Source organism: Daldinia childiae, assembly GCF_008694065.1.
Source record: "Daldinia childiae strain JS-1345 chromosome Unknown Scaffold9, whole genome shotgun sequence".
Classification (NCBI taxonomy): Eukaryota; Fungi; Ascomycota; class Sordariomycetes; order Xylariales; family Hypoxylaceae; genus Daldinia; species Daldinia childiae.
Window position 1 is genome coordinate 267,441 of NW_022984650.1, and position 137,142 is coordinate 404,582.

General features: G+C 46.1%; 41 protein-coding genes across 42 annotated transcripts in view; 22 read left to right on the top strand and 19 right to left on the bottom strand.

Moving 5' to 3' along the window:
- Positions 1-2,312: 2,312 nt before the first annotated feature.
- Positions 2,313-3,660, bottom strand: GL218_07313 (Salicylate hydroxylase; the record flags this gene model as incomplete). Its single annotated transcript, XM_033584062.1, has 2 exons — positions 2,313-2,845; positions 2,901-3,660. The coding sequence occupies 2 exons, from the start codon at positions 3,658-3,660 to the stop codon at positions 2,313-2,315; spliced, it is 1,293 nt and encodes a 430-aa protein (XP_033432692.1).
- Positions 3,661-7,501: 3,841 nt separating this feature from the next.
- On the top strand, positions 7,502-8,600 carry GL218_07314 (uncharacterized protein; the record flags this gene model as incomplete). Its single annotated transcript, XM_033584063.1, has 2 exons — positions 7,502-7,599; positions 7,715-8,600. 2 exons carry the CDS (start codon positions 7,502-7,504, stop codon positions 8,598-8,600), a joined length of 984 nt encoding a protein of 327 aa, XP_033432695.1.
- Positions 8,601-10,721: 2,121 nt separating this feature from the next.
- On the top strand, positions 10,722-12,495 carry GL218_07315 (putative transporter C3H1.06c; the record flags this gene model as incomplete). Its single annotated transcript, XM_033584064.1, has 2 exons — positions 10,722-10,979; positions 11,044-12,495. 2 exons carry the CDS (start codon positions 10,722-10,724, stop codon positions 12,493-12,495), a joined length of 1,710 nt encoding a protein of 569 aa, XP_033432694.1.
- A 4,881-nt stretch (positions 12,496-17,376) lies between these two features.
- GL218_07316 (Lovastatin diketide synthase LovF) lies at positions 17,377-25,612 on the top strand (the record flags this gene model as incomplete). The annotated part of the gene is made up of 10 exons (XM_033584065.1): positions 17,377-17,954; positions 18,039-18,447; positions 18,525-18,558; positions 18,722-18,901; positions 18,963-19,075; positions 19,136-19,571; positions 19,645-20,097; positions 20,159-24,062; positions 24,154-24,637; positions 24,695-25,612. The coding sequence occupies 10 exons, from the start codon at positions 17,377-17,379 to the stop codon at positions 25,610-25,612; spliced, it is 7,509 nt and encodes a 2,502-aa protein (XP_033432697.1).
- Positions 25,613-25,997: 385 nt separating this feature from the next.
- On the bottom strand, positions 25,998-26,454 carry GL218_07317 (uncharacterized protein; the record flags this gene model as incomplete). Its single annotated transcript, XM_033584066.1, has 2 exons — positions 25,998-26,277; positions 26,339-26,454. 2 exons carry the CDS (start codon positions 26,452-26,454, stop codon positions 25,998-26,000), a joined length of 396 nt encoding a protein of 131 aa, XP_033432696.1.
- Positions 26,455-27,402: 948 nt separating this feature from the next.
- Positions 27,403-29,554, bottom strand: GL218_07318 (Protein pim1; the record flags this gene model as incomplete). The annotated part of the gene is made up of 2 exons (XM_033584067.1): positions 27,403-27,650; positions 27,709-29,554. 2 exons carry the CDS (start codon positions 29,552-29,554, stop codon positions 27,403-27,405), a joined length of 2,094 nt encoding a protein of 697 aa, XP_033432699.1.
- A 1,387-nt stretch (positions 29,555-30,941) lies between these two features.
- GL218_07319 (putative copper resistance protein crd2 protein) lies at positions 30,942-31,348 on the bottom strand (the record flags this gene model as incomplete). Its single annotated transcript, XM_033584068.1, has 2 exons — positions 30,942-31,210; positions 31,279-31,348. 2 exons carry the CDS (start codon positions 31,346-31,348, stop codon positions 30,942-30,944), a joined length of 339 nt encoding a protein of 112 aa, XP_033432698.1.
- A 3,914-nt stretch (positions 31,349-35,262) lies between these two features.
- On the top strand, positions 35,263-36,372 carry GL218_07320 (uncharacterized protein; the record flags this gene model as incomplete). The annotated part of the gene is made up of 1 exon (XM_033584069.1): positions 35,263-36,372. The coding sequence occupies one exon, from the start codon at positions 35,263-35,265 to the stop codon at positions 36,370-36,372; it is 1,110 nt and encodes a 369-aa protein (XP_033432449.1).
- Positions 36,373-36,962: 590 nt separating this feature from the next.
- GL218_07321 (E3 SUMO-protein ligase nse2) lies at positions 36,963-38,245 on the top strand (the record flags this gene model as incomplete). The annotated part of the gene is made up of 2 exons (XM_033584070.1): positions 36,963-37,922; positions 37,988-38,245. The coding sequence occupies 2 exons, from the start codon at positions 36,963-36,965 to the stop codon at positions 38,243-38,245; spliced, it is 1,218 nt and encodes a 405-aa protein (XP_033432450.1).
- Positions 38,246-38,554: 309 nt separating this feature from the next.
- Positions 38,555-39,601, bottom strand: GL218_07322 (putative heme-binding peroxidase; the record flags this gene model as incomplete). Its single annotated transcript, XM_033584071.1, has 1 exon — positions 38,555-39,601. The coding sequence occupies one exon, from the start codon at positions 39,599-39,601 to the stop codon at positions 38,555-38,557; it is 1,047 nt and encodes a 348-aa protein (XP_033432451.1).
- Positions 39,602-40,551: 950 nt separating this feature from the next.
- GL218_07323 (Mitochondrial Rho GTPase 1) lies at positions 40,552-42,500 on the bottom strand (the record flags this gene model as incomplete). The annotated part of the gene is made up of 2 exons (XM_033584072.1): positions 40,552-42,422; positions 42,491-42,500. 2 exons carry the CDS (start codon positions 42,498-42,500, stop codon positions 40,552-40,554), a joined length of 1,881 nt encoding a protein of 626 aa, XP_033432452.1.
- Positions 42,501-43,932: 1,432 nt separating this feature from the next.
- Positions 43,933-46,106, top strand: GL218_07324 (putative catabolite repression protein creC; the record flags this gene model as incomplete). The annotated part of the gene is made up of 6 exons (XM_033584073.1): positions 43,933-44,128; positions 44,184-44,911; positions 44,960-45,327; positions 45,391-45,676; positions 45,729-45,990; positions 46,051-46,106. 6 exons carry the CDS (start codon positions 43,933-43,935, stop codon positions 46,104-46,106), a joined length of 1,896 nt encoding a protein of 631 aa, XP_033432453.1.
- Positions 46,107-50,826: 4,720 nt separating this feature from the next.
- GL218_07325 (putative HECT-type ubiquitin ligase-interacting protein creD) lies at positions 50,827-52,809 on the top strand (the record flags this gene model as incomplete). 2 transcript variants are annotated; one of them, XM_033584074.1, is made up of 3 exons in its annotated part: positions 50,827-50,891; positions 50,944-51,856; positions 51,916-52,809. In XM_033584074.1, the coding sequence occupies 3 exons, from the start codon at positions 50,827-50,829 to the stop codon at positions 52,807-52,809; spliced, it is 1,872 nt and encodes a 623-aa protein (XP_033432454.1). The 2 variants fall into 2 exon arrangements, with proteins under 2 accessions (XP_033432454.1, XP_033432455.1); XM_033584075.1 differs by lacking the exon at positions 50,827-50,891 and having other exon boundaries at positions 51,425-51,856.
- Positions 52,810-54,422: 1,613 nt separating this feature from the next.
- Positions 54,423-55,983, top strand: GL218_07326 (Cytoskeletal signaling protein slm1; the record flags this gene model as incomplete). The annotated part of the gene is made up of 3 exons (XM_033584076.1): positions 54,423-54,506; positions 54,571-54,789; positions 54,844-55,983. The coding sequence occupies 3 exons, from the start codon at positions 54,423-54,425 to the stop codon at positions 55,981-55,983; spliced, it is 1,443 nt and encodes a 480-aa protein (XP_033432456.1).
- Positions 55,984-57,920: 1,937 nt separating this feature from the next.
- GL218_07327 (uncharacterized protein) lies at positions 57,921-59,088 on the top strand (the record flags this gene model as incomplete). The annotated part of the gene is made up of 3 exons (XM_033584077.1): positions 57,921-58,030; positions 58,273-58,563; positions 58,650-59,088. 3 exons carry the CDS (start codon positions 57,921-57,923, stop codon positions 59,086-59,088), a joined length of 840 nt encoding a protein of 279 aa, XP_033432457.1.
- Positions 59,089-60,328: 1,240 nt separating this feature from the next.
- Positions 60,329-61,840, bottom strand: GL218_07328 (mRNA cap guanine-N7 methyltransferase; the record flags this gene model as incomplete). Its single annotated transcript, XM_033584078.1, has 1 exon — positions 60,329-61,840. The coding sequence occupies one exon, from the start codon at positions 61,838-61,840 to the stop codon at positions 60,329-60,331; it is 1,512 nt and encodes a 503-aa protein (XP_033432447.1).
- A 628-nt stretch (positions 61,841-62,468) lies between these two features.
- On the top strand, positions 62,469-64,095 carry GL218_07329 (putative 26S proteasome regulatory subunit rpn7; the record flags this gene model as incomplete). The annotated part of the gene is made up of 3 exons (XM_033584079.1): positions 62,469-62,924; positions 62,982-63,817; positions 63,897-64,095. 3 exons carry the CDS (start codon positions 62,469-62,471, stop codon positions 64,093-64,095), a joined length of 1,491 nt encoding a protein of 496 aa, XP_033432448.1.
- Positions 64,096-64,581: 486 nt separating this feature from the next.
- GL218_07330 (putative alanine aminotransferase, mitochondrial) lies at positions 64,582-66,081 on the bottom strand (the record flags this gene model as incomplete). Its single annotated transcript, XM_033584080.1, has 2 exons — positions 64,582-65,633; positions 65,691-66,081. The coding sequence occupies 2 exons, from the start codon at positions 66,079-66,081 to the stop codon at positions 64,582-64,584; spliced, it is 1,443 nt and encodes a 480-aa protein (XP_033432707.1).
- A 2,011-nt stretch (positions 66,082-68,092) lies between these two features.
- Positions 68,093-70,012, bottom strand: GL218_07331 (Heterokaryon incompatibility protein 6, OR allele; the record flags this gene model as incomplete). Its single annotated transcript, XM_033584081.1, has 1 exon — positions 68,093-70,012. The coding sequence occupies one exon, from the start codon at positions 70,010-70,012 to the stop codon at positions 68,093-68,095; it is 1,920 nt and encodes a 639-aa protein (XP_033432706.1).
- A 2,701-nt stretch (positions 70,013-72,713) lies between these two features.
- On the top strand, positions 72,714-74,269 carry GL218_07332 (Biotin synthase; the record flags this gene model as incomplete). The annotated part of the gene is made up of 4 exons (XM_033584082.1): positions 72,714-73,028; positions 73,138-73,203; positions 73,259-73,850; positions 74,013-74,269. The coding sequence occupies 4 exons, from the start codon at positions 72,714-72,716 to the stop codon at positions 74,267-74,269; spliced, it is 1,230 nt and encodes a 409-aa protein (XP_033432705.1).
- A 58-nt stretch (positions 74,270-74,327) lies between these two features.
- GL218_07333 (8-amino-7-oxononanoate synthase) lies at positions 74,328-75,855 on the bottom strand (the record flags this gene model as incomplete). The annotated part of the gene is made up of 2 exons (XM_033584083.1): positions 74,328-74,878; positions 74,988-75,855. 2 exons carry the CDS (start codon positions 75,853-75,855, stop codon positions 74,328-74,330), a joined length of 1,419 nt encoding a protein of 472 aa, XP_033432704.1.
- Positions 75,856-76,511: 656 nt separating this feature from the next.
- Positions 76,512-78,760, top strand: GL218_07334 (Bifunctional dethiobiotin synthetase/7,8-diamino-pelargonic acid aminotransferase, mitochondrial; the record flags this gene model as incomplete). Its single annotated transcript, XM_033584084.1, has 3 exons — positions 76,512-76,541; positions 76,602-77,929; positions 77,989-78,760. 3 exons carry the CDS (start codon positions 76,512-76,514, stop codon positions 78,758-78,760), a joined length of 2,130 nt encoding a protein of 709 aa, XP_033432703.1.
- A 706-nt stretch (positions 78,761-79,466) lies between these two features.
- On the top strand, positions 79,467-80,057 carry GL218_07335 (putative glycoside hydrolase family 74 protein; the record flags this gene model as incomplete). The annotated part of the gene is made up of 3 exons (XM_033584085.1): positions 79,467-79,520; positions 79,574-79,719; positions 79,775-80,057. 3 exons carry the CDS (start codon positions 79,467-79,469, stop codon positions 80,055-80,057), a joined length of 483 nt encoding a protein of 160 aa, XP_033432702.1.
- Positions 80,058-81,340: 1,283 nt separating this feature from the next.
- On the bottom strand, positions 81,341-81,673 carry GL218_07336 (uncharacterized protein; the record flags this gene model as incomplete). The annotated part of the gene is made up of 1 exon (XM_033584086.1): positions 81,341-81,673. The coding sequence occupies one exon, from the start codon at positions 81,671-81,673 to the stop codon at positions 81,341-81,343; it is 333 nt and encodes a 110-aa protein (XP_033432701.1).
- Positions 81,674-88,707: 7,034 nt separating this feature from the next.
- GL218_07337 (F-box domain-containing protein) lies at positions 88,708-90,079 on the top strand (the record flags this gene model as incomplete). Its single annotated transcript, XM_033584087.1, has 2 exons — positions 88,708-89,256; positions 89,567-90,079. The coding sequence occupies 2 exons, from the start codon at positions 88,708-88,710 to the stop codon at positions 90,077-90,079; spliced, it is 1,062 nt and encodes a 353-aa protein (XP_033432700.1).
- A 568-nt stretch (positions 90,080-90,647) lies between these two features.
- On the bottom strand, positions 90,648-91,757 carry GL218_07338 (uncharacterized protein; the record flags this gene model as incomplete). The annotated part of the gene is made up of 1 exon (XM_033584088.1): positions 90,648-91,757. One exon carries the CDS (start codon positions 91,755-91,757, stop codon positions 90,648-90,650), a length of 1,110 nt encoding a protein of 369 aa, XP_033432709.1.
- A 1,695-nt stretch (positions 91,758-93,452) lies between these two features.
- On the top strand, positions 93,453-94,238 carry GL218_07339 (Mediator of RNA polymerase II transcription subunit 7; the record flags this gene model as incomplete). The annotated part of the gene is made up of 2 exons (XM_033584089.1): positions 93,453-93,875; positions 93,939-94,238. 2 exons carry the CDS (start codon positions 93,453-93,455, stop codon positions 94,236-94,238), a joined length of 723 nt encoding a protein of 240 aa, XP_033432708.1.
- Positions 94,239-96,108: 1,870 nt separating this feature from the next.
- On the bottom strand, positions 96,109-98,459 carry GL218_07340 (Xyloglucanase; the record flags this gene model as incomplete). The annotated part of the gene is made up of 3 exons (XM_033584090.1): positions 96,109-97,245; positions 97,302-98,088; positions 98,146-98,459. 3 exons carry the CDS (start codon positions 98,457-98,459, stop codon positions 96,109-96,111), a joined length of 2,238 nt encoding a protein of 745 aa, XP_033432471.1.
- A 5,768-nt stretch (positions 98,460-104,227) lies between these two features.
- On the bottom strand, positions 104,228-105,712 carry GL218_07341 (uncharacterized protein; the record flags this gene model as incomplete). The annotated part of the gene is made up of 6 exons (XM_033584091.1): positions 104,228-104,690; positions 104,748-105,115; positions 105,175-105,203; positions 105,331-105,375; positions 105,444-105,480; positions 105,536-105,712. 6 exons carry the CDS (start codon positions 105,710-105,712, stop codon positions 104,228-104,230), a joined length of 1,119 nt encoding a protein of 372 aa, XP_033432314.1.
- A 2,478-nt stretch (positions 105,713-108,190) lies between these two features.
- GL218_07342 (putative NADP-dependent oxidoreductase YfmJ) lies at positions 108,191-109,264 on the top strand (the record flags this gene model as incomplete). Its single annotated transcript, XM_033584092.1, has 1 exon — positions 108,191-109,264. The coding sequence occupies one exon, from the start codon at positions 108,191-108,193 to the stop codon at positions 109,262-109,264; it is 1,074 nt and encodes a 357-aa protein (XP_033432470.1).
- A 2,901-nt stretch (positions 109,265-112,165) lies between these two features.
- On the top strand, positions 112,166-112,915 carry GL218_07343 (Carbonyl reductase family member 4; the record flags this gene model as incomplete). Its single annotated transcript, XM_033584093.1, has 1 exon — positions 112,166-112,915. One exon carries the CDS (start codon positions 112,166-112,168, stop codon positions 112,913-112,915), a length of 750 nt encoding a protein of 249 aa, XP_033432313.1.
- Positions 112,916-113,461: 546 nt separating this feature from the next.
- On the bottom strand, positions 113,462-119,650 carry GL218_07344 (Nucleoprotein TPR; the record flags this gene model as incomplete). The annotated part of the gene is made up of 3 exons (XM_033584094.1): positions 113,462-113,934; positions 113,996-119,299; positions 119,359-119,650. 3 exons carry the CDS (start codon positions 119,648-119,650, stop codon positions 113,462-113,464), a joined length of 6,069 nt encoding a protein of 2,022 aa, XP_033432468.1.
- Positions 119,651-120,703: 1,053 nt separating this feature from the next.
- GL218_07345 (uncharacterized protein) lies at positions 120,704-122,803 on the bottom strand (the record flags this gene model as incomplete). The annotated part of the gene is made up of 7 exons (XM_033584095.1): positions 120,704-121,380; positions 121,431-121,650; positions 121,709-121,791; positions 121,848-122,070; positions 122,128-122,134; positions 122,201-122,538; positions 122,699-122,803. The coding sequence occupies 7 exons, from the start codon at positions 122,801-122,803 to the stop codon at positions 120,704-120,706; spliced, it is 1,653 nt and encodes a 550-aa protein (XP_033432469.1).
- An 807-nt stretch (positions 122,804-123,610) lies between these two features.
- On the top strand, positions 123,611-125,356 carry GL218_07346 (uncharacterized protein; the record flags this gene model as incomplete). The annotated part of the gene is made up of 1 exon (XM_033584096.1): positions 123,611-125,356. One exon carries the CDS (start codon positions 123,611-123,613, stop codon positions 125,354-125,356), a length of 1,746 nt encoding a protein of 581 aa, XP_033432466.1.
- A 123-nt stretch (positions 125,357-125,479) lies between these two features.
- On the bottom strand, positions 125,480-126,239 carry GL218_07347 (uncharacterized protein; the record flags this gene model as incomplete). Its single annotated transcript, XM_033584097.1, has 2 exons — positions 125,480-125,642; positions 125,707-126,239. The coding sequence occupies 2 exons, from the start codon at positions 126,237-126,239 to the stop codon at positions 125,480-125,482; spliced, it is 696 nt and encodes a 231-aa protein (XP_033432467.1).
- Positions 126,240-127,148: 909 nt separating this feature from the next.
- GL218_07348 (4,5-DOPA dioxygenase extradiol) lies at positions 127,149-128,124 on the top strand (the record flags this gene model as incomplete). The annotated part of the gene is made up of 3 exons (XM_033584098.1): positions 127,149-127,548; positions 127,616-127,817; positions 127,875-128,124. 3 exons carry the CDS (start codon positions 127,149-127,151, stop codon positions 128,122-128,124), a joined length of 852 nt encoding a protein of 283 aa, XP_033432464.1.
- Positions 128,125-128,521: 397 nt separating this feature from the next.
- Positions 128,522-129,339, bottom strand: GL218_07349 (uncharacterized protein; the record flags this gene model as incomplete). Its single annotated transcript, XM_033584099.1, has 2 exons — positions 128,522-128,842; positions 128,917-129,339. The coding sequence occupies 2 exons, from the start codon at positions 129,337-129,339 to the stop codon at positions 128,522-128,524; spliced, it is 744 nt and encodes a 247-aa protein (XP_033432465.1).
- Positions 129,340-130,378: 1,039 nt separating this feature from the next.
- Positions 130,379-132,080, top strand: GL218_07350 (uncharacterized protein; the record flags this gene model as incomplete). Its single annotated transcript, XM_033584100.1, has 4 exons — positions 130,379-130,614; positions 130,678-130,989; positions 131,074-131,375; positions 131,449-132,080. The coding sequence occupies 4 exons, from the start codon at positions 130,379-130,381 to the stop codon at positions 132,078-132,080; spliced, it is 1,482 nt and encodes a 493-aa protein (XP_033432754.1).
- Positions 132,081-132,523: 443 nt separating this feature from the next.
- On the bottom strand, positions 132,524-133,615 carry GL218_07351 (Alpha-ketoglutarate-dependent dioxygenase abh1; the record flags this gene model as incomplete). Its single annotated transcript, XM_033584101.1, has 2 exons — positions 132,524-133,296; positions 133,348-133,615. The coding sequence occupies 2 exons, from the start codon at positions 133,613-133,615 to the stop codon at positions 132,524-132,526; spliced, it is 1,041 nt and encodes a 346-aa protein (XP_033432717.1).
- Positions 133,616-134,482: 867 nt separating this feature from the next.
- Positions 134,483-135,572, top strand: GL218_07352 (Cyclin-dependent kinase 1; the record flags this gene model as incomplete). Its single annotated transcript, XM_033584102.1, has 3 exons — positions 134,483-134,519; positions 134,584-135,259; positions 135,314-135,572. 3 exons carry the CDS (start codon positions 134,483-134,485, stop codon positions 135,570-135,572), a joined length of 972 nt encoding a protein of 323 aa, XP_033432755.1.
- A 991-nt stretch (positions 135,573-136,563) lies between these two features.
- GL218_07353 (Protein hir-1) overlaps positions 136,564-137,142 on the top strand; it is a gene marked incomplete at both ends in the record, with an annotated part of 3,315 nt that continues 2,736 nt past the window's right edge. Inside the window, 3 exons of the mRNA XM_033584103.1 lie at positions 136,564-136,600; positions 136,669-136,743; positions 136,808-137,142. The exon at positions 136,808-137,142 is cut by the window's right edge and continues 2,575 nt beyond it. Of these exons, the coding sequence (XP_033432718.1) occupies positions 136,564-136,600; positions 136,669-136,743; positions 136,808-137,142 (447 nt within the window). The remainder of the gene's footprint in view (positions 136,601-136,668; positions 136,744-136,807) is intronic.

Genomic DNA, 137,142 nt, shown 5'->3' on the forward strand with positions numbered 1-137,142 from the left:
CTACCTAACATAGGGGGAAGGCAAACTTGTCTGCCAATTTATTGTGACTAGGTACCTAGCCCTATACATTTAAGGAACGTGAAGTGGGAAAATTATGATCGTAGACTTACGAAAACCTATGGGAACTAAGCCCACGGCGACATATACAACAGCCTAGGATTACCTTAAACCATACAAAGAAACAAGATACCTGAGCTCTACTAGGTAGCATGACGAACAATAATGCTTTCATAGCATTTGAAGTTCTGGGAAAGTTCTACGGAAACCTTTGTTTGACTTCGATCCAATACGGTAGTCAGCCCAGGAATGCTCTAGCAGATGTAATTAGGCATTCAAGCCAACACGACTAAGTCTCAAAACCCATCAGATGTAAGCTTTAAACAAACAAAAGTGCTCTTATAGGTATTAAATATAAATATCGTAATGACCCGCATGCTAAAAATATATCCATCTACTTACCTACCTAGATACACATGCTTAGAACTAACACAACGTGCAAAATATGACGCCGTGGGACGAGAAGAAAAGATTTCACAATAAACATACCCATGCAATAATACATATGGATGAGACCCAGGATTGCTCAATAGACATAAGTTCGGCTGCGACAAATACTTCCAGTCATAAGTTTGAGAAGACGTTAAGCCCAAAAGTAGGGCCAGCCATTAAAGCGAACGAGCCTAAAGAAAGAGCGAAAATCACAAGCATGGAGATAACACCTTCTGTAGACAATGTGTCCACGGATTTACCTGGGGTTTCGGAACAGGGCGAAGTGAGAAATTCAGTTACTTGTCCTGATGAAGGCAGTGTTTGTTTTAATCTTACAGCCACGAGAGGCCCAATGGATCTTGAAATACCTCTAACAGAAGTCTCGAAACAACTCGAACCTTTTGCTATTCACGGCCTATCAAAACGGGACCGGGAAGAACTGGAAGGTAAATGAGCTCTACAAAGATATAAGAACCGAAATACGCAATTACTTACCAATCTATAGCTTCTCGGGAGCGAGTGCCACGATTTCTCTTTCGATGTTTCGGTCCAAAGTCTGGGGGCCACCCTGATCTGAATACTATAGATGGGATTATCCCACGGGGTTTTCTTGATGGCAGTGAACCAACCGACATATACGAGACTGATGATCTCAGGACAATGATCATCAACCACCTAGAAGGATCAAATACCAGGACTAAATTCAGCTCGTGGTCAAGCTGTATAACCTACGCCAGTATGTCATCCATAGAGCACCTAACGCAGCCCCTTTATAAAAAATATACGCGATACAAATTTCCTCGTCCAACCATCCTTCGATTTCTGATTCTAGGCGCTTTTACTACTATGTCATTAACATTAATAAAACATATAATACATATTAACATTAGTTACTGCAGTGAAACACGCCTCTGATAAAAGTTATATCGCGATCATCGATAGAGCATTACTAGCTCCATATGTCAAGGTCTACCACGTTCCAGATCTATGTAAAGCCGGCCTTTGTGGCGTTGCACGCGTACAGGATTATATAAAAGACCGTGACCGTGAATACTTGGCATACGGACCAATATATGGTCCCGGATTTCACTATCTACAATATGACGTCTTTCGGAAGAAATACGAGAGGCTTTTCCTCAGTCGAATATACAACGAAGGCCCGAGTAGAACAGTCGTCACAGCAAGAGAATTAGCCGGGCTTTTTCGCCATTCTCATGACTACCGGCCTGATATATTCATAGCGCTCACGATAATTTTTTCGTGCTTGCAATTTTTCGGTGTTACAAATAAACTAGCAAATGAACTGAAGATGGACTTTCTTGATACCCTCATCTTATACCTTCGCCGCGAACTTAAGATTTTCGATTTGCCACCAGTTGGTAATAATCAGCTCGCCCTCATCAACCCCGAGATGTATGTAGGGCCCTACCGGAATCTACAGGAAACAGTCTATTCATGGAAATACATTGAAGAAAAAATCTGGTCAGGCGAGATAGCTGTGGGCGAAGGGGATTTTTTCAGATAACACCTCACTATCATAGCCTACAAGTTACATAGACGAATTAATATATTGGGCAAAGAATCCTTAGCCTAATTTGATGTATAAGTTTTGGGGTGTATAAAGTGACAATGGATAGAATAAACCAACTCCCGAAGCATCACAGTCTGTTTTCTTTGCTTCAAGTATCCCCCAATCTCCACATAGTTCTAACTACAGTTGAATAATGATCGACTCCGTAGGATCGTACAATACAAACTGTAGATAATTTAAAGAATAAGAAACCTTCTATAACCATTGTTAACATCGTATATAGGGGAGGTCGTTAACCTTTAAGGATTAACAATGCCTTCTCCAGGTCCTGCTTCAAATCCACATCCCAGATCCAACTCATGCGCGATTTGAAGTTTCTTTCAATGGCCTCAAGATCGTCACCTTCGAGTTCGAACTCGTATAGCATGCCGGCCTCCCTGCTAGTCTTTACCAACTTAAGGGTTCTCGGTCGCCTTACCTCATCGTATGCTTGAAATGCCTTGTCAAGATCTTGGGTGCTTTTTGCTGCTCCTATGAGATGGCTCAGGATATAGCAGTCTTCAATGCACATACCGGCACCTGCGCCCTGGTGAGGCGTCGTACCGTGCGCAGCATCGCCGAGGAGACATATTCGAGGGCTTAACCCGTAGTAAGTCTCTGCAGGTGGATCATTAAAGAGAGCCCAGACGTCTCTTTTCTCCATAGCGTTGACAATGGATATCACCGCAGTGCCCCATGTACTATAATCGTCCAGCATTTTCTCCTTCGATGCTTTTACCACCCACTGTGGATCGGTCCATGTGTCGCAAGAGCTGAAGGCCACGACTGTGATACAACAATTAGCTTTAAGTAGGGGAGATATTTTTCTTAGAATACCAACCATTCATAGTCTTACCCTTCTCGATTGGGAAGGTAAGCAGGTGGCGATGATATCCCATCCATATCTGGGGGTTTTCGGCTATTTCAGCGCCTAGTAACTCTACGGCTCGTTCCATAGGTATCAACCCCCTATATGCGTATTTCCCGGAGAATACGGCTTTCGACTGTTCGCCCAGGAGTATCTCCCTAGTCTTAGATTTTATTCCATCGCAACCTACCACAGCACTATGCTGCGCCGTAGTCCCGTCTGCGAAGTGCAACACGGCATCCTGTGATCCGTCTGTAGCACTGCTGATGTTAACTAGCTTCTTGCCGAACTTCGACACGGAGTCTGGTATCAACGTTAGAAGGTCATCTAGGAAATGTGCTCGATGCACACCGCCGGCAAGTCTATCGTCAGAGTGCTCAATGTTGAAAATTGGGTCTCCAACTCTCAACCCCTCCTTTTCCTTCTGCTTCAGCACTCCATCTGGGCCTGCCTTTCTCTGATCGCCAACCCTGACCGTGAACCAGTCCTTTCGCTTGCTCTCCCAACCAAGAGTAACACGTCGCTCAAGTCCTTCGAACAGCTTGGGGGAGATAAGTTCAACGGCAGTGACAGCATTTGGCCCGAACCCTAAGCCGGCGCCAATCTCGGTAAATTTCGAGGCAGATTCGTAAACTGTGAAGGGCACATTTTGCTGAAGGAGGCCAACTGCGAGTGTAAGTCCGCTTATGCCGCCCCCGACTATAGCAATATCGAATGGCTTTGCGGTAGTCATGGTATAATTATAATCGACGGTTAGAGATGTTGGAGTGTGTAGCTGTGTGGGGCTTCAAGACATAAAAACACGACTCTCCGAGTAGCAGCCAGGGTTCTTATAACACAACGAAACAGTAGCATTGGGGAAATATTATTACGATGCCATTAATATGCCTCTATTCACTACCGGTGACGAATACACAGGGGGCGTGGATTCGGTGTATCGGAGGCGCGATAGGGGTATGGTGATATCTTTAGGTGAGCTTTACCGTAGACCTGTGGATGTGCGGCCGATTAATCCCGTGTTGGTTGCAACCCCAGTTGTCGTCGTATCGTGAAGAATAGTATCTTCCAATTAATAGAGCGTTTACAGCGATAAAATGAGCAGTCTTTTGCCATTTACCTTGGAAGTTGAATATTTCCGAAGCTAAATCTTTATAAAATCTTTGTAAAATCGGGCTTCGTCACCACTAAAGATCCCAACGGGCGCCTGCATACTGCATATTGTTATCGCCTAATCATCAACAAGGAGTTATCTCTTCTCCGAATTCTGTCGGGATTCGGATTACCCGGCCTAAACCTATCTTCCGTGTTGCTATACTTGTCTCGGTCTCGGCAAAGGATCACGGCTCCGATGACTATAAACTCAGCATTATGTTATGATTATGTTATGATCATGTCAGGGTATAAGAAATACACCGAGTGGCCATTTACGGGGACGATTACTGAGCGCAAAAGTATCGAACAGCTATTTCCGTCGTTGGCGAAGTTAAGGAGGCGTCACTCGTGATGTCTTAGATGTGGTAAGCAGTCATTTCACTACTAGATAATATATAATTGGTCTTGCGCTTATTAAGGTAACGGAGAAATGTTTATTGATATTATTCTACCTTATCTAGTCTATTCCTTAATGCAGCATTCTCAATGCTCGTCACATTTCCGGCGGCGTTAATGTTGAAGATAAACTGGTCTAACGGTTTAGAGCCGTACATGATCCCTGCGACGCTGACCCAAGTCGAGCAGTCTGTCGTAAAAGGTTTCGAAACGTTGGGCAAGCTGAGGTCCTCAAATATTGCCTTGAACGCAACTCTTTTCCCCCCGTCAGATGTCTCATCCCACAACCCAGTTGGATAAAGACGAGCGCTTGGCCGAATTTCGTTCCAATATTCCTTAGTCACGTTTCGGCTCATAGCTACAGAATACCATAGCAAATTCGTTCCATTGCTAATCCACGAACTTAGACTCAGACCGGGAGTTTTATTGTCAACTACGATGCTCAAAGATGAGTTCACCGTAGAACTAGGGTTCTTATATGTTCCACCATAGAGGGCACTCGCCTGGATGCGTGCCGTGTTTACCATGGTTGGGAGGTAAGTATTCGACAACGTGTCTGCTATATCCATAGGTAAACTAGCGGGAACATCGCCAGCGGCCAAGATGGAGAATCCGATATTGAAGTCTGGGATGATAGCTAGCAAGGTACTATACCTCCCTAGACTTCCGGCTTTATTGAAGGTGGTTGCGAATTGGTAAGGAGAATCTGCGATCATAAGATCAATATATCAGTTAATTACCTATTCAGGGTTTATTTGCGTACCTTTAGAAAATTGAAGTTGACGTACGCCCCACGGTGCACCTACGCTAGATCTTGGGTCTGAGCTAAAGCTCATGGGCTTGAGCCATCTTCTTGTCATAGAAGGCGGTAGAAGAGTAGATCTTAATATAGCCCTGCCGACTCGGGATAAATCCGAGGAAGATGTATACATATTTCCAGTACTTCTCACTAGTAAGTTACTTAAGAACTCGCAACAAGTAGGGGTTTCAGTATCGTACTTACGGCGACTCATTGCCCATATAGAAAGCCCAGTTCGTTTGGTAACGACCACCTGGTATAATCCCGAGGGAGTCTGCGGGGGTTGTGTAGAAAGTACGATTCAAACCAAGGGGTTTGATAACCCTGTCTTGTACTATCTTGCCGAACCATTTCCCTGTCATCTGTTCTAGGGCGTATCCAAGGAGGGTATAGCCGATGTCTGAGTATGCTGGCGTAACGAATGGCGAAAATGATGGGGGAAGTTTACTAAGACCTTCGAAGAATTCTAACAGAATAGTTAGTTCAAGATAAACCAGTATTGATCATGCGTGAGCCGTTAGGAGCAAACATACGCGTTCTATTGCATACTGGCCTGTTGCCACAAGGAGGTATTTCTGCATTTTCTAAGACGGGGAATCCAATTGAAGCTGCCCGCGTGGTGCTTGAACCTTGTGTGAGTTCACCTAATAAAGCGTCTAAAATACCAGTTGTATAAGACCGTTTTCAATCAATTTTGTGAGAACGGGTAATAGCTTACAGTCTCTAACAAGGCCTGACATTTGGTTAGCCAACGACCCAATTGTGATGGAGTCCCAGTCTGGTTTTGAAATGGAATGGGAAGTGTCGGCGTCAGTGACCATCGCTTTTATTTCCGGAATATATTTAGTGATAGGCTCATTCCACATAGTATCGCCTACTTCAGCGAGGAACGTTAAGATAGTAAATATCTTTGTAACACTTCCAAGTCTGTACACGGTATTACCATCTACCTTTTTGACTCCTGTCGAGTTAAGAGTTTTTAAGTTAGTAGCAGTCCAGTGATGCGACCACAACGGCTCATCTATATCAGCGGAAAACACTTCAACTGAATAGGAGAACTGATCTGATTTCGTCTTGTTAGAATTGTCGATGTATTGTGCAAAAGCCGAGTCGAGAGACTTTGCCGCCTTCTGAATCCCCGGTTGGGCAAGAAGGTCGGTAGGATTTGGATATCCTAAGCCATATAGAGGGCAATTCTCTTTAGCATAGACGCTGAGTATAGCGAATAATGCTATGACTCCAAGTGATCGCATTTCAAACATATCTACCTACGTTAGAGGCAAGTAAAAATGGGAGTTAGTATATCAGTGACGCATCAATAATTCGCTGGACTAAATAATAAAAAATTAAGAGGAACAGTCTTGAATTATAATTATATTAGGTGATTATCGTCCTTTTTACGCACACAGGAACTACAAGCAGTCACTTTACATTTTACCCCCGCGCCGAACAGTACTATCAGATGCGAACCGTGAACCGGGTAATTAACCGCCAAGCGAATGGTGGGATCTTGCTGGTGTCCCATTGCGTATAGAAGCCGACATTGATAGGAACTTGATCGGATTCCCTCCGCGGTGCTAATAGGGGTAGTTAAGTTTTATTCATATATCTAAGGCACAAATCGGAGTCTTGTCCAATTAGAGATGCTTTTAGAAAAGTATCAGAAATGGATTTAGGATCTACGGAAGGATCTAGATCGATAGATCTCCATATTCTGAAGTTCTTATAGGTATCCCGGTATTGTGGTAAGCTTCACGGTTCTAGACCGGGGAACTGGAGAACACGTTTGCTTGAAAATAATTACGTCTGCAATTTTAATGGCCGCGCGCTCCATCGTCGATAATTGGTTACACGGGCACCTATGTAATATATCTGTTAATGGTATGGTAGACATCTGGGCCGTGTATCCATATAGGGAACTCGAGAAGTTGAGCCAGGATGTATATTAAAGGTCTAGATTCATTCTTTATTATGGAAGACGGGTTAAAGGCTTATCTGACAGGTATCTGATTAACTTGAGATTGCGTGATAAATGGGGACGGACCGGGGATCCCCCATGACGTATTATTCTAATAATTTGGGGTTTGGAGGAGATGCTGATTAATTATTAATCGTAAATTGTAAATTGTTAATTGTTAATTGTAACTAAAGAAACTCATGGACGACGACGATAATAATAATAGGAATACGGCGTCTGAAGGTCGCAAACGCCCACGATCACGAAACGATGATGCGCCCTCTTCAGCTTGTGATCAATGTCGATATCGTAAGATCAAGTGCGATAGGCTTCAACCAGAGTGTTCTAGCTGTCATAAAACCGGCATCGTTTGTACATCATCCGGCACCGTTAAGCGTGTAAATCAAACCAAGCAGCTGCAAGTGTTTCTCGTCTTAAGCTTTAGTATTTATCACAAATTAACATAGTATCTTCCTCTTGTAGTCGCGATGATTTTACTACCGTCCTAGAGCGTCTTGACGGAGTTGATCAGACCTTAAGCGCCCTCACTAAAATCACCGAACAACTTGCCGCTCGAACATTCACATCCAACTCGAATTCCTCTCCTCCTACTTCATCTTTACCTCAACCAACACAGACCTCGAGTAATGATGAAGGTAGTGCCATTTTACCAAGCGCGCAGAGAGATCGACCTGGACAGGTGGCCGAGGATGGATGTCGACATGAAACTATAAGTTTAGGCCAAGGGAGCGAACGGATTTATAGCTATCCTGCGGCTATTCCTTTACTTGTATCGTTATCGAAGCAATTAGCTCAAGTTCTCGTCGAGCACGGTGGTGAACAAGACGGCAGTGTAGACGCGATTGTTAAGGACCCAGCGTTGCGAATTGCTCTTCGACGACAGCTTCAAAACTTCCCCTTCCCACAATGTCAGCAACCCGTCGTAGCGAGCGACCACAAGCCTATCACCGCTCCACCACGCTTTTTGGTTGACTTGTTTGTTAATAACTTCTTGCGCAATATCAACATCCGCTTTCCAATATTCGAAGAGGCAGTACTTTATCGTGCTATCGATATGTATTATTCGGGCGAGTCGTCAGGCGATACTAACGCTTGGACATCCATATTCAACAATATCGTTTTACTTGGTTTGGGCCTCGAGGTGCAGGTAGCGGAAGCTACCCAGTCTAATACAAGGAATATGAACAATGACCTACTTCCTTCTTTCTTACAGAACTGCGACCGTGCTATAGCTGATCTCGACTCTTTCACATGTCCATCTATAATTAATGTTCAAGCGCTCATAATGTTGGTATGTTACAACAACTCTCCCATATTTCTCTATTCGTACTTGAAAACGGACCTCTAACATGTTGCCGCGGCGTCTCCTATTAAGGCCCTCACATCTAAGCAGTTCTATGGTAATATAATGTTTGAACGTATATGCCAAACGGCCTGTCAGGTCGGCCTTACTCTTGGGCTCCACCGGTCTAGAACTGGTGAGGACGGCGCCGGTCACGGACAAACAGAGTGGGAACGGCTATTCAGAGTTCTCTATGCTCTAGACAAACTGCGTGCTTTCATGTCAGGCCAAACTTGCGACATTCATTTATTTGATTCGGACTTAACTTTAAGCTCTGTCAATCACAATGAGCTGCCAGGTCGGCGACTCAATAACGCTTTCGACCACATGATGGAGATCTGGGAAGAAGTATACCTCTCCCTCTATTCCTCGAGGGCAAATACGGCAGGAGAGGCATATCGTGTTCGACAGGCGCGTCGCATGACTCAGCTTGTAGATGAATGGAACCAGAAAAACCACGAATTAATAACTGCCACATTCCAGGGAGATACATCAGGGCTAACTAACACACAACTTGAACTAAAATATTGTTATCATATAACTCAGGTCCTTTGCCTTCGCCATGATCGCCAAGATGAGCTTGCTCAGAAGCAAATGCGCGATCATGCCCGCATCTGCCTCAAACTTGTTTCCGAAGCTGGTTCCCCGTCACTCACTACGACAAGTTTAGCTTTACTAGACCGAATACTCGGCAACTATCCCGTAGTAGCATTCATAGAGCTAGTCGCATTTTACTTCAACACCTTAGCTAAAGGTGAAGTCCCAACACTAGAACTCGAAACTGATTTAAAAATCCTATGGGCTATTTGTCGGTATCTTCAGGCTTTGCACAATCCTAGCTTCCAGGCGACATATTACCCCCGTCTACGAGATGGCTTGGCATGGGCTCTAGAAAATATCGAAATAATGAAAAATAAGCCAGGAGATCAATCACAGGGACCTCAAGACTATATAGATATTAGTCCCCTCGATTTACGCTGCCCGCATTTTTTAATACCAGCCACTACCTCAGGTCCGGGAGGAGATCCAACTTCAACTAGTTCCTCAGCCAATAGAACAGGAGAGAATCTAAATACACCCTTAATACAACTTCCCGAGGATGGTAGAATGGATTTAGAGCAGTCTACGATAGATCTCTCAAGCTTCGACTTTTGTACAACTGTACCTCCGTCAACCTCTTTAGATGGACCAGGCCTACAATCTTATTCTACATCCAGTCACTCGGAATATAACCTAACATCAGATCTATTTCAATTATTTACGACAGAAAAATGAGTTGGGGGTGGTTCATTTAAGTGCACCTTTTCTACACCAGTGTTGTTTATACATCTCGACTGGTTTGCCCGGCTCGACTGTACGTATAATGCCTATCGAATCGCATACTTGGCTAATCTTTTTTTAATTTACATTGGCAAATTTTAAGAGAGTTAGAAGGTCAGTTATGGACCATGATTGAATCCGTCATCCGACACAACATTACGAGCTTAAAACTAATTTACATATAATGGCGTAGTTATCTAGCATCCTCTTTTGATTCGCTTGACATGACAATCGACAACTACAAGTAATATATGGTCTTAAGTAATATTCGCTTTATTTTCGCTTCATCTAGATCGTCTTGTGCGAATAGCCAATATCCTTATTATACGTCAAATCCAAAGGAGTGAAAGGTCTATTTTACTCACTAAAATTTGGGTTAGCAATAGCATCGACGTTTGGCCCGTACGGTGTTTGATCAGAGCTGACATGCTTGGCGTCTAGGCTACCCTTTTTCTTACTTGTATGCTCTCCACTATTTCAATTTCAAGATATCCAGCCCCAAATAACAACGGGCTGAGGCAACCCAACGTGCTGAACCAGGGTACAATTTCATGCCCCTTGTCGGTATGCCGACATAACCTCGCGTTGCGTAGCGAGGTCGCGGTAGAGTAAATTAAAAGACCAAACCGTCGTGAGAAGATGAGGTGCCCTTGGTATTACTTCTAATAATACGAATTATCGGCCAATTGCTTGGCCTTTTAATCTCTATAACCTCCGTAACCCACAAATCAACGTTATCTCTTGCGTGAGCATCGCCTACCTTGGTACCTATCCAATTGGCCAGAGACTCGAGCTCCTTCGCCCACAATGGGCCACCCTGAAGCCAACACCAATCCAGGGGTCGAGATCTCTACTCCCGTCATCCCAAGAGAACCAGACTTGGAGCGAAACTCAGAAAAGATCGAAAACGTAGAAATAGTGACGGAGGTCGGTGAGCACAATGGAGTGGAAAATACTGAACCAACATTGAAAAAGTCGCTTTCCTTTAAACTAGCCTTCATAGGGCTTGCGGCAATCCTTTTTGTTTTTCAGCTAGATGCGACCTGTCTGGGCATTGCCCTTCCAGTGAGCCATGACGCCCCTCCTAATCTGTATGCCGCTTAGGTTAAATATTAATACTCATTGTTAGACTGTAGCTGGTGAGTTAAAGGGCTCGAGTTTGCAATCATTCTGGGCGAACCTGGCTTACACCTTATGTGGTCTGGTCATGCAACCGGTTTGGGCCGGTATATCTGACGCGTTCGGTCGAAAGCCGCCTCTCTACGTGTGCATGGCATTATTCCTTATCGGTTCCATCATTTTTGCCCTTGCGCAAAATATGAACACCGTCATTGCCGCACGGGTCCTCCAGGGCTTCGGCGGCGGGGGAATTGACGTTTTAACCCAGGTGATTCTCGCCGATATGACGACGTTAGAGGAACGTTCGAAATATCTCGGCTTGATGGCCATTCCTTCAGCCGTTGGAAACATTATGGGACCTAGCGTTGGTGGCCTTTTTACTACGTATGCTACTTGGAGATGGATTGGATGGATCAATCTGCCGTTCCTAGGAGTAGGGACGCCTTTAGTGTTCTTCTTCCTTAAACTTCGGCCCGTCCCGCTCGATGCAACGCTTGCCAAGAACTTAAGGCGCATTGACTGGATCGGTATAACGCTTGTCATTATTGGAATCACGATTTTTGTTATACCAATCAGTTGGGCGGGTTCTTTATTTCCATGGGCTTCCTGGCAGACCCTCCTCCCAATGCTCTTAGGGGTCGCGGTGCTCGTCGCTTTTGCCTTCTATGAGGCGAAGCCCGCGGCACCCATTGTTCCTCATCGACTCTTCCACTCAAAGACCGGGAATATGGCACTGCTAGGGGGCTTCATCCATGGAATGGTTCTGGTCTCCTTATTACAGTACTTACCCTTACTTTACCAATCCGTAGAGCTCGAAACCGCAATCTCAGCTGCAGTCTCACTATTGCCTACGTCTATTATCAGCGTAGTGTTCGCAGTCGTCGCAATGATGATGGTCCCATTATTCGGAGGATATGTATGGCTTCTACGGCTTTCATGGGTCATCCTTACACTAGGAACTGGCTTGCTGGCCCTCTTCGATGTTGGGTCCTCATCATCCATGTGTTACGGGCTTCCTATTCTTTGGGGGCAAGGCGTTGCGCTACTACGTCTCAATATCCTTCCTATGCAAGCGAGCGTGAAGAATGTTGACGATACAGGCGTAGCTATTGGGTCATTCCTCTCTATTCGCATGTTTGGAGGTCTTATTGGACTTACTATTTCCTCGACAATCTTCAGCAATGTTTTCTCGATGTCCATCTTTAACAGCGCAATCCAGTTAACGGGAGGGTTAGCACCTCTTAAAGACGCCTCAAATGCAGTGAACTTCATTGAAAACTTGAGATCACTAGATATTTCTCTTACAACACTGAATCAGGTCTTGGGGGTCTATCTGAACTGCTTCCGGACAATATTTTATACGATGACCGGTCTGAGTGCATTGGGTTTGATAACTTCGATGTTTCTAGATGAGATTGATCTTAAAGGGCGAGATCTTGGGAACCAGCGTTTTGAGGAATAGAGAAAGACGGGGAAAGGGACTCCCCTCGTATCAATAATATTTAATTCTAATACAATAATAGATATGAAGAATCCACCTTCTGTAACCAAACTGGTCCACCTGCTTAAAATCTTATCTCAGCTTTATGCATATTGTACTAAAAATGAAGCTAATTGTATCTCATTACTAAGGTATCGCACATCGTATCGTCGATCCTATCATTTTCATAATAGATCTCCTCACCGTCAAAATTGACAATGTTAATTCATTTTCGGATGTTCCTAATTCTTATCATTTATGGGTTATCACAGTGATAGATCATAGATTAACCTACAGGCTGCAGGAACCATCACATACTAATTCATGAGGAAGTGGATCTCAGCCGCCACGAAGGATGATCTACTTCTCACAGAGATTCGTGCCGAGGATAAAAGTGGATATGCATCATACGACACAGTTCATAGAGTGAGCCAAGCATACCTTGTATTGAGGCTTCACATCAACTTCGTAACCAAAGTGCATGAACCCAAACTCTACAACGAACGGGCTTTGAATCTGACGGTCCGGGAGACACGATCCATGCATGTCGCGCCAAGTACGAAGAGTCAAGAAGCACTGATTACTTGTAGGTACCTATTCCTGTTCCTATCCTTATCCTAATTCGTAACATATATTGCTGCCCGAGGTATTCCATCATAAATCCCGTGTACCTAAGATACCCAATTAAGGTAACAAAACACACCATACGCCATGTACTTGAACGCTATGCTATTCCAAACTCATCCTCTAAACTTTCAGCATTATATGCATAGTATATACTCCCTACTCCAGAGTTGCTTGGTGAATTATATTGCCCCTAATACTTAGGTAGCGATTTTATTGTACCGGATGATGTCGGAGATGTCGATTGAGGCTTCTGACAGTAGACCGTCATCCTGATGCTCGTTAATAATAGTTCACGTCATCATTATAACTCAACTTACAGGGTAGAGAACGAGTGAATACGCGTGTTGTCAATGTCCTTCCGCGCTTCAGCTAATAGCTTGTCTACCGCGTGGTTAGACCACCCCAACCCTTGCGTAAACACACCGCGGGAATAGATGTCGATGACCTCCAGCGTATTAATCCTCTGCCGTGCGCCGATCCTTTGATACTGCTTCCCGGGAGCCCAAGTATTAGTAGGCACAGCGTATTTCAGTTCGACGATATTTTCAAACCCCGCTTCTTTTAGCAGGGCTTTATACTCGAGGATGTAGAATAGTGACCTGCCAAGCTTCTCGAGACCTATTACAGGAGTTAGTTCTATTGTAAAATAAGAGAATGATTCCGGGATGACCTTCCTTCAGTCAAAAATATGTTCCACTTTTGGAACGCTGTGCCTTCAACAGATTTGTCCGAGGATTGAACATGGAGAAGCCACTCCTGAAACTCAACCCAGCCACCGGGTGCGAGATTATCGTAGATGGACTTGAACAGTCGACGTTTGTTGGTGGGTTCCCCCAGGCTTCGTATATGAATGAGATCAAACGGGCTGCCAAATTTCCATTCCTCATCAGCGTCTGCTATGAGGAAATGACAGTTATTTGTAACAAAGGGCGGGTCTGGCACAGGATTCAGGTCTGTTCCAAGCACGTAACAGTCTGGATTTCTCTTTGCTACACATATATTAGTATTCATGTAGAGGTAGAACGAGAAGTAGAACATGCCGAACTCCACTGCCCATATTCCTGTCCCGGTACCGACATCAAGCACTCTCCTGGGATTTGTCACCGGGCAGATATGTAAGGCCCCATCATGTACATCAACGCTGATTTCATGTTGAAGGTCTGTCATTATGGATCATCAGTCAGCTTCATGTCAATTCGGTGGTAGGATAAAACCTTACTATTCCTCTCTTGTTCTTGCTAGATGTTTATCCATTTTTAGCACAAGATCACTGTTCAAGACGGCATCTACTTAGTCGTGCATACCTTATCATGGGGTAAGAAGTAGTCTTTACATTGGATATTAGCACTAGAGCTCACTTGGACATAGAGAATCACGGTGGAGACGTACTCCTGTTAAATGTGCGGCCAAATTTATAGACTATTGACCGGAAGAGCCTCGAAGAACTTGAACCGGTTGCTGCCTTGGCGAAATTTCTAGAAGAGCAAGTAGTTTTACTGTTAGTTTCATAAGTGCCTAAGGTTGCGAGGATAGGTATACAAAGTGAATGTGATCAGATTGCCTACTTCTTAGTAGTCTGGCGGTAGTCATAATTCTCGACGGGGTCATCTTCCCCGTCACCGCTGGCGCTAGGACCAGCTCCGAAGTCGAAGTTAGATGGTACATATTGGAAAGGATCGGCAGTTTCGATTGGAAGTGACGACGACGATGATGATGGACCACTAGTTGTCGCCGTTGACTTCAAGGTTGAAGTTGAAGCTTTCGTTGATGGACTAGTAGGAGGATAGATAGAAGGGAAATCCCAAGAAAGAGTATTGGTGTAGTCTCGAGGACGAGGGTCATGTGGGACGGGGGCGGTGGATGGGGGAGTTGGGGGTCTCCTTGTCAATAACCCATTTCGTCCACGGCCTTTTGGCGAATCTGTAAGATCAGTAGTTTCCATTTGAACGGTTCACGTTTTCGTTTTCGGGTCCGTGATGTATTATTTTATTAGTGAGTTGGGGGCCAAAGCACAAACGGTTCAGCTTCGGCTTCGGCTTCGGGCCGCTCCCGTATTTATCAACACAAAACTCAACGCAAGTTTTTATTGGGGCTGAGAATAGCTCATGACAATTCAAATGAGGACAGATGATGGTCTACATTGACCTTATAGTACTCGCAGCGAATACTATTATTTTATTCGTAAGGAGGAAAAAGGAGACGTGATGAGAAACTTGGAATTTCATAATCATGTTTATTTATCATTGGTGTTATTCTATTTTGTTTTTTTTTCCTTTCTTTTTTGTCCTTCCTCTTTTTTCTTTTCATTCTACTGGTGTAAATTTTCCTACAGGTCAGTCCTACTTGTATTCTTTACGTAGTGGATTTAAGTGATATTTGAATGTCCCTGGTACGTGGAGAGTCGGTTGGTCGGATTAACTTGGCAACACGAACTAGTTATCCCTCGCAGCCCTCATTTATAAAATTTCAATACTCCTTACTGCTTACCAACTAACGTGCAGATCTGGTAGGACTTAGCAATGTTGTACTAAACCCAAGTACCGACAAACTGGGGAAAGGCACTTTATTATTGCTCCACCTACTGTCATGAGAATGGTTACGTGGGGGGTAAGGTTGCATTATTGGCCAACAAGAAAGCCAGTGTCACAACACAACGTCACTCTGTTGTTTGATTTTGTCTTGGGCTGTCGTTATGTATGTAGTGTTTGCTAAATTCTAACGATGAAGCTATTCTGTAAATAAGCAAGTATATCATAAGACATTTCCTAAACAAGGCTTACATCTGAGCTGTTAGAGAAGAAGAAGAGGAAGAAAAGAATAATTCGAATTACTGGCCAACTTCCCTTCAGCTCCACAAACTCTGAAAACTCATCCGCAAACTCCGTAACTCTTGACAAAACCTCCGGGACAAGGATCCACACCTATCACATCGGAAGCTGACGAATCACTTTCAATGGTCTGTGTTGCCGTCTCCTTACTCTGAGACTACCTATTTGAACTGATATGTAGTCTGAACTCACGATAAAGATTGGTAAGATGACTTGCGGTGAATATTATCTGGTGACCATGACCTGAGGTAGTATTATAGGTACTACGCTATCGAACGAGGTGCGACTGAAACATGAATTTCACTTGGGAGCCGTCTGCTGCGAGTCTATGATATAATGCAATATAGAAGAGGTGTATACTCTATAAAGACAGATCTCCTTTTATTTAGTCCAATAGCTAAGACTTTCCTCAAAACTCATGGTTTATTCTGTGCCTCTCTCTTACCTCATCTGGTCAGATAATAGTAAAACCCACCGAGATGTAATCCACCGAGAATATTCTCACTCAGCAAGCTCGACCTTTCGAGAGTATACGTACTAATATCAGTCGTAAGATCTTCATCCAATGCTAACAGTTCTATAGAAATATCGAAGGAGTATGCGTGTCATTACGCACGCACGGATACTAAGAAAGAAACTTAGCCAAAACAAGGCGACACTATGTTAATAGTAGCCTATCAAAAAATAGTCAGGAACGAAGCCATTTATATCGACAACAGTGCCTTAGAGGCTCCGCATGTTTGCATTGATCCTCTGGGGAAACCGGAGACCAGATGCTCTAGACTAAACTAAGGTCCCAGCGGACTGGTACATGCGCCTTCAACTTGCGCCATGCCGTTGTTTAGATATTGCACCAACCGCCCTTGCAGCCAAACAGGATAGTGTTACCCACCGAGATAATAAACTAAATGCGTACAAAAGCAACACATCGCGAAACAATACAGTTGTGGAGTGTACTAGGATTCTAGCCATCTCGCTACAAACCGATTATAGCACGCAACGGTATAGGCTGCGATGTTAGCGTCTTGATTTGCATTAGCAGCAGGACAACACAGCATGAACGAGGGATGGCGTCGGGATGTAACCTAGTCTAGTCTACGTAGAGACAGGAAAGAATGGCGGTTTACCAGCTCGGTGGATGGCCCGAAAGACAGTTCGCCCCAGCGGTATGACCAATTTCGGCGCCTTGTACAGGTTGATATCTATGGTGTTGGCTCACGATCACCGAGCCATGCTTTATCCAGACTGCAGTAAGAAATATCGACCGAATTGCCGCTTATTCACTGGTAGTGTAGACTGTAATAAGAACGTCCAAGTCGCCTGTGAATTTGGTCAAGTTAGTATTGAACATTAACCACGTTGTGTCTTACTATAATCCTCATAATTTACTAATAGCTTTATCATCGCCATGAATCAAACTTGCAGCTTCTCTAAATCATGCTCCTCCACTACCACCTCTAATTTTACAGAGGTCAAGGACGTGGCAACTCCGGCACAAGTTCCGATAGCTATCTGTGGGCTTGGCTTGAGGCTTTCTGGCGGTATTCGAAACGCCGATGACTTCTGGGATCTCCTTGTTAATGGTCGTGACGCGCGGACGCCTGTCCCAAGGAGCCGGTACAATGCTCGGGCGTTTGACGGCTCTCTAGGTGGCAAAGAGCGTATTGAGACCAAGTTCGGGTACTACCTAGAGGATGACTTGTCTCAGTTTGACCCTTCGCTTTTCTCCATGACCCAATTGGAATTAGAGAGATGTGATCCTCAGCAGAGATTGCTGTTGCAGGTTGCTCGTGAGTGTCTCGAAGACGCAGGTGAAGTTAATTACCGTGGTAAGCCAATTGGCTGCTACGTAGGCACGTTCGGTGATGAATGGCTACACAAACAGGGCAAAGACAGCCAGCAGGTTGGTAACCATATTGTCACTGGAGCCGGGGACTGGATGCTTGCCAATCGGATATCTTATGAGTATAACCTTTGCGGACCAAGGTGAGCCATCTACATCATCACACCTAACAACCCTCAGAAATCGGCTGACAGTACAAATTTGTACAACCATAGCATGGTAATTAGGACAGCTTGTTCGGCATCTCTGATAGCTTTGAATGAGGCTTGCAGGGCGGTCCAATTTGGTGATGCTTCTGCTGCCGTAGTTGCGGGATCGAACCTGATTCTCGGGCCCTCCCTCAGTATGCTTATGACCTCAGAAGGCGTCCTGTCTCCAGATGGATCATGTAAAAGCTTTGATGCCTCTGCAAACGGCTACGCCCGAGCCGAGGGAATTACCGCCATCTACGTCAAACGCCTTACGGATGCTATCCGCGACGGAAACCCCATCAGAGCAGTCATTCGAGGTACCGCAGCTAATAGTGATGGTAAAAGCCAGGGTATGCTTGTCCCGCGTAAAGAAGCCCTCGAATCACTTATGAGGAAGGTTTATGCCGATTCGGGATTAAATCCATCTGAAACCGCCTTCGTTGAGGTACGTACACTGTATTTTCCGGTCCTTTCCTAGTCGTTAGGAACCTGTAGCGAAGCTAAACGGTATAATTCCTTTAGTGTCATGGTACTGGAACCTCAGTCGGCGATCCAAGTATGTAACATCAAGAACTCCCTTCCTCCCCCTTTTTTCTTTTGACTAGCCTTGGGGGTTTGTATTTTTCGTCGAGTCAACTAAGGAGTAATTTCTCATGAAACAACCCCGAACCCCCTAGAATCCTTAGTAAAAGAAACATCCATTGACTTTGTGGATATAGTTGAAACTTCTGCTGTTGGCGAGATTTTTGGTGACAGCGGAGTATACATCGGCTCCGTGAAGCCCAATATAGGCCACTGCGAGGGGTCCGCTGGCCTCGCAAGTTTAATCAAAGCAGTATTAGCTTTACAGCATAAAACAATACCTCCTAATATCAAATTCAACAACCCCAATGCTAAGAGTAAGCCCTTATTACTATCTCACTGAGAATTATATAAGCTGAGCCTTCATTCAACTCGCAGTTCCATTCACAGAGAAAAGGCTTAAGGTGCCAACGGCGCCGACGCCTTTCCCAGCTAATAAAGCTGAAAGGATCAGCGTTAATTCATTTGGAATTGGCGGCTCAAACGCACATGTGAATAACCTCCTCGCCTTACCCCTATTTATTACAACCCGTTAACTAATAGTATTAAAGATCATCATTGACTCGTTCCCTAATTCAGAAGAAACAAGTCCTATAGAGAGGGCGAAGCGACCCGAGCTTCTTATCATCTCAGCTAACACCCAAAACTCACTGAAACAACAAGTAGAACAATACGAAAAGTATGTTTCTCTACGTACCTCTAATGTATACAACATAGCATATACGTTAGCCCTCCGCCGAGAACGGTTACCGCATAGGGCCTTCATGATCAAGTCCAATGAGCAGATTGTCGATATTTCCGGATTAGCTAGGATACCTGGGAAATCATCCCGCCGCAAAGTCACGATGATTTTCACCGGGCAGGGCAGTCAATGGGCTGAAATGGGAAAGGGGTTATTCTTGACCAATCGAGAATTTCGCGAAGACATTATTCTCATGGATGATATCTTGAGACGTGCTGCTCAGCCTCCAAACTGGACAATCGAATGTGAGTCTAACCCTCAATATTCAAGGGCTGTTTCAACACAAGCGCTGACATATTCTCCTTTCCTGTGCCACAGCCGAGATGCTCAAGCCTGGCGAGAATAGCCGGATCAACAATGCTGAACTATCACAGCCTCTATGTACAGCACTGCAGATTGCGATCTATCGCCAATTCGAACGCTTCGGTGTGATACCTTCGGCAGTTGTAGGACATTCTAGCGGCGAGATTGCTGCCGCATATGTTGCCAAATACATATCGCTCGAGTTCGCTATCAAATCAGCATACTACCGCGGCCTCGTCTCCTCCACAAGCACGTCTAAGAATGGGTCAATGGCCGCCATCGGACTTGGGGCTGGGGAGCTAGCAGCTTTCTTGCCAGAGGGCGTCATGATTGCGTGCGAGAACAGTCCTAAGAGCTCGACTATATCAGGAGATCGCGAGTTATTGGAACAAGCTGTGGCCAACATAAAAAAGGCCAAGCCAGATACTTTTGCACGCCTGTTAAAGGTTGACATGGCGTATCATTCGCGTGAGTACTAATTAGTTTTCCCTGTACTTGTATATCCTGGCTGATGGCAAGTCTCGCATAGATCACATGGATCCGTTGGCAAAGCAGTATCTCCAGCTTTTACAGCAGGAAAAGCCTTTAGTCGATAGCAACCAAGCGCCTCTGTCCAAAATCGTGTTCATGTCGAGCGTCACCACGAAGGTAATAGAAAAAGCGGCTGAATTGGGACCGCGGTACTGGGTTGCCAATCTCGTCTCGCCTGTGCGTTTCAACACAGCAGTGCAGAACCTCTTACAACTACGAGGTGACTCTGATATTCTATTAGAGATTGGCCCTCACGGGGCACTAGCTGGTCCCCTACGTCAAATCTGCACCGAAGGTTCGTGGCAGTGTAATTACGTTGCCTCCCAAACGCGCGGTAGCGACAGCGCAGTATCTTTGCTGTCCGCTTTGGGTAGGCTTTTTCAGGAGAACGTCAGTATCGACTTCAGCGCCCTTTTCCCGGGTGGTCGGGTCGTTCCGGGGTTGCCCTCCTACGCGTGGGACCACAGCGGCCAGACATTTTGGAATGAGAGCCGGCTAGCTACTGCTTGGCGACAGAGGAAATATCCCCATCACTGTATTCTTGGTGTTAAGACAACCGAGTCGACAGATTCTGAGCCGATATGGAGAAATGTCCTCCATCTTGACGATGCGTCTTGGTTAGTCGATCATAAGGTCGGACAGAACGTCGTATTTCCCTTTGCCGGGTACTCTGCTATGGCCGGTGAAGCAATCCGCCAGGTAGCCGGAGCCGATGCTGGGTCGGGCTACCATCTTCGCCACGTGGTCGCGCACACGGGTCTTGTCCTAACCGATTCGAAGCCAGTAGAGATTATTACTTCGCTACGTCGGAAGCGTCTCACCGATTCCGACGAGTCCCAGTGGTATGAATTCAACATTTCATCTTATAGCGGTTCCGCGTGGATCAAGCACTCTACAGGAGAGGTCAGACACATCGAAGGGCTTGGTGAAGAGCCTTCGTGGACCCCAGAGGAGCTGCCTCGTAAACTATCAAGCCCGTCTTTCTACGCGGCTATGCAGCGTATTGGGATCAGATACGGTCCTGAGTTTCAAGCTCTTGAGGATATCTCTACCTCTGCTATTGAGCATACCGCTCAGGCCAAGATAGTCGATAAGCATAACCATGTGTCCGCGCCATTTTCTCTCTATCCGGTAGTAATCGATGGGTGCTTACAGTCGCTCCTGGTTGCCATGAGGAAGGGACTTTGTCGCAACTTCGACGGCCTATTTGTACCTGTTTCTATCGACGAGCTTGTCGTATACCGGGGGGCATCAGAGATCTACGTCCGTGCTTGGACGGAGAAAGGGGATCTTAGACTTGGCCAGGCCGAGTGCATCGCAGATGGGAGATTAGCTCTGCGGATGCGCGGTCTCAAACTGGCACCCCTCGAGGATGATAACCCGGTTACCAATTCCATCGATCAACACGCCGCAGCTCGTATCTACTGGCTTCCAGACTTTGACTTCGCGGATCACAGGGCTTTATTCTCAGCACCCAAGCCTGATCGGGATCAGCTTGTACTACAACAGGAACTCTCGTTTCTTTGTATGATTCAGGAGGTAAAGGCCGTGGAAGATCTTGAGCCATGCCAGCCTCACTTTGCCAAGCTACGTGATTGGATGAAGAAAGGGATCGAAGATGCAGCTACTGGAAATGAAGAGTTTCCCCTAGTCGACAATGCGGCGCACATATTAAAGCTTAGCCTAGAAGAGCAGCAGGACATGATCAAATCTCACCTTAGTATCCTAGAGAAAGGGGATCACCGTGCCCTCTCACTCGGGACTAAGCGCGTGTGTGATTACGCAGCGGAGATTTTTACGGGATCTCGGGAAACCCTGGACATACTCATAGAAGGAAACCTCCTATCTGAGATCTACAACCGTGCTAGCTTTGGATATGGTAACTTTGTGCGCTTACTTGGAAACACGCGACCTCATTTGCGGATCCTAGAAGTCGGTGCCGGCACAGGCGGAACTACAGAGCTCATCCTACGCGATCTCGTCGATGAAGGCGGGTTCCCCTCTTACTCGGTCTACACATTCACCGATGTATCGTCCGGTTTCTTGGTGAAGGCGCGGGAACGCTTCTCGTACGCACCCAACATGGAGTACAAAGTGTTCGACATCAGCAAGTCGCCGTCCGAGCAGGGTTTCGAGGGCGGAGAAAGGGGGTCATACGACTTAATCCTGGCTGCAAATGTTGTTCATGCAACTCCGGTCATTAAGGAGTCACTCAAGAACATAAAGTCGCTACTAAAACCTGACGGCATGCTAGTTCTAACAGAACTCTTACCCACGTTGCGCACGGCAAATTATGCGTTCGGCCATTTCGCAGGTTGGTGGCTAGGAGAGGCTGATGGCAGACCTACGACTCCTCTGGTACCCGTTGATCGCTGGGATGCCGAACTAAAGGCCGCAGGATTTACAGGCGTGGACTCGGTTGTGTTTGACGATGAAGAACCCTATAGCCAAATCCTCACAATCGTATCACGGCCACAAACTACAGGCGTGCCACCCGCTAAAAAGGTTACTCTGCTATGCGATAACGAGGAATCGGACGTAGCGCGTACTCTTAATACATCTCTAAAAAGTTTGGGATGGGAGGTTACGCCGCGCCGACTGAGCTCTAAACCTCTACCAGATGAAGACATCATATCATGCCTAAACCTTGAGAGTGACTGGTTTGTCAACCTAACTCCAGAAACATTCGCCAAGTTCCAGACATATGCAAAAGCTCTAGAGCACCGGAAGATCCTTTGGCTCACACCTCCAGTCCAGATTCGATGCAAGGACCCCCGGCCAGCAACATTCCTCGGCCTGGCCCGTACTTTGCGGGCTGAGCGAGTGCCAGGACTTTGCACCCTTGAAATAGAGCCTAGTGAGCCGCGCTTTATAGACATAGTTCTAGATGTATTCGATAAGGTCCGCACACAAGAGGATGTTGGTACGCTAGCTCCCGACCACGAATTCGTCGTGGAGAACTCCCAGATCTGCATCCCTAGATATCGACCTTTCTCCTTGCTAAATAAGCTAAAAGAGAAAGAAGAGAGCCGTGGTCGTGAGGAGGGATCGCAAGCCATACCTATAAGAACGGCTCTGGCGATTTCTAAGATAGGATCTATGGAAACACTACACTGGATAGACGAACCATTACCATTAGAACTACCGGACGATTACGTCGAGATTGAGACGCGAGCAGTTGGCCTAAACTTCCGCGACGTTGTCCTGGCGAGAGGTATCATCGATTCTTCCACTCCAGGTCGCCTCCCGTTAGGGTACGAGTTATCAGGCGTAATCAGCAGAGTAGGCTCGGCCGTTAAAGATCTCACACCCGGAGATAGGATCATGGCCCTTTGCAACGGCTGCCTTGGTACCAGGAATGTGGCACCAGCCGACATCGTCATGAAAATCCCTGACGATCTTGCTTTCGAAGACGCTGCTTCTATTCCCGTTTGCTTCGGAACAGTGATTTACAGTTTTATCGACGTTGGTCGACTAGAAAGAGGCCAAAGCGTTTTGATTCACTCAGCTTGTGGTGGTGTCGGTCTCTCGGCGATCCAAGTAGCTAAAATGCTCGGAGCTGAGATATACGCGACTGTAGGTAGCGAAAAGAAGGTCCAGTACCTCATGAATAACTTTGGGATTACGCGTTCGCATATCTTCAACTCTCGGGACGCATCGTTTGCAGAGGGTGTTATGAAAGAGACAGAGTGTCGAGGTGTTGACTTAGTCCTGAACTCTCTATCAGGCGAGTTACTGCACGAATCGTGGCGGTGTGTTGCTAAGTTCGGTGTTATGGTCGACCTTAGCTTGCGAGACTCTAAGGGGTCTGGTCGCCTGGATATGCTTCCTTTTGCTGAAAATCGTTCTTACTACGGCGTAAACCTATCCGACTTTAGGGAGAAGCCTAAGTGGCTAAGGAGGTAAGTTTTCTAAAGGGACCGCTATTCCTTAATAGCTAGTCACCATGCTCGCTGCCTAGCTTGTAACTGATGGTGTACTAATAAATATCAGGTTATTGACCGCATTCGTCGACTTCTATAAGCAAGGCCACCTCCGTCCAATTGATCCCATTACGAGCTTCGATGCAAAACAGATCGCGAAGGCGTTCCGCCACCTCGAAGATGGTGACCATATGGGCAAGATTGTAGTGACTTTCCCTCCCCCTAACCTAAGTACACCAATCGAGTCGCTACCACAACGTCGTAGTATCGAATTTGATCCCATTGCGACTTACCTCCTCGTAGGCGGTGTCGGCGGCTTAGGCAGATCTATTGCAATATGGATGGTTGAGCGAGGCGCACGATGTTTGATGTTCCTTTCGCGCAGCGCAGGCCAGAGCGATGTTAGCAAGGCCTTGTTTCGCGAGATAGAGTCTATGGGATGCTCGGTGACAGCGGTTGCCGGACGTGTTGATCAGATCGGTGACGTACAAGAAGCGATCCGCCAAGCGAAGTCGCCTATTAAAGGAGTGATACAGTTAGCCATGGTCCTAAGGGTAAGAGCCCCTTTATAACGTCAGGCTAAACATTCGATGCTAACCGAAATACACCAGGACGTCCCAGTAGTAGACATGGAATGGTCTCAATGGAAAGATGCCCTTGCACCCAAGGTTGAGGGCACCTGGAATTTGCACCAAGCACTTCAATCGACTAACCTTGATTTCTTCTTCCTAGCCAGCTCAATCATGGCCGTGGTTGACTCTCTCGGACAAGGAAACTACGCGGCAGCTAATACATTCATGGAGGCTTTCTGTCGTTACCGTCACTCCCTAGGGCTACCGGCTTCAGTTCTCAATATCGCTGCTATAGGCGACATTGGGTTCGTGGCTGAAAATTCACACGCGATGCAAAACATCAAAGCTCAAGGTATATGTCTTCTTGGCGAGCGCGAATTCCTGGATTTCCTAGAACTTAGTCTCATGAGTAATTCACCGGCAGATCAAGAGACTGTCGGGCCTCTGGCTGTTCCACCTACACCATGGAGTAGCGAAGCTCAGATGGTGATGGGTATACGGTCAGATCAGGACCTAGACGACCCGAATAACCGAACGATGTGGCGGCGCGACAGGCGCATGGGTATCTACCATAATGTACGGGTTGAGAATACAGCGAAGAGCACCGAGAACGATGCTCTTCAGAAATTCCTCAAGCAAGTCGCAGCTGCCGGCGTGGGAGGAAAAGCGCTATTAAAAGATAAGAGTAGTATCGAGTTCTTAGGAAATGAGATCGGCAAGAAGATATACGACTTCCTCCTCAGGCCAGACGAGGAGGTGGACATTAATCTAACACTAGCACAGATGGGCCTCGATTCGTTAATGGCTATCGAGCTGAGACGGTGGTTTAAGGGCGCATTTGGGCTCACGTTGGGTGTACTGGAAATAGTCGGCAGTGGAACTCTCCATCAGCTTGCGGAACTCGTCGCGGGTAAACTACTCGAGAAGCTCGAAAGCGAGTCCCAGAAAACTGCATAAATAGGTACCTAATGTTAGGTAGTTTCGAGGTTCGTCCCGGATTCACAATTGTCAAGAGTTACTAGACCCGGACTAAACTGTTATATACCAGCTTATAAACATATTAATGTTGGATGAGATAATACTTAGTTAATAGATTCAAGTATCTTATGTTGTATCTTCGATACCTCCGGGAACTAGAATTCTGATTGAACGAAGGGTATGATAACGGTATTGAATAGAGTTGAGTATGTTCGCTTCACTTTATCAAACAGAACGGCGGGGTATAGAAATCTCCTCATCATCTCTGTACTACATTCCACCGCCACAGCCCCTGACCTCATCCACGCCAATCTGCCCAAAGCGCCTCAGTCCTTTTTCTCCCCTAAATGACACCAAACAAGCCTCAGATATACTCCATCCAAGCACCAAGCAGACCAGTGGCCATAAAGGCAACGAACACCTTGCTCTGGGGGAAGCCCGGGCCGCCAAACTCGGGGTCAACGCCCATGGTACCGGGAGGCAAGATGCTGAGGAGTCCCGCGATCCAATAGATAGACCCCGTGATGGCGCTGATGAAGATGAATTCGCGGCGCAGCTCAGGCGTCTTTGCTCGTCGCCATGTATAGTAGAGCGTCAGCCCGGACAAAATTATGGCGAGAAAGACCGTCTGAGCGTTATGGAATCTAGTTACACAGGTTAGACAGGTAGACAACATCTTAGCTATCATGGTCACGTTAGACTTACTTAGCATGCGGCCGCCACCGTGGATTAAACATGTGTGTCTCATTAAGGCAATCGGCCGCAATGGTGCCAAAGCACATGCCGAGGGCATCGATAGTTAGCAGTAGCCGGCCTAACATACTAATTGCTATGTATGTGTACTGTAGAGGTAAAATAAATAAAAAGGCAAAACTACCTGCCCGCCGATTTTTAGGACATGAATAATAAAAATGAAAAGCAATTACTCTTGCTAGTACGTTTATATCAAAAGTGATATATCGATATGATGACTTATATACATACACCTACCTACTACATATGCATGATGCATCACTATCCTACCTATGCTTACATGTGTAACGTCATTGTCTTACCTATTAATCATCAATCCAACTACTACCAGAGAATAGCACGCATGTTACAGAGCAAGATGGCACCAAAAAAGTCGAAGCTACAGTTATAACCGCTATTTTTAGAAGAGTAAGCTACGCAACCTACATAGGTCCCTAGGTAATTGGAAGCTGCCTATACCTGAGTTCATTTCGGAGCTCCGGTATTTCGCTCCAATGCAAGATCACAGTAACTACTACCCTCTACCTCACAGTATCCTACTAAGTGTAATTTGGGTATTCCCTTCAAGATTCGAAAGCCGTCACAACCGCGAAGTTGTGTATTATATTTCAAAGTGCAAGGAGCTTTCCTTCATCTAATTCCCTATCAGAATCACAAGTCAGATTCCCTATTCTAATCATTGTCCGAGGCACGATCGATATTGTACAAGAGTCGTAGAGGCCCCGACACTGCTATTGTTCATAAGTACAAGAAATGTAATGAGCCCTTTTTTTCGTAGCCTGATAGTAACAAGCCTGCCTAACTGCTCATATGTCCGCTGCTATGTGCATCATCCTGATGAATCCTCATGAATTATAGCCATGCCTAGCAACCAGCCAAAACCTCAAACCAGACCCGAACCATCTCGAGTCCAATGAATATAAGATGCGAAGGATATATACTAATGCAGCATCTCATCCTCATATGCCATCGCTCCTAAACACCATGTCGTTATCTGATCTAACTTGAAATAACCCTCATTGACCGTTAGGTACATTGTCCTCAGCTTCGGCCGCGATAACCGAGTACTGACCGCCAGCACCGGCCCATACAATTCGTCTATCACGAATGGCGGTGTTGTCGATCGCGGTCGGAACTTCAATGTCATCGGTAGTTCCTTGGCCAGTTTGATAATTCGCAGAGAAACCCCACGAGTAAACCTTGCCTTCCTCATCTAGAGTGAAACTGGTATCTGTACCAGTAGCGACAAAGGTAGCTTTAATTCCTATAATGCTTATTAGAACACACCGATTGTTAGACATAAAACATAGGGAAAAACATACCATTCACGGCGGTAGGCTCCAAGAGAATTCGGGGTTTCTTGTTATCATCGAAAACAGTATTTTCCTCGTTGAATAGACTGGTCGGCTGTCCGACTTGGTGGCCATCCACACGGCCCCAGGTGAGCAGCTCTCCTTCACTCGTACAAGCAACCGAATGGTGTTCTCCGCCCACGACCTGGCTGATCTTATGGTTTTCAAGTGATGTAACAACTTGAGGCTGGAGAACCATGGCATCATCTTCACCGGTATGTTCCCTGAGGCCGGTCTGTGCGTAGTTGTTCAGGCCCCAAGCCCATACCTGATCATCACTGTCGATGTAAAAACTGTGATACGAACCAGCGCCCACGTTGATGGCACGATGTTTCTTAGTGAATTTGCCACATGGCTGCGGAGTAAGTCCAACACCCGGACCTGCGAGACGAGAGATCAGCTTCCTGCCAAGCTGGAATTGGCCTCCACTACCCCAGGTGAACACTTTGCCGGACAAGTCCAAAGCCAAAACGTGATTCGAACCACAAGCTAATCTAGTGATGTTCTTCAATCCAGGGATGAGCGCAGGTGTTTCTTGGATTCGCGTGTGTTCGCTGAATCCGATGATACCATCAGAACCTCTAAAAGTACCCCAGCCGTAGACCCAACCATCGTCTGTGAGGATGAAAGAGGCAGAGTCGCTAGCCGCAACCTGGGCAATTTTGGTGCCTTCAGGTAGCACACTGAGATCAACTTGTCCAGGGGTGCTTTCTCTAGGGTTAACGCCGGTGTCGTCATCGTCATCATCTGAGTCATCCTCGTCGTCAACGTCGCGAGTACCGCCTTCCCAGAAAGTATCGCGACCGAGCGCTTTGTCATCGTTGACACCCCATGTGAGGATAGTCTGATCATGGGTCAGGGCAACACAGTGCATACCCCCACATGCTATAGCGACAACGCCCTTGAGGTTGTGGTTAATTCGAGGTCGCCTTACGTCGATGGGTTTTTTCCCTTCATATTTCTTACTACCGAGGCCAAGTTCGCCCGATGATCCTTCGCCAAAGACAAAAACGTCTAACTGTTTAGTAGGCACCTCATTAAAAGGTACACCTCTTGCACCAGGCCCTCTCGTACGCGGGCGCGGCGCGACCTTCTTGGGGGCGGTCTTGGGGGCGGCCTTAGGGGCGCTTTCGGTGATCAGGTTAGGTACTGGCTTGGGTTCTTCGGCTTTGAGCTTTCTGATCTTCTTGGGTGCAGCTCGATTACCGCGAGGCTTCTTTTGCTTGGGCGCTTCCTCAGGCTCTTCGTCCTCATCTTGGTCTTCATCTTCGTCCTCGACTTCATCCCTCTTGCGCTTAGAAGCGCGCGATCCACTCGACGTGGAGGCAGATTGGTCGCGTTGGCGAGTAGCCTCGCTATCAAGGTTAAGTTGTCTAAGACGAGCCTTTGCAGTCGCGTTGGTCTTTCCAGAACCACTCTGTGCTGCCGAAGCAATTCGTTTTTGAGCCGGAGCCGCAGCGGCTGCAGCGGGTTTAGTAATACGGGTGACGCGACCAGTAGCCCTCTTTGGTGCACGTCGAGTAGGTTCAGTCTGCTTCTTCGTCTTTTCCTTCACCTCGTCCTGATCATCGTCGCCCTGCTCTTGCTCTTCATTTACATCCTGCTCTTTCTCCTTATCTTCAATCTGTTCCTGTTCCTGCTCTTGTTCTCGCTCTTGAGCCTCATCTTTTTCGCCATCATCGCTTTTGTTGTGGATATTTTGCTTTACCGCACCGCGACCATTTTTGCCCTTAGTAGGCGCTCCCCTAGTCGCAGAAGACCTTTTGCTCAACGGTTTGGTGCCCGATGGCGCCGAAGCGAGTCTTCTCGGAGGCATTGTGTGTCGCGTCTGCGAGTCGCGTAGATACTAGCGCGGAAAATAGTAATAGTACGATAGTAAGAGGAGAGTAAACGATTAGCAGTCTCTATGCGCGACTTCTAAGGACACTGTCGTCAAGAGGTGCGCGATGCTAAATAGTGTAAGGTATGATGTCAAGTGTGAATAAAGTATTGAATAAGGTGTGGAGTGAAATGCTAGTGAGGCGTATGAGGCGTGTGAATGGTCTGAGAGCTTGCTGATGATGGTGCGCAAGTAACGCAACTATCGCGTCTTGCTGACAAGTCAGACAAGACGTGGTGGTCCTGGTGAAATTTTGGAATGTCACAAAACACGAGGACCAGGGTTAGAGTGATAGTCAATGACCGAAAAATAGTATCTCTTCTTTGTTAGATTGGAGAACAATTGGAAAAGAAGTGCTCGAAGTAAAGAAGGGTGAATGTTTTCGGTGATGAATGTGGTGAGATAGAAAGAAAAACGCGGTGGTGGAAATTTTTAGGTGAAAAAGCTGTGCTCAACTGCCCAAGGCCGCATGCAGCAAACTGATGTAACTGTGTATTCACCAAAACAGTTGGAAGTCGCGTTCCGGACCCACAATAGCTTTTAGTGGCTTGGAAGGTACATACAGCTGGAAGCTCCAAACCCAATCAAATTATGGTTCAGGAAAGTCCAAGGCAAGTGCAATCAAGTAGCTTCCTCACCGCCCGGGTACCTAGGCTTCTGTAATCCTTGTAGTCTAAAGATTTGTCCGGCAGAAAAATAATGATAAGGGGAAGGAGCAGGGAAATCACTTTTACCCTTATGTAGTATGTACATGCCAATCAATTTTCATCATGTACCTACTTTACAAACTAAGACAAAAATAAATAAAAATATTAAAAAAAAAAAAAAAAAAAAAAAAAAAAAAATTAAAAAAAAAAAAAAAAAAAAAAGGAGCCAATCATTTCGACCTACATGCGAAAATCAACTAAATATATGGATATACGTATCTCTCATTTCAATGTATTTCAAGTTCGAACCGGTATACAAAGGCATTATTATTTTTTTTTCTTACAGTTAATCGCAGAAACTACATCCAATCATAACTTCAAGCCTCCACAACATAGTCTCTTGCATCCACAAATCTAAATATTTCTGTCGCCGATCCCGCATCATAGAGTCGCTTGTAGAAATGGCAAGGTGGATCTCACAAGCCTTAGATTGAATCACGAAAGATGATTATATTCCTATTACCAGCGACCTAACTCCAAAACTCCAGCGACGATATCCTATCGAAGTTCTTCACATAGCAGTATATGCCACCACCATACCGTTATCATGATTTGCAACCAGTAGCGCCGCCTTGAAATCCGATCCCCTATGGTATTTTTCAGCCTCGTATAACAAGTTATTTCTTCGTAGTAAAGTCGATTTCGTTTGGGTTTGAACCCGAAGTAGCGCGTTCGCAAGTACAGGAGCTAGCAGGGCGAGCACCACATGCGCAAGTGCTACCAGCAACGGGACTGTTCTCATTGGACGCATTCTCGCAAGTACATTGACCGGCAGGGCGAGCTCGGCACGAGCATCGGGCGCCACTTAGAGTATTCTCGAGCGATGCCTTCTCGCACGTGCATTCGAGGGCGGATTTCTGACCGCAGGAACAGGTAGCCTGCTTAGCTGCGAACCGATATGTTAGTTCACTTTCTACTTCGGTTCGTACTCTATGGGGTAGCTTTCGAACTCACCACAGACACACTCGCCCCCAGCGTTCTTGCCGCAGCAGGTAGGTGTTGCCTTCAAAACCTCGGTTGCCATTGTAACGGAATATGTGATGTAGACGAGGTAAGTGTTGGAAGTATGGTTATGAATATGTAGATGATTAAATGTGACTAAGTGTTCTTAGATGATTTGTGCTGAAAAAGCTGTGTCTATTATTTGAAAACTATGGCAGGTAAGTAGGTCTTATATACGTAGTTGATGTTATCTTTGTCGTTAACAATTGCTATCAATATAAGACTGCCACTGACATCACTAGGCGAACTTCGTTGGAGGGATAGGTAATCATATTTACTCTGATTGGTCAACACTTCTTCGGAGTAACACTATCAACCAATGACAGCCTTTGTGATTACTTTCCCTAGGTTCTAGTTCGCCTAGTTGCCCGTGCTCAGGGGAGATCTAGACCGGAGGCTGACTCTAATGAGGCTGAATTTTCCAAACCTCGTCAGTTGGTGATGCTTGGATGGTCTGATTCCACCATCTAGTCGCACTCTACATTACCAACTCATGAATTACACTCTCTATTATTGGTCATCTGTTAGGTTTGCTCTGGTTCTGTTTGCTAATGGGATAAATATCTTTCACTTTTCGCCCCCTACTTAGACTTTCATCGAGAAATAAATAAAAATACCTCTATGTACTAAGTACCTTGGTAAGTTTTTAACATCTAAACCCCCTCATAGTCACGTTATTAGGCATTTTGAAGTGCTAAGGTTATCGTGTTTGTTGATTATAATGTGTTTGTAATTTACATGTCATCAGGAACAGTTGGTATGATATCAGGTTAGTTACATAAAACACACCAACTAAGCTCTTTTTGTTTATGTATAGGTACCTACCTACTCATTGATTTTCCTCATAAAAGAATACTTTGGCCGACCTATTTAGGTGTTGAAATGAAACCACTAGAAGACAAGTTCGCAGGCCGTACCACTATCTACTCCTAAGTTACTTCAAGCAGTCCACCTTGCCAGTAATGCCTAGCGCGAACTTACTTCTACTGATTCATAATATTTCATTCGTCACTTGTTTTATTCAATAGCTGTCATGAGGTAGCCCTAACAAACACGGAAACAACTTGGCAGTTCCATAGGGAGCTCTAGAACCAAGTTACGGAAACTAGTAACTGGTACCTTGGATATACCAAAGCCATCTATTATTCCAGATTTCTCATGTAGAATCTTGACACTAGTGGTGATACAACAAGTAGTAATATTATTGAATATCAACTAAGAAAAAAGTCCACGTCTTAAATTTGACTCATGTGGTACATCAGTACAGTATCAGGTCTAAAAGTAAATGTAAGTGGAAGAATGAATCATGTAAATCCATCGTCCACAACCGATCCTATACATTAATTTAGCGTTGCGGATGAGCGCAAGCTCGTAAATATAAACCTCGGTGTGCAATATAACCAGCTGATTCCCTTGCTCCGGAATATCACATACTATTTGCATATTTCCTAATGTCTAGATCAGGATACTTTAGAATAAATTCATGTAATAAGAACCAGTGACATAGTAATGTATATCTTCGAAAACTAGGCCTAGAGAATTTAATTATATTCGAATGTCTATGAAGTTTCTATCTGTCTTGTAGCACTATTGCTATGCCTTGATTATGATAAACCTGGATTGAAGCATCAGCTAACTGAGTAGACAGATAGATATGCTATACAAGGAAAATTGTTCGAAAGTGAAAGTAATAGACCAAGAATAGGGGGCCAAGCCGAATAACAAGTATAATTACTATCATATATAGCAGGTAGTACAAGCTTGCAAGCAAGCCTCGTTAGGATTTGAGTCAACTCGATTCGAAGGCATGCTGCGCCTATTGAACAATGTTTCAATTATAATAACTAGGACCAAAGTATCATTAGATCCTCATATGCGAAGGGTTAGGAAACCATTGATGCATATGAAATACCTAGGTACCTATACTAGCTCTATTTCGTTATATAAGTGTGACATTATGAGTATTCTAGAGACACCGTCTTTGGGGGCAGAAGCGAGGCAGCGACTGATACCAAGGAACTCGAATTCCCCAAAAGGGTTTCCCGAAAGGAATGCGGGCATTAGTACTAATCGGAGCTGAAGATGCTTAGCTTGAATTTACACGAACTTTTCTATTCATCTCTATGCATCAATCATCGCTTTTAGCTTAGTCAGTTTACGTACGTGAAATTCAGTGCTCATAATTCGTAGGTTGCGTATATTCATATTTGGTTACACCATAGTTCTGCTGCGAGAAAGCGCTTACGCTGTGGTTGATAGGTGATATGTGAGGGGTTCTTCTCCTCAAACGAGATACTTCAAGTGACTATAATAATTGGTTATCTCCGCTTCATTTTGCTAGATTAGCACGAGCAATGACTGGGTGTTGGTGGAACTTAGGCGCTAATCTCGGATCGCCCCCGACGAATCCCACTTATTAGGTAGTTCATTATCATCGCTAAAGAGAGGATCTGTATCGTGGGATACAGCGGTTAATTAACTTCAAGGTAGGGATGAATAGTCAAATGATTGAAACTAGAGTTAAACGCTATGATGATAGATCTGATGATAACTAATGAGAGTACAGTAATTCAAAGTTTTGTAAGAACGTGCTGTAATTAGCTAAATATCACAGAAAAATGAGCCAGTAATGTTGTACATACCTATGCAGTGATTCTATAGGTGCCCGAATTTGCTAGAATAAGTCCGTGAGTCCGTGACAGGTCCCCTCATTTTCCTAATGGCCTCCGGATCCGAATCTATTAGAGACACTCATCTCCAAGTGGTGTGATTGGGGGCTAAGAAGGGATTATGGACGCCACAAGGCTATAGATCTATCTTATCGACAGGATGAGGTTCGCATATAATCAAAGACATACATACAGTCAGTACCAAAGACGTGCATGGGAAGGAATAGCGGTGTCGTAGATTTTCTATACGCCGTTTCTAATAATAAGAATATTCTTTAGAATCTAATCGCGGGCGTTTTCGGTAAGAAACAAAGCAGTGTGACCCTAAAGAAAGTCATTAATATAAATGGAACGGATAAAATTATCAAGATGCAGCCTGGGGTTGCGAGCTGTGCAAAATTTCTGCCTTTTTGGCGTTTCTGTGCTCACCCAACACCAGCTAAGGGAAGGAAAAGAGCGAATAGTCTCGACCAACCCACCAACTCGTATTACATAGTAGTAAATAGTCTCACCGCATAGTAATACCCTGCATAATCCCTGTAAACCACGCTGACCTGCTATCGAACGATTGGACCATTTGCCACACCAAGACCCAAAAGACATACCATAAGTATGTTGCACACATACGATGCGGGAGGATCATAAGGGTAGGTATATCTTTCAGCCCCCATAAATATGATTGATTAACTTGATAACTTGATTAATCTGGTAAACCCAGCCGACTGGTCTTAGATCAGACATAGGCAGATACATACATATTGATAACCGCCAATGCCAATACCAATGCCCTACACTCAAGTGCATGTACCTAATGTATGTACATAGATGACCGATCTTATCCGGCTCTGGAAACAAATACCTACCTAGGTATGTATACCTATTCGATAGTTCTCAAGGCTCATCAATTCGACGGGTTGCATTTGGACAAGGCCGTCACGATTGCATATGCAGGTCAGCCAATCCACCAATGCTACTTGGTGTCTAGGGGCTATGCAAATCCGGTTTTCGTATTGGCTTGGACTAGAAAAGTACGGTGGGTGGGTTCGTAGACACAGAGACTATCCTCTGACATCCCACGATACGCCAACGTCATCGCCCTAAAAAAACTCCTGCTGGGTAAATGTAACTCTAGGTAGGCAATAGAAAGTCGCTAAAAACAACACCATCTTTATCTTCGTATTGTCATATAGCACTGCGTTTCCCGCCGTGCGCTTCTATCGAAATTCTCTTCCTAGTAATGTAATCAATCTTCCATTCACAATTCACAATGAATTGGCACAGGGGATCCACGGTGATCGTAGAGCCTACTCCCGCCAGGTCGGAAGGCCCTGGTAAGAAATTGCGGAGGAAGCTCCAGAAGATCGGCGCCCCTCAGCGTTGGTACAAGCCTAACGACCACAACGACGCCAAGAAGCCGGGTGCCACTATCACCAACGCAGACAACAAAGTGGCTCTATCAACACCTGGTCGCGATGATGGTAAATGGCTCGAGCAGCTCCGTAAGAGCGGATCTCTCTGCCGTGGTCAACCATCTGTACAACCTATCGAGAAGTCGCTGCGACACTCTATGCAAGTCATTCCTGAATTTGCACATCTCGCCATTGATGACACGAAACCGGGAAGACATCTTGATAGGAGGGCCTCATGCGCCATCCCTCCTTCAGCCTCGTCCGTAACGAGAAGATATGCGAAGACACCCGTCCATCACATAGGGCAATTAGAAGGCCGTTCGAGAAGAGAGCAAACGGAGACTCACAGGGTTTCGGGCGTAGAGGAGATCGCGGAATCCTATAGGGCCTTACTGCAGTCGAGTTGCGCGATATTGAACGACACGAACCAAGTTGAACCGTTGCGCCTGGGAGAGTCTTACCGTGCCAGCTTAGACAATCAAGCCGTACGAGAAGATATCACCCATGACTTTCCCGATGCACTGCTTGTGAGGACATCTCCTCGCTCTGATGATGGGACGCTGGTGGCTTCCGAGGTGGATTCGGTCTCCTTTAAACCTTCATTTACACCCGAACTACCATCGCCTCGAGAGATTCGTCATCAAGTACCGGCAATCCCGCCGCGAAGACGAGGAACACCTGGGAGCCCTAGCCTGCAGATCTGTGTTGACCTACTCGGCCAAGAGCTTTCCTCGGCTGCTCGAGGGTCGGCGTTTCGACCAAATGCGGAAACCTCCTCATTACAAGTATGGGTCATGATAGAAGCTTACGAGAGGTTACGAGATAAGATTTCGGATATGCGGCTAGACGAAGACCAGCAACGATCGTTGAATATGATGCTTGACACATGGATTAAAGCGTTATACGCAGTCCATGGTAAGATGACGGGGAACGACGGAAACGAAAGTGAGAGTGACTACGGCGACTAGATGAAAGCCGGTTTTATTTAATACTTCGTCGGGGTTTATTTTTTATATACATCACTTTGTAATGATACAGGCCTGGGTCACGGAGGTCCGAAGATAACGGGTGATGATAAAATGGTGTATAGGAAGATCTGATTTTAACTAAATAGCGGTTTTATATGGTGGGCTGGTCATTTGGTTTTACGAAATGGGTAGGGGAAGGGGAAGAGAATTTGATACCTCTGGGATGACAGAATGGAATGGGCTTGTACAATCAACTTCCGAATGGTTAATGACATTTTGATTACGAAGTTGAAGCTGAACATCTGCTAAGTGCACCTGTAAGTGCATCCATCTGCTGCTAGGGGCCACTACTAAGCACTGTACTAAGCACTGCTAAAGCAGAGCTACCTCTAGGTAGAACCCCACAGTGACGTTTTTACACTCAATAGCACTACTTTAAGCATCTTATCTTATCTAAATGCACTTTTCGGATTACACGCGACTCGACGCGTATATTGAAAGTTTATCGTTATGTTCATTTACATTTATTTGAGGTAATCACCATACATCACTCATTTCTAATTCGTCAACATTTCTCTACGAAAGTAGACATGCCCCTCCTATCTAGTAGCCGCCGGCTACAATCCGGCGCCGAGCGTAATAGAGGCCGACCGAGCATACAATCATCCTCTCGTATCCAACAAGACAACGGTCCTGTCGAGCTGCCGGATTATGAGCCCCTCGCATGCCCCCTCAGTGCCGAAGCTATACGCGCCTTAACCCAATTGTCGACGAACAAGGATACGCGGAAGTACGAGGAACAACTAAACAAGAGCATAGTGCTTCTGAGCGCCAGCGTGCGGGATATCAACGACAAATATGAAGAGAGGAAGGAGAGTCTCAAGAACCTCCAAGAAAAGCGAGCCGGTCGCGAGGAAAAGAATGATCGGGAGAGGGCTGAGGAGAAAGCCGTGTTGGCGCTGAAGAATGACGTACCCACGTTGACAAACGAATGTAACCTCGCCGTCCAGAGCGTTATCGACTTGAAGATAGAGCTCGAGGATAGTAATCTGGGGCTACGGAAGACGGCGCAGAAGGTCGAGGCTGAAGCTACGAATGGGGCCCGAAGACAAAGACGCCGAGGCGACGACGAGGACGACGAGATGGCAGATGTTGATATAACTAGCCCGATTGTATTACTACAGCGAGCTAAGGAGGGGGCGGCCGAGGAATACGCGTCGAAGACTCCCTATGAGAAATACGGTACAAACAACGATTACATCGCCTTTAAACGCATCTGGCATGACGCCATTTACGGGAGAGGCAATAAACCGTTACCAGATGCATCTAAATGGTTTTCGCAGAACGGAGGAGAGGACGAGGCGAGTGAAGACGAGGATCTGATTGTTGCCGAGGAGCACCTTGACATCCACTGTCCCCTGTCCATGGTAGTCATGAAGGATCCGTATACGAGCATAAAGTGCAAGCACACGTTCGAGAAAGACTCAATTATCCAGTTTCTCCAAACCCAACGTGGGCGAGCACGATGTCCACAGACAGGCTGTAATAAGGTATGTATATATATACTCTCGCGAATACATTCTCAACACTACGAACGGAGCTAACTTGATTATAGGAAGTAACAATATCTGATTTCCATCCCGATCCGGTCATGTTGCGCAAGATTAAGCGACAATTGGCCTCGCAGCGCGCGAGTATGGTTGATGATGACGATGACGAGGATGAAGATGGAGGCGAGGGTGAGGGTGAGGGTGAACAGGATGTCGACGATGAGGGCGATTCGCATATGAATGCAACTCCTGGACACAACGTCAAATCGGAACGAGAAGGTCGGGGCAGAGGACAACAATTAATCGATGACCTAATACAGTAGAGGATGAATAAGAAGTATAACTCCCTTGTGAGGTATCCTCCATTTGGTGGGATAATGGGGGTTTTATTAAGACGGGATTGTAGTTCTGACGCCTGAGATAGCTTAAGCTAAGACCAAAACGAACGGGATCCTCATCGTTGGTGAATTATGATATTATGATCTATTCTATGATTTCTTTCTAAACACATGTGACCAGTCTGCCTCTATGTAGGCGCCAATTTGTGCTCTAATCTATACATATCCATCTGTACAGCTCTGACGGCATACGTCACATCTATCCAGCCTGTAAAAGCCCTTGATCTCTCTATTCTATAACTTCGCGCCCTCCCTCCTCTTACGAGCCTTCTCATTATCCTCCTTCAACGGACGCGCCTCATGGCCAACCTGGCCCGAACTCTGATCTCCCGGCGCCGTAGCCGTATCGCTCTTCTTCGGCGCGCTCTTATACCCCTCCTCAGCATTCTCCTCGTTGATGACCTTGCCGCTGGCATCCCGCTTGATGCCCAGCTCGAGCAACTTAGCAAACACGGCAGCGAAGTGCTCGAAGAACAAGTCCTTATCCGCCGCGTACTTCTCAACCCACGGGCGAAACGCCGGGTCCGACAACAGCGCTATATCCGTCGGCAACATCATCAGACCCTCCTCCTTCGTCTTCTCGCCATCCTCCGTCGCGGCGCTCTCGTCGTCCTCCTCGATGTACACAAACTGCGTGACCCCGCTCGGCAGCGTCGTCTTCTTCCAGTCGTTGGCAAGCAGCAGCTTATAGTACTGGTTCGAGAAACGTGTCGGGTTGTTGACCCACTTGCCCTCGAACCCCGAGCGGTCGCCGTGGCACCGGCCGAGGTTATGCGCGCCGGACAGCGCGACGATCTCTTGGTCGGTAAAGCCCATCCGGTGGAAGATAAAGCGCAGGTGCTCGGCGCCCTGCGCGCCGTCGGGGAGCCGGCCCCGCGGCGGGATCTTGCTGTCGTCGGCGAAGTCGGTGCGGCCGCCTTGCCAGGGGATTTCCGGCCCGCCCATCTCTTTGATCGCCACGATGGCGGCGAGCGTCCAGAGGTCTGCGTATGTAATCCATGGGAATTTGGCCTTGAGGGGCTCGAGGAATGCGCGTGCGTGCTGGAGGCCGGCGTTAGCTGGGTCGCCGCCTTCTTTCTCGTAGCGCATCCCGGCGCCGTTCGAACCCCCCGTGTTGGTCTTTGCGCAGTATGTGCCTGATGCGTGCCAGGCAAGTCGCACAAGGACCGGGCCTGCGGATCCGTCGTCGTAATCGGGCTGGTGCAGGAGTTGGCGCACGGCTGCTTTAACCTCGTCGAGTTGTGCCGTCGTGGGCTGCTGGTTATTGTTATCCTGCGCCATGTCTAGTCGAGCTGATAGTCTTAAGTGTAGTTATCTCTATTATAAGGTAGGTATATATAAATCCCTTATAGAATGACTTGTTTACGATTGAACTAGATAGACGTTGGAACCAAACAGTGTTGGTTTGTACATAGGACTCACAATGAGAAAACCGGAGAAAAACTAGATGAAGCCATATCTGACTAGCATGAGCATAACGACCTCGAACTCAACAACCCGAAGCTCGGCGAATCGCCGCTATGGCCGAATTGCGTTAGACTTATTGAGTTAACTGCTGGTGTTATCGTCAGTGATCCACTTCTCCCTTCGTGTCATCGATATTAAAAATGTATATATTGGTCTCTTATAAGTGGTTCCGGTTTATCTGACGCGCTGGTGTTTATTGTAAGTGGAGTCTGGTTCACACCCTTGATGCCGTGCTAAGGGGTGTAGTGACCTGTAGTAAAGAAGACTAGATCGATAGTCTCCAAATAAGACTACAGTCAAGAACACATATGTACTCCAACAAACTTCTTTGTAGCAAGTCAAGTTTATATATCCCAGAGAACTGAAACGAGTTAAAGTATTCGTACGTTCATAGGAATACCAGAACCTTAGTGTTTATACCCCTTGTAGGTACGTAAACGAACCCTTGGCTTCGATTTAGATCAAGGATCAACATGCCAATGATGTATGAGAACACGTATTGGCGTCCTAAGGGGAGATGTTTTGTAATTATATTCATTAGGTATTCAGTGACTATATGTTTCTAATACTAGTATGGTCAACGACAGTAGAGATGGGGGTATCACGTAGAGGAAAACTAAGAAAGTAGGGATCATGGAAATGACTAGATGCCAACTACGCATTCCACGTGCTTCGCATCCGATGGGTTATGCTCCTGATATATGCCTGTTCGATAAAATTAAACATGAATAGGAAACGGGGTTAGTCTTAGAAATGCCTAAATACTAAGCAGAGTTCGTCGATCGCCTCCAGATCATGAAGGCAGCCACAGCCGCGCAAGTTGTCGCCCCGAGAGCAAGATATAAACCTGATCGGTCGGGTGGCGGCTCTTCGCTCTTGGGGAACGCCGTGCTGGGGTTTGTGGCAGCCTCCGCCAAGGCGACGAAGAGCTCGCCAATGCTATTCCACGTTACGCTCACATGGACCGGTGTACTCATCATCAAGTTTGACGTATATTGGTCTGGCTGTAACTCGCTTCGCTGGGTTGTTTTGTCCTTGTCCGCTTTCAAGGCCGTATAGATAGAGGGCAAATCATCGAGTTGCGGAAACCGCTTCCGAAGGCCAACTATATGTGAAAAGGAATCTGGGTCCGACGAATCGTATGCATAGCAAATCAAGTCGCAAGAATCTAGCCTTGCTTGGTTCTCTAGTATAGCAGGTTCAAGCTCCCCGAGCTCTTCTAGAATAAGGTAGCATTGCTTGCCACCCTGAAGCTCCACACTGTTGACAGCTCTTCTAGGCTTGATAGTTGGATGGTATAAGCTATAGAATGGCCGGTTGAGGAACGCATCTAGAAGAGACGATTTGCCAGATTTTGCCGCGCCAATGATGTAGCATAGCACGACGTTCCGTTCAACCCGACCAGGACGTCTTCTCCTCTTCCGGGGTTTCGTTACTTTTAAAGCTGATGTGAGAGATTCCCTAGTATTTTGAGGCTCGAAACCTAGATACGCGAGATATTCTAAAGTGGTCTTAGGTTCAAGGAACGTCGTCATACTCCACTGAGCAAGCCAACCCTGCAGAGTGATATGTCCAGCCTCGTTGCGGACGGTCGTGGATGGAAATGAGGATTCTACCCAGGAGTTAGGTAAGCCGGGGGTGGGAGCGAATAGAGCATCAAGTTCTTGGTCGTTTAAGCCTCCATCATTGTCTTTATCGAAGAGCAAGAAGAGATCCATGAAGAAGCGATAGCCAGCAGGACTCAGCTCGGCGGAGGCGTATTCTGGGACGTCAAGCTTAGGATGAATGAAGTTATCTTCTAAGCTCAAGCTGTCAGTATAATGATATTTCCGTAGAATGACCCATATGGTCTCATGTCGACCTTTTTCGGCATATATCTTGTTTAGTTGCAGGAAGCCCCGCATGTCGACCCCTTTTGTAGTATCCGATCCAGGGACAGTTTTGGCGATGGAAAGCTTAATATTATCGAGGTCCTCGTGAGATAAGGGCTTTTCAAAACACTTCCCTTGGAATTCTTGGATTTCATCGTCATTCAAATAGCCGTCCTGATCCTTATCGCAAAGATAGAATATTCTCTTTAGAGCTGACATGCAAGCAGGTTTTAGATTACCCTCCTTGTAGTCGAAGAGCGGGGCGATAGGATGCGTAACAGCTTTCTGACAGAGGAAGAAGGTTTCGTTGACATTCTGATGCTCTCTGGCGCTTGCTCGTATACAGGAATCGATTTCCCTAAACTCGTTCATGACGGGTAGCATCTCGTCTTCGATAACTTGCGGAGTGGTATTATCGGTGAGGTCGGACTTGTTGGCACATAGGACCACAGGGACGTTTACGCCGAGGGAGCGAAAGTAAGGCATCCAGAAGAGCGCAACCCGCTCATAGCTGTAATGGTCAGAATAGACCAGGAGAATAACGTTGGACTTCCGGATCTCTTTGCGCAGAGTAGTACGATCTTGCGGGCGCGCCGATGTATCAACGATGGTGGTAGTGACATTTTCAGGAGTACCAATACTTGGCGGGATCGTTATCTGAGGTAGAACAGGTTGTATCTTATTGCTCACGAAAACATCTTTAACAAGAGACGCAATGAGACTCGATTTGCCGGTCCCTTCATCGCCGCAGACACAAACACGCACTATATAGAAACGATACTGTTAATCATCTACAGTCGCAACGGGTGGAATTGGGATTGAGGTTGCATACCTATTGCCATACTGGTCAAGAAGCAAGAAATCCAGCAAAATGGAGTTCCGTCGTTACGATGCCATTCGTCACAAAGCTACCCGGAATAATCTACGGCGAGGATCTTGAAGGTGATTTGGATACTGAAGAGCAAGAACTGGAGCTTATTAGAGAATAGTAGAGGATATCCTAGCTTACTACGCAGCAGTCAAGAGGCGTAAGTGTTGGATTGTTCTCTGTTTCGCGAACAGGAGAGAAGATTGCTAAAGTGGATTGATCGTATTTGGACCCTATTCGGCACGGATCTATGTTAGGTTGTGGAATGTGGAATGAATGGGTTCGATGAAATCGAGTGGATGCGAATGCTACGTATTCTGGTTCAACTTTTTGAAATGACGATTATCCGATTGATTAGACAGGGTACGTACCTATATAAAGTTATGTACCTTACGTACAATAGATCCACGATATCTTTATGAGGTTATTATGTAAGTACGATAGTGGACAACTTGAGATTATTATAGCCAAGCCCAATAGGCTCTTATTGAAGATAATTATCTTATCTACCTAAATATCTATAAATCAAGTTCAAATTTATTCATTCTGCCAAAATGTAAAGACGATTGCTCAAGTTGATAATTGATATGATATATCCTAGACGAATATCACCTATATAACTTCTTCTATTACAGGAGGGGATGCAGCCTTGAAAGAGGTACATATTGATTTGCCCGTGCAGCCGTGGACATCTGCAAGTCCCTCCGCTAAGACCCGACTCCCGACTCCCGAAAAACGGGTTAAGCATATGTGCACTTGCCGTCGACGACAGATTGATGCTTCTATTCTGGACACATACGTTACTTCTTTTATATTTTGTACAAAAACACGCAAGTTACGTAGCTAGCACCTGCTCGGGGTAGTTCAAGTTTTACTTCCCCTCATCAAAACCCAAATTCCCCCATGATCCCGAATACCTAGTCTTGATAAGTACTTCGATTACCCCACATCAACTTCCCGAACGACGCAATACCCCTGCTCAACTTGGATAGCCTGACCCTGAAGCTTCCCAACATGGGAGTTGTTCCTGTCGATTCGAGAATGCGCAACTTCACATTCTTCTTCGCATACCATAGCATCTTATTGCGCTACTTTCCAACTTGATTATTAAAAGAAAATCTTGCTTCAATACATCTTCCAGTTTCACATTAGACATGCTCACATAGGCGTTATATATAATTTGGTGTAGCTTACGTCCGTCCTAAGTCGACTCAACGATTACCCCAATCTTGCTTCTGGCTTTTGAACAATTCAGCAACGACCACTCATACTAGACCTCGCAATTCAAATTATACGGAATACATAGCGCTTTATTGCTATACTCGCATAATCGAATAGTCTTCCAATTGGTGTTCGGTAAACCCTCGTCATGTTGTAAGCCCTTCTCGTCTCGTATAGACTATGTTATGTTCCTCCGCTACTATAGTACTCAGACAGCTAACGACTTCATATCTTCTCACGAAAATAGTGTGCTACCGCCTCCGCCTAGGTATCCTACGCAGGCAGCGTATAATGCCGCTGTTGCTGCTGGCCATGCCACCCCCATGATCGAGACGAATAATATATTATCCAACCCCGAAGACCAATTCATAGCTGGAGAGGGTATGCTAATTTATGAAATATTGTGTATGAAGCCAACGCTGAGGCTATGATATAGGAACATACGTGCTTAAAGAAGATCTTCTCCTTGCGACACCACCACCCCACCCGTCGGAAGCCCCAGTTGTTAACCCCAACCCGTTAGCAACGACACCACAACCAGCTACAACTGGGACCAAGATCTCTCTCCTCAGTTTAGAATCTCGAACACCACCTCCGGCTCTCTTTAAGCTAACCCCGACAACAACTACGCTATCGCCGAGCATCGCCGAACACCCGAGTGAAGGACGCTATTCCAACGACGCGAAGCTAAGTAGTGATGGCGAGGGAAGGGGCACATCTATAAGTGATGGGGGACCGTCAACATCAGCTACGGCAATTTCGGCGCCAGCGTTCGGCGATGGCAATGCTCTACTCGTGCCGGAAAGGACTAAGGACCCCAATAAGCGACGCAAACCCAAGAATAACATGACTAAGAGTAATTCGTCCTTCATCTCGCGGGTTATCATTAATGAGGCTTTCTCGAAAAAGCTAGCTGACCGGCCAAGCGATGGATTGTTTGCTTTCGCCAACATCAACCGGGCTTTTCAGTGGCTCGATCTGTCGTCTCCTACGAAGGCTGATTACCTAACTAAGATTTTATTTACAAAAGCGCATTGCCTAAGTCATGATGTTAACCTGGTTACGAAGAATTCAAGTCACATTGATATCATCATGGGCTTCTCAACAGGCGAAATCATATGGTGGGAGCCTATATCTCAGCGATATACAAGACTGAATAAGAATGTAAGAGCTTTGGTCTTGTCTGCGGAAAGTTTAATTAATGAATTATAGGGTGTTATCAACAAGACGCCGGTCTCCCAAATCCGTTGGATCCCCGGAGCAGAAAATCTATTTCTCGCGGCGCATATGGATGGATCCTTAGTCGTCTATGACAAAGAGAAAGAGGATGCGATTTTTAACCCTGATGAGGAGGAGACCAAGTCTAATGGAGAGATCTCGACTCCTAAAGTTGTGAACCATTACAAAGTGATCAATGTGTTGAAGTCGGTGCATTCCAAAAACCAGAAGAGTAACCCTGTAGCCGTTTGGAAATTGTCCAACCAGCGGATTAACGCCTTCGAATTTTCTCCTGATAACCGCCACCTCGCGGTTGTATCGGAGGATGGCACAATGCGTATCATTGACTATCTCAAGGAAGAGTGGGTGATAAGAACATCAACCCCTCAAAATCTTGACGAAATGATTTGCTAACAACGTTGTAGGCTTCTTGGGTTGTATAATTCGTATTATGGCGGGTTTACATGCGTATGTTGGTCGCCGGACGGAAAGTATGTCCTGACTGGAGGGCAAGACGATCTGATCTCGATCTGGTGTCCCTCAGAAACGTCACTCATAGCGCGGTGTCAAGGTCATCAGTCATGGGTTACATCTGTTGCGTTTGATCCCTGGAGATGTGATGAGCGAAACTATCGCTTTGGCAGCGTCGGTGAAGACTGCCGGTTATGCCTTTGGGATTTTAATGTCGGGATGTTGCACAAACCGAAGGCGGTGCGTCTCTTACCATAAGGTGTTACAAGTTAACTTGCTAACATAGTCACAGACGGCGAGCCGGCAGCGCGGTTCTATCTCTTCTCGACTCCCCATATTGCAGCGTGCTGAGACTCAGGGCACATCGACCAGTAGGTTACGGTCAGATTCTATTGTCTCAGGAGTAGACTCAGAGGAAAACACGATTGATCATCCCGTTGAGCCACGATCAAGAACCGCGATACTCCCACCAGTATTGACCAAGCTAGCGGACAAGCATCCATTAAGCTGGATAGAGTTCACCGAAGAGGCTATTGTGACGAGCTGTAAGACGGGTAAGTGCAGCTACCATAGCGAAACCGATGCCAAACGCATATTGACGGAATTTGTTTTAGGTCACATCAGAACTTGGAGTCGACCAGCGGACTCCATAGCTCAAACAGATTTGTGATATATCAAGAAAAGAATATTACTACTGTGGTAAGCTCCGCTTGAAAGCAAAACCTAGCCAATATTTGGCATCTGTATTCGTTTAATCAAACGATTGCAAGTGCAAGTGGCGGTTTCGAAGCGGGAACGCGCATTGCTGTTAGTCACAAACGAGCGCGATTTTGTATTATCAAGGAAAAAAAAACTTCAGACTGCATATGGGGCGATGTTACGATAGGAGCCACCAACAAAACGTCAAAATCTGCATCCTGCCGCCTCCCGCTCGGAAGATTCGTCCGGTGGCTTTTCGGTGTAAGTGTGGGACCCCGGCAGTTCTCAAACAGTGAGTGGATAGGAGATTAAGGTAGTCAGGTCAAGTCTACTGCATAGCTATATAGGTATGATACGCATGAAATCGGCGGCGAAGTTTAATTCTCGTGAAGAGGAAGGGAAAAGAAATGAAATGAAAAAAAGGAGGTCTGTGTTGTGATTGCTACGGTGCAGTACGACTACAAGTCGATACGCGAGAGGAGAGATCTACAGTGTGACGGGATGACCAGATCCGGAAAGCCGCTGTGCGTATCATCACAGATGTCAGGAATGCATTTTTATATGAGGCTCCTACACTACGCACATAACATTATTATATATCATATGCAAGGAGTGAGCAACATTTAAGGCATGTGAAAGGCGTTTGGTTTTATTATCAAATCCTCATTTGTCTTCTTATCTTCGTATCTTCGTCATCAGCCAACCAAGTCAAGTTCAGCTAAACTTGCTAGCATAGCATACCTACGTAGCATGTAGTATGTAGCTCGTGCAGGGAGAGGTGGAGATGGTTGGGCCAGGGCCTTTGACACGGCGCGCAAGCAGCCCGGGACCGGCGCACCTCCTTTCTGCGCGGCGCCCGCGTCTAGACCGCGCCTAAAAGAGCCTCAACAAGGTTTTGCATCATTCGGCCCTTCAAATCCCAGTCCCGGCAGACCGTGAACTAGGTAATTCTTCTCTACTACTGGTAGGGCTAACAGATGAACCGGAAACACAGCGGCTGAGGTTTAGTCCTGAAACGGGTAATCCGTCGATAACGGCGAGAAGACTATGTTGCGCACGGATAGATGGCCATTGATATGGTCTTGTTTTTATCTCCTAGTCTCTTATAATTCAGGCACAGCACAGCAATGGGGTGGGATTTAAGTAGGTAAATGCTATGTGCCCCCCACGTGGTATCGAAGGATGTTTGAGAATATCTACCTAAAAAACCAGGAAGATTTTAAAGTTACCCACGCAGGCAGCAGGCCACGGTAAGCCTCCTGCGTTGATGAGACTGTGATCCACTTAGTCGCCATAGGGCTCAGCATTAGCTTGGCCCGCCAGCCCGCCTGGGCACTTTAAAAGATTCGCGTTGGGTATTTTGTTAGTGTGATAGCTTCGTCCGTGGCTCCATTGTATTTGATCGGGAAAAACCGTGTCGAACCTCTCTAGGAGCTACTACCGACGTAGATTAACGGAACGGGTCCCTTGCTTAAAAAACAATGAAACCAAGACCCAACAAAAATTATGATCCACGATGCTGAAAATAGCCTCCATAGTCCAGCCTCTTTATCGTGAGTAATCAATGACACCTTCATCGTACGTATTTCATATAACAGGGTTGGGCAGGGCCCCGCTCATCTTGAGCGAGATACTCTCATCAAACCTAGCGGGATATATGGAATATCCCGTGTGATATAATACGCGTAACAACACCAGAACATAAAGCATAGATAAGGTTCAGCCCTTGTGAAATCGAAGAGCATTACCTGGTAGAGAGCCTTTGTTGTCGTCAGCCGACGTCCTCTTGATAGTTAAATACTAGCTCAGCCATGCACATATGTAGGTAGGTACCTAGCAAACTAGCTAAAGCTGTAAGAACCTGATCAAGAAGAGTGACCCCCCACCACCTAAGTAGGGTTGATAGGGTTGGCACTATATACTTAAACGTAGATATGCGCTGTTGCTGAGTACCACCGATACGCTGAGATCTTCGGTGCTTGCTTGGCTTTGGTCTTTCACCTAGTAAGATCTAAGGCGGGACGTTGGAATGCAAACGGATTGACTGAATACCTTTTACCAGCTTGGTAAATTGGTAATACAGGTACTATACCTTTGTACATCATACATACCTTAGGTATGCTGCGATATATGTATTGGTAGTGTCTGACGTTAACAAGAGCCAAGCTTTGTCTAGTGTTAAGTTAAGTCTTGTCCTAGCTAAATTCGAGGGATTAGATCTCTAGCTCTAGATTTAGCTTTGAGATTATTAGTTTGTTAAGTATTAGTCGTCAACCGATTACGGCTCGATCCTCCGTAGTTGGCTGCATAGGCCGAATCACTGCGCAAGTCGATAGATAATAGACGACCAATACATAAATAGGAGAGCTTAGGTGAGACGCGAAATATAAGTGGTAGAAATTGATGCCGTAGTAGCTTAATCCGGAGATCAGTCAGAGCCGGGGCAGTGGTTAACGACCTCGGTAGCTGTTATGCTGATTGCTTCGGTTTAGCGGTTGTTTGTTTGGCCGAATGCGATGCTGGTAAGACCCGGAAAGCGTCAGGGTAATAACGAAATGTCAAAAGGCAAAAAAACAGCCTCCAGGAACCATGCATACAAGGTCGCAGTCTGCTGAACCAATCGAGCTTGGCGCATGGATCCGCAATTATCTGATCATGTCAGGAATAAGCCACCCGCAACCAGATATAGAACGATCTAGAGAGATCGTGATCCTCATGAGGCGGTGACTTTTATCGGTATTCACCGCCAAGCCAAATAACGGATCTAGCACTGAGATGCCGAATCGGAGTTCCCCCCCCACGGAAATTCGTGGATAATTCGGGAGACGCACCCTTAGGGATGTAAATGAATTCCTTCCTATTTAGAAAGCTTCCATTGCTGACGTTTGTTTGTGAGCGGCGACTAATATTCAATATTCCTTTCGTACAATAGTTGTACGGCAGGTCAGCTTCGCTCTTGGGCGCAAGTCTAGGCTGGAGATATTGGAGGTGACATGCATGCTGGCTGCTGCAATAAGAGACGCGGAGAGCCTGGAGCTGAGGTGGAAAATTATATCAAAGGGGAACACATATGCGGGTGTTGCAGACGAACGAACGCAACTCCGCACGGCACAACACACCATGATGCGGTCATTCCTGGTGATTAAGAAAGGCCTCGGTCCTTGAATAGAATACGTACACGTGGAGATTCCTAGGATTTCTGTTATCAAGATACTTACCCAGATAACTAACACGAAGGGATCAGGTTGACCCAACAGGTAGGAGAGATAAGTCCGACTTTCGTTATGTAGAATTGGAATCGCAGCAGAGATGGACAATTAAATATATGTAGGTGATGATGATGATGATATTGCAACACACTTAATATAATTGTGGCTTTGGTGACGATCATTCCACCCTCCCCCAGACATGGAATAGCGAATACATAAGCTGAATTAGGTTCATAGGTTCATAGGTTCACAAGTTTATACTTGTTTAAATCCATGTAGGTAACGGTCCGTTGAATACATAATCGTCAAGTTTGTTCTTACCCTATCAAATTTATCAAACCTTCCACCGCGTGACTCGCACACCACGAAACGATTTTAAGTATGTATGCACCTTACATGTATGCACATGTACAATGTATCATGTAGCAAGCGGCGTGCTCCACCCTGTAAGTGCGACCGGCCGATATCAGGTTCTAAAAAGCCCCACCTGACTAGGGGACCAGCACACCAAAAAATCTGATGGTGGTTACCCCCTTTGAAAAAAATCGAGACGAGAAAAATAAGGAACAAATGACATTAAAAAGGTGAAGGTGCTAGGAGATGATACACAGCCGCCTCAAAGGTGGGTTCCTTCTTCGCTTCCACCATAACGGCCCATGCTTCCATGATCCATTACACTGCATGTATCTATGTATTTATTTTCTCTACTTCCCTTTCATGATCTACCACAAGCGTAGATCCCGGCCGGCTATCACCGTCTCTAACCCAGCCGATCCAAGTTCCAGCCAAGTTCCATTTTTGCCCCTGGCAATCGGGCAATCGTAGGTTCAAGGTTGCTTGAGACCCTCTTGACCCTCTTGACCCTCTAACCCTTACGAAGTCTCTTGACTGGTTGGTATGTAACGCTGGGCATGAGAGAGAGGGAAAAACCTGCCCACGAGCTAGAAAAATGGGACGAGTTTCCCGACGGCGGCGGCGGAATTATCCTCTCTGTTTTCTGCTAGGTTACTGCTGGTTAACTGCTGGCTGCTGAGTGACTTACAATTTGGTTCCCGTCGCTAAAAACCGTTGTAATTTCTAGTCCCTCCCGTCCTGTCTATTCCTATTTGATCAGACCTGACCCATCCTCAAAGAAGAAAAAAAAAAACGCCGATATCAAGGGACTTGATATAACTAAAAGTAGTAGTACCCACACGCTAGGAATCTCTCTCGTATCTTTGTGTCATACATGACCCTGCGAGCTGTTCCACGCTCTTTGTAACTGCTAAGGACGCTAAAAACAGCTTGTCTATTGTTTCGATTTATATACTTCTTTAATAATCCTGACTCCTCCCACTACATATTTCTCAGGTTCAACTCATGACCAATCTTCACCACTTACCGTTCACATTTCGTGGACGAAATCCTTTGGCTACTTTTCCGCCAAGTGCGGGCGTCACTTCCAAAGCAATAATACATGCTGTCGAATCTGCCGAATTAAAAATGCCTTCTTTTAACCCTTTTACCTCGGTAGCTAGTCGGAATGTCTGTACCTTGTTTGAGATACGGTAAGCTGAGCAGTTGACACAAACTAAAGCTACTCGACAACATCTTACTGAGAATTGGCCGCAGTCTCGAGAACGATTTTATCGTCTTTCGTGGAAACGAGCATGAAGCTTCCGGTCAGCTATTAAAGGGCGTCTTGGTCTTGTGCTTAAGAGAACCCTTGAAGGTCGAAGATGTTCACTTGCGGTTGATGGGTAGCTGCCGTGTGGCTTGGGTCGACGGAAAACAGACACCATCCGGTATACATAATCAGAAAATGGATAGGACAACCACAATTCTAAGACATACTTGGCCGCCTTTCGTGGGTGAGACGACGCATCACAACACTTTAGCCCCCGGAAATTATGAGTGGCCGTTCGAGTTTCTACTACCGGGAGACACCGCCGAGAGCGTCGAGGGGCTCTACCAAACTGGCATTACCTATGTTTTAAAAGCCACTATCTCAAGAGGAAAGTTGGCTAAGAATGTACACGCCTTTAAACGATTTCGAATTATTCGAACCCTGGAACCTGCAGCCCTCGAATTCAACCACGCTATGAGCGTAGAAAACATATGGCCAAACAAGATCGAGTATTCCGTGGTCGTTCCGCAAAAAGCCGTTGTCTTCGGTACCAATATCCCTCTGGAGATGCGGTTTACTCCTCTCCTAAAAGGGTTAGAAATGGGCGTCATTACGGTTAAACTTATTGAAATCCAGGAATTCAGCGTGCAAAACTACCAAGCTCCAACTAGATCATACAAGCACGACCGTGATGTTACCTCATGGAATCTCGAAGTCACCCGTGATCAGCATTGGCACGACAACATCGAAGAAACTGGTCAAGAAGGATGGGTTGTTAACAGGGAATTACCCCTACCCAAGAGGTTAAGCAAGTGCATCCAAGACTGCTCAGTTCACGGCATTAAGATTCGACACAAGCTCAAGCTCACAGTTGGACTACAAAATCCTGATGGTCATATTTCTGAGGTATGATTTACGCATATCTCCGATGTTCGAGAATTTGGTACTAACAATGGCGCGAATAGCTTCGGGCATCATTACCGATAACTATATTTATCTCGCCAAATATGCCTTTAGACGAAGAAGGCAATCTCGTTTCGCAGGCGCCTGAAACTCCCGGTGAAGTAAATGAAAGCGACGCTTCAGTGATGGCTCCCCCGGGCTACGGAATGCACGTACTAGATCAGCTGTACGAAGACGTTGATCTAAGCGGGATCATGACCCCTGGGATCCACAGCGGCCTTAACAGTCCGTTCTACGCACAGTCCCGGGCAGGTTCGACAGAAAATCTAGCAGCTATGGCGCATGCTATTGCAGTCCCGCCTGCGGTTTTGTCTTCTAGGTTGCAGAACGTCTCTCTTGACGAATCTCGGAGGAACGAGTCTTTCATCTCAACCGGATCTGGGTCAGGAGCGACAACTCCATTCAACCACCCGCATGATAGCGAGCACACTGGGGATTCATCGCAGGTACATTCAACACAGCTGTCGCGACAGACAAGCGAGGAGGATCATCCGAATCATGCAGGGGGTCACCATACTCCGCCTGAGCATACTGAATTTTTGGACATGGAGGAGCTGAGCAAGGTGCCAAGCTATGCAACGGCAACGAGAGCACCGCTGCCAAGGACGCAAAGCTACACGGGCTCCATCAACCTTCCGGATTACCAGACCGCAACGAGTGCGCCGGGTTCTCCAACGCGAATAGTATTGAACGACCCCATGGCAACTATGGCAACCATTGTGGAGGGCCCACAAGCCGAAGTTACAGTATTAAGCACCCGATCGAGAAGCACATCGAGGAGTAGGCAGACCAATCGGCATTCGATAGGAGGATTCAGTTTTTTCCCCAGTCACACATCTGTAGGCGGCACCGATGGCGAGCGACGACTACGACTCATCCAAGGCAGAAGTGGCTAGATAATTGCCACGACGGTCTTCTGCAACTGCTACTTTACCATTTGGGATTGCTCCCCAATCTAAGCATTTCTATGGGCTACCAAAGTCATTTAAGCGTAATGTTTATTGGTTTCTCTCGTGGTTAGGCGTTTTAATGGCTCAGGGGATATCCACATGTACCATGGTTCGCAGGAAGGTTGGTTTCATCGGGACGGGCCATACTTGCATTGAGCGGCGAAATGGCATCTTGTTGCGGACTCTGAACAAGGAATTGAATTGGTTGGTTTTTTTTTTGTGGAGGCACATATCTAAGAATTGCTATATACCCATCGTGTTGCTTTTACTATTGGCATTTACATAGACACCAAGAGACTCGGCGTTAGGAGGCAATGTCACTCTCCAATCCCTCAGTTCGGCAAGTTGGAGACCGAAACTGAATAATAAAAGAAAACTTTTTTTTTCTATATCTTCATCACGGATAATTGCGGTTGTGTGTTTGCATAATGTATGGAGCGTTGCATGCTCATGTTGTATCAAGTATAAATAAAAAAGTAAAAAAAAATCTCGCTTGCTACCTTATGTCCTGGGGTTGTGTGGAGGATATGATACCTCCTCTGGTACTCGCTTGTGGAATACGACATTTGTCTATCCCGAACCCTCGGTCTGTCCGTAACCGGAATTATCGCACTCACGAATGCTAGGTTTGGCTATAAGTCCCGTCGGTGTTTGCGATCTGCGGGAATTATCTTCAGTCACAGCCGCAATCTATAGGATTTTGAAAATTCTGTCGCATTAGCAGAGCTTGACCTAGCTCCTCCTATGGGCTTCGTCCAGTTGAATGATGCAACGTTTTCAACAAGTTTCGTGATAGATACCTTAGGTAGAGATAGATAGGTTAGGTACTTGATCACACGCAATATTATGTACATATAGAATTACTTGCAGACTGGACGACCTGATTTTATTAACTTCTTCAATGCTTACGTACATAGCGCGCAGATGATGTCATTCTTCCACAGGTCCTTTCCCTATGAAGAGGAAGTGTCAGTCGCGAACTTGATGCTGTGTAATTATCGCATTATTTAATTGGTTTAAGCTGTTAGACCGAGACTAATACAATGACCTAAATCACCCTTTTCTCTCAGCTACCTTATGTATTTAACCCGTTCGGGCTAAGAAAGAGGTACTAGCTTCTTATCTTAGAGCTTGAGTGGTCTGATATCGCTGATATCACTGATATCAATCATCGATTATCACCGTCATATCAGATTCGAATGTGCCCACTGCCAGGGTTTGATGGAAGCTCATTGATCGGCGCAGGGGTTCGTCCTCCGCGAATTTCGCATCACCATTCCAACTCGACTATTCCCCCCAATTTGCCCAATTGTGCCCTCGACATTACTTGATTTACCTAGAACTTGAGAATTATCAGAAATAATACCATCGCGTCAACTTGAAGCCTATAATAACACTATTACTACTATTGCGAAAGAATAGCCGACAACCTTCGATTAAGTATTCGATTAAGTATTCGATCCAATCCTGCTCGACACACCGCAACATAACGCAGCATTATACCGAACCGACGAAACATCGAAATCTAGTACATATATAATATCAAAAGTTTCTACATAATGAGCGTCGACAGTCATACGCTTCCTGTGAGGCAGGCTACTACTCTCAGCGAAGAAGCCGTACCGGGTATCGACCCTACTACGGTGAGTCGCATTCAAGATCCCCCTATTTCTCTCTCCTTTGCTAACCCGAATACGTTATCCTTAGACGGCCGGCTTACTTTCCGAAAGACTTCAGGCCTGGAAACATGCCGTGGGATATTTAGAAGAATATGTTGGAGCTGTCGAGAAAGTCCACAAAGCGCATGCCAAGGAGTATGAGAAGGTTCTTAAGACGATTTCTCACCCGTTAAGAGAGGGGGCACACTTCGACCAGGGTCTTGGCGGTGTTGCGGGTTTCTTCGAAAACATGCGAGTTAATACTCAGGTGAGATTTATATCTTGTTCTGCCCTTATTCCAATCGGTGCCTAATGTGTAAAGGCTATGATCAATTCAAACGCGGAGACCGAGAAGACCCTCAAGGGGTCTGTCCTACCAATTCTCGAACGACTACATAAAGAAATTAAGGCAAAGCATAAGGAGGTATCTCATGGGGTTGAGAAGAGCGCAAAGGAAATCGAGAAGGCTAGGAATACTACCCAGAAGCATATCGAGCTTCTTGGCCAGCAGGCCGCAGCTTTCGAGTCGACAGGCGGTAAATTAACACCTACCGACGACCCTTATGTTATTCGGCGCGGTGTCCTTCACAGACTGAACAAGCAGGTTATCGAAGAAAATAACCACAGAAACGATCTTATTAGCATACAGGATGGTTTCAAGGCTTTTGAGGCTCATGTGATACAAATAGTCCAACAAGCAATGGATGCTCTCAATCAGGTCGCCGGTGGGCAGGCTGAAAAGATGAGGGCGCTCTACGTTGACATGCTGGGCGCGGCGCAACAAATTCCGCCTGACTTTGAGTGGAACGGTTTCAATGTTCGTGAGGGCCACCGACTGGTCGATCCGAAGGACTCTCCTCGAAGTGTGGATGCAATTGTTTTCCCCAATCAGGATCACAACTCAACTAAGCCACTCATCGAGGGTAGCTTAGAGCGCAAGTCGCGAAACAAGCTGTCGTGGGGTACGCAATCGGGGTATTATGTTGTAACCCCTTCCAAGTACTTGCATGAGTTTAAAGACGATGATAACTTACGACATGACCCGAAACCGGAAGTTTCCATCTTCCTCCCAGACGCTGTAATCAGTGCTCCTACAGGTGAAAAATTCCTCATCAAAGGAAAGGATAAGGGCGGGAGCTTTAGCAGCAAACTCGCCGGCACATCAGAATTTCATTTCATAGCTCACTCGGCTGCCGAGGCTCAGAAATGGTTTGATGCAATTCGTGTCGCGGCCGGCGCAACAGGCGCAGCTTATGAAAGCCATACACCATCACCGAACGCTAGCCTTCCGGGCTCTGTCAGCGAAAAATCAAAACTCGAGAAGATTGATCCGAATGCGCATAAAGAACAGGACGCAGGTATTACAGGTGGTGAGACCGTCAGTAGCCCTACAGCTATATCGCCTACCGTTACCCGACAAAACACTATCAAGAGCGATACGGATAAGAAGGCATCTGCCTAGTGACACAGATTGCCTGTCGTGCCAAGTTAAAGGAAATCGAGTACCCTTTGTGGTTGAGATGAGGGAATTATGAACTGTGTGCCAAGGGAGCCTCAGCTTCATAAAGCCTTGCTAATGCTAAGGATAACTGTGGAAGGGCATTGCCCTAGGCTTTTACAACTTTTAGGGAAATTCTGAGGAAACGTCATCGTGGGGCGCGGCGATGCGGCTTAAAGCGCGAACTCGATGTAATGAAGAACAAGGACAAATCAAAAGATACCTGAGAGGCGGGGTGCCTGAAAATGTGACCGAAACAAGTATGCGTCAGCAATCGAGACCGAAATGGTATCGCTTGCAGGTAGAAGGATGAGGTGGTATTATATCTTCTTAATGTGGCTTTTTCGATATATTACTTACGATTATCAATATTAATGACTCCCATTTTAAATTGTCTATTTTATAGACCCTTAAAGCAGAGACCATTCTAGTGGCCCCGCGATATACATAAGATCAAGCTCACTACTGGATTACAGATTACCGTCTCTCGTGTGAGATTTCGGGAGTAACTTTCAGATCTTGAGGCACTTAATAATACTGATAACTAAGAAGCCACCGGACGCTGTTTTTCATGATCCTGGCGCGGTGTAAGCGCTAAGATGAGGATTCCACGATTTCGGGGAGATAATGCGCACGCCTCGTTTCTAAGATGGTTCAGGTTCGATTGTAGGATAGGTATGATATGATATTCGTCATCGCCTAGAATAAAGTAGAAGACGATTTCTTTTTTACATGCTATGTATCTTAGTTAACTGAGTTAAGAGGTAAGTACTCAACATCTTACTTTGGAGCTGGGTTTCAACAGCCGCCCAACGAGCAGGCGACCCTATTAATAGTAAGGTACTTAAGATAGGCCGACTGCAAACAGCCATGTAGCACACACTGCAGGGTAGCGTAACCTCATTTGGTGATTGTTGACGCCTTTGATTGTTTAGCGTGGGTGGGAACTATCAGCCTCGGGTGAGGAGCACATTTACTATCGAGGTGAGTCTGATGTGTGGTCGTGGGGGTTGATGATGATGAGTTACCTAGGTACTTACCTGTGGATCGTTAAAGATATTTAAATGAAGGTATCATGAATATAATTTGGTAATAGTTGCATTCCACTCTTTAAGATCGGCTCTTTTTTAAATAATCGGGATCTTACATGACTGCCTTACCATATCATCATGCAATATCAGTATCTTCCGCCACGACGATGGCGCTAGAGAAGCAGGCTCTGATGTGGCTGTATCCTACACAGAAGTGTGGTTGTTTTTTTTTTGACTCGCTAATTCTTCCCCAGATCTGCAAGGACAAGCAGCCATGTTTGGCAGAACGGGCTGTTTCCCCCCCAGTCCTATTAGGTACTTGTCTTTACGGCAAGGCTTTGAGCTGGGGTGTTCGTACTATATGGCCTAGTAGCGTCATAATAAGCCTCTTAATCCAGCCCATCCACCAGCCTAGGGCAGCGCAGAATCTCGGACTTAGAAGAAGAAGGCAACGGGGAGGAATAGACAGCCCGTAGCCTGCCTCTTCTCAGGGTGTTTTTTTGTTGCTGTTCTATGCCTAACCTGTAGGCAAATATACCCTTCTGTCTAGCTCATCTACCCTTCGCCAGTGACAAGCCCCCTCCCTTTCCCAAAAGAATCATTCCAAGCTCCCCGCACATGCGCGAGAGGACTTGGTTCGGTGAGGCTCTGACTTTACTTCTCTACTTCTCTACTCTCGCCCATATCCAGAGAGCTATGAGGACTAACTTATGCCCTCCGTGGGCACCCATAATCAACACCACCCCTCCCGTTTCCCCTGACCCTAACCTACTTCTTTTGCCTCCTCCTTAGATTAGACTTCGTCGGAGAATAATGACTTACACTTGGACCTTACTATGAGACTCTTGCCACGATAAGATAATCGCGAAAATGACGAAGCCGTGGGATGTATATGAAGCTACGATTAAGGATCTCTACGCCGACAACACGCTTTCCGTCGTGCGGCAGATCATGATCGACCAGTACGGGTTCAGAGCCTCGTGAGAATCAACTCCTTTTTTCTTTCTTTCTTGTTTCGTTCCTTGCCCATTTCCGCGCTTCCCCCCTTTTTTCACTCTCCCTCATTTCCTTTTCCTTATCCGGCATATCAATTATCTTTAGCACATCACATATACCTACCCAACCTAAGATAAATACCTACCTGCCTTACATCGCACAGGCCAAAGAAATAGAAGCGTGCTAAGACCGAGGGGATCTTCCCCCCCCGTAATAATAGTGTCAGAGCGTATAGGGGCCGTCTGATCCGCTGGGGCGTCCGCAAGTACAATTGCCGGAAGCGCGTCTCGCCGAGCGTGAGCAACAGCAGCGCCGATGAGGGGAGTAGTTTCACGAGTGGCTCGGACACGGCCTCTCCGATTATGGCTGCTGCTACTACTACCATCGGTGATACGAGGGCGATACTCCCTCGCGTTATGATGAAACAAGGAGACGCCGACGGCCACCTCGCCATGCCGGTGCGGATGAACCAGCAGTACGACCAGAGCCACCAACACCAAGTTTTCAGTACCGACAAGTAGGTCTTCCCAAGACCTAGACGGTACCCTGCAGCCCTCTCTTCAGACTTGTACTAACTGCCCCTTTTCGCTCCCCCCTTAACAGTTCCTTCGACTCCAAGCCTAGAGCCTTCCATCCAGCACCGCAACATAACAACAACGGCAACAGTAACGGCAGCATGCAGTACGGATGGGACACAACCCTCCTCAAGAAAGACCCCGACGCCACAGACCTCGACGACTTCGCCAACAGCCAGCAAAGCGAGGCCCTCGCACCGCCATCATCGTACTTCGGCGGCCTAACCGCATCGATGATGCAGTCCGGAAACGGAAATAACAAACCCCCCTACGGCGCCGGATACGGAGCATCGACACCCGCCCAACACCACCAGCATCACCGGAACACGGGCAGTGGTAGCTTGAATTACTACAACTCGTTACCATCACAGCAGCAGCAAGTCCGTAATGGCGTCGTTACCGCGAACCAGGTCCCGCCGGATATGTCGTTTGCAGCGCAGACGAGAGGGTACGGCCATGGCCCGTGATGTGGGCGGGTAAGTGGAGGGTATCAATACTGCATCTGGTACCGATGTAGTACAGATAGGACGCTATCTATCTATCTGTATAGACAGATGATGGCTTTAAGAGTTAAGGACTCTGACAAGCTGGTAGCTGGGACTGTGCAAATGAATATCATAGTATAGAGTTATGATATATTTTTTCCTTTTTTTTATTGTTGTCGTGGGATTAGAGTTATGGGGTCTGGAGGCGAGGGAGGTGCCGCACTCACACCCTACAACGAGACCCCACGTCTCGAAACCGGGAAAGGGGGTAGTTGTCCAGGGGTTAGATGTACGGCAATGGCGCGGTGGTGGAACATGAGAGTAAGGTAGTGTTCTTCCCATGGTCTGCAGTGGGTGTGGCATACACATGTGCCATTGTCTGATGATTTCCTTTACGATTTACGTCGTTATTTTTTCTTGTCTTCTTTTTATTCTGATCTCTACGCTATGTACGAGTAGGGCGGAAGGGAACAGGACGTGGTTTGTATCGCTCATGATGTGACACGGCTACGGATCGAAATTAGTACAGCAGACTTGGGAAAGGGGCATCTTGGTCGCGTGTAGGATGGATGGGTTATTTTAGATGGGAATATCAAAATGGGTAGGGGGATACTTTTATTTATTGTCTCATTGCAACTTTTCGTCTCTTTTGGATTTGTATGGGATACACTATCTCTTTTTTAGTACCCAACGCAACCTGAGAAGCATTTATAGCGAGTAGGTAACACGGAATAAACATATCAGCTTGGCCAATAGTAACCTGGTAGTATTTCCGGATGTAGAAAGTGGGTATATGATGTGAGGTGATAGCCTACTGTATTGGACGCTGGAGAAATATCTACCTAGGTAGCCAGACAAATAGACGTAAACGATTTCATCATCATCTACCTAGGTAGCCTCAATGATTCCTTGCTAGATGGTTGGGTATGACAAGCCTTGGTAGATGCGTTGGTAGATATTATCAATTAGTTACTCCTTATATGACTAAGATAGAGTAGTATGAATCGCTCTAGGGAATATATAATTCGCTACGCGATGTATATGAGCTTCGAAGCATTTATTGCATTGCTATACTGTCGTCCTTTTATAATGGCTTTGAAATTTTTGGTTAATGCCCTCAGGTAACACTTTGAACCCTGCCATGGGTTATCCCATGTCTTTGGTAAGCGTATCATCCACGAGCCGCCTAAGCTGAACCCCCTCACCGACTGGAAAAATATACCTATACTTTATAGAAACAGAACGCCAGATAGAAGCTGGCAACCTCCATCTCCTCGGGCGAAACCAGAAGTGGTCCCCTTCCCCTCTCACGGACTCCCATACGCTCGCTTAAGGGACCCAGTGTATGGTCATCTTTTTCGGCCTCCCAGATTTCATCAAATTTCTGATGGTACTGTAGCTCGAGGTTATAGTCTTCTGCTATAGCACGGAATGCTGGCCAAGGCACAACATACTCTGGGACCTCCTCTACTGCCTCGTCGAGGAAGAAGCTATACTTCCATCCAAACGGAGGCCGGAAGATACCGTCCTCAGGAGTTTTGCCGGGAAATCTGACCCGGTAGAGATCATTGCCCCACTCCGCCGTCTCCTCAACCTCGCCCTCCTCCTCCTCCTTATCCTCGTTATCTTCTTTGTTTGAAGTGTCATTATTTTCGGTCGTCTCACCCTTCTTCTTTTTCGCGAACCACTCGTTGAACTTTACGACTCTATCGCCGATCACATCCGAGTTAGGTATACAACCTATGAAGCGCCCGCCTTTCTTCAGAGCCCCAGATACGTTCTGAAGCATCATCCGGGCCTTCTCTTCGCTCTCAAATGCATAATGCATGCAGAACATCATGCTGACTATATCAAACCCGCTCTTCCCCATGGGCGAATGGTCAAATCCGACTTGCCGAATGACGTCTATATCACCAATAGACTCGCCATAACAGTCCTTGACGTAGAAGAGAGCTTCGAATGGCGGAGGTTGGTGGCGCCCACCCCTATGGCCGCCCCTACCACCCCGTCCGCCACGGTGGGTCATATTACGGTATCGTTCTTTCGCCTGATCGATGGAAACATTGGCGGGGTCTAACCCTACGTACAGCTCGACTCTCTGTGGGGCCTGCTGCCATTTGCCTAGATCACCACCTTTTCCGCATCCGATATCGAGAACGAGCAGCCTGTGATCTCTAGCGTCAGCCATATCGCGCCCTCGCTCGTGAGCTCCAGGCGTATGGTCTTCGTCGGGCGAGAATTTTTGTATCAATGTGCTCTTGACCCAATTGTTAAACGACCTAAGCCCCTTGATTCTGCTGTCCGTCTTTCTCCAATCGCGACCCCTCTCTGGTACGGCGTTGTAATGCTGTCGGACAACGTCGTTGATGCCTCTCTGTTCTAGTACGGCCTGCGTAGCTGCGACTTCGGCGGCCTCGCGCTCACGTTGCTCATGGCGCTGGCGGATAGATGATGATTCTGCTTGAGAAAAGCGAGCACCGCGACCAGGGCGCTTTAGCTTTCGGGGCGCATCGGATGGCGATCTGGAGCGCTGTCGCTTCTTAGCCGGCTCGAGCTTCTTAGCATCGAATGGCTGAGGTAATTCGTCAAGGGGAGGTCCGCCTGTATCGTTTTCTCGGCGCCTGCTATTGCTACCACTGCTAGGAGATCGAGAATGCTTGTGCCTTTTAGCGGGTTCAAGATGCTTCGCGTCAAAAGGCTGAGGCAGCTCTTCGGAAGCGTAGTCTCCTGCCATTATGGGAGACGAGAGAATTTTCGATATTTCTTCTTGTTCAGATTGGTAATCGCGCAGGTGAAGTTAAATTAGATTTTGTTGATATAGGTTTGGATCTCTAATTTGTTTTTTTGTTAATTTCTTAGACAGTAAAAGAAAAAAGTAGAGTAAAGGAAAGAGAACGGGACATGTGAGGTAAAAGTACCGATCCTATCTCTAGCTCCTAAGGTGATGCAGAAGCTGGAAAGGTATGCGAGTCTTGGCATTGAACTAATAAAGAACCGGGGTAACCCGTACCTTACGTTTTTTGTACCCAGAACTACTAGATAAGTACCAAGGTACCTTGAGGCTCTAGAAGGTCCACAGGTGCTCAGTGATTGGTTTAAGATTAAGTTTAGTTGTGAAAGTTACGTCCGCTGATGGCCGCCTGCAGCTGCTTGCAACCGTTGGCAAAACAGCAGCTCTTCTGCCCGTTATCAACTTTAAGTTATCAACTTTAAACTTGGTACCTATCTTCTAAGAAGCTTCATCAACTAACAACAGCGACGATACTCAATTATTTAGCGATTCTATATGCTACCATAATTCTCTCCCTTCGACAATCCCACATATTAAATAAAGCTCACACTAATCCTTCCCCTCCTTCATCATGGGTTCCGACCCTCAATATGCGAAATGGCCTGCTCTACCTTTAGCCCAGCAAGTCTTCACCATCACGAATCCCTACGCTACTCGACCCGCCCAACAGGCTGCAGTTAAAAGCTTACAAGATGGTATTAACGAGAATAAGATGGCCCCTCTGTATAAGTACCTGGCACACCCCACTGAGGGCATTCTGAATGCCACCGGTGAGACCTCATCAGCATCAGCCCCTCAGAAGCCCACCGGCCGGAAACCAAGCGCTGCGGGTATGGTCGCCAGCAAGACTGCTGGTGCGACCTTACCCTGGGACGAAGATGTCTACAACAGCTTGAAGGCGGAGAACGACAAGGAGCTAGAGGGGTTCCAAAAGGAGGAGGACGAAGCTGTTGAACAGGCTGGCGAGACGGAAATCATGGCTGCGAAGGGGAAGCGTGCTGATTTCTTTGCCAAGATTGGAGACAAGGTATTTCTATTTCCTAGCTACTCAACAACCTAACTGTTACTAATAATTTCGCAACAGGACAAGGCGATAGCAGCTTATGAGGATGTCTTCGAGAAGACGGGCATTCTGGGCACTAAGATTGACCTGGTATTGGCAATAATCCGCATGGGACTGTTCTACGGCGACAAGGCTCTGGTGAAGAAGCATGTTGCGCGCGCGAAGACGCTCGTCGAAAGCGGTGGCGACTGGGACCGTCGTAACCGCCTCAAGGCCTACGAGGGCCTACACCTTTTAACCGTCCGCTCCTACAACCTCGCCGCACCCCTCCTCCTCGACTCCCTGTCGACGTTCACCAGCTACGAATTATGTACATACTCTAACCTAGTCGTGTACTCTGTCCTCGCCGGCTCCGTTTCCCTCAAGCGAGTTGACTTCAAGAGCAAGGTCGTCGACGCCCCCGAGATCAAGGCCATCCTGGGCGCCGATAGCGACGACAAACTTCTCGCCCTGTCCGGTGCCATCTCCGCAGGCCCCGGCGCTAAGGATGCCGAGATGCGGGATGCTGTTAAGGACACCGTCTCCCCTACGGCACCTACCAAGATTACTGCAGCCGTCAACCTGACGACGCTCGGCACCGGCTCCGACCAGCCCGAGGCCGAGCTGGCTGTTGACTTCTCGCCCCTCGCCCAGCTCGTCAGTAGTTTGTACAATGGCAACTACAAGCTATTCTTCCAAGCCCTCGCACTCGTGGAGGAGCAGTTCCTCACCCAGGACCGCTACCTCCACGAGCACAAGGGCTGGTTCATCCGCGAGATGCGTCTCCGCGCCTACCAGCAGCTGCTGCAGAGCTACCGTGTCGTCGGGCTCGAAAGCATGGCCAACGACTTCGGCATCACTGTCGACTTCTTAGACCGGTATGTTATATTTATCTATTTGTTTTCCTCACCCCCTTTGCCTCCACTCGAATTATCTAATACTAACCGATTCCCCCAGCGACCTCGCCAAATTCATCGCCGGCGGCCGTATCCCATGCACCATCGACCGCGTAACAGGCAAGGGCGTCATCGAGACAAACCGTCCGGACGACAAGAATAAGCAGTACCAGGACGTCGTCAAGCAGGGAGATCAGCTGATCACCAAGCTGCAGAAGTATGGCCAGGCTGTGCGGCTCCGCGGTAGCGAGAGGGCGTAAAAGAGGTAGTAGCAATAGTATGAAAGTACTTAATAAAGACGAATAGAGGGGCGTCGAAGATGGTTCAGCTGTTGCCGATGACGAGTTTTGCGTGTCTGTGCAATAGACAGATGATGTAACAATACGAATCAAACATAGACGGGCCGAAACTAACCTCGTTTTAAGCCCACAGTGAGGAATGTTGCGCGTTCAGTATGAACTTCATAAGTTAGGGTGAGATTCTATAAGATTCGTGATGCGTAGTGGAGAGTATGTATGTAGGTATCAAAGTCTTAACGCCCTATGCTATCCTGTCCCTCCACGGAGCCATACACACATGAGGTTTCTTAAAGCAGCCGATATAACCAGTTCTGTAGGTATCTAGGTTGTTTTGTGTTCTTCCACGACTCCCGCTCCTCTCGGTCTAACCCTACAATTCACTCTTGACTCCTACGTGCTGGCCCCATACAATGCCCATCATCGTTACTCGTTCCCTCATCTCGCTATCTATCTGTACTTGTCCATGAATTCCTTGTGGAACTTCTTAATAGATCCAACCCATTCAGAGCCAGGGGCTAAGAAGGTAGTACGGAAATGCAGGGTGCCCTCGGCCTGACCGAAACCGCTCCCGGGCACAACACATACGCCTGTAGACTCTAGCAGACGCATGCAGTAGAATTCGTCGGGCGTACGACCCTCCTCCTTAGCAGCCTCAGCGGCCTTAGGGGGCACGTGGATGGTAGGGAAGATGTACATACTACCTTGGGGTTCGCCACACTCAACGCCCTCCATCTCTTTGAAGGCCTCGTATAGGGTGTATGCGCGTGTCTTAAGGTTGTTATATATGAAATTGTATTCCTGGTCGTAGAGCTCGTACGAAGGCTCACCAGGCTTGGGCGGGTTGACCATAAGTTCGACGAGACACTGGCCGATGACGGGGGCACATAGCGTAATGGACACGAACTTGTAGATCTGCTCCTCGACCTCAGGGTTGAAGCCAATCAGGTCAAAGTAACCACCACGGTGACCGCACTCGCCGACCATGCCCTTGGAGATGGAGTGTAGAGAGGCGAGCTCAACCTCGTCGTATTTTCCGGGGTGCTCCTTTTGTAGAGTGAGTAGGACCTGGCGGAAGCTGTGGAATTTTCCGATGAAGACATTGGTCTGGTAGACTTCGTCGGCCATAACCACGAGCTTCTCCTCAGCAGCAAACTCCAGGACGGACCGGACATCCTCTTCGGACAGCGAAGCACCCGTCGGGTTACCCGGGTTAATGATGACAATAGCGCGGACGTCGATGCCATCAGCCTTGGCTTTGTTATAGGCCTCCTTGATAGCTACGAGCGACGTACCCCAATGAGCGGACTCGTCAAGGTAATAAGGAACGCATGTGGAGTTGATAACAGAGAGCGAAGCGGTATAGAGCGGGTACTGAGGAATAGGCACAAGAACTCCGGTGGTAGGAGCGGCACATATTATGTGTAGGAGGGTGTTGACACCGGAAGACGCACCGGCCGAGAGATAGATATGTGCCGGGTCGGCGCGGAAGCCATCCCGTCCTAGATTTATTAGTTAATACGAAAATAGTATTAACTTTTGAATTAGCTTAAACTTACTTTCAAGGAATTTGGCAACGCTCTCCTTGATGGCTGGAACACCAGCACTGGCGCTGTATGCTCCAACGCTACCGGCGTGATCTAAAAGCCATCTCGCCCGTTCCAACACGTCTGTCTTATAACCCAGTGAGTTGATTAGAACATCTTCATGTTCTAGCAGCTTAGGGTTCTCGAGAAGACTCAGAACCTGGCGGAAGTAGGTAATGGGTTTCTGATCGAGTTGCTGAGGGTTGCCGATGTTTGCGCTTATAACTTGGGAGAATGGTAGGCTTTTGTCACCCTTTTTTAGTCTAGCACGGTATTCCTCTGACTTGACGGCGAGCTCGCCGCGGACGGCATATTTGGCCTCGACGATGTGCGGGTTTATATTTCCAAGGTTGAGTCTAGCCATTGGTGTTTGATGGTGAAAATGGCGTTTAGGGGAGTGTAACAGCGGCTTTGGAGATGGCGGGGTAGTGATAGACCCTGAATATGACAGTAGTAGCGGGCGCGGGGTATCAGCTGCTACTGCCGTTCCTGATAAAAAATAAAAGCTTGGTTAGGTAAGGTAATTACCTCTATTGTATGGGGGAAGGCACCCAAGTTTCAAAGTTTCAAGTACTAATTTTGCCTTTTTTTCTTCTTTTTTTAAACTTTCAAATAGAGAGAAGGAAGGATTGGCTAAAGAGATTGTGGTATGTTTATGGAATGATGAGGGAATTACAACCGGAACTAAAGACGAATAATAATTCAATATAATAAGTAATAACAATAATAAGCCCCAACTTGGAACTTCTTGTCAAACTTCACAAATTAGAAATCGTGCATTGTTTCACCCACGCGATCCAGAAAAAGACCCTACGGACGTAGAGTCCCCATATCTTTTTTTTTGCCGCCTGACTGCGTGCGCAGGTGCGTTGACGATTTGCCCCCCGGCCTTAAAAGTGTGGGACTGGACCACGATGCTAAACCTGTCGTGCAGCAAGGCACCGACGGTAATTGGGAGAAAGCTGCATCCACTAGGAAGGCCGATAACCGGAATAGTTAAGGAAATGGGCAACAGTCATTGGTAATATGGATGACTTTCCAATATGTATACATATTTGGTCCCTGAGGAAGAGTTGAAACAAACAACTTGAAGGAAATACAGAAATGAGGTAGGTACTTACCAGTTGTTATATGTAAATCATTATGTCGATATCGAAGAGTTTGCGCTCTATGGCTGTAAGCTCTCTGGGAGATGATGGCGTCGAAATTTTTCACCCGAGCAGTACGAGACGCTCCCGATCTAACTGTTGCCATCTGAGGCGAAGAAACAGTTCCGAGTCGAATGGGGAGGAAGAGGTAGAGAGAATTGGTTAGAAAAGGAAAAAATTCACCCGAAATTGATTTGAAAGTGTAATTTTTCTCCTTCGCGATAGCTGTAATCCAACCCTGCCTGTCTGTCTATCATAGGCTAATCTTAGGGGACGAGAACGAGACCGAGATCTAAGAAAGTCCCTTCACCGCTAACGGCCGATTGCGCCCCGGTATATCGGAGTTAAGTTGACGGAGATAAAGCGCATTTTTTAAAGGAGTTGCCATATAGGAGTAACAAAGCATCACCGGTATTCAACAGAAATTAGTATACTCTTTACATTATATACCTTCAACGGCTTCTCTAACCTAACCCAAGAACAATATACCAAAAATCATACTTAGATTATGATGAATTCTTCATGACTCCCAGAAATAAAGGTAAAACTTGGCTCCAAATTCGATCGAGACTTGATCGTATCTAACGCCCTCTGTACTTCATATGTCGCAGTTTCTCCTCTAGGAACTTGAGACAGTGGTATCACGAAATCCCCCCAATTTCCAATCAGATGCTCTGTAGCTTTCTCAACAATGTCGAAGGATCCTTTACCATAGCTTAAAATTTCTGAGCGGAGGACCGAGATGTCTCGCCGAATATTTAAGCGTATTTCATCAAAGAGCGTATTGACTTCGCTAGCACTTAAGAGTGCGTATTTTCCTTTGATCTGAGGATGATCCTCGAAAGAACAGAAATATAACGTGTCCCCAAATAGTGCTTTGAAGTCTCTTCCCCAGTTAAATATAAGGTGCATATTTAGTGTTGATTCCCGCCAAGGCTCAATTTTCTTTAGAAGATCGATCATTAATGGCTCTTCGCTTGAATCCTGAGAGCCTTCTAATATCTTCCTTGAGTATTTCTCCGCGGCAGATTTGGCTGCGTTAAAGTTCCGCAACCAATAATACCAAAACCCATCATATAAGAATGGAACGTCTTTAAGGCCTTTCTTTGACTCCATAAGACTGGTAAGCTTATTCATGCGGTCGTGGCTTGGCTCTGGTCCGAATGACCATGAAAATCCAAGGGCTTCGTTAGAGGAGTCTTTTTCTGTTTCCTGTGAACCATTAGATTAAGAACATCCTAGCCTCGAATAATCTTTGCCTACCGGAGAGAATCGTAACCTCCAAGGACTGAACTTGAGATCTATATGAGGGTTTTCCTTGAGAAAGTTTTGCACTGTCAGGATTTCGGGGTCGCTAGGAATAGGGAAATGCTCAGGTTGAAGCACTATCTTCTTGCCGCCGTCGGCAAATATATAAGGTAGCCCAACCTTGCATAGTCCAATGAAGGTATAGCAACTAGTATGATCGCGAATATCAGTCTTCCGAAGATGTAGCGCGTACGGCTTAGAATCCCCAATACACGGTAACATGATGATGTCCATCATCCAGTTAAATAGTATTTGGAATTTGACGTTAATCTTAAATCCCGAGCTATGATTGTAGGTATACTCTAGTTTCGAGCCTTCCATGCCGATACCACTTAGTATTCTATATCCACGGATAACCAGGGATCCAGTCCGACTGAGGACCACCTCGGGAATATGCTGTGAATGTTGGTTAGGTGAGTCCGGTTGAATATAGACCGGACAGAACTCAGGACTCAGATTGATTTCGTCGTTGTGGGCCGCGCAACGAAAGTCAGGAACCCATGAAGGGAGGTCCAGGGGTCGGTTATCATGTATCGCTTGAGATCTCCCGCTTCTCACTCGCTCCAAGAGGTTCATTAAGTGACCATTGGACATCAAGAGAGTAGCGATGCCAGTATAGACCTGCTCTACTGCAAGATTGTAGTTCGCAACCAGTCCCTTCGTGCTCGCGCCGTCTATCATACCAAAGAGGGCGAATATCTTATCCTCTGGTCTCGAAGCCTTGCTGGGCATACCATCAAATATCAGATTCCCAATTTCTTCCCAGGATCCCAGCTTGCGTCTTTCGCAGTGTCTTGCCCAAAGAGGCAGGACTTCTTCGGCGTGAGCTTCTTTGAATATGCGCCCAAATTTCTCTCGGGAATGTTGAAGCTCGAGCGATTGAGTGTCGAGTCCATGATAAAAGCTGGCATCTCTAGCCAGAGCTAATTCCTGTATAATCCAGATGCGGGAGAAATAAGGAAGAGAAAATAGCCACTTTATTTCATTAATGTATTGGCCATCCTCCCCATATCTTTTAGACGATTGCTCATCGGAGTTGAGCGCGAACATTGCGTCACTTGTGTACTTCGAGCCTTTTCCTAGATATACTAAGACATTCCGCGCCCGAGAGTATATCTCAGGCATCAACCCGACCTGCTCACGTTTTTCGTCGCCATCTTCTTGGTTAATACATATGGAGTCTACCCATAGGTACCTTGCCTTTTTTCTATATCGGAACCGTCGAAGCGCCGCCTCGCAATTTTCAGTAATAGGGAGTCTATACCAATTATTATCGAGATACAGAGGTCGGCACCTTTTGCTATCGCCCGCTTCGTTCGCCCATGTATACGAAATAGCCTCATATTCCAACATAGTTTCGGTATTTTCGATAGATGCAATGAGTAACCCTCCATGTAGCGGGTCCCCGGGTTCACCCTCAGACAATCGAAGGATTCTAAGATGTGGGTTTCGTGTTGTGAGTGGCGTGGTCTCTAGGGACTTGTACTGATAGTACTGGTACGGTGCAGGGTTTGCATTTTGACTCGGAGGACGAACTATCGGATCGCCCTCGTCGTTAAGATGTGAAATAGCGGTTAGTTGATTTTGTTTGTATACGCTTCCCTCAAGGACACGAATAACTCGATCGGAAAGGTTGTTATCATTACTATATTGGACGCCTTGTGGCCAAGATAAGTTCAGTGATGACCTCTGAAGTACGTGGTGTCTCACTTCCTCTCGTGTGCTAGGGTCTTGAAGCTCTTCATCTTTTGGAACCGGCGTCCAGCATTGGACACAACGCCACGAAACTTCCGGTAACTTATCGAAGACGGGGTGGTCACATGCGCATAGACTTGTCATTGTGCCAGTTTTAATTGTCAACGATAGCAAAATGAATTCTCGAAAATGGTTGTTAAACAGTTCGAGTAAAGTAGAGTGTTGGGAAAGAGAACGAGCGGTCTGAGAAGGTTATCAAGTAGGTGCCCGTTATTGAGGGAAAGAAGTTAAGGTAAGAAAATTCATTTAGCATTAAGAATAATTACATCAAGATAGGTGGCTATGTAAAAGTTATCTTTGCTAATGATGTAACGAAAGGTAGGCTACGAATGTCGTATTCAGGACTGGTGTCCAGTGAATCCCGCCACGTAGCGGTCCATCCCTCCTCTTGCATAGCCTAGCAAATGAGCGAGTTATTAGAGTGTTCAGCATGAATATATCTTACAATCACAACTTCCCGTTAACCTATCGTGTCTAGGCTAAGGTTTATTGTATTGAGGTAGGCCATGATATTAACGAATCAAGCTGAAGATAGACATTAGGTAAATATTTTAAAGCCAAATTAATTTAAGTTGGACCATGAAGTCGACTTGATTCGTTTAACTCTGAAACATTCCCAGTGGAATTGCAGCCACCGATAGGCAACGAAGCTACGGAATAGGTACTCAGGAGATTTTACGGAGGCTCCGTCAACTCAGCCACTACATAGTAAAAATACCTGAGAACTTTCTGATTATCGCAATTAGTATGACACTGAAATATATGAAATGTATTATTGTTCGAATGCCAGGGATCAAAGGAAACTACATATTGAAACAATAGCATGTGTCGATCGTAAATACTTCTGTCCAATTATTCAAACGGTTACTACTTCTGACAAGTCGCTGTAATATGTATGATTAGCTAGAAGAGAGATAGTCCTATGCAAGAGGAAATGAAATAATAGATCCGGCATAAGAAGATGTTAGTGACCATTCGCAGGATGTTCGGATTTATTTCCATTGAAACGCATACTGTTTGTTGTATCCTAAACCTATCATACCATATAATTACTAGCCCTTTTTTTATCATGGTTAAGACGAGGAGCCTTTCTTACGCATAAAGTTAAAATCTTTATCCTTAAGGAATTCCTATTTATAAGCTTGGGCTTATGCTTCTAGTTATCATAAATCCACAAAATTTCGAAAAAGGGGTAAAATCAACCTCGTAGCGAAAGGGAGCCGAATTCGACCTGATTAACTCACAAACTCAATAACTACAATTATATATAAAATCACCTAAAACCACCACAGTGAATTGAAATTATAACTTAAGTTTCACACCAAAAGGCTAAAGTATAAGATTAAACCTGACATATAGACCCGGTTTCCCAGTATTGGCGCCCGGAATCTCACATTACCATCTCAAATTATCGAACTCCTTTTCCAAGTTCTCATTACTATAACTCCAAACTCACTCAACCGTGGTTAAAAATTAGCTTTAGCGTAACTAATCCAACAATTCTCACCAGAAAGTCTCATATTGATACCTTTATACTCTAGAGACTACGGGCTGAAGAGAACTTCTCATATGAAATTCGGCACGGCGATATAGAATATGAGTTTTTCATAATTAAATATATAATAGGAAAGCCCTTGTTATTAGGCAATCACCTACTACCTAACATTTGTAATAAGACAATATAATGTCCTCAGGGGCCATTTCTTCAACGAATCATTCACTATATTAAAGTGAAGCTTGGAGACATTATGTTCCCTTTAGTCATCATAAGCGCATAAATATCACTATAAGTATCTATGTGAATTGTATTAATGAGATCTTACGCCTGTTAGATCGTTTCATAAACTTACTACATATATCCTTGGACGTCCTCGTAGTATTATTCAAACATCACCTTACTGAGACTTGAAAACCCAAAATAAAGTAGAATAAAATTCACTTTTCTCAGCCCATACTCATATTTTCTCTCATTTTATTTATCATCTGCGCATATTGATAATTTCGCATCTCGATAGAAAGCTGTTTCCATGCGCATAACAACTCATCCATGAGATAGAAAAGTCGAGTGATTTATTAATGTATGATGAAAATGAAGAGAATCTTACATTCTATTCGTTCGAATTTATAAACCCATTTGATACAGCAGAATGATTTGAATATTCTACTACCCAAGGCATATAGCTTTGCCAACATGAGACAATTTCAAGAGTAGCGTCTCGCTAGCCCATCGCGTATTACGTCGGCATCATCTCCTAAAGGGTAGGCATAACAAATGCCAATGGACCTATTTTAATTACGCAATACTGATAGGTAGCGAATTATATCACGCAAATTGGAAGGTGGCGATGCTCAATGGCCTTATGCACGCCGGCGGGGATCATGTGGATTATCGCCAATCTCTTTAGTGCCGGCTAAGTTCGAGACTTGGCTGTGTGTGATACAGCGTTCCTTGCCTATCTCGCTACCTGCGTACATACGTAGGTACCTAGTCGCTTTAGGTAGGTATATGCTGTCGACATACACAGGCAGACAGGATACAATGGGTATTAGTTCGCCGTGAGGATCCCCCTTCAGTAGCCGAAACCCACCATCCACCCCACTGGCGAAAAAGCATTGGGGGGTAGGGCTTCTGTTGAGACGTGGGGTCTTGGCTAGAAAGAGAGAGAGAGAGAGCCTAGTATGAGCTACATACATGCTTGCTTACTTGCTTCGTCACGATGTAGCCCGTTAAACTTCAAGACTGGTTCTCTTCCGTGAGTCGACGAGATTAAATCTGTGCGTAATCATGAATCCCGCGCGCCCGGTTCTTCGTCGATTTGCTCAGCCGCTGGCTCGGCCTGTTCGATGTAACGGTATCCGATCGTTTACGACGGCGTCATCTCGCCCGTCTGCTGCCGCTGCCGCGGTCCAGCCGCAACACTTTGATCAGCCGCCTTTCCCTATTCCCGGTCCGGTCCATGTTAGGCAAGAAGTTCCTATCCAAAGTACTAAGAACACCCTCCGTGATGCCGTCTCCGCCACTCAACCGCGGAATGACTGGACGAGGGATGAGATAGCTGCAATCTACGACCATCCATTGATGGATTTAGTGCACCAAGCGGTAAGATAACCATATACAAGAAACCAATGCTTTTAGCTGTTGGTTTATACGAAATCAAGTACACAATAGTTATGGAAGTGAATTTGACTGATAACACTAGCCATAATAGGGTCTCGTCCACCGACGCTTTCATGACCCGGGAGAAGTGCAACTATGCACACTCATGAATATCAAGGTAAAGCTATCAATAAATCGGAAAAATAAGTGCTCGCTAACAGACATACATCAAGACCGGCGGATGCACAGAAGACTGTTCCTACTGCGCCCAAGCGACGCGATACCAGAAAGGCACAGGACTTCAAGCGAAGAAGGTCGAGACAGTCGAGTCAGTGCTAGCAGCCGCACGGGCAGCCGCGGCAAACGGCAGCACGCGGTTCTGCATGGGGGCCGCCTGGCGGGACATGCGCGGGCGCAAGAACAGCCTGCGGAACATCGCCGAGATGATCAAGGGCGTGCGAGCGCTCGGCATGGAAGCCTGCGTCACGCTGGGCATGATCGACTCGGCGCAAGCGAAGGAGCTCAAAGAAGCCGGACTGACGGCGTACAACCACAACGTCGACACAAGCCGCGAGTTCTACCCGTCTGTCATCTCGACGCGCACCTACGACGAGCGATTGCAGACTCTTAGCTACGTGCGTGATGCCGGCATCAACGTCTGCTCTGGAGGAATTCTCGGCCTTGGAGAGACGTCGACCGATCGTGTCGGCTTGCTGCATACCGTGTCGACGCTTCCCAAGCACCCGGAGAGTTTCCCGGTAAACGCTCTGGTGCCTATTAAAGGAACGCCTCTTGGAGATCGCGAGCCGATCGATTTTACAAGTAGTAAGTACATCCAGATATATTGGCCCCTTTTCGTCCGCATCTCAGGAGCACAATGCGGGATTTCGAGTCTATCCCGAAGTATAGTCCAGTGACATAGGATCTTGGATCACATATACTTGTAAAATCTATATTTAACCGCCTTGCTAATTCTACATATTCTAGTGCTTCGAACCATTGCTACCGCCCGTATCATCATGCCCGCCACCATCGTTCGAATAGCTGCTGGTAGGAAGACCATGTCAGAGGAGAAGCAAGCGCTATGTTTCATGGCTGGCGCGAACGCTATCTTCACCGGCGAAAAGATGCTAACAACAGAATGCAATGGCTGGGACGAGGACAAGGTTATGTTTGACCGATGGGGTTTGGAGCCGATGAAGAGTTTCGACAAATCTCCGCCATCCACAATTAGTGACTCATAGCAGAGCTTGTACCTAAAACTGGCTTAGTTAAAAAATACTCTAGCTCAAGTTATAGACATCATAGCCGCGGTTTATCTCCCTGAGTGAATTCGCCTGTAATTTTCGTAACCTCCTTATGTGGCTCTGTATCATCCTTAAGGACCTCTGCCATTTGAGCCTTTACCCACAGCTCAATCACGCCACATAGTTCATCAACTTGCTCTTTGGTGTTAGAATAATGCAAGCAGACTCTTACTCGCTCGCTTCCTATGGGCACGGTTGGGCTTACGATAGGACGCACCATAAAGCCGAACCGTTGACAATGTTCCGCGAGGCTACGAGGGGAGGCGGTTAGAATCGGGATAATGGGTGACTTTAGAGTTGTTTGCTCAACATAAAGCGTGTGTCGATTTGGTTTTAACCGAGTGTAGAGAGTATGAAGTTGATGACGCGTATAGTAAATGAGAGTTTCCAAGTGTCGTCGCAATGGTTCGGACTGTCCGCTCATGAGAAAATCATAGACAACATCTATGCTAGCCAGTGACGTAAAGGTCATCGATGTCGTATATATAAGACTTCTGGCATAGTTTATCAAGTACGATCGAGTAATAGAAGAGCATAGAACAACGCCTAGTACAGAATGTGTTAATACTCATTCTTTCTGGTGACGGTGCCTTAGCAAGTGCCAAGTTCACTAATAAAACACCGAAATATTCGCGGACGGGCATAGAATACATACCTCCGGCACAACCCATCGCTTTTCCAAAACCAAGTACCCTCGCCCATATTCGATTCTCTAAGCCGAGCTGGCATACTAACCCACGACCATCTTTGCCGAACACACCTACTGAGTGCGCTTCATCGACTATGATGTATCCGTTTCCAGATGGTAGGTATCGATCAACGGTCTCAACAATTTCTTTCAAGAGTATAGTATCACCATCCATGCTGTAAAGCCCTTCTACGCAAATGAAAACGTTGGCTTGACAATTAGTGACACGCTCATCTCTCATTAATTCCCTCAGGATATGATCGAGCCCATAGTTCTTACTGCCGCTAGCCACTCGGCTCTCCTTGGTGCCGGAAACTCGTCCCCGCTGGGCCTCTGATATGGAACTATGCGCGAATGGGATCCTTCTAGTGGCCCGGCTCATACGCATTCCGTCATGAACGCTCGCATGAATTAGCTCGTCGTAGAGAATCACATCCCCGGGCTGTGGGACAGAACCAAGTAATCCGGTGTTGGCATCATAAGCGGAAGTGAATAGAAGCGCGGCTTCTGCACCATGAAAAGAGGCAATTTTAGCTTCAAGCGACTCTGCAAATGGTGAATTACCATCAAGGAGACGAGAGCCTCCTGAGCCAAGGAGCGACCTACGCGAATCGCGCGATCCGTTGCCGTCTTCCGGGGTTGCGACTTCGGCCTGTAAGCGAGACAGTAATGATTTCTGGATTTCCGGGTTTGTCGATAAAGACAAATAACCATTGGATGAAAAATCGATAGAGTTAGTTGGAGTATTGCTCAGCTTTCTGAGCCTGTCGTGAGTTTTTCGACGCGCCAAGACCTCCCCAAGTGTATCATCGAGTCGACTCCGTGTACCTGTCATTGCTGTCCTGTGATTTGAGCATCCAAAGTATGAGGGCTGACTACAATTATATTCATCTGTATGTAATGTTGATCATATGTCGATCAATACACTACTTATCTACCTAGGTATACCCTAGTACGAGATGAAAACTTCCGGACCGATGTCACGGCTGCAGGGTAGTGGGGTATATATTGTTGCTTTACCGGATTAATTGGTAATATTACTTAGCACGTAATTTAGTATCTAGACTTACCTGCCGTTAACAACACCAAGAAGCAACTCACAATCCTTACGAGGGTGGCGTAGTGTAAATGGCACCCGCCCACCCTCTACTTTGGAGCTCTCTTCGAGTCTTTCAAGTCTATGGAGCCAACACTGATGTTGGTAAAACCATCATAGCCACGCTTCTCTGCAGGGCTGCCAATAGTATATGGAGAAAAGAGCAGACATCGTACCTTAAGCCCGTTTCAACAGGCCCGGAAGATGAAGCCGATGATCGGTGTACGTGAGCTCTCAGCTACTCTGTCTTGTGAAACCGATAATACTAACCTATAGGAGTTATAGGAGAGTGAATGTAATAAACATTGGGTTACATGTGTTGATGTGAATATAGCCATATCGAAAGATACGCCCCTGGGGTCCTTCGCAAAACGTTGCTGCAGTATGATCTGGCGATGAGCCCGCATGCTGCGGCAAAGGGAAAGGTACGAAACGCTCTGTCTTTGACCTTGATGGTATTGGCGACTTAATAATTGGCTATGAAGTTAGTACCTTCGGATAAAGAACTCCTTTCTAGGATATATCAATTCGCATCTCGGAGTGCGGCTCAACAACCCGGGTGGCTTTTTATAGAAACTGCCGGTGGCGTTCATTCTCCTGGACCGACAGGCACTACGCAAGCGGACCTATATGCAGCAGTGCGATGCCCCGTCATACTTATCGCCGACTCCAAGCTCGGAGGAATCTCTTTAACCATCTCCGCTTTTGAATCCTTAAAACTGCGCGGATATGACGTCGAGAGCATTCTCGTGTTCCAGGACAGCGAATATGATAATGAGAAGTACTTAAGAGACTACTTCACAGCCTCTCATGGAATACCTGTTGCATCGTTCCCGAAACCCCCTCTAAGGGCGCAGGATGGAGATGTAGACGCAAAGGCAATGCTGCAGTATTACAAGGATGAAAGTCAAAGTACTGGTACTCGAAATATTCTCGAGCATCTGAACCGCAAGCACCAGGCTCGTATCGAGAGGCTCGAGTCAATGCCTGGAGATGCATATAAACGAATATGGTACCCCTTCACGCAACATACATCTCTCTCACCCGACAAGATTGTCGCTATCGACAGTGCTCGAGGGGACTTCTTCCAGACTGTTGTACCAAAAGCAGAAAGGGCAATTAACAAGCATGCACCTGTTTTGCAGCCTTCATTTGATGGTTCTGCGTCGTGGTGGACTCAAGGACTCGGACATGGTAACCCCTCACTCACGATGGCCGCAGCCTACGCAGCGGGTCGTTACGGTCATGTCATGTTTGCTGGGGCCATTCACGAGCCCGCTCTAGCCCTAGCAGACACCCTCTTATATGGGATGAAGAATCCTCGCCTTACTCGCGTGTTTTATTCGGATAATGGCAGTACAGGTGTAGAGGTTGCGGTCAAGATGGGTCTACGAGCGGCTAGACTCCGGTACGGATGGGATGCGAGTACAGATATCGGAATCATTGGACTAAAGGGTGGGTATCATGGCGACACCATGGGTGCTATGGATTGTGCCGAACCGAGTACGTATAACGAAAACATTGAGTGGTATAACGGAAGAGGTATCTGGTTTAACTACCCGAATGTTAAGTGTAGCCATGGCCAATGGATCGTCGAAATACCCGACGAGTTGAAAGCAGATATTGGCAGCAACAAAACTTTCAATAGTCTATCCGATATATTTGATATCGACTCTCGAGAATCAAACGACGAACAACGGGCGTATGAGAAGTATATCGAAGAGAAACTATCGTATTACGTTAGCAATGGCCGAAAGTTTGGTGCTTTACTTATGGAGCCGGTGGTCATCGGGGCTGGAGGTATGGAGTTGGTGTAAGTAAAAAGCGAGCAGTTGAGTCTTTTAGAAGAAGCAAAAACTAATTTGGATACAGGGACCCCCTTTTCCAGCGTGCCCTCGTCAATGTCGTCCGTCGTTCGGCAACACTCTTTGGTTCATGTCCCGAACCGGATACTTCGGATCCTACATCTTGGACTGGCCTTCCCGTCATATTTGATGAAGTATTCACGGGGCTGTATCGACTCGGAAGATTTACCGCATCGTCGTTTCTGAAAACCGAGGCCGATGTCTCTGTTCATGCCAAGCTTTTAACTGGCGGTTTGGTACCACTCAGCACTACATTGGCGTCTGAGAGCATTTTCAAAGCCTTTGAGAGTGACGACAAAGCTGATGCCCTACTTCATGGACATAGTTACACAGCCCATCCTATCGGTTGCCAAGTCGCGGTAGAGTCGTTGCGACAGATGCAGTCGATGGAGAAGCGAGGCGAATGGGATTGGGCGAAAAGCAATGGCTGGTCGGGATCTTTACTTAGTCAGTCTAGTGCCATGAAACCCGAGGTGTGGTCCATCTGGCCCTGGGAGTTATTGAATTGGATTTCGAATCAAACGGAGCTTATAGCTGGAACCTGGGCTCTCGGCAGTGTGCTTGCAATTCACATGAATGCTTCAGATGGCCTAGGCTATAAGAGTACCGCAGCCCTAAAGCTACAAGGTGCTTTACTAGAGGGTGACCGGGAGACGATGTGGAATATCCATAGTCGGGTTTTGGGCAATGTGTTGTACCTCATGGGAGGTCAAAAGACGAACAAGGATGATATCACGGAGATTGCCGGCTTGATCAGACATGCACTGACAGCTTGTTAAGAAAAAGCCAATTTAAGTATAGTGAATAGACTTAAGATAATGCCTTGAATCTAATGAAGTTAGATATCTTCATATTAAAGCTACTCGTGTGAAGAGTAAATAGAAATATAGGTACTTTAGGTAGTTCTAGCATCTGATGTGATGTTGATAATAGATAGACAGCTATAGACTGCTGGACTAAAAAGAAAACAAGGAGGCTAATTGAAACCTAAAAGTGGTTAGGCACTAGTTCAAACTGATAGATCTTAAATTTATCGGAGCCTTATAGTGGACTTCGTACCTTCTGTTTGGAACATCTAGTAGGGGCTTTAAATTAAGAGTATCGTCGAAGCTTAAAAGTTTAAGGAACAGTGCCGTCATTAGGTAACTGATTGCTTAACTGCTCAACTTTCGGACGCTTACCTAATTACGCACGAGCCTCTTCACAGGTACCCAACCAAGCTAACCAAGCTTACCAAGTGATACTCCAAGTAGGTACGTAGTCCCGCGTCGCGCATGAACCGGGACGTTCCCCAAATTCTTCCAACTTCAACCTTTTGCGACAAGCATTCAAAATTCTAACTCTCGCCCGGTGCCACCAGGCAGATTATACGATCCTTATGATTCTATTCTATTAGACCTTAGCAGAGGGCATATGTCCCAGTCCACCCTTTTTTCTCAATTTCTCTGAATTTCTTTCTCATATTCAATCCGTCATAATCACAAAATGGGTATTTGCGCCTCCTGCCTCGGCCGCCGGCGCCGCGATTCCTATGATGAAGTATGTGCCCAGGATGTTTATATTGTCTTTTAAACATTGGCTAATTGTAAAAGGACGATGCATCCCGACTACTTTTCGATGACCCGAATAATCTCCAGTATGGAAGCTTTGGCGAGCACAATTTAAACGCTCAAGCTGACCCGCTTGAGTCGCAACGAGAAGTGGAAGCTCTGCAAAGGGTAGTAGCGCGGACGTCCAAGTATGCGCATTCTAGTTTCATATTCGCTCAATTTTTAATATACTAATGATTTCAGTAATCTTGTCGACGTCTTTGAAATCACCCCACAGGAGTCACAGAGGACTCAACCTACTTTATTCTCAGGGCAAGACGCCCGATTAGCCCGGTATCAAAACATATTATCCAAGCTTTCGCGAGAAGGCGAAACTCCCCCAACAGATAGTGCTTTCGGCGCCGTAGACTGGTTATTAGGCGATGACGATACTATCGAAATACAAGGCAAACCCCCTAGTATCAAGGATGAAGTAGGGGGCTTACTTGTGGGTACCTTTGGAGATATAAATGCGACGCGGCTATGAAGAGTGCTAGTTTTGAACGGGTTAATGACGCAAGTCTACCTAACCCATATGGATACCATATATCATTTGACTCCGCCGATTGATAGCGGAATACGAACCGACCAAAGACCGATTTGGTGATGGACTTTTCTATGACCTAGCCAAGATTTGTAGCGGGTCTTATTCTAGTCCAATATTGAGTTATACAGCGGGGGAGAGCGAGATTCACATACTAAATTAAGTCAGCGAATCAATCCTACATATGTAGTGCCAAAATAACCAATCAGGGATTGGCTTTCAGGGGGACCTAAAGAGAAGCAGGTCCATTAAGTGGTAGACACGTGCCTAGTCAATATCATTTTCTTTTACTAGCGAGTTGGTTCCTATAATAGTTCCGCCTGTTTGGTACGCGGTTCTATAGATATTTTTGTATTATAATCTTAAAAGGTATTCATCCGGCTTCGGTATTGAAGATTATAAAGAATCACGGGCCGAAGAGGCTCACGATGTTGTTTTCTAGAATTATAAACGGGAGTCTGTGCGTCAGATTCTAGCCAGTGAGCGGGGAATCCGGGAAGGGCCGCAACCACCCCCCTAAATTCCATGTGTCACCCGGTCTCCTCCACTCATTTAGGGTTAACAGGTTGATAATAATAATCCACCTACCAAAGACGATACCACAAGAATAATATATCGCCCAGTTTTTTCAACCCCCGGTTACATTCTGTTTCCTACTAACCGTCTATATTGTATAGTCTAATCTAGTGATATCTCCGTTGTGCCCATTTTCATCACTATGCCAGGGTGAACGTATCTAGTTGTGGCTCTTCTAAATGCTTTCATCAATCTATTGATGAAATTTTTTTTTCACCCCCTTAATTTCTTCGTAATGTCTCCGCCAGACGGTCACCAGCTTGAACTATCTATCCATCGTAGACACGAATGGAGAAGAGACGACAAAGTAGAAACCTTCAAGAGCAGTGGTTTACGTATAAGATCTATTTAAGAACCCAAGATTTGATCCTGGTGGACCACTGCGGAGGTCTCTAGCTCTTTAAAAATCCAAATAATCGCATCGAGTATAGCGTACAAAAGACCGGCTTTCCAACGTGTTTATTCAGAGACCATAACCTTCCAAATATGCCCAATTCCAAATTTTGAGATTGACCTCTCCTGCTCTTCTGAGTTCTACTTATAAAAACCCCCCCTCTGAGTCTTTGATGAGTGAAACTCTACTGATATCTCGTAGTCGTGTTGACCACCAACCCCCCACCATCGCGTACACCGTTGACCAGACAGAGTGCCTACACCACCGAGTACTGCCTATTATGATGTTGTTGAAGCATGTTTTGGATTGCCTCGTCGACCTCTCCCATATCCCTTTGGGCTTTCTCGATCGTTGCCGTCCGGTTTCCTTCCCTCTGCCACCGGTAGATGTCGTTTTGGAGCTTGGTGAACTTCCGTTGCTTCTTCTCGATGTCTTTGCAGAGTTTGCAGTTATCTTGCTCTTGGTTGGTACAGTATACCAACTTCAACCCGCAGGTCTCCCCGGTTCGATACTCCTTCGTACATTGTTGACGGAAGTGGCCCCATCGCCAATACCCACACATCCAACGTGTCTGTTCGAAATAGCACATGGTTCACCGTTCGGAGAGAGAGTTGTTGGTCTGGAATAGGAAAAAACCTGGCGTGGCGGTCCGCTGATTAGCTTAGCCGATACACGTAGCTCTGTCTCTGTCGAAAAGGAACGTGGGCCGTCAAGCAGTTTATACTCTTGACATCAACGAAGATATTGTTGCTGGTGTTCACGATAGACTTGAGGCTGAGGCTGAGGCTGGTATTCCCTTCTTCTTCCTTTTTTTTTTATAAATTTTTATATCGACTGAAGTTCTTGAAACCTTGGTTCAGGTTACTCCACCATTAGGTGCAAGTGACATCAATAAGGGGGGACAGAAATACTTATACTTGTCGCTCACGCCTTAGGTTTCCCTCTCTTGCCTTTCCCACCCGGTACTCGTTCTCGACTTGCGCTGGCCCTTAACCTTTCACTACATATTCGTCGACACTGTGTCCAGAGTTACTACTAACAACCGCTGAGGATTGGCCGTTGACAACTCAGCCTGTCTGGTAATTGGGGTTGCATGTCCATTTCGCAGCCAGTCCGTCTAACATGTTTCCTAGAATGCTGGATGGATGCCACGTTGGTCTAGTGCTTCAATTTCCACCGGCTCAACTTCCCCACTCTGGATACAGCCTACGAGTACCCTGACTGATGAATAGCTTACCAGCTACTTGATTCGAGAAAGATAGATGGTGGCCCCTCTTCCCTTTCGCTGTTCTCTATTGGGTCGATTCTAACGTCTTTGTGCGGTCCGCCCTTAACCTTGGGACGTGAGCCCATCAGCCTCGAATTTGACACCCTGTTACTACACCCCCGTTGCACGCATAGTTTGATCCTTTCCCGTCTGCAACCAGGATGTGGCCTATCCCCACTGCCTGCCTATGCAAGCCATCTGGCTAGCCGCGGGTAGGTCTCCTACCCCCCTAGGCCTGTGAGGCAACTTGCCTTTTAAGACGAGCATGTACTGTCAATCACTGGAACAGGGGAGCATGTTTCGTCCCTTGCCACGTCTCGGGTGATTACCTTAAACAGATGCCCAGTCACTTGCCCTAAAACTCCGAAGACTATATCCTGCATCTAACTATAGCAGACAGAGCTGGTGTTTTCGTTTAGGCTTAGACGGTCCCATATTGCGTGGTTTATCAAAACTAGCAGACTTGATTGCTTTTGCCACACTATTTTGTTGCCGCTTCTCGCCTGATTTTTGTTTGATTGGGTTTCCATCGACAATGTTTTCGAGCTTGTCCAGCTCATCATCAAGCCACATCGGGAAAGACGATATCTTCCTGATGCACTCTGGCCAGCACTTGCAGCTAACATCCACTACTCGTAGCTTGAGATTTCTCAGCATCCGATATACCCGTCACCAGAAGTTACGGAATTTTTTTTTCTTTTCGTCTGAGCCTTTCCCGGAAAATGAACAACACATCGTTTATACAGGGGGGTTGGGTTACTATGACGACTTCGTCGATAGCAGTACCCCTTTGGGTCGTGGAAGTAGGCTCCCCTCTCTGCGGCCGCCTATCCAAGGCCAGATAGGTAGGCCCAGGGGAATTGTCTCCCACGATACCACAAAACCTTCCATTCACGTGAAACTACATCAAGACGCATATAGACATCTCCTATTCTGGCTATACACGAGTCAGGTAAACTCTCAAGATCTTCAACGGGTTAGTTAGGCCCGCGACGTGGCAATGATTTTCTGGCCATGCCAGGCCCACCTGCACGATTTCGCCCCCGGCCTGTGCAAGATGCGTGCCTAGGAAGTCTGGGGATCGAAGAGGGTCCTAATGTTTCCTAATTTATCATCGTTAAAAGACCCGCTACGATCATGGCTGCATCTAGTTCTCGGTACCTGCTCATACGACTATACCAGAAGAGTTAAAATGTACAAACACACTCGATGGGGTCGGTATAACCACATACGATTTTTTTTTCGATGTTGGTGAGTGTAACGTGAGCTCCTTACGATGAAAGTCACAAGGGAATTTAATCTAGGTTCCTTATTAGGCTTGACGTTGTGCTAAAAGGGGCCAGTACGCTGGTGGAATTTGTTGTGTTACAGACAGCAATGGCATATTCAGGTAGATATCTGGTCGAAATATTACAATACCATACATACTACAAATTAGATCTCGTTCCTGGATGAAGTTCATCTTGCTTTGTTGTGCCACGGACGATCCAATTGCTAAAATACCTAGTGCTAATTATGTTAAGCCTGTGACGTGATCTCACGCGTACGAGGCGTTTGGTCCATCTACATATGGCAAGATATGACCATAGTTCCATTTTTAGCTCTACAATATAGAACAACACCACAGCACATTAGCTGATAATTTAGTAGCAACGTTGCGTGTTATTCTGCTAAATGGAGTTGACCCGCGTCCTAGTAAAATGCAAAACGGAGGTTTCTTCCGGCGGCAAGGGATAATAATATGGAAATCCAAATCTCGGTGTAATGTTGAGGTGATTCTTTTGACTATTGCCATCGTTGTTTGCATTCACTTACATGCTACGTGCAAGGCGCGAACCCTGGGTCAACAAGGCCGCCTTAGGCGGCCAAGTAGTGTTGTGAATAAATCCTTTCTCCGGGAAATTATGGGCGCCTGGTCTCGTACCCCACGGCCCGTTCCGTACATAGATTTAGACGCAATCGTTGATCTATCCGTCAGAGAACCATCGCTTATAGCTATACAGCTGCAGCATCAATGTATATCATCTCTTCTAATAGGGGGAGATTCGACGTTGAGTTTTAATTCTAACTGACCAATCAAGATCTTTGAGACATTCGACGCCATGGAAAGTTCTACGAAGACCATGATAATTCCGGCCACACTATGTGGAAATCATGTGCAAGAAATGATATGCGCATTCCCTTAGTTCAGAGTAAGCAGAAGAGCCTACTCACACCTCTGACCCAATGACACCTCACGTCCTCCGAGACACTTTCCCATCGCCGCTACCCACCTTTGTCTCTATAATGGTGTGCCACCCCCTGGGGGGCGTGGGGAGCACAAGACTCCCCTCCCCAGACGTAGGTAGTGGTATGCATCTGAACCCACAGTCGAAAGCCTTGGGCTGGAGGGAGAGAAGATCACCCATGTGTTCCTGGTTTGTTAACAGCCTCTCGAAGCCCTGCAGTGCCAGCTCATTGGTTGGGGGCCGGAACCAGAGAAGTAAATGTTGCGGGATGTATCTTAGTTCGATCCGGAGGATGTCGATAGAATAGTTCTTGAAGGCTCTGGTATGGGCTACCGAAAGTAGAAGGGGTATGTGATACCTGCCTGAGGCTCTTACCTGATTCGCCATCCAAACTTCTCTTTGGTTATGCGGTACTACATTCGCTCGTATATATAGGATCGCTCGGATTTGTCGAACCCTCATGCAAATGTACGCCTCTCTGCTCACCGTCTCCCAGAAGTACCGAACGAGGCTTCATCGACTCATCCTTAATGGTCGTCTAAATTCCCACACCATTCTTGGTTGGACAGAATTATGAGTTGTCCTTCAATGCCATCAACTTTCAAGGTCAGACAAGGGTAAGTGATTGGAACGGCTCGGTTGCCGACTCTGCCTGGAAATGGGTTCACAGATACTCCACAGCGGATGTGCTCGCATCGCATATATATGCAGGGTGATCTAGTTTCCCATCCGTTTGCATTGCATGGTCGCAGCTAGTTAGTCGAGCAAGTATGTAGGTACATAGGTTAGGTAGGTATGTAGGTATGTAGGTAGGTAGGTAGTTAGCTAGCTCGCTATACACACGAAGGTATAGACCGACTACCTGTGTTGCTTCACCCCGAGACGAGAAGAAAGACTGGGCATGTTGGCCACGCCCTTTAGCCTGCTCTCGGAGCCCAATTGGCCGGTGGTACGAAAAGTGCGAGTTCCTGTTCATTGGGCACTGATGCTAACCGAAAGAGAGAGGCCGAAGGGGGGTCGGGGGGATCGCGACCACGTTGACGGCCAGAAAAGGAGACCGCATTCGGCCCTCCAGGCCGTACCGAGCTCCACCGTTCGTCGGCGGTGCTTTTACAGGGAACTTGTGTCTTGGGGAGGGTAAGAACCACGTCATTCTGTGTCGAGAGAACATTCTGACTTACAGCACCACGTTCTTCATATGCCAGGTACATAATGTAACGCGTGGACGGGTTTCCGGGAATTGTGACGAGTAACAAGAAATTTTGCTAGTTATAATTTTCCGGGCCGGGAGGGAATAGCCTCATCGCGATTAGGTAAGGCAAGGCTTTTCTTTTTCTGTCTAGACCTTTGAAGAAATAATAGGATTCCGGGGGATCGTAGGTGGCTTGTTCTAGATGGCTACATTAGTCTATGTGCGGAGAGCTGATTGGCTTGACTTACACGTGCGACTATTATATGTGTACCTCTTAACTTAGCATACCTATACATGCCCCTATACATGCCTATAGGTAGTCTTAAGGTTATAGTGTTGGCGGACAGGTAGTAGAATGTCTACCTTGGTCTAACTAACTAAGGTTATCTATACGGGATCCCATAATAGCACATCTATTAAGACTCTATAGTACTACTTGGACCATGTTTTCTTACTACTCGGGTTGCCGCTACTGTACCAAGACATGGGACTAGATTGGACAACACATTGCTTGGGCTACCTAGATAGGTAACCATATACATGTATAATGTATTTGTTGTAACTAAGTAAAATATTACCTAGGTAGTATGTATGTAGTATGTATGTAGTATGTATGTAGGTCAAATATGTTACCTAGGTACATTTTGATGTGTGGTTTTATTTTACCCCTGTTCCTTTCCGATACTGTGTTTAAGCTAAGCGACCACGATGCAATGGGAGTATACGTGTGGGGTACCTAGCAAAAGCCCTGTTAAGGATTAATATAAGCACGCCCTTACTATAACTATAACTGTCTTACATGTATTTATCTTATATGCATACCTACCTATACTTTCTCTACGCGTGATCCGTACACTACATGACATGGCTTAGCTATGACATCCCGCGCTTGAAAAAGAGCCCTGTTTGAAAATGCCATGACGAGCTTATACCGTAGATCTCCCGTCTTCCTCGGCGCGGTCCACCCCCGGAATTTAAAATATTACCTATAGGTTAGGTTAACTAGGTTAGGTAGTTAGATTAAGTACTTAGTGGGATGAGCAGAAATATTTACTTATATGTAGAGCACGCATCTGCCGTTCTGTACCTACATAAGTCACAAATCTTGGATCATCTGGTCCCGCTCTCGTGCGATATTCCGTACAGCTACGATCTTGATCTAGCATTGCAACGAAGAATTCGGAAATCGGGTAGGTAAGCTATAAAGCGTGGCCCTTTTGTCCCACTGGATGTGGTATGGTATAAGTTATAAGACTGATAAGGTGGGAATGCTTTGGAGGTAACAATATGAGATTGAGGTACATATGTATTACTATTCTCACCGGCTTTCCTTCGGGGTAATCTGCGAACGGGCACTAGGTACCTGAATATCCTGGGTATTATCTTTGGCCCCTACATGCATTATACATTAGGTATATGTATGTAAGACTTATAGAAGAATCAATATTGAAAGTTACCTATTGAGTAGAGTAGTTATATACTCTAGGTTGGTAGTTTTTAGGTACTTTGTAATTGTTTTAACTTATTTATACATTAGGTACTTTAGTAACTTCGGGTGTTTAATGACTTACATGATTTACATCCATATCTGTATGTACTTCCAAGATCAACGTAACAGCACCGTAATCAATTCCGAGATCAACATCCCGGACACTGTGACCGGGCCATTTAACTTAAGGGTCTGTGCATTCTACATTTTTGGCTTAGCTAAACGTGGAGATGACATGACATTGAGGTATCACGTATCTCGGTACGTACATGGTGTGCATGCCTCAGTGTTCTGTACCTGCCTTATTATCAATATTAAAATACATAACCTAACCTAACATAGATAATGTACCTTATGAGGCATGTACGCATTACGCATTTGTGAAGGAACTGCAAGTGCTTTGGTGATGCATAATGTTGGTACTTTTTTTCTACATATCTTATTAATATTTTTAACCTAACGAACTAGAGACGAATTGTGTTTCGTATCACAGGCCATCTTCAAGAACACATCATCTGTAGCCGCTCTCCATTTCGACTAGGATTATTACCAACGCCCTCGCGCTTCACCTAGGTATTTACACATGCAAACATATGCAAACAGGGTCCCCAGTTCTGCTGTTCTGTCAGCCCCCTCCATACCCCTCAAAGCCCCTCAAGTCTCAGACACATTTTTACGGTTGCTTGCTTGCTTGAATTGCTTTGATGAATCACCTTATCGCCCTTAAAGTGCTGCCTTGCTATGATATCGACCCCTAACCTAACAATAGAAAGTTGACAGTTGACAGCTGACAGCTGGCTCTCGTGTTATTAACTGCATCATCTTATCAACGCCACTGCATACACCTACCTACCTACATACTTCAATACATACCTCTTACGACACCGTTAATCCCTCCCGCTCTTCGCGCCGATACCTTTTTGCTTTCCCCTCATTAAGAACCCCGTACCTACGTAAGTCCTACCGGCTGGGAATAGCTTCCTTAGGTAGCTGTCGCTCGCCTCACTCGGTATTAACAGCTGTTGATATAGGTTTAAACGAAACACGCACATACGTACATACATACATTCATACATACATTCATACATACATACACACAGTACAAAATATGTATTTTCCGATTCAGATAGCTAACCGCGCATAAGACACTTGCCTACCTTTTTATCATATTGCTTATTCTAGCGGTTTGGCGTCTCCGACCACTCGGGGAGCTCGGATCTTATCGAACTGGCATAAGACACGGCGGCTGACACTTACCATCGTGTCTTGCTGTTGTCCTGCGGCATATATTCACGCAATCTCTCACCGAGGACTGACCTTGTACAGTATACAGTTCTCATCCTACTCTGTGCTTCGTCGGAGATACACATAGCAGAGGAAAGCTATCCCTACTGCCACTTCATCACTGTTGCTACCTGGCACCTCCCATCTCGGCTAGGCTGTAAACATGTCGGAACATCCAACCCGCAGGGAAGCCGACTTGGGACAGCATCTCGTCACTAGGGCCTACGATCTGACCTTGGTCACGTCAAGTCACACCACGACGCTGGTGCCGCATGCGTCTTTACCTTTCTCGCCGCCGGCTGCCGAGAGTGGCGATACTACCTCACGGGAGCCGGTCTCGAGAACGGTCACCACTGTTGATGCCCAACCAGGTGCCTTAGTTGCGGGTTCTTTGAACTCCGACCGCCTAGAAACTCACTATGGAATGCTCTATGACGGAATTCGACCATCCACGGGTCAAGTTGTGCATGTTTCATGGTTATCGCTAGGTACGGCGGCTTCATCGTCGAGGCCGCCTCTATCTACGTCTAATGCGTCATCTACGTCTAGAAAGGGCCCTTATAGGGAAAGATTAGTAGATGTCATGGTGACAAGAGGGTCGACCTTGTTGCGCTGGGGGTGGGACTTGCTGAGTTTGGACGGCCTACCGAATGAGATCTTGACGCATATACTCACCTTCTTAGACGTGAGCGATCTACTAGCCATTTCCAGGGTATGTTGTTGTCCTTTGGCTTATACATATTCATGATGTCGATATAGTATTCGGCTTATACGCCGACGTCCTCTTGGTTAAGGCTTTATACGGGTTGGAGACCCCTAGGTTTCACTCCCGCATGCAACCTAGCTATGAGCCATTATTCTCATATTCGTATTCTTCTCGCGCAAAGGCTCCGTTGAAACGTAGCCGCGCGTCGATATCGGTTTAATATGCCCTTTCTATTGGTTTCCTATCCTCCACAAATACCAATCCCCTCAAATGATATAATGCTTCGTAGATCATACTATACTAACGGTAGAGGTAGATTAATCATCACTTTAGGACTCTGTCCTTACACCCTATCTTGCACACCCTTCGCCTCCGGCGTGCCCGCCTATCACTTCCGCCCCTTTTAACTTCACCCTCGCGGCCTACCCTCACGGAGCTCATCTCCCGCCACATCTTCCTAACACACACGACGCAGATCTCACGGCGGCTAGCGCGCAGCCTCGTATCAATCCGGCTGTCACGCAGCTTGCCGCTCCGGCCCTCCGCCGAGTCTCTGGTGCAGCGCGGCGTGCTTCCGCCAGAAGTCGTAGAGAGCAGTGTAGCGCCTGGTCTCATTGCTAAGAAGCGCGCTGTTGAGAAGGAGAAGCTCAAGGATGGCCTCCGGCGATGGGTCGGAGCTGTCTGGCGCGGCGAGGTGCGGGAAAGAAGCGAAGGGGTCAAGAAATGGGAGGAGCGTGCCGGTGTCGGGAGGGTATGGCGACTTAGGAAGTTTTGGGAACGCGTAGGAAGTGATAATGACGATGCGCCGGGCATGGGATGGGGTACCTGACTTACCCTTTTAAAGGCCAGATTCCGTCCGACGCCTATTGCTACCTGTCTCTGGCCGATAGATGTCGACATCTACCTTTACAAATCACACCTACACACCTAATTTGGATTGACGAATATCGTACGGCTAACGAAGGTAAGAGCTCATTAGTGAGAGCACTTTTTATTACAGGTGAACTAAGCTCTGCTATTTCCGCAGAGGACATAGCGCTTTGATGACTCTTTTTGAATGATGTAACTTTAATGACTAGGTGTTCCGGGGATATTTCAATTGGGGTTCAGTTTCTTTTTGGGGAGTTGTCTGTCTCCCTTATCATACAATATTGTATGTAGTTACATCAATATAAGAAGCAATTATGTATCTAATGCCGGGTCCTAAATAAATGCAACTCCCTAGATGCTCTCACCTTTTTGAATTCATTAGCCCTTATGCTCAGAATAACGCCGTCGTGGCCCTATGCAAGGTAGTACTCCTTTTTCCTATTAATCAAGCTGAAGTCGGGTCCAATATTATTATGTCTCGTCATCATCCCTCCTTTATACAAATTCTTAATTTCGTGCCTCCCGGCCTACCGAAGTCGAAATGCATCCCAATCATCGTCTTCGTCATCCTCGTCCTCGTCCTCGTCTTCTTCAGGTATACTGGAGTCATTGTTCTCCTTGCCGTCCGCCGGGCTCTTAGCCATGACTACGTCATCATTCGCGGCAGCACTGCGGAGATTCGCCACGCTACCCTTGCGTAGCTGCTCTCGGCGTTCTTTGAGTCGCCGCACGCGCCCTTCTAGCTCTTCCATTTCTTCAAACTCGGCCTCTAGCGCACGCGTCGCGTCTTCCCGCTCGTCGGCGATTTGCGCGTCCACGAAGTGCTTCCGTCGCTCGTTCTCTTCCTCCTGCGACTTGGCGGCGATCTGGGCGGCGGTCATGGCTGGCGCTGAGATGGTGGCGTCGGCGGAGTAGCCTTGTGGACCGGGTGCTGGCGCGGGTTCGGCGGCTAGCTCGGCTTCGAAGGCGGCCCATTCGGCCTCGTCTACAGCGCCGTTGGATGGTTGGGCTTGGGGCAGGGCGGCGGTGGTCGTTGTGGAGGATGGTACAGAGAGAGATTGCGTCGAGATGGGCAGGTTCGAGGGCGTGGATGTAGGTGTAGATGTGGTTTCGGAGCCGATGAGCGGTGAGCGGCCGAAGGGGGCGCCCTTGGGCGTCGAGGTCGCGGAGTTGGAACCGGCGGCTGGGGTGGCGGGTCGCGACGGTATCGCGATCTCGACTCCCTGCACGGGTGGGTGTGAAGTCCGCCTCGATAGCTCTGGGGGCGACTGCCTCTTCTCACCGCCGCTGCTCGTGGATAAGGCCAGGTCGGGCTTACTACGCTTTTTCCGTATTGCCTCTTCCGCATCGCCGTCTACATCGGATATGCCTTCGTCCACGTCGTCGTGTTTCCGCTTGCCGTTACCCCCGTCGGTCGAAGATACCGCCTGTGGTTGCTCGGAGAGGTTGCTCTGTAGTGCCTGTACTCTCTTCCTGTGGTTCGGGCTTCGGATATGGCTTTCCCATATGGCCTCTGTCTTTACGGGCTCGTGACATAGCTTGCATAGTAGTTTTCCGGCATCCGAGTATGCGGCATGGGGATGCTTGATACGGTTCTCGGCGCGGTGAGCGCGAAGCAGGGCTCGGGCGTCTGCCATTGCGGCCGTTGGTGTTGCCGATATGAGTAGTAGTCTCGTAGGGGAGGAGTAAGTTGGCTAGCAAATCTCAGAATACTGGTTGTAAATCTGTGAATAGCTTCGAGTATAACTTTTTTTCGGATTTAGAGAGGGCACACGTAGTTTTAGGGATTGTCGTGATGATCGTTTTGTGGCTGCTCCTTAGTGGTTTTGGTCTTTAATGAGGCGGACTGACCTTAGAGATGCCGGATTACCTTAGCTCCCGCTGTATGTGTAAGGGTAAGGTTCAGCCACAAGGGAAGCTTCTAAAATGCCCCGCACTTGGATGGATCTCCCCCCGATTGAAGCTCCAATTGCGGAGTACTTGAATTTTACATAATTGGTACCTAGGTACTGATGTACGGATGTCCCTTTCAAAAGTTTTACCATAGGGACCTACCTCTCTCCTCCCCCCCCCCCCCCCCCCCCCCCCGGTGAGCTTTGACCAAGCTTGGCAATAACTACTCACCTATTTAGCATGTAGTTATATCTTATTTTACTCTAACTACTATAAAACCCAGTAGTAAACCTAAGGGATAATACCTAATGTATACATTTTTAAATTACCTACCTAGGTTAGGTAGTTACCTGATAGTTGCTAGCCAAGTACCTAATCAGACAGCTGGCGACAATCTTGACAGGAGTTCCCTACGGTAAAAACTTTTAAAAGGGACATCCGTATTTCGTACTTCCTTGTCATTTTCTAGAGTTCAAGCGTTAAAGCAAACAAGATTTCGAATATCAGTTCAAAGTCAAACAATAAAGCCTTTTACTTTTCATTAATAGCCTATCCTCAAGATTAGCTCGAGCTCCGACCCGCTTGAGTATACTAACATATTCTATAGAGTCTCTTATAAGACATTTTGTCGATAGTAATAGTGCCAGCGGCCGTAACACTAGCTGCTTTCCCCCGTCCGCGCAAGCGCGCCAACACCACAAGCGTCATATAACATATGACCCATGTTATTATATCTTAAGTTTACGAAGGATATATTTCTTTTTTTTTTTTCCTACCTACCTATTATGTCGAACTTATTATCTATAGAAGTTATATCGAATTAAGAAATATAATTGCCGTTTTAGGGTTTGAAAATCACCGGGAAAGGTAGTTTATTGGTGCGTTTTACAGAGACGTTGATTGGTTGCATCCTGGAATAAGTCGAGTTTTGGGCGGATTTGAATTTCATAAATGTAAGGCATACTTAATCTAATCGATAAGACTTACCAGTCTGGAGAGAAAATTGATGGCGCAGTCTTGGCATTTTGATTTTATTAACTTTCTTGAATAATCAACGATTATATTGGCAAAAACAACCGAAAGCTGTTTAAAATATATATCATGTTATTTCTAAGAAGCCAATTTAGACACTTATCAGCTTTAGTTATTTTTTCCGATTTTTAAAGTGACTATTTTGAATATAATATATGATGCTTTTCTCGAAGGAAAATGTTAAGACTGCGCCATAACTAAATGAGCGAGGCTGCTTACCTAGGTTAGGTACCTAACATAGCTTGCCTCTCTTCAAAGCTTAGAAATGAACCTAAAAAATACAATAATGCACGCCTTCTTTTCTACCTACTCCAATTAACACATCCCATCCACATAGCCTCCATTACTTATTTTAACTTATTAGTTTAATATACTATAATCTATCCGTGACCGTAGCCGACAACGTAATGGAGGAAGAGGACCAAGTCCTGGTTTCATCAACTTGGCCGCCGCCGCCTCCCTTCTGGCGCGACTTTACCCCCGAGAACCTTGCACGTATTGACGAGCTACGCAAGAGAGAAGCAGAAAAAGAGGGACTTGACGATGCCTCGAAAGTGCGCCTTCAGGGCTTACCTCGCGAGCTACGTAATCTACAGCCACCACTAGAACCCACGGATGGGGTATGGAGAGTCTTTGGAGATACCTATAAATTAAAGGATGAGCTTCCCCGACTTGAGGATACGGACATTAAGCCGCTATTTCCGAATCCAGATGAGAGGGATCAAGATGGCAAACACTTTGATCGTGCACTGATCCTCAAGAGATTGGCCAAATCATTACTACTAAACTTCCTGGAACTTACGGGATTGCTAGCTATCAATCCTGAAGCTGTACGTTATTGCATTTATAGTAGAATCATATTTACGATATTGTCTCTAACATGAATTCCATAGGCCGAAGAGAAGACCCAAGACATGCGCCACCTGTTTCTCAACTTTCACCATCTTATCAACGAATACCGACCCCACCAAGCCCGCGAGTCGCTGATCTCTATGATGCAGGCGCAGTTGGACCGTACGCGAGCCGAGACGAACGCGATCCGGGACGCTAAGGATAAGGCTGAACGTATCATGGAAGGCCTGGGGAGTTTAAAGATCGAATATGAACTTGTCGACAAGTTAACAACGTCTAAAAAGACGGAATCATGGAACTACCAAAGAGAGACGTGGGCGTCAGTCGCCAGAGATCTCTAGAAAGGGACGCCACATACTACTTTTCTAGTTACCTGTCGTTATGGATTGTTTATGGATTATGGCTTGGTGTCAGGGTGTTTATAATGGATAAGCGCGTTGGTATTGATACCCATCTCGATAGGAAAGGCGGGAATGCGCTTGAGGAAAATGCATTGATTTAATCCTATGAAGAATACTCCTAGTGCTGCATCGTCAAGTGAAATCAACCCAGTTCCTGCAAAACGCAAGTTCGTGTTTAACAACGCCTCGTAAATCGTGTCTTTATATGGCATCTACCACCGAATCTCGTTTCCTCACATAACAGTGCAAGGTATAGGGATACAGCAACATTCAAAATCTCCACAGTCAATACATCTAGTCTTGCCTCCTGTAGCATCGGCGGGTTTGATGATTTTCTCGAAAGTCGATGATGCGGCGCTGCCAGGGCCGTTACGGTTGACGAGGGAGTGAGACGAGCCACAAGCCATGGTTAATGAATTATCGAGTTATCTGTTATAATAATATTTTAGCTCTCCTCCTAGGGATAATAGGTAATGGAGTGGGTCGCGTACCAGTTGATAGATTGATGTATTTTAGATTGGCGTGCTCTAATACTTTCTTTAGTTATGAGTATGATGATTTAGTAACTATGTGGAATTATAAGTTAGAAGTAGGTTTAGTTAGGTTTTAAAGACTTTGTCCTAGTTGTCTACTTTCATTCCTTTGCCAGCAACACATGCACTCCCAATGGCTGTGCAGTGAGTACGTACCTACCTTACAAGCATTAATCTGATGGAAAATGAAACTAAAGCAAGGAAAAGCCAAGAAGAAGCTTCGTCATAAGTTATAACAGCGCCTCTGTGGCTAGCCTATCAAACGCGTCACCAAAACAATCTTGCAACTTAGTGGCCCCCACCATCCTATATCTATTTACTATTATGGATAAGTAACAAGCCACCTAATTTAATATGCAAAGGTACAAATTCTTAATATCTTTCAGGAACCGCTAGGTTTAGGTGCATACTTACCTACCTAACTAACCTTTTTATCACTACGATTCTCCTGCCGGCAGTTTTGAGGCTATTCGCACCCCTATTTTACTTTAAAATAAAATAAAATGGATCTACAAGAACAGGTCGCCCGGGTATATCGTCAACGACTAGTAGTCACATCGCCGAAGATTGAGCCTGCTGAAAGACTTGTTGAACGGCAACAGGCTCCCCGGCCTCTCCAACCCGTAGAAGCGAATCGACCTCCTCATTGGCGATATAAGACCGCCGAGAACACGAGAAAAAAGGCAAAGGAGCTTACGAGTGATCAACGGCACGAGGTACAAGTTTTGAAGAAATACCACCCTAAGTTGACGTACATGGACTTGTCAAAATGGACCGGATTTACGCATAGCCAAATTCAAAGGGCCCTCACTGGCCCTCTATCACGAAAAAAGCGTGCCAGCCCATATAGAACAAATACATTAAAATGCACGGATTGTCCCGAGACTTATACTATTGCGTGGCTACCTATTAGTCCCGATTTGAATCCCGTTGAGAATATATTGACCTGGGTGAAAAACTGGCTTGAATTGAATGACAACATAAGGATTTGGAGGTCTCAGGAATTAAAAGAAGCCATTCTCAGGGCCTGGGATGCCATTCCTGAGGATCGATTGATGACCCTTGCGTCGTCAATGTACAATAGAATGCGGGATATTCGAAATAATGGTGGTAGGGAACAAGCCTATTGATTTTTCCAAATCTATGTACTGTTGCATATGAAAATGCATGTAGTTACAGGGACTTGGGTCTTCCCAATAGATACAATTAATATATTGTCAAATGCCATAAATTGGGGAAACGGAGTTGATTCTAGTTGAATTAGAACAAAATGAAGACTATACGTTAAACATCGTTGAACGTTTTTTAATCGTGCCGGAGGCATACAAGACTCCGCGTCCATTCGTTCCAACGTAGACTTGTCCCGCTGTGTTTCCACTACCAGCAAGTTTACAGCTATCAATGGAACCAAATCCTTGACTACCCTGAATGTCAGTCCAAGAAGCCCCATCATCTGCACTGCCATATAGCTTGGCTCCGGCAGAACCTGTACCAAACGCGTATACATTCCAGGTCGTGCCTGAGCCCCGTCCGAGCGCGATTTGATAGGTATTCTTAAGGCTTGTGGAGACCTGTGTAAAGGAAGATCCATAGTTTGTCGAGTGGAAAATTCCCGCGTCGGTTGATACCCAAACATCACCAGCCTTCGTCGGATGAGCTGCGATGTCACGGACTGCAGTGGCGCTGCCCAAAGACCCGGCTTTCGCAAACGATGTCCCGGTGTTGGTGCTAACATAAAAGTTGGCTGCGGAACCGCCGTAGAAAACCGTATTGTTCTGCTTGTCCGACGCAATTATAGCGCTTGAGGGGAGACTAGAGACTGCTGAAAAGGTGCCTTGATTCTGGGAACGCTGCACGCCGTTTGTAGATGTCGACCAGAGCACCGTGTCCGCCTTAGCAGAATAAGCTACTATGCCGCCGTTCATATTATTGTCCGCGCCAGAATACACATTCCAACTCGCTCCGCCGTCGCTTGATACTGCGACCTGTTGTGATCCAGCCGAGTTGCCAATACGAACGATATTCTTCACCGAGGCTCCGGCGTAGTCCACACTTGAAGATGTCGACCAGATGGGATTCATCCAAGGTGTCTTCGGAGAGGTCTTTAGACTGGCTGCATCTTTGAACGTAAATCCGCTATCGTCACCTACAGCTGCTAGTAACTCGCTTCCTCCAGGTGGCGAAGCAAGGTCCTGAACGGCGAATTCTTCTATACCGTCGGCGAGCGACTGGATTGAGACGTTATGGGCGGTGTCCCATTTTGTCAAATCGTGGCCGCCGAATACCGTCAACCCGGTAGAATACAGCCAATGATCGCTGTCAAGAGGATTAATGACCAATGCCTCTATCATCCATCCGAGATCCTTTGTGTCCGTGTCAATAAACCCCGTCTTAATCCATGGGGCTTTAGAAGTCTACAAAGGCCAGTATCAGTACACCTTTCTCTTCGGTATCTCACCAAATTACTTACTGTGAGTCCGTAGTAAAGGTTCATGTCCGGGTAGTTGGCCCATGCCCAGATCTTAGACCAAGTGGCTCCCGAATCGGTTGACCTAAATATCTGCGCGTCCGGGTACCACGAGTTCAAGCTCGCCACGACAATCGTTCCAGGTTTCTGCATGTCTACGCCAAGCCCACCGAAACCAAAATACAGATCACCGCCAGAGACCGGCGTGATGTCTTTCCACGTGCCCGCAGAGATGTCATATCGATATACTGCACCCAAGGTCCCGTCGTATGGGCCCGTGCCATCACTGTATGTAAGATACAGCGCTTTCTCTTTCGGCTGGAGGGTACACTTGTGGGGGAAATAAGTGCCAGGCTGCCCCTTTACCGGATTCCACGTGGTACCCGCATCCTCGGAGACATAGACGCTTGCGGTAGTGTTGTCCGCTGTACCGACGAAGATTCTCTTAGTAGCGCCGCTTGTTGTGCCGCTCGTAGAGTCGAACGTTACAAATGCTAGTCCTTGCTTGTCCCCATTATATCCACCAACATCATTAGGGTCGGGAATAAATGTCCCTGCAGCTGTAAACGAGGACACTTTGGTAAATGTCGCGCCACTATCTGTACTCTTCCACAATCCATTGCCGCTACGGGCTCCGAAGTACAAGATCTTGGAGTTGGCCGGGTCAACGGCAAGACGCTCGCCCATCCCCCGACCAGGCATATTTCCACCGACCTTAAAGGGAAGGCTAGTCGTCTTCCATGTAGCCCCTTTATCGCTACTGCGGATTATGGAGCCAGATTTCGGGTCCCTAGTCTAGTATTAGTGGCTCCAAGGTTAAGAAATAGTTCCAAGCGTAACGACATACCAGTCGTTTGTATACATGCCAACAGCAGCGTATACCACGTTCTCGTTCTGCGGATCAAGAGCAAGAGCATCAACGCCCCAATTATGCCAATTGTCATGGTCCGTGATGCCGTCCGTGACAGCAGTCCACGAATCGTCCTTATTAAGCCGATATAGGCCACCGATGTCCGTCCGGGCATATGCGACACCCTTAACCGTCGGATGGAAGACGATACCAGGGACGAACCCGCCGCCGCCGCCAATCTTCACATTTTGCCACGTGAAGGCGGCCTCGGCAGCCGCTGCGAGCAGCTGTACTGTTGCGAAGAATCTCATCGCTAAAACCAGTAGTCGTCTATCTAGAGGGTAAGCGGCTCTATGTAGGTACGTAGCAAGTTTTCTTCGTGGTACGGGTATCTGTGGGTATTTATTTATCTTCATTTATACGCAATTTGTACCTACATACGCGAGTCAGGGGGGCCGATGTCACCCCACACCGACGATTCCGGAATGCCATGGCGCCAGAAAAAAACACCAAATAGGCAAATCGCTTCTAGAACTCAGATGATATCGTGAGTCGACATTATTTCCTCGTGTTGGTCCATGGCCCACCGCCCCGCGCTGGATGCCTCATTCGCAAGACGGCGGATGGTCGAGCTACGACGGGGGGGGAATATGTGGATACGCATCATGTCCCCGATCAATTTTCCCGCGAATAGAATGCCTACGCTCCCGATGATTCGTCCCGATTCGGCAGGGAGGTTTAGCTTCCGTAGTTGGGTTCCCCTAGTCCGTTCAGGACTTATGCGTAGTGTTCGACGGACCTAGGCTCGATAATCCGACTCGCATGCTAAGACTCATCTTATACTATTACGTTGCCTTGAGATCTTTAACTTATGGGATTATTTATACTTACGATTCCGTGGTGAGAGGTAACGTTCACATATAACCCTTGATGTGTTATTATTAAACATCTTAGCGACAGGAAAAGGCGAGGGCGTTTTATATTGTTCTATCATATTGATTCGATAAACTCTTCTCATAACGATGGTTTGATATACCCTTCTGTACTTACATCGATTCTTTGACAGAGCTGTATTTTTACGAAGCTATTAAAGTCAGTAGTTTGATTCAGAATGTTAAGATATGTCATACTTTTAATGTGACTACCTTTTAGGACGTTAGGACTTATACATTGTTTATTGGTTGCTGTATCAGTTGAAAATATAACAACTCTAATTATAATATTAAAAAGACCTTGGAATCAAGGTGGCCATTAATAATAATTGCAATTGTCTAGTAACGGTCAGTCAATCTTTTGCCTCCGACGTTATTTATTACTGACAGTGTAGATTGCATGAGCATTGTAGTACTATATCATGTTAATAATGAGAGTACCAGGACCACATGCACATATGTATTAAGATAGCAGGACCATATTATCATATTTCTACACAGGTAGGTGTAATACAGTACAATATATTTCAACATTCTAAAGTCACACGATCCTAAACTACACCTCTCTCCGGCGCATGCCTAGGTACCTACCTAACCTATATATCTCGTCTATGAATACATCGTGATAGCTTTGAATGTTGGTTCTTTCTAATGATATGAAACCCGGGCGCTTGAGGCTCGGCGGCTACCGGCGTCAATCACAACCTCAGTTCCTAATAGAGATGAATGCGCATATGAAATACGACGTATGTAAGCATGCACGTAGGTATTACAACGGCGGCTATACCACGTCAGGCGGATTTCTCAGCGAATCGCCTGATGTGGGGTTTACCATCTTCCAATTGTATAGTAGAATCTATTACGCCTTGCTATATGTTAGCTAGAGAGTGAAGTTCGTATTTCTATTTGATGTCACTATAGGCCTCTGCATCTTCCTAGGGCATTTATTCTCGCGATTCCACGCATCTCTATTACACATCCACAACATCATTTGCCCGCATACACTACGATGGAACGCCTAACATTCTTCTTTGAAAACGTCGATAACCTCCCGGAAGAGCAATCGCCCGCCGGTGTTATACTTACTAAATTCGAAACCAAATTAGTCAACATTTTCTGCCGATATCTTCCGCCGATATCTTCAAACTGGAGATGAATCAGAAGATAGCTTGAGCTTGACTAATGCAGCAAAGGACATCATAGTCCTACTTCCAGACACATCAGATCCAGAAGGACTATCAGGAGATCTCTTAACATTATGGGAGTTGTGTATCGAAGCTGCACAACGAATCCCCCACTACCACATTTGTCAGATGAGGTTAGCACGACTCATCATCGCTCTACGGCATTCACCCAAGACCGCATCTGCAGCAGGAAACAAGACAGCTAGCAAAGAGATCTGTCATTATGATGGAAGCACTCGAGGCCGCTATGATAAGTGTCCATGGTACGACTGGGGGATAAATTTGCCTGGTTGGGCTATAGAGTAAGCACGCTTTAATTGGTAGAGGTTTCTTTCATCAGGGGCTTCATGATCAGGAATAAGAAATGTAAGACCACTACGTTTGCTATGCAAATCTGGGTATCACCTATGCAAACTATGAATTATTTGAGAACGATAAGGAAAGCGAAAGCGACGAAATAACCGAAGCAATAAATGATAAACGGGTAGAAACTGATCGACTTTATTGTGATTATGAAGACTCGATTCATCGCTGATAAAAGTGCATGTCTGGACAATGAACAACCCTGACTAAGTAATATATTAGAAAGTGAAACAACATACTCATTGAAAACTGGTTGTCATTGCGATATATCTATTGAACCAAATACAGTATATCTTCATAAGTTAATTATAAATTATAGCAACTATGATACTCGTAGAAGTCTATCAAGAATTAAAGTGACGTTGTAGGGGTACAGCCAAGTACGCCGCCAGGAAGTGACCAGCATATTCCTTAGCACAATATCCCTTAACCTCTAAACATTAATCATACTCAAATAGCATCTTAATTATTAAAAGATTAGGTAGCTAAGTGTATTTCACTAACGACTTTTGAAAGTGATTGCTTATTTAACTTCTTGTAGTGTAGTATAAGCTGTGCCGCGCTACAAAGGAATTAACGAGAGTCCTATCTTTCCTTTCCTCGCTACTAGCGTGAAGTATAACTCATAGGTGATGTGCGTGATGTAGACAAATGAAAGTATATGTTGTTCATTAAGTAGAGAAGAGAGAGGTGAAGTGTTCTAGCTGCGTGAGCCTGTGTAACGCTGGTCAGTTCTAGTGTAATATTCGCCTAGGGCTCGTTTTGGTAGAATTTCACTGTTGGCCTTTAACATTAAGCCTAGTAACCCTAGTGGTAGGCAGGTAGATGAGGGCAAGATAGGGTAGGGCATAATAAGGGGAAAGTAAATGAAATGGATGGGCGACCGGTGGCCGTCTTAAAACGGGCATAGTGTGGGGGTGGATGAACGGAGCGTCCGGTGACAAAACGGAGTGCAGGTGGCGGCCGGGAGTCATATGGGCTGGAGCAGGAAAGGAGGGGTGGCGGTGATGCCTTACTTTTGAATTCGGTGGCTATGAAAAAAAAGACGACCAACGCCTGAGAAACTGGCTCAAGGGCTTAGAAAGGGTCACCATACAAGGAAACTCTGTACTCTATGCTCTGCTCTATTTATCATCTAGACGAGGAAGCTCAGTAAGATAGGTAAACATTGAAATAAACCCGTGTTTTACTTGCTTGAACTACTTGGTTTATCGGAATTTGACCTTGGCACCGAACTGTTTGCAAAATTACGATTTGTGCAAATGTAGAAGCATTAGATAATCCGTGATAAAAACTCATCCTGCACGTTGAGTGCACGGTGTCCCAGCGATTTGGCCCTTGCTAAAGATAAAGCAGTAACGTTAAAGTGCCAGGTAAAATTTAATAAAGTGCCAACCCATCCACTTTCCACGTGACATAAACCATACAAAGCCACAACGCCATAATGAAATAATGAAATAAAAAAAAATATTTATTAGATTTTAGTTATATATATAAATAACTTAACGAATAAATATAAAAAAAAATCATGAAAATATTTATTAATTAAAGCAAAAGATTACGTAATTTATTATCAAATTTAAATAAAATTAAAATGAAAATTTAATATGTTATTTAATATAAAATATAAAAATAAATATAAATTTACGAAATAAATTATAAAAATTTTATTTCTTTTTTTATTAAATTTATAAATTTTTAATTTAAATAAAAATAATTTTTATAAAATTTCAAATATTATATATATAAAGTTATTTAAAAATATATTAAAAAATAAAAGATTATTTTTAGCCGCATTGGGATCAATTTTAGTCGTAGTCACGTGCAACCTGAATTATAATTTTTGTTATTTTTTAATTTAAATAATGGTATATTTTGTAAAATATTTGGATGGAATTTCATAGAGTTATTAATAATAATATATGAAAAGTGGTAAAGAATTACCCTGTATTGGTCAAGTGAACGGGCCATTTTCATTATGGCGTTGTGGCTTTGGTGGCTTATGTCACGTGGAAAGTGGATGGGTTGGCACTTTATTAAATTTTACCTGGCACTTTAACGTTACTGAAGATAAAGTGCTGATTATCCTTGGCGCTGGTGGGGAAAAACGTGTCTAGAGAAGTCTTATACCACAGTATACATTCTACGCTATATCTACATAATACTTGGTCTGGCTCTCTCTAATGATCATAATCTTGAGTAGTAATTTATTGTCTTCATCCTCCTGCATATCATGGGCTACTTAAACATTCGATTGCGATATTTATTGTTGACTACTCCGATTTAAACAGGGGTAACATACCTCATAACCCTTCGCTCTTCTGCATGTTACTCGCACGGTTCGCAATGTCGCATTCGTCGTCGTCGGAGTTGACGGAGTAGCCATAATCAAACGCAACCTGTGGAACCATTATGTGCCTGAATCGCCACTGTCAGACGACCCGACGGGGCCTATCTATACACATTTGGGAAGATAGTTCCGCCTTCGGAGTCGAGCGTTGATGGTTTAAAGTTGTCATATAAAGGACACTAAGTTAGATGATTAAAGAAATATTGAGTAATTGAAGATATACATTTTAGTTATTTAGACACCAGATATCAATGAACATAGCGAGGTTAATTGTGTTTAATTGTATATGGTCGCCTTCCTATTCTAGTACCCAGCAGCCCTTTTTCAAATCTCAGAAAAATATTTACCAACTGCTTATAGTAGTTAGTTTATGTAATTTCTTGTTATATTAACTAAGCATTTGGAACCAAGATTATAGTCACGCCATTTATTACCATAGGAACAGTCCCAAGGATCGGTTTGTGGGTACCAAGAACCCGGATACCAGGTTGAATTTAATCCGGTGGAGTGGAAAACCCTTTCCCACTTACATCCAATCGTATACATGCCTGGTCTGGGTGATCCTATAGCCCCTGAATCTATAACCCAATCCTCGTTTCAGTCCCTGTCTCATTCTGACTTACATACTCATTATATATGACAGATCATTATAGGATCATTACATATAGGTCTTACCATGGTAAGATGTTCATGCCGGTAATTGTCATCGCTACCACGTTGCTTGGGATTTGCAAGGTTGCACCACGATTTACTTACGTATATTCTTACCCCTATTTCACTACCTCTACATAGCTAGAGTAACTAGTCACAGACACGCCGTTGGTATAACGCGTTACTCAATGGTAAGATGACGATGTGAATACGGTTCAAACAATTAAATAGTTAAGAGGTCTATATCGGTCTAATGAGCGTCAAGTAAGGAATGAACCATGATTTTTTGTTGCTATAATGCCCCTAAGGAAGCTCGCGTTCCAGTGATGGGAGCCATAACCAGCATAGGCATATAAATGAGCGGTCATATTCTCCGTATACAAGAGCCTCTGAAGCTCATCCAAGTTAGAAAGGTTTTGCGTAAATCAGTGCAACTATAACTATATTATTAATATGAATTGCGCGGACTTGTAATTAAATAATCGTACCGTATATAATTGGTGTGTGGCTATTGCTGAGCCTTTTATCAAACATTCGCTATGCTGTTACCTATTGAAGTTTTTATCTACGTCTCTTTAAAAGATAATCCATCCCAACTTTTAGTTCCGAGTGACAGTCCATTTCGTCTCAACGGCAATTGCGTTCTTTGCTGGTAATTGGGGAGACGTCGTCAGATTTTTCTCCGACCCAGACTCATCGGCGTACGTAGCTGCCGTAGCATCGAATTTACCCCCCTCTTGGTTGTAGTCGTCCATCTCCCAAGTTGTCATGTTCATAGTGTCCGTCAAGGTATTTGCGTTCTTGCTTCTCTGGTTGGAATTTTTCATACCCTTAGATCCAATAGTCTGCTGATCCGAATATTCATGCAACTTTGAGGCGCCGCGGGTGCTTTCCTTGTATCTAACCCAAAACGGTCGCAACATCGGGATGCTGACGCAGAGAATAGCTAGGTTGGGCTCCAGGATGAAGAGGAAAATTGTGGTAGGCATTGTGCCTGTGATATTACTGTTCAGATCCACGGTGGAAATGTATATCACTCGGAAGACGGCACAGATAACACAGCTTGAATTCCTGTCAGCAAAAAAAAACCTCGTAGATTAGGGGAAGAGGAAGATTTACGCAATACCCAACGCGAAGCACGATGTGATCCCAATCTTGTCAGTTGTTCGCGTTTGTAAAGACCAGATAATCTTCATTGGGAGCGCCATGATGATAATGTCTCCAATTGCGTTTGTCACAATCAAAGATTGAATCATGGGGATATATGCACCACATTGGCCAATACCAGTCCACTGTCCCGAGATCGGAGTGCAGAGGAAAATGCAGGAGGCGAGGTATGATACAAGCCAGGCCGCCACGAATCCCAAACAGACCTGACCAGCGCGTTGCATGAAAGGGGTGGCGAAAACGCGTAGGAAGAAGAACAGCATGCTCGCTTTTACTGATGCTAATAAGGTGACATATATAACTTGCATGCAAAATGTCAACTGGTAGAGTGTAAGCAAAACGTCGTATGAAGCCAGTTGGGTATTGATAAAGCTCGTACCTGGAGGATAAATGGAATATTGGCCGCAACTAATGAACGGTCCAGAAGTTAGTATTAACTCGGGTTTCGAAGGCTTCACACTTTACGGCCGATGTATCGAGAACAAAAGGAGGCCAAGTAATGGGAGTGAACTCCGTGATTTTACGTATGACTTACGTTCTGGATGTTCGGGTAAATTATAACCATTTCCTATAGGTGCAACTGGATCAAAATGTTAGCCATCTTCTTTTCTCATATCATTAACAATTAAAGTATAAAAAAAAACTTACAAAGTCCTTGGCATGCCAACATGCCGACACCCAAAGGCTATAAAACTAGTCAGAATATTGGCTGTTCCTAGCGCATAGGAAGAGGAACGAACCGTCGCGAAGATAACCATATAATCATCCCAACCTAGCCCCGGACCTCTAAGTCGTCCTATAACTCTTAAAGTGACAGTTGCCAAAACTAAAAGGACTAAAATACAATTGACGACGAGTTCGGCTTTCACGAAGCCTAGTATAGGCATGAACACCTGGGGGACCGCATTGACCGACATGTTGATTGATGAAAACCCAAAAACGAAGAATATAGTAAACTTCTAACCTGGAGCGATGGTAAGCAATTGTTCTTTATAATAAAGACAACATTCTAGGATTAGGAGTATCCCGTATCCAGGGTGTGGCGGTACGACATCCGATTACCACCCTGAATGACCCATCGAAATCGAGTGTTAATAAACCTGGAGAGCCCCAAGGTTACATAGGCCTTTCTCATCTCTATTGGCGCCCCGTAATTCTCTCAAATGCCTGCCTCTTTCCCTTGTCTACTCAAGTGGCGGTCGTTGAATTGAAAACTCTTACGCTGGTTTAACATAGCAGGATCTCTTATGCAATAGATTTCCCTGTTTCTAGTTCCGGTTCATGGGGTAGTCGCAATACTGTAATACTAAACGATGGATCTGTAATATAGACTAGGTTCTAGCCCTGATATAAGATTTATATATCAACGAATGACGAATCTGAAATATATCTAACAAGCAGATATAGTTTAAATTTAAGATTTTGAAATAGAACCGGAGTAGAAAAGATGGAAGCATGCTACTTAGGTATATATGTTACAAATATAGGGCATTTTAAGTAGTTATGCTAATACATAACTGCCGGGTGACAAGACCTAGTGTTGCTCCCGAGACTCTAGCATTATCCTCATCAATATATCCTTGCCATTGATACCCGATACACAATTTTACCTACGTAGTGCATAGGAAAACAAAAAAAAGACGGGCAGCCTACCTTAAGGCGTACGTTCCTGGGCGCAAGGCTACTAGGAGCCCCTTTTATATTATGAAAATCTCCGATTGGTAAAACCAAAGAGGGGCATTCATATAGGAACTATCTGCTTTGATTAAATTGAATAAAAGTCTACTTGGCATTTTTTGTGTGCAGGCTCATGCAAGTAAGAATATGCTCATCTAGAGATGAATTGTGTGCGATACGAGTTGTGATGCTTGTTAGGTAAACAAGAAAGAGTTAGGCTAGTCTCTCCACTGTTACATAAAAGTAGACAGCGGTCAATACATACCTCATATGAAACTATTCTCGGTGAAGCTGGCCGCGACGTCTTTTTTATCCACCAAACCATATACGTAGTAGTCTTAGTCTACATATCAAACTGTAAGAAACATTCTAATACAAATTAGGGATTTTTGTAACATGGAGAAACCGGAGAAAGTATTCCTTAAGATGATTTTTATCGTAAGTAGCAAATGCGCCGGTCTCCTTTTGTATTAGTTCAAATTTCAAAAAGAGGCTCTATTTTAGCTTGTACGGGCCACGGGTAGCCCGCGGTTGATCGATGTCACTTAACAGACTAGACGAACTAAACAGACTAGACAGACTAGAAAAGTGCTGGGGCGGCCAAGTTTCCGTTAGTAAAGCCGAACTGAGGAGGCAACTAATTGAAAGTTCCCGCTGACGCTTAAACGTTTACTAGCTCTAGAGCTAGCTTGGATAACTCAAACTAAGCGTATGCGCTATAGAGTTAGTGTGACAAGTGTGGATACGTAACTTGCCCTATTCCTTGTTACGGCAGTAAAAGCGGTAATCATGGTACCCAACGTGATTTTGGCTTCTCCAAAGACAACAAATCCCATGATTATCAGATGTTAATTATTTCTAATGCTTTAACGAAAGAAAAAAAAAAGATTTAACTACCATAAGACAAGCATCCCATGTTTTCATTCATCATAACCATTGATAACAATAATGATATAATAATAATATTCTAAGGTTACCCCAGGATTCCCTACGAAATATATATCTGTCCGGGATATCTGATGCAATAGCTACGGGAAGCCAAGCAGACTAACTAAGGTAGCCAAATAAGGACAAATTAACAGTTTCTGTGGCTACCCTCAACTTCTACCTGCAATCTAAAACTTCTCTAGTATGGATTCCTCTTATGTCTTAGACATCTTATTGGATACTATAACACCTTTGCGACTAAATCTTATACTATGAACGAACTCCTTACTGATTATACGTAAGAATAACAGAGTTGATACCGCAGGTAGGCCCTTCGTACCATACCGAGCAAAGGTATGGCTTCTCGTGGAATAGCATAGGCTAATATATGTTTAGTTGTGAATAATATAGTAGTATCTATCATCTTTTAAAAGGGGCATCTCGACGTAAGTGGGTAAAGCGCCTAGCCATTAATCGGTCATCTCCGTTCAACTTCTCCAGATTTGCTCTTATTCCGCACCTTATCTATCTTTTAGAGCCAGTTGCGCCTTAGTAAGTTGCTAGTATACCATTATTTGTGCCAACGTTTCGAATTTTGAGGATGGCGAGTTGACTAAGTCACATAGATCATGGAGATGACCGGGAATACGGAACTATTTAAGGCGGTGTACATCGGAGACTGGTACTAAATTCGGAGTCGATGAGGCAAATGTCATCTGTATAAGTATCAAGGCGATGAAAGTTCAAGAAAATAGACAAATTCCATAATAACTATCAAAATATCATCAACAATGGCATCATCATCAACAGCTACTTACACCACGAAGCAATGGGTCCTCGCTTCGAAGCCCACGGGTGCTCCGGTGGTCTCCGGCCCCGATGCAACATTCAAATTGCAAACGACGACACTACCGCAGCTTAAGGAAGGCCAACTCCTATGCAAGGTGCGATATTTCTCTAATGACACCGGCCTCCGCAATTTTATCCAGAGCACAGTTGCGCCCGAGCGCTTCTACGTGCCCACGGTCCCTGTGGGGTCGCCCATGCGATCCGGCATTATTGCCGAGGTAATCGAATCCACGGCACCGAATTACAAAGTCGGAGATCTAGTTATGGATTTTCACCTCGGCACTTGGAGTGAGCTCGTTGTGTTGGACGCCGTTAATTCGCAACCCCTGACTCCTTTGCCTAACAACCTACCTATTACCCATTACCTTGGTGCATTCGGCGCATCCGGACTTGCAGCATATACCGGCTTGGCTTACGCCGGAGGTGTAAAGGCCGGAGACACGGTTGTAGTGTCAGCGGCTGCCGGTGCCACAGGATGCATGGCCGTGCAGATTGCGAAAGTGCTTTTGGGTGCCAAGACTGTGATTGGTATTGCCGGTTCGGATGAGAAGTGCGCATGGGTACGCGAGCAGCTCGGTGCCGACGCATGCATCAACTACAAGAGCCCGACTTTCGTAGAGGAACTAAAGGCGGTGACACCAAATGAGGTTGACGTATACTTGGACAATGTGGGGGGCCACGTGTTGGATGCCATGTTGACGCGCATGAAGAAGAACGGTAACATCGCCGTCTGCGGCGCAGTCAGTGGGTACAACTCAGACGAGCCTATGGCGCTGAAGAACTGGTTCGAGGTCGTCTCCATGAGAATCAACATCCGCGGCTTTATCATGTTGGACTACCTAGACAAGGCTCCTGCTATCCTTAAGGATCTCATCGGCGCTGCGGCGGACGGTAGAATCAAGCTGCAGAACGGCGAGACCATAGTAGAGGCTAAGATCGAGGAGCAGCCCGAGATATGGATGAGGCTGTTCACAGGTGGAAACCAAGGCAAGCTGCTCACCAAGCTTATCATTTAGAATTAGAGGCTACCGATCAATTTCTCGTATACACGAAAACATATAATGTTACCGTAGAATAGTTCTGTCTGGTTCATCTGATCGTCGTCCGTGCATATTTCAATGTACATACTACATCCCTTGGCTAGTCTCTTGATCTCCACACCCCTTCGTCCGGCCAAACTTCATCTGTACATAGTTCGTGGGTCCGTTCCTCATTTTCGTGGAGTTATGTCTGACTTGAAACCTGATTGTACGTCTTAATGCCAGCCCGATATATATCAGGCATAAATACAAGTCCATGGTCCATGTGCTGGGACGCGACGCACGTTTGGATCTACTCTTCAAACCCTAGCTCGCCTACCGCCACAAGTGTCTCTCCCTCGGTGCCGCCGGCCAAGCCAGTAGCCACGAATCCTTCAACACAGATTAGTACTAGTTAGCTCATCAGCAATTTCCGTCCGCCGTTAATTATTAGGTTAACCTACGCAATAGACGATAGACGACAGGCGACAGACGACAAGCGACACGCTACGTGAACAAGCATGCCCTTTTTGGAACTACATCTACGGATATTGACGACGCCTTAAGCCAGTTTTGGTCTTCTCGAATAGACGCTTACGAGTTCCGTTGAAAATTTAACGCACGACTTTTATAATCGTTGTTGAAATTAGTGGTGCCTAAAACTTTATTGGGATATCTTGAAGCCTTGCGAACGACGTGATATTATCCTGGACTAAATCTCCCGAGCTGCAAGCCTGTTAGCGATGCTGAGTTTTGCTTGATATGAGTACCTAATACTCTTAGAAATATCGCTGTAGTTTCACCCTAGGATAATGGTTCCGGTCCATACCTAGGTAGGTACTGAGGCGAAAAAGGTGTCCTTAAAAGCTGTCTTGTATCCTGATATCGATAGTCTCATAGTGTACTCTCGAATTTATAACAATACCTGTGATTGAATACAAGGTTTTTCTCTCGTTTGTGTGGCGGGTAAAACAGCGTTGAGGTAAGGTTCATCAGGTTTTAATCTTCTAATCAATCTTATACGAAGTTTTCCTACCATGTTCTCCCATTTAAGCAGTTCGATCAAAGTATACCTAAGGTATAAATCAAAGTTGCCATTGTGGTTCCTAATAAATGAAATTTGGCCCCGCGGGATATGAATATTGGTATGTTTAAAGTATATTCAATGTTAATCGCTAAGCGCTGAGGCTCAGCTCTCTACATGGCTCGTTTTTACCTTATCTTTCCGCTCTCTTTTCATAATAATCCTCACTAATAAAAAGCATTGCTTGTAGTGCTGCAGATCCAATGCTTAATTTAACTGTATTCAGTCTAGATGCGCTTGGTGTTAAAATTCTGGCTAATATGATGCTAGCAGGTACCTAGGTAATTAAGTTGAGAGTATGATTAGACATTTATTACTTATTCCCTCTGGTACATGAAATCTACGTAGACATGCTTTGCTAGGCTACTTCAACCTAGATAGGTAGTACAATATAACTTAGTAGAGGTTGCCACTATTTTATAGAGCGTTAATTCGATTGTTAGTCTTTATACAAGCAGCATAGCACTCAACATGCCTGTTTATATTTTAGTTATTAATATCTTGAATAATCTAGTATTGGGACAATGGTGAAATGAAAAATAAAACCAGCGCTTTAGACTACATAGGTAGATTGCCTAAGACTTTCACTATTTACCTTGGTGGTGTTGAATAAAGACATTAGGATTCGTGTTTAAACTATATTCATCTTAACTGGTGTTAATATCCGACCCTATTTTAACTAAAATCGCGCATAAAGTTGAACAATGTAATGTTAACTGAAAGGCACGATTCAGAGAATTAGATAGACCAGGTTTCCTAAAAGCGACGTATAATACTTTATAAAAAATATGTCGCTTGAACGCTCGAGACTTAGAGAACATGGACAAGAGCTGACGCCAGCAACAGTCTAAGTTTCCGCGGTTAACTACTCAAAGTGTGCATATAAGTTATAACCACTCCTCATCATGATGATATCTATCTGAAGTGGCTCAATCCTATATCCGAATTACAAAACGTAATGTATAAGACCCGTAGGATCTACTAGCATAAACGATGTACACATCAGCTGATATCCATCAGGATCTTCAAGACAACATCTCTGTGTAACACTCGTCAAGCAATAAACCCATGAGCTCTTCGGCGTTAGGAATGTAGCGGGGTATCAGCACTTGCGTCGGCAGCAAAACACGACGTTACAGAATATGCAGAACTACGAACAATTCAACAATGAACTAATGGACCGGAGAAAAAGGAGATATGTAGGCATTCCTTCGTCGCCAAATATCCTCTTAAATGATACCCCTTAAAAACCTCGGCTTGCTTTAACTCCTATTCTGTTAACTCCGAATATCGATCCTAACTCCGCTATCCCTACATACGACCAACTGGTTCGGAGCTGGGATAGGGCGAATGAATTTCCAAGTAACGCGATAGCGAATATGTCAGATGGCGGATGGCGGATCGTTCTGTCTCGGATACAACTTGTAGCCCGTCTTGAGTGCATTCAACTCCGGTCCGAAAGAAAAAAAAGTCCTTTGAGGAGGTTAAATGTTAAAACGTGTAGTTTAGTCAACTGCTTGCTTACACCTCGGAGGATTATGTATTCTCTAACTAAACGACAAGCTATCGCTTACACGGAGATAATTAGATTCCCCTTTCCTATATAATTCCTTCTCCCCTCACCGTCCATATTATGACTTTTCGTATGATCATACCGAATAAAACAAATAAGTCATGGTTTGATGAATAGCGCCGTCTAGCAGCAAGCGTAAAGCTCCCCCTTACTTCAGTTTCAACCTTTCCTTCAACCCCATCTCCACCCACCACCCACTACTCACTGCCCACTACCTACCGCTAAGTAGCCTCCCTCCGCCATGCCTCCGATAGCAGGCCAAAGCCTCCTAGTCATCGGCGGCACATCCGGGATCGGGGCCGCGGTAGCCAAGCTCGCCGCCTCCTCTGGCGTGTGCGTGTCCGTCGCCTCGTCGAACCCGAGCCGGGTCAAAAGCGCCGTCAAAGCGATCCAGGACGCCGTCCCCGGCGCCCGCATCAACGGCTACGTGTGCGACGTGAACCACGACGACGCCGAGTCCAGCATCGAGCAGCTGCTCTCCGACGTCACCAACGCCGACGGACGACCCCTCGACCACATTGTGTACACGGCCGTCGTGCTGGACGTGCGTCCCGTCGCCGACGTCAACATGAAGTACCTGCGCGACAGCATGCAGTTCGGATACGTAGTACCGCTGCTAATCGCAAAGCTAGCGCCGCGCTACGTGACCCAGAGCTATACGTCGTCGCTAACCTTCACGAGCGGCCGCGTTGCCGAGCGACCTGTTAAGGGTATGGCGGTCGCCTCGGGCTGGGGTGCGTCGCTCTTCGGCACCACGCGCGGTCTCGCGCTGGACCTTGCTCCCGTACGTGTTAATCTCGTGAGTCCCGGTGCCACTGACACGAAGAGCGGCGAGGAATGGACTCGGTGGGTGGAGATGATGGCTAAGACTTCCTTGCTCGGAAAAATCGGGACTCCTGAGGAGGTCGCAGAGGCGTATATTTATCTGATGAGGGATACTAACAGCACGGGAAGTTGTGTAAGTACAAACGGGGGTATCTTAGTTCAGTAGAACAAGAATTGGCGTCGAATGCTTGAAAGGCCGGAGTGGTATGCATGCTCTGAGATATACCAATTAGAAGTGGGAATTATGAGTAGATCGAAGTGGCGGCAACGGAGTTTGATGTCGTGAGTGGAAGTATTGATATGCTATTGGCACTTTTTATTATCAAGTCTTATTATCCCCCTTTATTTGGGGGTTTAATGGGGAATTAACTTAGGTAGTCACGCCTTACTACTGTTGTCTAGCAGAGACATTGAGAAAATATAAGATATTTGTACAAAAGAGATGATGCGTACCATTCATACGTACGTCTAATCACTAATAAAGCTATAACAATGCCAATGCCCTTATTTCCCGGCCCCGACCTGGTTGACCCCTTTTCAAGTTACAGTTATGAGATACATATCAGATAATGATCCATGAATTGTTCAATCCACAACAGAGCGATGTTTGATCTAATAGAAGCCATTTTGCTGACTGTGTACCAGTATGTGCGCAGCGCACATTAAAACTTCGGGTGGCAACTGCGCACTACCGGTACGATCCGCGTCTCTATTATTGCTGACCGCCACCCCCCCGCGGCCTCTTTGCACCATTGCCGATTTCCGAGTCGCCGCGAGGACGTTTGTTCCCCGGTTGAAAATTATCGACTGAAGGATTTAGGCTAGGCCGACCCTGTCCGCGTCCCCCACGGTTTCCTGCTCCACCACGGCCGCCGCCTCGCGCCTGGTTAGGTCCGCTTGGCTTGCGGGTGCCCGCTGTTGGCATCGGAAGACCGGTGGCTTTCGTCGGAATTTGCGATATTGCTGAGGGTTGAGCAGGTGGTTGTGTAGTTATCGATCCTGGTTGGGACGCGGGGTTCTGTGAAATTTGAGCAAAAGGAGTTTGAGGCCTGGAAGCCGACTGGGAGAAGGGATTATTGGCCGCGGGAATATTTGGAACCACACCCGGCTTAGGGATACCGCTATTCGGGATTGGTTTTGTTTCTTGAGGGTTTGTTACTGTGCTTGTAGGCTGGGTACTAGGAACTAGGGGATTGTTAGTAAAGGAACTGACTCCTCGGACGACTGGGGAAATGAAAAAACCTACTCGTTGCGGCGTTCGCCGTTGCCGGAACGGCTTGCGATTCCGTAGTAGTTGGCTGCTTAGGAGCCGGTGGAGGAGGTTTTGCATCTTTCGCAATTTCCCAAACTTCACCAACAGGTCGCTGTGGTGTATCCTTTGCAGCTGTTTCCACCACGACTAACTTGGCGGCAGCAGCCTGAGCCCTCTTCTCAGTCATATTGAGTTTTAGGTTGCTCTTCGATGTAGCCAAGGCAGTAGCTTGCTCTCGTGCTTGAGCAACCTTTTGCTCCCACTCTGTTTTCAATGTTTCTTGTTCCTCGCGCACTTTCTTGGTTTCGATCGCGAGTTTATTTTTAATGTTATTCTGAATAATACTCTTGATCGTCGCATTAGTGGATACAAGATCCCGGATCTCCTTATCATTTAGCGCGCTCAAGTTCGTTACCGAAGTTGAAGGCGTTCCTGCTGGAGTACCAGAAGAATTCTGCCGAGCTGGTGTGGCGGGCGGTTTCGTGTCGCTGGGCGCATTGCCATGTTCTGCTTCCCAGATCTTCCGCTCTTGTTCCATGCGAAGCTTGAAGTCTGCCTCTAGTTTTTCAATGTCCTGCTTCATCTGGGCTCTTTCCTCTTCCATCTGTGCCTTATAGTCTGACAGGCGCTTGTTCAGAGACTCTTTCATCTTATCGCTTCTCGTCTTCACTATCTGTTCATGCTTTTCGTCCAATTCCTTGAATTTGGCTTCCCATTCAGCAGCCCTAGCTGCAGCCTCAGAAATCCTCTCTTCCAGAGCTTTGCGCTCGTCGTCGGATAGCGGTGTTGTCGATGGCCTTTCTTCTGAAACTGCCGTTCCATTTTCCATCGGTGTGTCACCGTTGGCTGCTTGAGCTTGGGAGTTGGCAATGGCCTGATCTCGTTCCGCGATTGCTGAGTTTAGTTGATTGCGAGCGTTCTGTAATTCTTCCTCGATGGCAGATTTTTGTGATGAGACGTTGTCTAACTCTGCACGTACTTCTGCTAATTGACTCTGCAAGGAAGACAGTACCTGAGTATCAGACGAATCTGCCGGGGCAGAGGCGGTGGAATTCTTTCGTGCTTCGTCTTGAAGGGTCTCAACTTGTCGTTTGAAATTATTGATCTGCTCCTCTAAGCTGAGTCTCGCACTCTTGGATTGTTCCAACTCCCCCTGGGTTGTCGAAAGTTGACCTGAGACTTCGCTTAGTCTTGTCTGGAGCCTGTCCCTTTCAGCGACAACTTCATTCTTAGCGTTGGTAAGAGTTCTAGATCGCTCCTTGGCAGAATTGATTAGTTTTTCTCGTGTCACAGACCAGTAAGCTTCTTTTTCTTCAATGATCTTTTCCAACTCTTGTATTCTCTCCTTCAAAGGTGTCTCAGCTTCCTGCAGAGCGTTTCTCTCTGACTCAAGCTTGGTAACCGTTTGCTTGAGTTCTTCAACTTCCGCTGGGTCCGTCCTGCCATGTTTCGAGAGAATATCCTCTGTTCGTTTTTGCCAGCGATCTCGGTCTTCGTGGAGCTGTTTCATTTCGGCTTCTCTAAAGGCCTGCTGACTCTGAAGCTCCTCAATCTGTGCCTCGAGGGGCTGGATTGTAGATTCCAATTCTGAGATCCTGGCAGTCTTCTCGGCTAACTGGGCCTGCGCTTGACGTGCTTCTGTCCGCAAAGCGGCGCTACTTTCCCGGAATAGGTTGAGCTCCTCTAGCTTGCCCATAAGATCCTTATGGGCTATAGAGCTTCGATCGCTGTCACCCTGTGAACGGCGTTCCTGTTCAAGCTTTAGTCTAGTCTCGTCGAGTTGCGACTGCGTATATTCGAGTTGTTGTTGTAGTCTCTTGGCCTCTTGCACTTTAAGATCATATTGGACTTCCAGGATATCTTTCTCGCGACGAAGGTAATTGCTCAATTCTCGGAATTTGTCAGTATCGGAACCGCTAGGTTGCGCGGCAATGGCTTCAAGTGACTCATCAGTAGAGCTTCGACTTTGCTGTAGGGCTGAGACCTGTTTTATTACGTCCTCTAGTTGCTGATGAAGTAGCTTATTTTGTGCATTGGCATCATCTCTACGAGTGCGAAGTTCTGTGATTTCTCGCTCGAACCGTTGCCGTCGTTCATCCCAGGAACTCTGGCTCTGCACCAGAGTGGCTTTCGCTGATTCGGCTTCTGCTTTCCAGGTTGCTGCGGAAGTCTTCAGTTGGTTGTATTCGCCACGAAGATTGGATAGTGATTTTGCAGTTTCTCCATGTTTCATAACCTCGCTTTCGTATGCTTGCTGTGCGTGGGCTGCGATCTCAGCCTGTGCACGAAGGTCTTGCTGATGGAATTGCGAAGAGGCCGTGTATCTTTCTTCCTCATCCTTCAGACGCTTAATTTCTTCATCAAGTATAGCTTTCTCGTCCTCGAACCGCTTAGCGATCTCGGCCTGGGAATCACGCAGACTCGACAATTCGCTGTTAGATCTTGCCAATTCTGTCGATAAGTCCTCCACTCGTTGTTCAAGTTCCTTGATTGTGGCATCCTTAGCTGAAATTGCCGCATCCATCTCTTGCTGATACTGCTCCTGTGTAGAGTTGATCCTCTCAAGCTCCTCTTCCGACGCTTGGCTCAATTCTTTGTACCTTTCAACCTGCACTTGAGCGTTCTCCAGATGTGACCTCGTCATCTCTAGGTCGCGCTTAAGATCCGTTACTTCATGAATTAGATCTTGTATGCGTTCATCAGAATCAGCTTGTGCGATGCCTTGTTCAGATATAGGGACGATGGATCCCGGCCTTGGCGTAGGTCTTGGTTGGAGTCTCTCTGCGCGCTCCTCTGCACTTCGTAATTGGATGGTCAGCTCGTCAACTCTGCTCTGGAGGTGATCTCGACTGGTCTTAGTGGCCACAAGTTCTTCGCGGATCTGGCTTAAGTTTGTAGTGAGCTCATCGATCCGTTTCTGGAATTGTTGAGCATCGTATTCTTTGCGAAGCTGGGCCTTCTTTCCTTCCTCAACTTCGTCAGTTAACTTTCGTCTGGTGGCATTAAGATCGGCTTCTAAAGAATCAATTTGGGATTGGAGACGTCGTTTCATTTCGGATTCGCTCAGCTCGCGTTCGTTCTGGAGAGTCTGCTGCGTAGCGACTAAGCCATTTAGACGCGACTTCTCTTGCATCAGACTCTCGTTGTCTTGGCTTAGTCTATCGTGGATATCCTTTAACAATTTCTTCTCCGCTTTAAGGTTTGCATTTTCACTACGCATGCTCTCAAGTAATCCTCGGGCCTCGACCAAATCCTCGGCCACTTGCTGGGTGCGTATATCTTGTTTCGCGGCGGACTCGGACATTGTTTGATTTCTCTTCTGGAGTTCCTTGTTCTCGCTTTGTAGGGCGGCAAAGTTCGACTGTAGGATTTCATGCCGCTCCGATGCTAGAGAGAGTTGGCTCTGTAACTTGGAAACCTCGGCTTGGAGTGAATTTCTCATTGCAGATAGCTTCTCTAGTTGCTCTTTCATGGTTTTGCGGTCAACCGTTTGCTCATTCCGATAGAGATCGAAATTTTGCTGCAGATCCCGGAGCAGAGTGGTGTAATCAGAACCATCGTCGTTTGCGGTAGAATTCTGCTCGATGCTAGCAAGAACGCCATCCTGTGTAGAGCGGCCTAAGGCTGAAGCCATTTCATCGGCAGATGCTCTTGACTCTACTATACGGCGGAACATGTCTCTCTCCTTCGTGATACTTTCGGTTTTCACTTGAAAGCCCCTTAGGGTGTCTTTAAATATCTCCAGTTCCTGCTCGAGCCGAACACGCTCCTTGTGATCCTCCATTGCCTGACTCTTGGCGGCAATGGCTTCCTCATTCTCCATTCTCTCCGCAAGCTCATGCGTGACCTGGAGAAGTTGTTCATTCCGCTCTTGGAGTTCTTTAATGTTCTTAAAGACAACAAGACGTTCGAGAATCGAGGTATGAGCATTCAGCTCCTCATCCCCTACCTGGTCATGTAGTTGACCCCTCTCTAGCCTCTGGAGTATTAACCTTTCGTCCGAAGTGAGCTGGTCTAGGCCCTTCTCGAGACAATGCACGTTGAAGGTCAACATTTGGATCTGGGCGCTGAGGCTCTTCACTTCGTATTGTAAGAGGGTATTCCGCTTCTCAGCATCGGCAGCGGCCGCCTCGGCCTTGCGTGAAGCCTTCTTTGCCAAGTCTCTCTCTTTAAAGCTCTCGTCGGAAAGTTGCGACATTGTCTTCATCTCTTGCTGTAGACGTTCATTATCAGCTTGGAGTTCTTCCAGCTCCGGTCGCTTAGCTTCAAGCTGGTCAATAACATCGTCCAATTCCTTTGCTAAATTGCTGCTGCGAAGTTTTTCGGCGTTAAGCTGTCCTTTGACTTTGTAGAAATCTTCCATTAGTTGTGTCGTCGAGAATGATTTTCGCGTCGAACCTGGCGTCGCAAACGGTGAGCCGGAACGGAACAGTGACCCATTCAAGGGTCGTGGAGTCTGAGGTGCGGAACCAGGTTGTGCTGGGCTACCTGCCGCGACCATGGCCTCCAAGCGACCAACTTCCTCTCGGAGGGATTCGACCGCTTGGGAAAGCTCATCCTTATCCGAATTGGCCCTAGCAAGTTCTTCGCTGACCCGGCGGATCTTATCTTCACATTCACGTTTCACCTGCTCTTCCCTCGCCTCGACTTCTTGGACGCGTTTCTTGTGCGTTAAGGTCTGCTGTTCCTTTAAGTCGACCAACCGCCGTAGGCTATCACATTCCTGTCGAAAATCTTCTTCTCTGCGACCCGCAGCTTCTTGTAGTTGCTGAATCCTGGTAAGAGCATCGTCGGCCTTCTTCTGCGCTTCGTCAAGGCGCTGGCGAAGCTGCTGCTCAGTACGCTTGAGAGACTCCACGTTAGAGACCGCATCGTCATTGAGGCGTTGCAATTCAGCGATACGAGCTCCCTTCTCTTTCCTATACTTGAGCGCTTCGGCAGATTTAGTTTTTAACTCTCTCTCGAAGAAGTCACTGCTGTTCTGAGCCATCTGCAGCTGCTGCTGTAGCGACTGCTCCCGGATTTTGGAACTGCTCGCCGCGTTATTCGCATTCTGCACGGATTGCTGCAACGTTGTAATTTCCTGGTTTAATTTCAGATTCTTCTGGTGTTGAGCCTGTAGTTCTTGTGAGAGCGTTTCGTTTGCGGAGTTCTTAGTGTCGATTATCGCAAGCGACTCTCGGTTCGAAGTCTCGAGCGAAGTAATGCGCGCACGGAGTTTATCGATTTCGGATTGGGAAGTCGAACTGGATGACTTAATGGACTGTAGCTCGTTTTCTAACGCTTGACGGGCAGTTTCTGTTTGCTAACATGAATATTTATGATCATGGAATAGCGGTAGAGCGGAGTTTACGAACCTTCATTCTTGAGTTTTTGGCGAAGCTCTTCGACATCCTTGAGCGCCTTTTTGGCAGTCTCATTGCTTGCATCGCGTTGGGCCTCGGCGCTGCGTACGGAGGTCTCAAGCTCAACTTCTAGCTGAAGCTTCTGGGTAAACAACGCGTCATAATCATGGCCCTTAGCTGCGACAGCAGATAATACGGCTCTGATGAGGTCGGCGGTGGGATCTGTAACAACAGTTGTGAGGTTTCCCTCGGGCATACCCAAGTGGGAAGCCAGGTAGCCGAGGTCTACCTCCGCAGCTGCCATTTTGTCAAGTTTGTTTTTGGGATATGGCCATCAGGAGACGATACAGTTGTTCGGTGAGTTGATATTTCCGTCGGTATTCTTAGCAAAATCTTCTCAACGTTGTGGTTAGACAGTCGTGGATATCGTGAGTAGTGACGGCGATACAGACGGTAAAAGAAAAATTAAATGCGATGATACGGATTAAATAAAAGAGAAATTTGGTCAAGGAATGAAATCAGGGTAGAATAGACCGAGAAAAGACCATCAATCCATCAATCAGTCAATCAGTCAAGTCATCCAACGCTGTAGGGAAGAAGAAGAATTGACTGTGATGAAAGAGGCAAGGTGTGAAAGTGCAGAAAATAGAAAGTTCTGCTTTTCTTTTTTACAAAGGAACGACACACGTCTGCACTTCTGCACTAATCAAGAACAAGCTGTTTTCGGGTGGTAGGCGCGACGAGGCTGCCGCTCATTGTTGCTTCACACGCTATACCTTAGGTAGGCAAGCTTAAGGAGCTTTGACCATAATGTACCTGCCAACTAACCCACGTACATACGTAGGTACCTAGGTACCTAGTATGTATGTATTTGGGCAGTCCCTATATTAAATTGTTACTTATCACTTATCAATGCTCATAACCCATTCAAGTCATCCTCGATCTACATAGTAAATTCACAAGTCAACAATTGTCTTCACCAGTATGTATATAGGTATTCACTCTTTCGGGTTCTATCTACGAGATAGTATAAAACCTCTAATAGTATCTCACTACTAACACTTCGTCTTCTTGGCATAAAAAGCAATAGGGAATACCTCCCGTAGGAAACATATCAGGTAGGTTAGGTACCTAGGTAGGTAATCTTCTCTTACATCACCAACATAATATTTTCTCAATTCCATTTATCACATTAACCCCTAGCAAATTGCGTTTTCTTAAAGGACATAGCTCCCCATTTTATTATACGTATACCTACCTAGGTATGTTTGATTACATATTAAATATAATATGTACCTATATATTCCCTTTATTATTTACACCTCCAACTTCCACACCAGTCTGTAGGAACCATCAACTATTGTCCTTTATAGCCCCCGTCCACTTCGTGAAACCCAGTTACAGGTCCGGATTGCCACCCCATACCCTCAAGTTCTGACCTAGGTTGACCATGCGCTTCATACACTCGAGGTTCGCTCTGAGCTGGAGCTTCGTATACTGGCTGACCATATGCCTCTTGCGTAGTATATGGGGAGATGGGACTTGGTATTTGTGATGTGTGATTCTGACCGCGTAGCTCGGGCATCTGTGGAATAGGCGGCTGAGGATACCCACCATGGCCCTGAAGCTCCGGCGTATTGGGTGAGCTATATGCGGACACCGGCGAAACGTTGTCGACCCGGGTAGCTTCTTGGTTTTTTAGCACATCTAGATTTTGGCTACCATCAAGCTCGGGTTTCCCGCTGTATCCCGAGCCAATAGGTTGCGATACCGTCCCACTACCGTTCTGACCATACCTCCGTCGTCTCCAGAAGAAAAATGCTGCGAGTCCTATAAGCGCAAGAGCGGCCAAGACCCCAACTACAACTCCAACAATTGTACCCGTATTAGATTTATTAGTAGAATCGCTACTCGATACTCCAGACTCCAAAGGCCCTCCGCCGCCTTCGGAACTTGAACTTCCAGATCCCCCTGAAACCCCGGTCTCTTTCGGTCCAGAAGCCCCGCTGTTCGAAGTAGCCATTGTTTGCTCCACTATCGCGGTTATTATTTATATAAAATAAACAACCACGTATTTGACTTACAAGATTCGGTAACTCCAGCTGGAGTTGTTAGCCCTTTGGCAGCACTGCAATATAGGTCAAACACTAGCAATGCTGAACTGACATCTTCAGTCGCTGTCGAATCACAAGAGTATTTCACATCGGAGGTGATGGCATTACTCATAAAGCCAGACATGCTACTTTTAAGACAAGCGCATGACGCGAGGGCCTTTGGACCATCGGGACAGAGATCATAGGTTTGCTTCGGAGATAAATGTCAGACGCCAAATAGCAATTCTATGCAGGATTTATGATCTTACACTTAATACTCCATACGACAATGCAGACTGTGCGCAAGGAGCCAGCGAGCTATATTCAGGTAGCGCGGTAATATGATATGTCACTACCCTATCCATCAACAAATATTCAAGTAAGACGAGAAGATGGTCCGTGACTTACTATCGCCAGGGGGGTCCGAAGTCGTTGGGAATGACGAGGTTCCTTTGATCAGCCCGCAGTAGCCTGAGAAAACGGCTTGTGCCGAGTCTATATCCTCAACATGTGATGAGCATGATGCTTTCACAGACTTGTTGATACCCTGACTGGCTAGCAAAGAATTCTGGTTCTTATTGCATACACATGTCGCAAGAAGGCTCGGCTCTGCAGGGCATAGATCATAAGTCTGCCCTCCCAATATTAGATGACATAACGATTATATCGATATCTAGGTCGAACTCACCATACTCCTATAACACGGTCAGGAGAAAGATCTTCAACAAATGCAAAGTCTAAACAAGAACTACAAAACTCACTGGACGATGTAAGACAATCCACTTGCGGCGCAAGGCGCGAGATCCTGCCACGCTGCAAAGTCGGTAATATATTGTGTGACCGGATTAGAAGGGGTTGGGAAGGGTGTAATTGAGGCCTGGTTACAGTATGCGTTAAACACGCTCGCCGCACTCGCTTGGTCTTCGGACGCAGTCGAACCACAACTACGGCTAACTGAACTCGAAATTCCCGTCGATATCGAGGCGAAGTTGTTGTTTTTCGTGCAAACACATGATTGGAGATCTGTTACAGCTTCGGGGCAGTTTTGATTTGTTTGCGCCTGGACATTCTCAGATACTGCGGACGCTGCACATGGAGCCTAAGTACAATCAGCACCATATTCGAGCAATAGGTCACTAGTTTGATCCGTATCTCCAGTCTTGTTATGTATTATGACATATAAGGTCACTCTAATAGATGAACATAAGAAATAATAACCCAAAAAAAGGTAACACTATTAGTGAAGAAGCCGAACTTACCAACACGGTGAAAATAGAAAGATCAGTAACATAAACAACCTCTTGCGCTCTCGCAAATGATGCACCTAGGCAAGCCCAAACGAGCAACGACCGTAGATGAGGCATTATTCCCACTTTTCATAACCAAGCCTAAGGATAGAAAACCTTAGGGGTAGGTGAAGATAGTAAGATGTGTAAAGGTAGACGATATAGCTTAAAAGCAAGAAATGGCTGACACAATACACCAAGATCCTAGCGCCGCGATCATCACAGGCAGCCAAACGTCGACTTTTCTATCGGTTTCTCGAGGGACCACTCCCTATCTATGCCACACCGCGTGCCCTTGTTCACGAAGCGCCATACCCCTGACAGCTGAAGACTGGCCACGCCCGCCTAGTACGTAAAAGAGCGACATTCTGCCCAGCTCGGGAAAAGCTGAAGGCTAGGGAAAATTGATGCAGCCACTAGTCACTGATGAATTATTAGCGGCGGTTTTGAGATAAATGAGCTGCCATTCAGCATCCGCTAGCACCAACTTCATGGCAGAAACGCCAAGATCTGATCCACTTACATGCTTCCTGTTTCTTTATTATAGTCGTACAAATATGAATAGTTTGAGAAAATGAGTCAATTGGCAGCTGGTTGGGGGTAAGTCTATCGGATTTTTCTTCAGCCATCAAGTCCCTTAATATATCAGTCAAAGTTGTATGACATTAAATTCTGATCCTTTAAGAAACAATGGGATAAAATACGAAGTGCTTGCTTATATAATCGGAATAAACCCCACGGACTTTGTAAACTACGGTGTGAAATATGATAACTGTAATGATTTTTTTCAATTTTTTTATCATCTATATACTTGAATCTATGGTTAATTAAACTCCCGCTCTAAATACGTGGTAAACCCGTCGTGTATAATTACCTGCCTTAGGTATGGATATGACATTATCTCATAGTTCTCGTCACAACAGTACAATAAGAAGTTCCAACGGCTGTTGGACTTGCCGACTGCGGCGCAAAAAATGTGATGAAAACCGTCCTGTATGTGACATGTGCGCCGCACTCCACATCACCTGCCACTACGATCAGGGCAAGCCAGAATGGATGGATGGAGGTGTGAGGCAGGAAGAGATGGCTAAGCGTCTCAAGCGCGAAGTTAAAGAAAATGCTCATCTCCGCCGTGAGGTCCGCGCGATCCACGTCCCGGGCGAGCTTCTTGCGACAACAACACCGGAAAGTCTCAACAGTGAAGTGGAAACACGCCCCGAGGCATCCGCTATCTGCCTCCAACGTGGGACTGATTGTAAACTTGTCAGCAAGGACATTCACGACAATGTATCATTTGGCCGATCTTGTACTGTTCTTATCACTTTCTACCTCGAAAACTTACTTCCATTCTTATTCCCATTCTACTGCCCTTCTCCCCTCGAGGGCGGTCGATCCTGGATCTTGGAGATGATGTTAAGCAGTCCAGTAGTACGGCAGGCCACTTTATGTCAATCTTCATACTTCTTCTCCCTCGCCCAGGGAACAGCTAATCACGATGCAGTTTGGGAGGCGGTACTCTCGCAGACTAGAGATGCATTTGGGGTGCTTAGACAATCACTACAGGTTATCGATGGCTCAAGTATCACAGAACATCTACACGGCGCTGTGCGGATTATGGCAAGCGTCATGCAAATACAGCGTTTCGTGATTACTGTTTTATGCTTCAATAACTGCCAAGCACATCTAAACGCTGGCTTGGCTCTTTTCAAACAACTTCTAGAGAGTCCTGGCCCAGTCGAATCGGCAGGGCCTAGTTCAAATTTCAACACTGTCGTAGACCGTCTAGGGCCGCCGACATGGATTTCGCCCGCTCAGGATGTCAAAGTTCAAAGTGCCGAGCAGGCCGCTTTTCGTTTCTCGTCTGCCCTTTTGATCTTCGATGACATTATTGCTAGCACGGTTCTTCAAGAGCAGCCTAGACTTTACGAGTATCAACACTGCCTACTGAGTGATGCCAATGGCATCGATCCCCTAGTCAATCTTGAGACAGTTGTAGGATGTCAAAATTGGGTGTTATTACAGATTAGTGAAATTTCCGCGCTTGATGCATGGAAGAAGCAGTGCAAGGCAGCAGGAAACCTCGATGTCATAGACCTAGTCCGTCGCGCTACGGCTATAAAGGACTTCTTACAAACTAATCTTATTCGACTTGAAACCGAATCGTCGGCCATTGCACAAAGTGGCAGTAACTTATTAGATGTCTTCAACGTATACTATTACCATCAATCAAAGACATCCGGTTGCCAGAGTCGTTTGACTACACGGGTCTGGGCTCATGCGGCCTTGCTTTATCTCAGCATTGTTGTTTCCGGGTGGCAGCCCGCCAGCGTCGAAGTACGTTACCATGTTGATCGAGTCATCGGCATTTTAACACATGCAACATCGCCAACAACGTTGCTGCGTACGATGGTGTGGCCATTCTGCGTGGCAGGCTGTCTCGCAGAGCCGTCGCAGGAAGCTCATTTGCGCGAAATGGTGGCCGTGTTGCAACCGCCAAGCATCTTCGGCACGGTACGCAAAGCGCTTGAGATCATGGAGGATGTATGGCGCAACAGAGACGCAGGTAATTCTGCAAGCCGCGACCTTGCTACGTGCTTTAGAAGTCAAGGTGAACTAGTATTACTTGTTTAAAAACAGTAAAAAAAAAACTGTAAGTGTCAAAATCTCTTTAGGGTACGGAATTTAGTCATTTACATTGACATAGACTTCAACAACTATGAAGATTCACTAAGTCCTCATTCCAGTCCGATCTGGTTACTTAAACTGGACATAACCCTTGTCCTTCACAAACGTGGCATGCCATGGCACATTTCCCTCATGATTTGCCAACTGCGCAAAGAATTCACCATGCGCAGCACCATCGAGCGCAAGCCCCTTACTCTTGCCATCTCCTTGGCGCTCATCAGCATAGAAGAATCTAACGGGCAGATGATGTTAGAAATACTCCAGACAGAACATTTTCTTTTCCTTAGAGGACTTACCGGAACCCCTGAGAGGAATATACACTGTCCGCAACACCGACCCAAAATGCCGATGCTGATTTGCCCATACCAAGATCTACCATAAGGGGCACTGGAACGACAGAGACGTTCAAAATGTTGCCGGTGTATATAAATGTCTTTTTAGCCTCCTTGGGCAACGTTGCCCATCCAATGACAGCCTGCTGGGCTGCGACGTAGGGACTAACAGTGTTGACGTTGAGATCCGATACGATACTGTCCGATGGGATCGAAAAAATGGAGTCCTTCTCGGGAGGGTTCGTAAGTGCTGCTGCGTTGTAGACAACAACACTAGGAGCTGTCTTAAACTCGGTCTTGACCGCATCGAACAGCGCCGGGACTGAGTCGGGCTTGGTGAAGTCCGCTTTGAGTGAGAGAAACCCTTCGGCGGTTTTGGAGCCAGTGCCGCTCCTGGAAGCGATAGCAACTTTATAGCCGTTGCTAGCGAATTTCTGAGCGACAGAGGCGCCGACTCTGGGCCCAGCTCCGAGAATAAGTGCAACGTTTCCCGACATTGTGTTTTTGATAGTTGGCGATAAAGACGAATCTTAAGGCTCTAAGTTTATAGAGAAGCTAAGATATAAGATGAAAGATGGACTTATCTCGAAGTTGATATGCCCCCTATTTATATTTACCAGAATCTACGTTCAATCACGATACATCCGAACACTCCGCCATCTTTTACAAATTACGGATTTGTAATCCTACTATTCCGAAGTGCGAGGTCAAAGGTCTAATAGGACGAATGTCATCATATCAACCCATCAACCCATCATGTAGAGAGTATGAGACCAACCCAATCGTCTAGGTTGTATTGCTACACCATCATCTGCAGTTCATCGAGACCCACAAGCCGCGCGCGAGGATCCATCAAATCGAATAAACTAAGAAAGATCCTAGTCAAGCCGCGCGCGATGGACCCTGCAAGCTTATTTCAGACCGCGCGGGGAGAGCTCCTCGTCCAGATATATAACCTATTCGTAATCCAAAAGAGCCGTGATTGGATGCAATGGACCTGGCTTATTAGGTAAATAAACTTCATCGCGCGCGGGAGTGTCTACCCTACAGGATATTGAATCTCTAACATGCATGATCGGCCCTTCGCATTGTATATCATCTTAGCAGTTTTCTAAACTTCTATACTCTGTATATTTAAACAATGTATTTGTCAGCTCGCGGTCCGAGTGATTCGAATATGCCACATCTGGCCGCTTCTGTTCATAAGACTTATGAAAGTCAAGGAAAGGCTAGGTTAGACATCGCCCGTCATGTCCTTGGCGTTGCCGTCCAATAATTTTGTTGTTCGATCAAGGTACATATATTTTGCTATTCTCCTTGTAACTTTATCCATACTGCTCATCTACCGCACCACTCAGTCATACACAAATAGTATTTGGCAAGCTATCAATATACGATTAGATAATATGGCTGGTTCCTCGTATATAGATGGTCCTCCACGGCTTCCGGTGTACTTCCTCGGTATTGGCGGTCCCAACTTCATAGAAAATACGGCCCATCCTGCCTACACCAAGCTGGTCGAAGTCGGACAGGAGATTACAACAAAAGTCAAACCCAAGGCCGTGGTCGTTTTCTCTGCCCACTGGCAAGCCGGCCCAAGCAAGATCCAGATCAATGTAGCCAAGAAAACGGATCTGATTTACGACTTTTACGGCTTCCCGTCACACTACTACGAACATGACTATCCCAACAAGGGAAGTCCCGAGGTTGCCGAGAGGGTTATTGAGAAGTTATCGGACGCTGGTATTGAAGTTGAAAGAGTTAAACGAGGTCTTGACCATGGCGTATGGGTAGGGTTTATGGCTGGTAAGCTATGTCATGTCTCTTATATATCATCCAGGTATGTTTTGCTACTAATTCGATGCCATGTCAGCGTTTGATCCAAAACGGAACCCATTAGATGTACCCATTGTGCAAGTTTCGCTATTCGATAACGAAGACACCGATCAACATTACCGCGTGGGACAGATATTAGAAAGTTTACGGGACGAAGGCATTTTGATCATCGGTGCGGGGATGGCCGTTCACAATCTTCGTGATTTCAGAGCCAACAGGGCTAGCGACCAAACCATGCCGTAAGAAAGCCCTGCTAACTATACCAAGCCGATTATACTTCTGCTGACGCAGTTTAGTTACGCCTTTACATTTGATTCGGCACTGAAGGAGGCTGCTGCCGCGAAGCCAGAAGAGCGTCGGGAGAAGATGCTCACTTTGATGAAGCGTGATGATGCCAGGAAAGCGCATCCGACCTTGGACCATATCCTTCCGATGCATATTGTTGCAGGTGCTGCAGGTTCTGATGTTGGCGAACAACTATGGACTCTACCTGAAAAGAGTTTGAGTTGGGCACAGTACCGGTTTGGTAAAGTTCCGTCGGCGTAAAATAGCGCTGACATCAAACAATTTGGATGTCGAAGGGGTTTCCTAGTTGTGGTGTATATATTTGTAGTCTTCATAGGATCTAAAACCTAATTCAGATATTGGGTGTATTGCTATGTAAAAGCGAGGTCGAAGAAATTTAATTTTTATTTCCCTGTATCAAGTATCTCCTAGCACCCTCTACTGAGTAAGAAATAAACCTTGAATTAGATATTCAACTTGAACAAATGTTTCTATTCCTATAAATAACGAGCGTTCAAGTGTCATACTGCCCTAGCGGGTGAAATTATGGACTAAAGATATAAATAAGGCTGTTTATGAAGGTGAATCTTTTGCCGTCTCGAGAACACTGACGTGAGATATAACCAAGTTACTAAAACCTAACACAACCTTTTGCTCATTATACAAGTCCCTCTATCACCTCTACGACTCGATCTGGTTGGTTAATGAATGGGCTATGTCCAGCTGAGCACCTCTCAACCTTCATGCCTGATATTCCGGCCGCTAGATTCTCTTGTATGTGCGGAAGCATTGCCATGTCATTCTCGCATATTAGGAACGTTCTTGGGATGATAAGGTCGGAAGCAACGAACTCGACTGGCGTTTCGAGGGCGTCTTGCGAAAACGGTAGCAAGGCATCGAAGCATTTTTCGGCTACATCATCCGGGAGATCATTGTAAAAGTCTTGCTTCGCTTCATCACTGGCGAAGCATGTTTTATTCTATATATTTTCCTGGGATTAGCTTCCTGAATGCTGTAATATATACATTGAGATTTGAAGACTGCGGTGCTTACCCTCTGATATGAAGGTTGATGTGTCATCCAAGATGGATATTTCCCCCCTAAGCATTGTAGGATATCCATGCCAGCTTGTGATACAGCAAAAGCGGCCATGAAAAGGATTGCCCGAAAGCCTCCTTTCTTACCACCATTTTTCCGTTCCTCGACGGTAAATCCGCTTGTAGCAGCACAACCAGGAACACCTCCGTAGGAGTGACATACAACGATGAATTCCTTACCATTGTCCATGTGCGGTTCTACTGTCTTGTGTATCACTGCAACATCATCCTTCCACGTTATTCCAACCTGGGAACTACAGCTTGGCAGAGGTGGAATGAAGACCTCGTATCCCTGTGCTTCCAGCTTTACCTTCAGTGAGTGATAATGATCAGGCTTATGGAACCCTCCTACGACGACAATAACCGCAGGCTTCAACATTTCTATCGTAGAAAAATGTTCACAAGCTTCCTGTGTTGTTAAGTGCTTTAGTATTGGAAGGTATAGAATGGGTATTAGGTGCAGTCTTGAACTGGGTGAGTGAACCACAATAGCGAGTGGAGATAAATATATAGGCGAGGAAATAAGGAGCGAAGCGTGCGGTAGCATAGACATAAACATACTAGGATTAAAAAAACCCGCCTGTACATAATATCAGAAGCCACATGTCTTATAGGCGAACAGTGTGTAGTGCAGCGTCTAAGATATACTGGTAGAGTATCGTATTGGCTATTTCTAGGTATATTAACTATATGACCTATCATAAAACACCCATGTTGGAGTTAGTAAATGGGAGAATGGGATAAAGGAAACTCCAGTGTGAAGGGTAGTAATCGTCCCTAACAACAATATTTTATAAGACCTGTTAATAATTGGGGGCTAATATCGAGCAACGAAAGCTCCTAGGTTAATTGTTTGTATCCTAGTTTAGGATAATATGTACTACTATAGGATATCCATTTGTAGTTGAGCGTCAAAATCTGGGGTATGGTTACGAGAGGGAAAATTAATTTAATATCCTTATTGGAGACTGTGTCACACAGAAAAGCATCTCTACTTGTTGACGTGTGGGTTGGGTTGTATTGACTAATCCCCTATTTCTCTTGACATTCTTACATCCACAATTCCCTAAAATCCTATTCGAGTACACTAACAATAGGCACTAAATTGAAGTGCCTCATTTGCGTATTGTTGTTTTTATATTCAATCTAAAGTATGAAGAGAAATGTAGTTGATCAAGACAGGGAACTAAGAAGTATCATGCCAATCCTATGGTCCTATGGGTTGTATTTATATCCATTGGCACGTGACTAAATAAGTATTGCCGACTTCGCTCCAAGAGGTATTAGTTATCTTATTACCATGATCCATGATACATTCCATCAACTACATCGCATATTTCATTATTTCCAACTAGGCTTCATCTCCATAGATGATTAATGTCTCCATCATGGCTTATGTAACACGCAATCCATTAGCTATGCGTTGCCGTGTAAGCCGTCTTACACCTACTACCCAAGTCCAGCTTCATACGGGTTGTCGATTATCTGCGCGGGTTCTGCAAGCCTTCTTACCGTCTACATTGTCGCGATGTTTTAGCACTCAAACTACTGACCGACAGGATAACCACCTTACTACCCTAAAAGTGCAAAAGAGCAGACTAATGGATGCATTGCATCATACGTGCTCTTTCGGGACGGGCAAGCGATGGGGAAGGCAAGTCCGATTCTGAACTTGATATTCCTGCAAAGCAACATACTTATATCACACCAATTATAGTGCGTCGACCGAGACAGGCATGTCACGGCTTGCATTGAGCGACTCAGACAAGCAAGCTCGGGATTGGTTCGTCAAGACAACCAAGGCTTTGGGATGCAACGTCACTGTTGATACTATGGGTAACATATTCGCTATCCGTTCTGGTCGACGTGAAGGACCGGCGACGTTTGTTGGATCTCATCTCGATACGCAGCCGAGCGGTGGCCGTTATGATGGGATCCTCGGGATTTTAGCTGGTATCGAGATGCTCAATGTACTACAGGAACATAAGGTAGAGACCGAGTTCCCAGTTGGTGTTGTAAACTGGACTAAGTATGTCTGGCCCTATGTCGGGGTTTTTGCTACCCCAAATCGGGCTAAGTCTTGAAGAGAAATCGGACTAATGGGTTACAATAGCGAAGAAGGCGCTCGATTTCCGATCAGCATGATGTCTTCAGGGGTATGGGCTGGAGAGATCGCCCTCGACCGCGCTCATAATACTCAGGAGGTAGGCGGGGGTACTGCAACTGTAAAGTCTGAATTAGAACGAATTGGATATCTCGGTTCCACACCAACGAGCCATCGGAGCACCCCCATGGCCGCTCATTTTGAACTCCATATCGAGCAAGGCCCAATCTTAGAAACAGAGAAACAGAAGGTCGGAGTTGTAAAGGGGGTTCAAGCATATAAGTGGTTCACCGTCGACATTCACGGACGAGGTACTCAATCCGTGCCTATTTCTAGGAAATGAAAAAACCAAGCGGTTCTGAGCTGACTGTATGGGACTACCAGATGCACACACAGGTACTACGCCTCTAAAAAGCCGTGCTGATGCGATGCTGCTTGCAGCACGCTTGATCACTCATTCGCATCGCCTAGCAACTGCGCATTCCGCAGTTGCTTCGACAGGTATCCTAACATTAAGCCCCGGCAGCACAAATACGATTCCTGGACACGTGAGCTTTACGCTTGATATCCGCGCGCCTGCTGATGCTACCGTCGATGCCATGGAGGCTGATCTAAAACGGGACTCTGCAGCGCTGGCTGCGGGCAATGATATCGGGGGACTTCTCGCTAACTCGACGCCAGGGAAGCCGCTAAATGTCGAATGGCGAACGGACTTTGTCTCTCCTGCCACGATATTTCACCCAGACTGTATTGCCGTTGTAAGAGCTTCCGCCGAGGCGGTCACCGGTAACAGTAGTTTAGTGCGGGATATGACTAGCGGAGCCGGACATGACAGCGTATACGCTAATCGGCGATGTCCGACGAGTATGATATTCGTTCCGTCGAAGAACGGTGTTAGCCACAACCCCGAGGAGTACACCAGCCCCGAAGATTGCACAATAGGTGCAGATGTTCTTTTGCAGAGTGTACTGAGATATGACCGTATGAGGGCCGACGGTAAGGGCCAAGTTGTCTAGGTCTCTTCATGGGAGAATGTAAATATCAAAGCTGACATGACTAACGTTTCCATGTATTGGTATGGAGGCCACCGCAACCACTATTAATCCAGTATATAACACCCGGTAATGATTGACTTTATGACATGGGCATTATACTGCTTAAATGTTATTTTGGGCTGTTTCTATTCTTGGAGGGCTCGGTGTTTGAAATATTTACAATAGGGGCTATATCGGCTCAACCGAGGGGGATGCCCTTGGGATATTGTAATTCTGATGATGCTGCTATGGCATCATATAGGTCTGGACAATCTAAAGACATTGTCTACGACATGGCTGCATATTCTTGATTATGACTGTAAGGACGTGCTTAAGCTTTAGCTTGAGGGGGGGCGAACTGAGCAAAACTTTATATGCCGTGGCGGGGATATTGTGGTTTTTTAAATATTAGATATGTATAAAACTCAGTCTTTCATTTGTCTGACGTTCAAGTTAATGCGCTTGTTCCGCATCCATCCTTTCCATTCTTGAAACTTGTCGCCTTCTGCCGGCCAATCGGCTAAGAAATCTGGACAGGTGCCTTTAAGAACCTTTGGTACACCATGCCAAGCATATCGTGATTCTTGGGTCATGTAGATGGCATCTCCGGATCGTAGTCGCAGAAGAAGGTATGGCTTCTCGGAAGCTTCTCTACCGGTCGACGTGTGTTTATAGCCATTTGGCGCGATCATGAATAATGCATCACAGCCTATGCTGAGACTTACAAGACCCTTGTCTGATTCCTCACTAACATCTCGATGCATCATCATCGTGTCTCCCGGGCTATAAAAGTTGACAATAGCAGCCTGGGCAGCAGTATCTGGGAAGAGAGTCTGAAGGAAATTGGCAATATCATGAGGAAAATTAGGAGGAGCTTGGTTAGGATATTCTCGATTGGTCCAATCGTATTGCCCCCCGAGCGTAACCCAAGATAACCGCCGTTCAAGGACTTGCTTGATAGACAGCGACTTGTGAACAGTGGGGTCTTTTGGCAGGAACTTCGCAGATGCTTCTGGAGAGTAAGAGAAGAAAGACCGGGAATCAATATCTGCCTTATCTTGTCCTTCTAAATAAGGAAGATCATAGTGTAAGTGTAAGTTAGTCTGGTGGGTAGGATTGCTTAGATCCCTATGAACCATGCGGTATAACAATGCTTTCTGCGTTCTTGGGGGTATTAAGGAGGGAAATATAAGCAAGCCTGTAATCTAGTATGAGAAAAATGGCTATAATAGTAAGGGAGCAGGCTTACCTGGGAGTAGAGGATGGAAATAGAAAGGGGCATCTTCAATGGTTTGATTTCCATCCCAGTTACTACCTTCGAGTTGCTTAAAAGAAGTCGTGAGATTTTCACTTGGGATATGACCTGCTAGCTTGAATGCGCCCACAGTGTTCGGGGGGTGTAGCTCATCTATGTCTGGATGACTCGTGAATTCCTCATGGTTAGTCCTCGAATATTTTTTCCACGTAGCCTTGAGCTCTTCATCTGGTTGCTCATGAGCGTCCAGGTCAAGAGTCATAGTGGGCAAAGACGTAGGAATGTCCGTGTTGATATATTAGATAATATTTGTTTCTAGAGTTAGTGTTTTTAGATTTAGGAAGTTTGATCATGACATTTTTCATGCTCGGATGCCCCTGTCACTTCCATTGTATGTATGTGAAAATATTAGGTACATTATAGCGATAAGATACGGAAGGGCATTATGTACCTGCATGCGGGTTTGACGCCGAAAAGATACACTGATGTATGTATATCAGGTACACTGGGCACTTGTAATATAGCAGACGTGTACATGTATCGTAGTTGCTTATATAACCGTGCATTAGCGGCCTGAACCCCGAGCCACAAACGCGATTTAGCTTTGTTAGCCACAAAGTCGGCGCGTGTCAAAAAGTTACCTCCTATGAAACCCACTGTTTACCTGTATTATGGGAAAACATCCACACTCATGAGCTGTAAAATCCCAATCCCAATTTCAACCCACATACTGCCAACAACCCTTCTACCGATTCTCGCAGCAAACTGAACTTCGTGCAGTACTTAACACATCCCCGGTACCAAATGGAGTTTTAACGGACTGCGAGATCGTACAGGATCAACTCTGTCCGCTCCTTTTGATACACTCACAGGCAACGTTTGTTCTAGTTATCCTCGTCGAGATTCTCTCCCACTATTGCCCCTCGTTTTCTGTTGTTACCCCCCAACTCGCACCACTATTCAAATACTTGAGTAAATAGCAACCGAGTTCAACTTCTTTGGTGCAGGTTACCCCCCCGGAATCAGAGATTCCCATAATCATTCAACACCTCTCCTCCAATCCAAATTTTGTTTCTTACATTCCTTCGATCCAATTCAGTCCCAGGTGCAGTAGTAGCCGTTCTTAAAAATGGATAACTACCAGAAACTTGAGAAGATTGGCGAAGGTAAGCCTAACTTTTACGTGTCAATCTTCAAACTCGCTATTTGCTAAACCAAAACTACTTCTAGGCACTTATGGTGTCGTCTATAAAGCCCGAGACTTGGCCCATGGTGGCCGTATCGTCGCATTGAAGAAGATTCGTCTCGAATCTGAGGATGAGGGTGTTCCTAGTACCGCCATCCGAGAGATCTCTCTGCTCAAGGAGATGCGTGACCCCAACATCGTCAGACTGTTTAACATCGTCCATGCCGAGGGCCACAAGCTCTACTTAGTCTTCGAGTTTCTCGACCTGGATTTGAAGAAGTACATGGAGGCGCTTCCCGTCAGCGATGGTGGTCGCGGTAAAGCCCTACCTGAAGGTTCGGGGCCCGAACTGGGACGCCTTGGACTGGGTAGTAGCATGGTTCGCCGATTTATGACACAGCTTTGCGAAGGAATACGATACTGCCATAGCCACCGAATTTTGCACCGAGATCTCAAGCCGCAGAACTTGTTGATTAACCGTGACGGGAACTTGAAGCTTGCCGATTTTGGGTTGGCGCGTGCTTTTGGAGTGCCCCTTAGAACATACACCCACGAGGTTGTTACGCTCTGGTACCGAGCTCCGGAGATTCTGCTTGGTGGTCGCCAGTACTCCACAGGTGTTGACATGTGGTCCGTAGGCTGTATCTTTGCAGAGATGTGCACTAGGAAGCCGTTGTTCCCCGGAGACTCGGAGATCGATCAGATTTTCAAGACCTTCCGGTAAGTATACCTTTTCAATGATGTCTGATTGCTCATTGCTCATTGCATTTTTAGCTTGTTGGGTACTCCTACTGAGGAGGTATGGCCTGGAGTTACTTCTTACCCTGACTTCAAAGCTTCGTTCCCTAAATGGATACGTGACCATTCGACGGTCCTGTGCTCGAACCTCGATGACAATGGCCTCGATCTTCTAGAAGCTCTTCTCGTATACGATCCAGCCGGTCGAATATCTGCTAAGCAAGCTTGTCACCACCCTTATTTCAGTGATATACCTCGCCAGCCGACCCGGTATGGAAGTAATGGACATGCTTAAGTTATAGTTCGTCTTGCCGAATGAGCTAGGCATCTTACGACTCGTACAAAGCAGAATATGCTTACTTATACGGAGCATCAGTATTGCCTTTCAGGATACGGCGACTCGGGCATTAATCAACATCAACAATACTATGTAACACTATCATCAGATATGTTCTTTATCAGGAACATCCCGTGTCTCCTATGCCTCGAGCGGATCTGTGGAGGAAGTATCCTCTTCCTCAGTTTTCCCATGTTTTCGCAACCTATGCAGTCCACGGACGATGACTTTACATGGCGTTGGGAGGAGGGACTCGGCATTTGAGAGGAGTCAGGAAGGAAAGGGAACTATGCATAAGAATGGCCTCTTTTTCTCCTATGGGGTTATGCATACGGCGGCATGATGATCATAGGTCCTCGGATCTTCTCGCCGGACCGGAAATGCCCCCTTTTTTGTTTTCTTTTGTCTGAACTCTGAATTAGTTGCTTGGCTTCAGAGATGATGTATTTGCCGTCGTATACCTAGGTAGGATGAAGCAATTGAGATTTGTTACATTCTCCGCTTGATGGGCTTAATGATTCCGTTCTTATGCATAAGGTAGGTAAGTACCCTATAAGGGCTTACCCATAATGTGTAAAAATGCCCTGTAGGCACATATTCTTTATACATGCATCAAAGCTAGGGCCCACATATGCAGAGTTCGAGATCTTAGGTACCTAGGTAGCTACCGACTGCCGGATACCTGGGCCCGGGCCAGGGCACACCGTAAGGTGACATGAAGCTAAGGTACCTAATTCAAAATGTATCTCTTAGCTGAAAAGAAAGATTACGTAAACTTTTAAATTGATCGAAACTCGGGCCGCGTCGCGCGCCACGGATTCTTCGACAACCAACATTTTACTAAAACTTCTGAGGCAACGCGCATTTATGTCTGATCGTTCCCATCTTAGTTTAATTGACGTAAATTTTATGCCGACATGCGAATTACAATCCCAATTATCGAGTCACCATGCGCATCATTAAGCCATCATGGCTGAGCCATAGAGGTATGGGACCTATATTTATTGATGAGCTTTCTGGAGACAGAGAAAAACAAGGCTGATTATTTTTGAAGGCGAACAGAAAGACTTCGAAGTCTATAGCTGCCACATATCGCCTGATGGAAAGCGACTTGCAACAGCTGGTGGAGGTATGTTTTTAGCAATACTTGATCATTACTAGCTTTATTTGCGCCGATATCTTACCTGCTTTAGATGGTCATGTTCGAGTTTGGTCGACCGAATCTATCTACAATGCCGACGATCCTTCCTACACGAAGCCGAGGCAGCTCTGCCATATGAGCCATCATCTCGGCACTATTCATTCTGTGCGATTCTCACCCAATGGCCGCTACCTCGCATCGGGGGCGGATGACAAGATCATATGTATATACCAGCTTGAGAGTGGTCCGCCTACTATCGCGCCTTTCGGAACGAACGAGCCACCACCTGTCGAGAATTGGAAGACTTCAAGGCGACTCATAGGGCATGACAATGATGTCCAAGATCTTGCATGGTCTTACGATGGCTCGATTCTTGTCTCTGTAGGT